This window comes from Homo sapiens, chromosome X (genome assembly GCF_000001405.40).
Source record: "Homo sapiens chromosome X, GRCh38.p14 Primary Assembly".
Taxonomy (NCBI): domain Eukaryota; kingdom Metazoa; phylum Chordata; class Mammalia; order Primates; family Hominidae; genus Homo; species Homo sapiens.
In genome coordinates, this window is record NC_000023.11 from 152,871,844 (window position 1) to 153,011,576 (window position 139,733).

General features: G+C 50.3%; 2 protein-coding genes and 2 long non-coding RNA genes across 64 annotated transcripts, besides 10 other annotated features; 1 reads left to right on the forward strand and 3 right to left on the reverse strand.

The window, feature by feature from the left end:
• Positions 25,476-25,976: an enhancer, noted in NCBI's record as "H3K4me1 hESC enhancer chrX:152065863-152066363 (GRCh37/hg19 assembly coordinates)". NCBI's record gives its function as "activates a minimal SCP1, AML or CMV promoter by ChIP-STARR-seq in primed H9 embryonic stem cells {active_cell/tissue: H9 hESC(primed)}" and the evidence as "EXISTENCE:reporter gene assay evidence [ECO:0000049][PMID:30033119]".
• On the forward strand, positions 26,224-101,638 carry ZNF185 (zinc finger protein 185 with LIM domain). 56 transcript variants are annotated; one of them, XM_017029822.3, is made up of 27 exons: positions 26,224-26,395; positions 41,960-42,018; positions 42,602-42,680; positions 42,867-42,990; positions 43,295-43,360; positions 45,288-45,326; positions 45,442-45,519; positions 46,222-46,311; positions 47,140-47,238; positions 48,485-48,568; positions 48,864-48,905; positions 50,330-50,413; positions 50,877-50,966; positions 56,732-56,818; positions 59,829-59,933; positions 61,030-61,128; positions 64,575-64,670; positions 66,231-66,320; positions 73,424-73,621; positions 75,080-75,211; positions 87,856-88,053; positions 91,996-92,106; positions 93,604-93,684; positions 95,324-95,395; positions 97,539-97,641; positions 98,600-98,698; positions 99,431-101,638. In XM_017029822.3, exons 3-26 carry the CDS (start codon positions 42,647-42,649, stop codon positions 98,696-98,698), a joined length of 2,301 nt encoding a protein of 766 aa, XP_016885311.1. In that variant the 5' UTR covers positions 26,224-26,395; positions 41,960-42,018; positions 42,602-42,646; the 3' UTR covers positions 99,431-101,638. The 56 variants fall into 56 exon arrangements, with proteins under 56 accessions (XP_016885311.1, XP_016885310.1, XP_016885312.1 ...); XM_017029821.2 differs by lacking the exon at positions 41,960-42,018; XM_017029823.2 differs by lacking the exon at positions 41,960-42,018 and having other exon boundaries at positions 48,867-48,905.
• Positions 29,845-30,367: an enhancer, noted in NCBI's record as "H3K4me1 hESC enhancer chrX:152070232-152070754 (GRCh37/hg19 assembly coordinates)". NCBI's record gives its function as "activates a minimal SCP1, AML or CMV promoter by ChIP-STARR-seq in naive H9 embryonic stem cells {active_cell/tissue: H9 hESC(naive)}" and the evidence as "EXISTENCE:reporter gene assay evidence [ECO:0000049][PMID:30033119]".
• Positions 32,242-32,773: an enhancer, noted in NCBI's record as "H3K4me1 hESC enhancer chrX:152072629-152073160 (GRCh37/hg19 assembly coordinates)". NCBI's record gives its function as "activates a minimal SCP1, AML or CMV promoter by ChIP-STARR-seq in naive H9 embryonic stem cells {active_cell/tissue: H9 hESC(naive)}" and the evidence as "EXISTENCE:reporter gene assay evidence [ECO:0000049][PMID:30033119]".
• Positions 37,859-37,908: an enhancer, noted in NCBI's record as "active region_30028". NCBI's record gives its function as "activates an Ori minimal core promoter by ATAC-STARR-seq in GM12878 lymphoblastoid cells {active_cell/tissue: GM12878}" and the evidence as "EXISTENCE:reporter gene assay evidence [ECO:0000049][PMID:35858748]".
• Positions 43,894-44,467: an enhancer, noted in NCBI's record as "H3K4me1 hESC enhancer chrX:152084281-152084854 (GRCh37/hg19 assembly coordinates)". NCBI's record gives its function as "activates a minimal SCP1, AML or CMV promoter by ChIP-STARR-seq in primed H9 embryonic stem cells {active_cell/tissue: H9 hESC(primed)}" and the evidence as "EXISTENCE:reporter gene assay evidence [ECO:0000049][PMID:30033119]".
• Positions 53,506-55,315, reverse strand: LOC124905237 (uncharacterized). The gene is made up of 2 exons (XR_007068368.1): positions 55,076-55,315; positions 53,506-54,856 (listed from the first exon to the last, which is right to left on the reverse strand). It is a non-coding gene; the product is annotated as an uncharacterized LOC124905237 (long non-coding RNA).
• On the reverse strand, positions 58,412-69,730 carry LOC105373372 (uncharacterized). The gene is made up of 3 exons (XR_007068369.1): positions 69,578-69,730; positions 59,132-60,107; positions 58,412-59,043 (listed from the first exon to the last, which is right to left on the reverse strand). It is a non-coding gene; the product is annotated as an uncharacterized LOC105373372 (long non-coding RNA).
• Positions 69,623-69,672: an enhancer, noted in NCBI's record as "active region_30029". NCBI's record gives its function as "activates an Ori minimal core promoter by ATAC-STARR-seq in GM12878 lymphoblastoid cells {active_cell/tissue: GM12878}" and the evidence as "EXISTENCE:reporter gene assay evidence [ECO:0000049][PMID:35858748]".
• Positions 69,723-69,812: an enhancer, noted in NCBI's record as "active region_30030". NCBI's record gives its function as "activates an Ori minimal core promoter by ATAC-STARR-seq in GM12878 lymphoblastoid cells {active_cell/tissue: GM12878}" and the evidence as "EXISTENCE:reporter gene assay evidence [ECO:0000049][PMID:35858748]".
• Positions 87,316-87,365: an enhancer, noted in NCBI's record as "active region_30031". NCBI's record gives its function as "activates an Ori minimal core promoter by ATAC-STARR-seq in GM12878 lymphoblastoid cells {active_cell/tissue: GM12878}" and the evidence as "EXISTENCE:reporter gene assay evidence [ECO:0000049][PMID:35858748]".
• Positions 87,376-87,505: an enhancer, noted in NCBI's record as "active region_30032". NCBI's record gives its function as "activates an Ori minimal core promoter by ATAC-STARR-seq in GM12878 lymphoblastoid cells {active_cell/tissue: GM12878}" and the evidence as "EXISTENCE:reporter gene assay evidence [ECO:0000049][PMID:35858748]".
• PNMA5 (PNMA family member 5) lies at positions 116,981-122,273 on the reverse strand. 6 transcript variants are annotated; one of them, XM_017029252.2, is made up of 4 exons: positions 122,190-122,273; positions 120,814-120,943; positions 120,073-120,134; positions 116,981-119,878 (listed from the first exon to the last, which is right to left on the reverse strand). In XM_017029252.2, the coding sequence occupies exon 4, from the start codon at positions 119,753-119,755 to the stop codon at positions 118,409-118,411; it is 1,347 nt and encodes a 448-aa protein (XP_016884741.1). In that variant the 5' UTR covers positions 119,756-119,878; positions 120,073-120,134; positions 120,814-120,943; positions 122,190-122,273; the 3' UTR covers positions 116,981-118,408. The 6 variants fall into 6 exon arrangements, with proteins under 6 accessions (XP_016884741.1, NP_001171853.1, XP_016884742.1 ...); NM_001184924.2 differs by having other exon boundaries at positions 120,059-120,134; XM_017029253.2 differs by lacking the exons at positions 120,814-120,943; positions 122,190-122,273 and adding an exon at positions 120,235-120,374.
• Positions 118,010-118,509: an enhancer, noted in NCBI's record as "H3K4me1 hESC enhancer chrX:152158397-152158896 (GRCh37/hg19 assembly coordinates)". NCBI's record gives its function as "activates a minimal SCP1, AML or CMV promoter by ChIP-STARR-seq in naive H9 embryonic stem cells {active_cell/tissue: H9 hESC(naive)}" and the evidence as "EXISTENCE:reporter gene assay evidence [ECO:0000049][PMID:30033119]".

Consider the following 139,733-nt stretch of genomic DNA (forward strand, 5'->3'; position numbering starts at 1 on the left):
GTCCTGGGACAGCCGACCTGATCTGTCTGCTTACTTTCGCCCCTCCTCCCATCCAGCTGCTATGTGTACACCTAGGGTATCCAGTCTCTCTGCTAAAAACACTAAAGCAGGGTCCGATTTTCTCCCAGCCCACATTTCCAGCTCCTTCCACTGGTCTTCACACCTGCTGTGTTGTAGCCAAATGGAACCACGGTTTCCTGTTCACGCCCTGTCATGCATCCCCTGCTCAGGCTGTCATGACTGCATGCGATGTCCTCTCCCCACTGTGTCCCAGCTCCAGAATGGCCCGTTCCCTTCCCCTAAAAAGCCATGCCTAATCCTCCCAGTTGGAAACCACCTCTTTTCTCTGGATTCCCAGCCTGGGGCCCCTGACCTGTACCTCATTTTGTGTTTCCTATTTGTGCTTTTTCCTGCCCCCACCAGGCCAGGAGTTCTTAAGGACAGAGGCAATCAGTGTCCCCACAGCATAGTGGGTGCTCAGGAAACCTCCCTGTCTTGGAATCCTGGAGTCACAGTAGCAACAAAAGAAAGTGGTCCCAGGAATGGGGAAAGGCACAGCCCATGAGACTGGGTTGAAGCAGAGAGAGGTTCCCAACCTGCCATTCAGATGGGGCTTGAGGAGTCTGTGAACTCCCTAAATTCGATGCAGCCTCTGGGGGTGTGGGTGTGTGTGTGTGTGGGGGTGTGTGTGTGTGTTTGTGGGTGTGTTTGTGTGTGTGGGTGTGTGTGTGGGGGTGTGTGGGTGTTTGTGGGTGTGTGTGTGTGGGTGGGTGTGTGTGGGTGTGTGGGTGTGTTTGTGGGTGTGTTTGTGGGTGTGCGGGTGTGTGTGTGGGTGGGTGTGGGTGTGTGTGTTTGTGGGTGTGTGTGTGGGTGTGTGGGTGTGTGTGTGGGTGTGTGTGTTTGTGGGTGTGTGGGTGTGTTTGTGGGTGTGTGTGGGTGTGTGTGTGTTGGCATGAAAGGGCACATGGCTTTCACCAGCTTCTCAAAGAGGACTGTGGCCTAATAAAAACTAGTGAGTGGAGGGGGCCAGCAGCTGTCGGGGGAGGGGCCAGGAGAGACATGCCAAGGGCAGAGTGGGGCTCCCAGGCCTCATCGTCACCCCTGTGTGTGTGTGTGGCTGGCTGTTCCATCATGGGGTCCATGGCTTCAAAACAGGGAAGCACTGGAATCCACGAGGAGGAGGGCTTGCCAGACAGGATGGCAATGGTTGAGGCCTCTGGCCCCAGCCCTCTGGGCTCTGGTGCCCATTGCCCCTGGAAGATTCTTAGCTTTCTGGATGAGACAGCCCTTGCTAGTAGAAAGCTCTACCTTCTGCTGAACTGAAACACCATTGGATGTGACTTCCCTTGTCCTCCCTCATTTCCTCCCTCACCAAACCCCAGCAAGTGCAGCTTACACAGGCGCTATTCCCTCCGGTATCCCGCAGCTCATCAGCAGCACTGTCCTCTGCTCAGCTCACCTGCCTCAGGGCACCTGGTCCTGCAGGGCCAGCCACTCTTCTTCAAACTCCATCTCCAACATCATTTCTTCTTTGCAGCTGTCCCCCACAGGTCTCTCTGGCTTCATACAATGGCTGGCCTACATCTCCATCAAAGCACTTCCTCCATCACAGGGCAACCATCCACTTAGCTGCCCAGATAGAGCTCTATGAACTGCTTTGCTCCTCAAGGGCTTTTGATTCGTTACCTGTTCCAGGGAAGTAAGCATGCCCAGTTCATGTGCCAAGACTCCAAGGGCATTTACAGGAGAAAGCCAGCAACTCATTGGCAATCTGGGGGAGCCCCAGAGAAAAGAGGCCATGGCCAAGGGCACTCAAGGGCAGTCAGCAGAGCCAGGGCTGGACCACTAGCTCCTGATCCCCCAGGCCAGCGCACCCCAGGTCACCCATTCAGATCCAGGCAGCCTAATGCCACATAGGTGCCCATGTGGGAAGGAGGCAGTCAGGATATGGGCTCCACCCTGAGGTTCTCTTAACATGAAGGGCTGAAAAAGCACAAATGGATCATTAGGAACTGTGAGAAAGAAGATATGTTGGCAGACACTAGAACCTTCCATTCCAGTCTGTATCTCTTGTCACCAGCACTGCCTAGTCATTGATCGTGGAAGGCTCCAAAAGATGGTGGACCCAAAGTCGAGACTCTTTGCCAGCTCTGCCTCTTACCGGCTCCAGGAGGTCTGTTCATATTAACTCATTCGGCCCAGAGAATTTCCCAAAGAACTTTCTAGAGTGACTGGGGTAGGGGAGAAAAGGAGGGAAGAGGATGGAGGCCTCTCAGCTTCTTTTGTCCTGTATCACAGCCTGGCTCCCAGCAACACTTTTGGGATGCCTCTTGTAGCAGGTACTGGGAGACATGCACACCACTGGCTTTGTTCTCCATGGTGGGCAGGGGGAACATCAATTCAAAACATTTTAACTGGGCACCTGCCATTTCCCTCAAAGAGCTCACAGTCCCATAGAAGAAATGAAATGCAGAAATTAATAACCCAAGCACTCCTTCCTTTAAGAGCAGAGGTCAGCAAACTATGAACTCAGGCTCCAATCTCGCTTGCCACCTGCTTTTGTAAATACAGTTTCGTTGTCACACAACCACATCCATTTATTTACATAATGTCTAAGACTGCCTTTTCACTACAATAGCAGAGTTGAGTAGTTATGACAGAGGCCATCTAGCCTACAAAGCCAGTCAAAATATTGACTATCTTGCCCTTCATAGAAAAGGTTTTGTGATGGAAGAATGAGGTCAGAGAAAAAAAGAAGAAAAGGAAAGGTTTGTCAACCTCTGCTTAAGAGGGACTGAGAGGCCACGAGCACACGATGCTTAGCATCACTAATCATTAAGGACACGCAACTCAGTACCACGATGCGACATCGCCTCATCCCATTAGGATGGCTACTATCAAAACAAAAAAATAGGCCAGGCACAATGGCTCACGCCTATAATCCCAGCACTTTGGGAGGCTGAGGCGGGCAGATCACTTGAGATCAGAAGTTCAAGACCAGCCTGGCCAACAGGATGAAACCCTGTCTCTACTAAAAATACAAAAAATTAGCCAGGTGTGGTGACAGGCGCTTGTAATCTCAGCTACTCGGGAGGCTGAGGCAGGAGAATTGCTTGAACCTGGGAGGCGGAGGTTGCAGTCAGCCAAGATCGCACCACTGCATTCCAGCCTGGGTGATAGAGCTTGGACTTGATAACTCCCTGGAGGGTGACATGGTGACATTTGTGTTTGGATGGTGGGGAGAGTGCAGGGAGAGGGACCAGAGGTGGGGCGCCAGTGGGGAACTACCTCTAGTCCAGGGGAGAGACGGTAAGAGTGTGTCTGTCCTGAGGAACAGGCAACGGGGCTATGGTGCAGACGTAATGAAGAGATGATTCTGTGCAAGAATGGACCATCCATGATGATTGATTGGATGTGGGGCTAAGGGAGGGGAAGGGATAAAGAGAACTAGGAGGCTGAAGCTTAGAAGAATTGGTGGCCAGCCATGCCTTCTGCTGAGCTAGGGACCCAGGAGAGGATGAGATATAGGTAGCAGCAAGGAAGAAGCTGAATTCCATTCTGGCCATAATGAGTTGAATGAACCTTGCAGTTTCCAGGTAGAAAAGTCTAGAAGGCAAGAGATAGTTATTTCGGACATCTTGGCTTATTGCTGCTACCGAAAGCCACAGGAAAAGCAGGAGGATGAAAAAAATGGGACCCTGAGAATTAAGAAGTGAACGAAATACCCAGGTGTCAAGGAAAGCTAGGGAGGAGGGATCAAGCTTGAGAGGATGGTCAGCAGCGTGGGTGGTGCTGGGAAGTTAAAGAGGCTGAAGACTGAGCAAGGAAATGTCCCTGAAATCTAACACTGAACACCCACTTTATAACTGGCCTTGTGCTGGGGGTAAGGGCCACCGTGGTAGACAGTCTATCCAAGAGCCTTTCCAGAGCTCCTGATCTAGCTAAGGGAAAGAACCACAGTTGATGCCAGCTGAGCTAAGCGGCCCCAGGGAAGCTGCAGCACAGCCTATTTGGCAGTACACTTGTGCCCAGCGTGGATTTTCATACCCTGCTCATGGACTTGTGTCCTTTCTTCATCCTCCCTTCCATATTCTTCCTTGATGGCGCTCTTCTCAACCATAGATTTTCTTAGACCTTTTGGGGGCCCTTCCAGCTTCTGACCCAGACAGTGCTAGCCAGGCCGTGGGCACTACAGGTTTGTTGAGTGGTTTTGATGGGAGCGGATTAGAGGAAAAACCAAAGATGAATGCTGAGCAAGATGATAGGAGCAGGGTTGTGGGAAGGAGAGTGCCTCCTCAGCCAGCCAGTGCCTTCCCAGGTGGTCAAGCACTTTCTCCTTGGATCCTCAACAAGCCTGTTGAGTCCAGCAAGGTCTCCCAATATCCCCATTCCCCATTTTGTATAGGGAAGCCCAAAGTTTCAGACAGGGAAAGGGGCATTCTGAAGATGCACAGCAAGTTAGGGACAGCATCCTTTTCCTCAATGGCCTTCTACTCTCTTGGAATAATGTTGAGTGGCCTGAACTCCTTGCCTCTGTACTGGCTGGGAACACTGGATGTACTCCTTTCCTATGACTGCTGTATCAGATTACCACCAGTTGAGTGGCTTAAAACAATGCAAATGTATTATCTTATAGTTGTGGGGGCCAGAACCCCAAAATCAGCTTCACTGGGCTAAAGTCCAGGAGTTGGAAGCTCTGAGGCTTCTGGAGGCTCCGAGGGAGGAGTTCCATTTTCTTTCCTCTTTTGAGCTTCTGGTGGCCGCTTGTTTTCCTTAGCTTGTGGCCCCTTCTTCCATCTTTGAAGCACATTACTCCAATCTCTGCTTCTATGGTCACATTTCCTGCTCTTCTTCTGTAGTAAAATCTCCCTCTGACTTTCTCTTATGAGGACACTTGTGATTACACTTAGGGCCCACCCAGATAACCCAGGATAATCTCCACATTTAAAGATCTTTAACTTAATTGCATTTGCAAAGTCCCTTTTGCCATATAAGGTAAGAAGAGTAACAGGTCTCAGGGGTTAGAATGTGGACATGAAGCTGGCTAAGAGAGGCAAGCCCTTGGGTAAAGCGTCACCTCACAAAAGACCCTGCTTGGCTTCAGTAGGCTGAGGACCTTGAGGAAACTCTGCTAGATCACTACAGCCCTGTCTGCCAGAACTATCCAGATCGTTCACTGGGCTGGTTTGGCACCAGCTAGTGATTGTGAAAACTGAACAGAAGTCACCAATAGGATGGTGCCAACTTAGTGCTAGAAAATGTGGGAGGATCGGCAGGGCAGGTTCACAAAGGCCCGAGAATCCAGCGGCCCAGGTGAGCAAGTGCCTGTCCCAGCACTGCCTCCAGGCTCGGGACTGGGGCTTCCAATCCTGGGTCTGGACTTCAGGTCCTGCAGGGGAGGGACTCAGACTTACACATCCTCTTTGTACCTTGTTTGCTGCTGGGATTAGAATTTAGGGGAGTGAAGTTCAGGGACGAATCTAAGGCCTCCCAGCCAAAGGCCATCTAGCCACAGCCCAAACAAAGGGGCTTCCAACATGGTCCTAGGTGGCACTGAGACCAAGCCTGCAGAGACTGGGCCCTGTGAGAGAGGCAAGGCAAGGCCCCAGGGCACTGCAGGCTGTTCAGGTGAGGGCACCTCATGCCACTGTGGAACCAGGAGCTCCCAAGGTCCCTGTTCTGTCAGCATGAGTGTCTGATTGCTCCCTTCTTCAAAGCCGGCTCTGGCTCGGAACGCTGGGTGCTGAGACACTGCCTTTGGTGAGCATGGGCTGCTTAGGAGCTTTAGAGGGACTCCTGCTGAACTGGGGGGCCTCTCTCTGCAATGCCTTCTGCCCTGTCTGCCTGCCTGACTCCCACATGTATCTCTATGGGCTAGTAGCCTGGTCGAGTGAGGCTCCCTCTGTGCCTGTCCAGTTTGGCACCAGCTAATGATTGTGTCCAGGGGCTCTGGACCTGCCTCTTTCTAGACCAAGGAGTCCTCAAAGGCAGGGTCTGCTGGGAGCCTCCCTGTGACCCCTGCAGTACCAGCACAGGCATTCGTGCCATGAGTTGAATAGAACTGAAGAGAAGGGAGAAGCTTCCCGGGGGTGGGCAAGAGGAGGCTTGAGAGCCCAGGAATAATGATAAAACAGTAACGGCCCAGGGCTAAAGGAATCCTCCAGAATCCGAGTTCTGTGGATCTAAGTTGGCCTGGGACTGCCTGAGGATGGGGCAGGCCCTGCCCAGAGCCCTCTTGGAGCCAGCCTCCAGCACCTCCTCAGCCTGACCTTCCACCTTCAGTGTTTAGAGCTGAGAGAGCAGGCTACGGGGCACATAGGTCAGCCCTGCATTGCTTACACAAGTGGGCCAAGACTCCAAGAGGGGCTGAGATTTGGCCAAGGTCTTTGAAGAAGGAATGCCCATTCATGAAAGAAGAGCTATTACAACTTCTGTCTCTTCCCAGAGTCTTCTTTCCAGCTCTTCCTAGAAAAGCATGGCCTGCTCAGTCATTCTCAGGTTCCTGTGCTGAGAACAGGAGTGAGGAAGGGAAGCTCACAGGAATGAAGCACCCACTGGCCACTGGAGATCAGATGGGCACCATTATATGTTGGATAGTATTCCTCCAAAAAATATGTTGAAGTCCCAACACCCAGTGCCTGTGAATGTGACCTTATTGGGAAGGAGAACATTTGTAGATATAATCAAGTTAATATGAGATCATTAGAGTGGGCACTAATCCAACATGATGGTGTCCTCATAAGGAGAGACAGAGACACAGACACACGTGGGAAGACAGTCACATGGAGATGGAGGCAGAGACGAGTGATGCAGCCACAAGTCAAGAACACCTGGGGCTACCAGAAGCTGGAGGAGACAAGGATCCTCCTCTACTCCTGAAGGAGCGTGGCCCTGCTGATACCTTGTTCTTAGACTTCTGGCCCCAGAACTGGGAGATAATTCATTTCTGTTGTTTCCAGCCACCCAATTTGTGGTACTTTGTTCCAGCTATCCTAGCAAAGTCATACAGACACTTTCACAAATGTCTCACAACAGCCTCTCAGCCAGGCAGAGATGGCAGCATTGGCTCCGTCTTCTCATTCTAATGTCAACTCCTTGCATTACCTCTCCAGGCTTGCCACCGCCCCAACTGTGAATAAACAGTGCTCCTCATCTTCAAAGCCCTTTGGAAATACTAATTAACTCTCAGCTAATTGGATGAAAGAACGTGAAGCTCTGATGACATCATCTCCATTCTGTGCCCAGATCTAGCCACAAGCGAAATCTGGGACTGCTGGGCTATGAGCCTTGTCTTGTGGGAACATGTTGTGCCCACGAAACATGGCTGGGGACGGCCGTCTACTCACTTTAGCTCCATGGGCTTCAGAAAACGGCCAGCTGTGGGCACACTTGGCCAATCAAGCACGCATAACACAAACAGTTTCTGTGATTAAGAGTTTGTGTGGGTGTGGGTGTGTGTGTGCGTGTGTGTTAATCACATACCTTTGCACTCTGCACATCACTGAGATTGTCTTATTGGCCGTTCTAAACAGAAGCTTACAAAAACATGTGTACTTTCAAATCTCCTCAGAATGCATCCCTGTGATCCTGAGGGCCTGTGTACCCCCTGCCTTGTAGAACCAAGAAGAATCCCTCTGCGTCCAGGGCCCCAGGGGGTGAGCATCAGTTGAGCTGGGCAAGTAGCTGCGTGCAAGGCCTGGAGGCAAGAGCCTGCAAGTCGGAGGCCATCTGAGCCAGGAGCCAGAGCTGAGAGAGATTCCGACCAAGGCCAGAAGGGCGTGAGGAGGAGGTGCAGGGCTGGGGCTGTCCCCACGACAGCAGGGTCTTTGGTGGACAGACAGCAGGCATGCTGCAGTGGACAGGGTCAGGAGACGAGGGTTAGAATCCTGCCTTTGACTTTGCCACTCATTAACCTGGACAACAGTGACAGGCCCATTCCAGGTCTCCCTGACTCCGTGCGATCTCTCCTTCATCCTCCACCCTGTGGCCAGGAGCACCATCCATGCACCAGGCAGATCTGCTCCTGGCACTGACCACTAAAAACCTCACCCGTGTGTCCCACGGGATGGACTTGAACATGATGGGTAGTACAATGACCGTCTTTGTTCAATAACAAAGAAAGAAAGAAAGGCCATTCCTGCTCAGTTATCTTTCAATCCTTCAGATCATGAAAAAAGATCAAAAAAACTAAAAAAAACCCCAAAACCTCAGAGTTCCATGCTCTCGTGTTTTTTGACTTTGTATTGAAGCATAATATACATTTTGAAAAGTGCATGTCATACATAAGTATAACGCTTGATGACTGCCCACAAGGAGAACATATCCATGTCAAAGCACCCAAACCGAGAAACAAGATGGCCACTACCCTGACATCTAGGAGCAGAAATTAGTTTCACCCATTTTTCTGTTTTATTTAAAAGAAATCGGCCGGGTGTGGTGGCTCACACCTGTATTCCCAGCACTTTGGGAGGCCGAGGACGGTGGATCACCTGAGGTCAGGAGTTCAAGACCAGCCTGGCCAACATGGCGAAACCCTGTCTCTACTAAAAATACAAAAATTAGCTGGGTGTGGTGGTATGTGCCTGTAATCCCAGCTACTTGGGAGGTCAAGGCACAAGAATCACTTGAACCTGGGAGGCAGAGGTTGCAGTGAGCAGAGGTCGTGCCACTGTAAATCCAGCCTGGGCGACAGAGTGAAACTCTGTCTCAAAAAATAAAAATAAAAAATAAAAACAAGAAATCACTCTATATGTGCTCTTAGGTGTTTAGCTTTCTTCCCTCGACATTATGTTTGTGAGCTGCATCCATTTGTTTCTACACTCATTGTCATTGCTGTAGAGCATTACATTGTGTGAAGACACCATAAATTACTTGTTCCTTCTACCTTAATGGGCATTAGGGTTGCTTTTGGCTATAACAAATAGTCCTGCTCTGAGTATTTCTTGGGTACATGTTTTTAAAAACATCCGTAGGCTGTTGAGTGGGAACCTGAAAGTGGGATTACTAAGTCAGAAAGTATGTGTGTATTTGGCTTCAGTGGGTAAGCTGAGTTTCCCAAGTGGTTGTACCAATGTACCCTCCCCACCAGTAAAATATGAGTATTCTAGTTGCCAACAATCAGTATTTTCTGTCTTCTTAATTTTATTTTATTATGTTATGTATGTATGTATTTATTTATTTCTTTTTAGAGACAGGGTCTCACTCTGTTGCTCATGCTGCAGTGCAGTGGTGCGATCTCGGGTCACTGCAGCCTCCAACTCTTGGGCTCAAGCGATTCTCCCACCTTAGCCTCCTGAATAGCTGGGACAACAGGCGTGCTTCACCATGCCTGGCTACTTTTTTATTTTCTAGTTTTTTGTAGAGAGGAGGGTCTCGCTGTGTTTCCCAGGCTGTTCTCAAACTCCTGCACTCAAGCAATCCTCCCACCTCGGCCTCCCAAAATGCTGGGATCACAGGTGAGTGCCACTGTGCCCGGCCTGGAGTTGTTTATTTGTTTGATGTATTCTGGATGAGGGTTTTGTTGAAGATGTGTATGGTGAAGATCTCCCACATGTTGAGTATCCTTTCACTTTCTTAACAGTGTGTTTTGATGAACAGAAGTTTCTCACTTTAATATGGTTCAATTTATCACATTTTTGGTCACACTCAGCACTTTTCGTGTCACACTTAAGAAATCTTTGGCTGTTGCCAGTTCACAAAGACACTCTCCTATGTTTTTCTTCTAAAAGCTTTATTGTTTTACCTTTCACATTTAGGTCTGCAGTTTGTGTGGAACTGATTTTTTTATATGATGTGTAGTAAGGATTCATAGACATTTTTTTTTCCCATATGGGAACCCAATTAACCCAGCACTTTTTGTTGAAAGGCCAATCCTATTCCTACTGCCCTGCCCTGTGGTGCTAGTGTATCTTTAGCTTCTCAAACACTTGATAACTCTCTGATTTGCTGTTGTAAGTGTTAATGAGTTAAAACAGTTCAGACCCCAGTTATCAATCAAGCACTTATCTAGGTGGTGTTGTGAAGGTGGTTTGCAGATGTGATTAAAGTCTTTCATAATTGACTTTAAGTATGGAGATTGTCCTAGATCACCTGTGCAAGCCTCAGCCAATCAGTTGAAAGGATTTAAGAGCAAAGCTGAGACTGCCCTGAGGAAGAAGAAATTCTGTCTGTGGATTGCAGCTTGGGCCCACGTCCAAGAGTTCCTGCATGCCCTTCCTGACGACCTGCCTTATGGATTTTGGACCTCCCCAGTCAGCCCCCACCACCACATAAGCCAATTCTTTCTCATAGATCTCTTAATATGTATCTCCTACTGGTTTTCTTTCTCTGATGGAACCCTGTCTGATACATGCCTCCATCTCCCAAACAAGACCGAAATGGTTTCAATAGTAAATTCACTAGCCATTCACCGCAGACTAGGCGAAGAGGGAACCCTCACTAATGGGAATGGAATGGAGGAGGAAAATGAGTCTAATCTCAATCATGAACATAGATTTAAAAAAGAAAAAACTCTACAAAATCTTAGCCAAGTATTCAAAGGATCTTATGCCATGACCGAGTTCATGTTGGTATACACTGCAATTGCAAACCAAGTCTTGCCAGGCCAACTCATCTTAATGGAAATGATGAAATTCAGTTGAGAACAGTGGCAGGCCAACAGTGAAACTTTTGAATGAAATGCACTTTAATTCAATGTCCTCATCCTTGAATGTCTTCATATCTTTATTATCCTTGGTACTTTCATGCCCCAGGACCCAAAGCTGAGAAACCAGCTTGAGGAAGCATCCTGGGCCCACAACTGATTTGGTTCCACCCCTACATCTCTCTCCTAAAACTCCCTTTCTCACTGTGTCCACCTCACTCAGAAGCAGTAGTCCTCAGTCCTTGGAGCACACCTGAGTCTGCAGGGATACCTGTTAAAAATGTGAGCTGTCTCCTGGGGCAGGTTAGTTGACCTAGTGGACTCACGTCTCTGAAAGGTTCCAGCTGACTTGCACTGGTATCTAGGCTCACCCACTTTCCAGCTGTATGGCCTTGGGCAAATGATCTCCCTGCTCTGAGGTTCAGCATCCTCCCGTGAACCACATAGCCTCCCTAGCCCAAAGGGGAGGGAAGAGTCACAGCTCCTTTGCCCACCATGCAGGGTGCCGCATGGTGGTAAGGGCAGCAGCCAGTGGGGAGCAAGGGAAGATATCCTTTGGGCAGCCTGAGTCCAGGAAACACAGCTCTGCCTCGCTCAGCCCCAGAAGGAGCCACACATCTGCCAGGATCTCAGCAGGGTCAACAGGAGCAGCCAGGCTGAGCTCACATCTCCCTGAAAGAAAGACAGCCGTGGGGCGTTTCCTGCTGGGGACAGGTGGAGTGAAGTCCTTGCTCTCCTTGCAAGCAGCCGAACATTCAAAGCGAGGCTGACAAGTTCAAGTCATCCTCTGATCCTTCTAGAAATATCCTGCTAAAAGCCAATCACATGTTTTCTTTCAAATGTGTCATTTTGCACAGATGTTTAAACTCTGGCATAAGCAGCAGGTTGCATCAGCCTCTCTTACATCTAAGGCCTGCAGGATCCCAATAATTTAATGTTGACCAAAGGAAGAAAGCCTCCTTACAAAGTGGCAGAAAGAAGAGGATCAAGACCTCAAGGAGGGTTTTCTCAGGACACCTACTGACAGAAGCACTGTGCATCATACCTAGCATGTAGTAAGCCCTCAACAAATATTAGCTTTATTATTAGCATTGTTAGCACAGCTCCCACGAACAGTCCCCGATGCCGCATGTAAGTGGCTAACTGAGCAATTTGAACCCAGTGGGGTAATAATCTTGGAAGTTAAGAGTCCGGGCTCTAGAGTAAGACAGCCTAGGTCCAAATCCCAGCTCCACCACTCACTAGCCCTTCCGTGCCATAGAGTCCTCATCTGTAAAATGGGGATAATAATAGTATTTACGTCATAGGGCTGTAGCAAGGATGGAATGAGATGTTTTCAGTAGAGCGCTTGGGACAGCACCTGACATAAAAAGCATTAAGTCAACATGGACCCTCAAATCACCCCCTTCAGCTGAGCTTTGTCAAATCGGCCTTGCCCATCTATTAACAGAATCTTGAGCAAGTTTCCGAAGTTACTGGTGTCTTGCAGTTGTTAAAACTCAGACCAGATTAAAATGTCAATCTCAGACTCAGTTTCACTCTTCCCTGAGCCCCTGGCTGCTCTGAGACCCTCCTGCCGCCCTACCCTGTTTGGGAAAATCAAAGGACACTGGCTGTCTCATGGGAAGGGGGAGGAGTGGGGGAAATACATGAGCCCTTTTGAAGGCTCTTTGAGACTTGAGTAGGTTTCTGCTCCTTGCCTCAGAGGCATCTTAACAAAGGTGACTCCTGACACCTTCCTGTAGGCTCTTTTTGCGTGGGGGATCTCTTTGAGGGGAGCTGGTTGGAGCTCCTTCCTGGCCTTCTCTGATCATCCAACACACACTCAACCATTCCCATACTGCCTAGGTGATGTCATGCCCTCCCGTGGCCTCAAGGGGCCATCGCTAGCTGCCTCTGCCCCTACAAGCTTGGCCTCTACCCTGGACGGTTCCTCTGAGCTCCTCCCCTGTGGTGTCCTGGTGTCAGCTCATCTTATCCACTCGGTTGCCATACAGGCCCCACAGCCTCACTGTCTCCCAAGTGAAAATCAGATCTCTATCCTATTCCCTTCCCCCAACTGTTACCCGTGGAGTCTCTAATTCCTGAATAAAAGATCTGTGCAAGTAACTGAGGCCAGCAGGCCCCTCTGTCTCTCCTTCCCAGCCCAGACTCTCTTTGGGCAAAGCTCATTCCTGGCTATTATGCACACCAAACACCAGTCCTTCAATTTGGGGCTGGGGCAAACAGTTTAACTCTCCAGTCTTAGGAGGAGAGGTCTCCCTTGTCGAAGATGGGAGTGGAGGCCAGAGAACGGGGAGATGAAAGTATATCCCAGCCACGTAGGAACATTTCTGCTGGTGCAAGAAACCTACATCAAAGTGGCCACAAGATGAGCTAATAGAAGGTGGATAAATATGAGTCCATGTTTACTGCACTTTATGTGGAATCTTGACCATGTAGGGAGGGAAGGGCCTGCCTGCGCCATTCTCCTGCTCCCACCCCTTTTTCCCAAGCTGAGCAGGAGCCCCCTTGGGTCTTGGGGTTGACTTTATAGCATTTGAGATTCTTATCTCTTCCTTCTAGTCTTTTGAAGTACATGATGACACTCTCTCCTTCCTCTGCCTTTTCCTCTGGGGAAATATAAGAAAGGAATAAAGACTTATTTGTCTGGAAAAAAACCAAGTCCAACTTTTACAAGTAGAGAATAAACTACAAACAACTTCAATCTGATGGTTGACTTTCACTGACAAGAAATTTCCTCCTTTCCTCTCCATCCCCATCTCTCCTTCCTTCCCTCTTTTTCTAAACATCTAGCAGCCTCCTTAACTGCCCTGTAGGCATAGCCCTGGCTAATACCTGTGACTGGAGGAGCTCTCATCCACCCAAGGTAGACATCATTTCACCATGCCAGGATGCAAGCTGTAGGCGAGGCCTGAGGCTCAACAGATCTTGGAATCCCCCTCTAAATGGGTATGGTCTCTGCAGAATTCAGGCTCCCCTTCTAGTCTATTCTTCTGAGGACCATCTCTTTCTATTTTTCCGTCAACACCCTCTGCCCCTCCTCTGACTCCCTCTCCCATCACCGCTACTCCTCCATCCTCTGGCTACCAGTTTTTGCCTCAGTACTAGGTGGCTTTTTACCAGACTGAACCCCTCAGGGTCCAGGCCTGGCTCAAAGCAGGTGCTCAGGACACAAGTATGGGCCACTGGAAGCCCTGTATCGTGGGGAGGGAGCAGGGAGTAGGGCTTCAGGAAGTGTCTGCAGGAGTGACTTCATACAATCCACTACGATTCTGATATTTTAAAACAAATAATATGTGTGACTTTTTAAAATGTCATGTAAAAACACGATTTAACTTGTCTTTAAAATATACCAGGTATTTACCAGGTTCGTACTTGTGAACAAATATTGTCTTCATCCAAACGTTAAGAATGGCTAAATGCCATCATGTTCCCTCCTCCAAAGCTACCCTCTTGGAAAAGACAAACTTGTCCAAAGAGGCTGCCTTAGTCTAGAACCCAAAGGACTTGTCACCTCCATAATTTGGAGACACAGCATGAGCAAGCTTCGCCTGCCACCCCACAGCCCCGCCCCGAGCCTGGCATACTGGGCCATTGCAGATTGGGTGGCAATACTGGCAGACATCTAGTTCTAAACCTTGAGTTTAGAAACATGGGCACTTGCAAATGGCATCTCTGGTTTCTTTCTGTCCTGGAAACGATCATCGTCTGTTCCCTCCAATGCTCACTGAGCATTTGGTGCGTGCCAGCCCCCATACCTGTTACCTAAGACTCAGGGAGGAATATAAGCTGGTTTCTGCCTTCTAGAGCTCACGGGCTGTCAGGTAGACAGAGGAAAACCCAGTCACCACCACATGATGTGCTCATGAAGGGACTGAGCCACGTGCGTTGGCTTGGCAGTCCCCAGTAGCTCAGAAGGGCTGCCATGGGGAGGAAGCATTTTCTTCCGGTGGTCTTTGAGAAACAACCTCTCTACACTGACACCAAGTACAGCAGCACCTGCCTGTGTCCCTTCACCTGAGTGAAGTCTTTGTTTGTCTTTGTTTGTTTTAGGTAAAATTAATTCTTTCTCAGTTCAGAGTGGCCCCTGATTCTGCCATACAAGTGTGTAGTAGATAAGTTCACGTTCAGTGTCGCTACGCCTTTCTGATTTTGCAGTCTTTATTTCCTTCTAGCTCTCACCTTTACAGACTTAAAAATGCTCCACTGGAAACATAGGTTGTTTGCTATTGGAGTTTTTTGGCCTCTGACACCCCTTTGGCTCCTTGCTTGTGCTCCTCAGGTTTCTCTGGGCCTTCTGGGGGGCTGGCTTCTCCTTCCCACCTGCTTTATAGGGAAGACACATTGCTCTTGGCTCAAGGCACCACCCAGAAGCAGAAGGAACTCTCTCCTGGGCAGCCCAGTGACTGGCACGGGCTCAACAGCTTGAAAGCTCCCCAGCCAGAGGAGGTCTGGCACAGATTGAACGGGCTTGTTGGGAAGTACTTGGGGGCCTCAGAATGGCTGAGTGGGCTGGGCCCACAGCAGCAGGGGCTGGCAGGGCTGGCTTAAGTGTTAAGAATAACTCTTTTCTGTTGTTGTTTTTATTAGTGCTTTTTTATTACGAAAGTAATACACTGCCATAAAAATTCAAAGAGTACAGAAAGGAATAAAGAGAAAACTCAAAGCATCTTCCCAGTCAGCCCACACAAACCCACTTCCTAGAGGCAGCAGTTATGATCAGTTTCATGTGAAACCTTTAATATAATTTTTATACATATGCAAATGTAACAAATATAAGAATGCATTTTTTGCAAATTGCTTTTCTTTAAAGGAAAAAAGTATATGCCCATTTTTTAAAAAGTCAAACACTACAGAAAACACAAAATAAAACATAAAAAATAAAAACAAGGAAAAGACAGCTCTCAAAATCCATATCTTAGAAGATAGCAAGTGTTGACACTCTGGAAGGTGTTTCTCAAAGCCTTTGGGCAATTTGACAGAAGTGAAATCACACTATTTACGCTGCCATGTAACTTGCTTTGATGCAAACTGCTATTTCTCTCTTTCATTCAACAATATATTATTGGCATTTTTCATGCCCCTAACTAGAGATCTAAAATCAACACCTCGATTGGCCACATAGTATCCTGTTATAACTTTGGAATGGATCTTCTGATAGAAACTTATCTTGTAACGAGTTTTTTAAAATATCATGAATAATGTTGCAATGAGCATACAGGTACTTAGTTATCTCCCCCTGATGCAGTTACTACCTGAGGATAAATGCCTAGATGCGAGGGTACTGGCAATACAACCCCAAACCACACTGAGCTGACACTTTCTATCCACTGCATTGAGAAAATAGAACACATCTGACAACACCAAGTGTTGGCAAGGATATGTAGCACTGGGAATTGTTTAGGCAGGAAAGTCAGTGTTCTGCTGTCAGATTGAACATGCACATACCCTGTGACCCAGCAATTCTGCCCCAGGATATATTATATAGATGGTTCATGACTTAACAATGGCCCGACTTACGATTTTTCCACTCTACCATGATGTGAAAGCGATACACATTCAGTGGAAACCAAACTTGAAGTCCCATACAACTATTCTGTTTTTCACTTTCAGTGCAGTATTCAATAAGTTACATGAGATATTGAACACTTTATTATAACGTAGGTTTCATGTTAAATGATTTTGCCCAACTATAGGCTAGTGTAAGCATTCTGAGCACATTTAAGGTAGGCCGGGCAAAGCTATGATGTTTGGTAGGTTAAGTGTATTAAATGCATTTTCTACTTAGGGTATTCTGAACTTATGATGCAGTTACATCCCGATAAACTCACTCCACATCTGGGAATGTTAAATGCTGCTGACATGTCCAGTAAAATGCAAACTGAAAACTGATCATTGGATTTAGCAACATAGAGGGGGTTGATGACCTTGACAAGAGCCATTTCTGTGTAGTGATGGGAGTGAAAGAGAAGGGAGGAAGAGGACTCTGAGAAAGTGTAGAGAATTCTCTGAAGGATTGTTGATGTAAAGGGAAGAAGGGGAATGAATGGACAGTAGCTAGAAAGGTGTATGGGGTCAAGAGAAAGGTTTTTTAAAATGGTGGGAAGAATTCCAGCATGTGTGCATGCTGAGCAGAATGATCCGGTCAAGAGGGAATAATTGATGGTGCAGGAGAAAGGGCGAAATGTTAGCAAGATGTTCCTGGGTAGGCAACAAATGGGATTTAGGGCACAAGCAGAAAACCTGACCTTTCATCTGCTTCAGGACACATCGTTCTCTTGTATCAGGATGGGGCAGAATGTGTAGATAATGGTGCTGTGGAGGTAGGGGATGAAGATGTTTATATGCATCTCATTTAATATAATATATATATGTACTATTTTTGTATGTCAGATAATAAAAAGAATTTTAAAATGTTAGCATTGTTGAGTCCAAGGGATACCTCATCATTCATTTTGTGGCATATTTTTAGATCACCACCCAGAAGGTTGCCCTGACTTATCCTCCCACTCTCAGAGCCCCTGGGGCAGAAGAGTGCCCATTTTCCCACACGCCAGGTACCCCAGGGTTTTGCAGATTTGTTTTAAGTTTTACATACCTGAGGCAGGGGTGGAAACAGTTGACTTTCTTTGCATTTCCTTCATATGCTAATTGGTGACCCGCAAATCTTCTTTTGTGATTATCTGTTCACTTCCTTGGTCCTTTGCTGATTTTCCTACTGGGTTGCTTTAAAAGGAGTCCTTTTTTATTTTCGGAAGATTAAGCCTTTCGCTGTCATATGCAGTTCAAATAACTCTTCCTCATTTGTCATTTGTCTAATGACAGTTATGGTGGGTTTTGCCATACAGAAGTTTTTAATTTCTCCATCTTTTATGGTTTCTGGTTTTCATGACATACTTAGAAAGGCTGTCCCCACCCCAGGATTCTTTCTCATACTTTTATGGTTTCATTTTTTTTACATTAAATTTCTGAGCCATCTGGAGTTTATTTTGGTGTGGAGAGTGAGGTAGGAAATCTAGCTTCTTTTTCCAAATGGCCAGTTATTCCAACATCATCTCTTGAATGATACACTTTTAATCCACAGATTCAAAATGCCACCTTGATCACACACTGCATTTGAAACTACACTCTATCCCTCCGTTCATCAATTTGGCAGCTGCTTCCTGTGTGCCTACTCAGGCATCATACTAGCATGAGGTGTGTTTCCTACATCCAGGAGGAAGGGAGAGGAGACACAGGAGACAGCGACCCTGCAGGGTAATAAGTGCTAGGGTGGAAGGCGGTGGAAGAGACACTTAGCTGGGTCTTGGTGGTTAGGGATGACTTCTTGTGAAGGCAATGACCTCTGAACAGACATGAGCATAGTAGCAGTTAACCAGTGCGAGGGACCGCAGTCAGCACTAAGTTCTAGAGACAGAATGGAGGCCTATGTTGGGAATCAGCAGGAAGTCCAGTATGGCTTCCATATGACAGGAGCTTAGAGCGTGAAGAGGCTGGAGCCATAGCAGGTACTAGACTTGGATGGCAGAGGGAATGAGGAGTCTCAGATGGTGCCCCTGTTTCTAGCCTGGACTGCTGGACATGGAGTCACCTTATCACCCAAGCAGGGCAGAGGGGAAGATGGCTCTGGCTGCTTTGCAGAAAGTAGATGCAGGAGTCAAGCGCAGAAGCCAGGAGACTGGGAAGGAGGTGATCGGGGACACTACTGTGTCCCAGGATAGTGGCAGTGGAAGTGGATGGTTTGGAGCTGCAATCAGGACTGGCTGCTGGATTGGACATGGGAGACGAGGGAAAGATCAGTTAAACACCTAGGCCTTGGGAGGTGCCTTTGATGATGAAGAAAACTGAGGGAGGAGAGGTTTGGAAGGTGAAGGATGGTGGCACAAGAGTTTGTTTTGAACATGTTTCATTTGGATTGACTCAGACATTCATGTGGTGATTTCAAGTAACAAAAGTAGCAATAGTAAACATTCACTGAGCACCACCATGTAACAAACTCCATTCCAAGCACTTTATGCACGCCATCCCATGTCATCTCACAACAACCTATGAAGGTAGATGCTGGCACTCTCATCTCTATTGTACAGGTAAGAAATGGAAACTCAGAGAGGGCAAGTAACGTGCCCAAGGTCACACAGCTATTAATTGGCACAGCTGGGATTTGCACGCAGTCCAGTTCCAGAGTCTGTGCTCATAGCCTTCATGCCTCCAGATAAGTGGGTGTCAGGGAAGCCAAGAGAAGCAAGTTTTTCCAGAAGGGGAAAGTGGAGTGATCAACTGTGGCCACGGGGTAAGTGAAGGCAGAAATGTGAACACTGGGTTTAGCAACATGGAGATGACTGGTGACAAGAATGATGTGAAGGGAGTGGTAGGGTTGAAGTCCTGATCCGGGTGAGTTTATGAGAGAATGGGAGGAGAAGGAGAGACAGTGAGTCTAGACAACTCTTTTGAGGAGTTTTGCTCAATAGCAAAGTGGAGAGATGGGGCAGTAACTAGAGGTGGGAGTGTGGTCAGGTGAGATTCTTTTTTTTTTTTTTTTATGTTGATGGGAAAGCTCCAAATGAAACAGACATTTTTATGATGTAGAAGAGAAAGGGATAATTATAAAGAGGGAAGAGTCTATGAAGGGGAGAAGGAGTGGAATCCAGAAGTTTATATTGGCACCATTCTGCACAGTTGCGTGACGTCTGCCAGCATGGTTCTTTGCCTTGGGGCAAGCATGAAGAATATAGACATTTAGCTTTGTCCAGATTTGATGCCATTATCATCAGGTGGAGGTGACAAAGAGACAGTAGGGTGAGAAGATTAGGATGTTCACAAGACAGCGGTTGAGTAAGCTGGATAGGGAGGGAAATGAAGAGAGGAAAGGACTAATGGATGGATAGAAAGTGGAGCAGCCAACAGTTGGGAGCTTGAAAGATAGTTGTCACAGAAGTGGTTGAACGAGCCTGCTGGAAAGAGAGGAGGTTGGGGCAAGAAGTTGGAAAGCCTGCATTCTCTATTCTGGAGGAAGCAACAGCAGGCAGGCTGCACCTGTGGGAAGAAGCGGCTGTGGTGGAGCTGACAGGGTCTTGGGAGATGCCTGGGGAGCCTGAGGGTTGGGGATAGCTAAGCCACAAGCATGGATGCTCAAGTCACACACTCACTACCACACCTCACTGCTCTCACCCTCACCCTCCCAGTCACTTTCTCACATCCAGGGCAAAGACCTGCCTGAATGTCAGGTGGGGGATGGTGTTGCCAGTTGGCCTGGGCCTCAAAGCGGGGAGGTTTTCATCCAATGGCAAACTGGACTATTCTGAGGTAGCTGGGGTGTGGGAGAAGGAAGAGCCTCCTCTGGATTGAGCTGCCGGGAGGGTGCCTGGCTTCAGTTTAGGAGGAAGTGGATAGCTCCCTCCAAGAAGGGCAGCATACGGGGTGGTGCAATCCTAGAACTTTCTGTGATGATGGACATGTCCACTATCTGTGCTGTCCAACACAGTAGCCACTGGCCACATGGGGCTATTGAGTACTTGAAATGTGGCCAGTGTGACTGAGGAGCAGAATTTCCTATTTTATTCCTTTGTAATTCACTGAAATTTAAATAGCCACATGTGGCCAGTGGCACCTGCAGTAATCAGTGGATTTCTAGAGACATGTGCTGGTTACAGGTTACAGAGCTGCAGTCCCCAAGGCCTGGGATGGGACAGGTCAGGGAAGAAGGAGAGGAGGAACAGACGGCACAATGCCAGGAAGGCTAGAGTTATTTGGTCGAGTTCAAGGTCTCCAAGTACAGGTTACTTGGGCCAAATGCAATCAACAGGAGCCAAATGCATCCCCCAGCCAGGCTGGTCCAATCCTTTTTGATGAGAGCCAGCCCCTTCCCCCATGCTGAGAAAATTAGAGTTTTCATCAAGTGAGGCTCTGACCAGCACCAGCGTGGGCAGAAGAAGGAGAAAAGCAGCAGGTCTGACTCCAAAGGTCGGGGACCACAGTCCTGCTCAGTTGAACAAAGGGGCACCCTCTGAGCTGTTCTCCCCTCTAATCTCCAAAGGCTGCTCTCCATGAGGAAATCAAGGCAGCTAAGCACCCAGGGAGGTTTCTGGGAAAAACTAATAAAGAAGCATACACCCTTTAAGAGGTGAAACCCAGTAACCTTTCCTCTCCTGTGTGAAGAGGACTTGGATTTGCAATGGTGTTTTAGGGATCCACTGCATTTCCTCTTCCCAGGTGGGCATTTCCCAAGCCAAGGGCAGTGCCCAGCCGAAAGGAACATGGCTGGGCATGGTGGCTTATGCCTGTAATCCCAGGCATAAGCACTTTGGGGGGCCAAGTCAGATGAGTTGATTGAGACCAGGAGTTCAAGATCAGCCTGAGCAAGACGGTGAAACCTCATCTCTACAAAAAATTAGCCAGGCATGACGGTGCGTGCCTGCAGTCCCAGCTACTAGGCAGGCTGAGATGGGAGGATTGCTTGAGCCCAGGATGTTGAGGCTGCAGCGTGCCTTAATTGTGCCACTGCACTCCAGCCTGGGTGGCAGACTGAAAAAAAAGAAAGAAAGACAGAAAGAAACAAATCCGCAACTCTCAGAGCCAGACATACCCTCTGGTTGATGTAGTTTCAGCTCCCTCAGCCAGTGGTTTAGCCAGGCCAGGCTTAGCAGGGCCCCAGAGTCGGAGCTCCCTCCCTCGCAGGACAGATCTAGCTGCTCGGAAGTTAGCGTTCACCTGCAGCCTGCATCTCTCTGCCAGACCTCCCAGCCTGGGGCCCCAGAGAGGTCTGGGCGGGGGGTGCTCACAGACCCCAACACTGACTCTGACCTTCCCATTTCTTGAGCATGTGGCAGCTTCCACACCTTTCCTCTTCCAGGCGCACACTCACAATGCCCACTGAGCACCAGCCCTGCCAGAGGGTCCTAGGAGCCTGGGCTGCTTCTGGGGCAGCAGCAGGGCCCCTGGGGGGCGGGGTTGGGCCCAGCTCTGGGGGAGGAGCTCCCAGCTGAGGCCAGGCAGCCTCCAGAGTCTCCAGGCTGAGGACCGCGGGGGCCCTCGGCACGGCCCCTAGCCGGCAGTGGCTGAGCTGAGCTTGGGGGGATGAGGGGGCGCTGGGCAGGGAGCCCACTGTCTCCTTCTCATGGCTTCCCTTCCTCCTTATCCCAGGAGCCTCCCTGCCGGCCAACTGTACTAAAACTCCGGAAAACCATGGCGGGGAGGTTTTCCAATTAGAACATTCTTTTTCCGACCTGTGGATGATTCTTAAAGCAGCAAAAAGCCATTCTTCAGGGCATGCAGGGAGTATCTGCCAGCGAGGCCTTGGCTCCACTCGCGCACTCGTGCTCAGGAGGCCTGGCCTGGGGCTGCTTCAGAGCCACAGACAAAAGGCAGAGCCTGTGTTGTGGGGCATCAGGTCACACAGACCAAGACTGATGGCTGAGAGTTTCCTGGGCTCATTCGAACCAGTAGATTCAAACGGCAGTGGGGATCCAGGCTACAGGAGTGGCAGATGTCAGACCACCTCTCTCCTTGCTTTGTGACAAGGCCACTGCTCCCAATGAGACCACTGTTCACACAGCAAACAATCCCCAGGCATGGCTGCTGTCCCTTGGAGTAGAACTGGGCTGCCTCCTCCCCCAAACTGGGAGCCGCAACAGGCCGGGACAGGGTCTGACTGGTCTCTGGCCAGGGTTGGGGTGGCAGTGCAGTGGGGCAAGTAAGAATGTGTGTGTGTTCCAGAGAGGGGGACCACAACCCCGTAGCTTGGAGTGCAGGCTGAGAACAGGGGGAGAGGAGCAGCCACTCCACATGCTGAGAGGCTGGACCAGCTCCTAGCAGGAGAGCTGGTTACAAACACAAGGGCCTGGCCTCACGGGTTCGGGGCTCAAAGGACCCATCCTACCTGCAATCACACCTGGGGACCCCTGCCTCCAGGGCATCCACCCTGCTTGGAGTCAGCAGAGTCACCCAGCAAGTGTAAACCGGTTGAAGAGCTTAAGAGGATGAGGTGGCAGGGCGGGCCCCGGGAAGGAGGGGATTAGGGATCAAGCAGGAGCCCAGCCCTCCCCGCACATGAACCTGAGCACCCCAGCTTCTCTCCAGCTGGGCAGGGGCTCCATCCAGAGCAGCTGGAACCCCAGGTTCTAAGCCCAGCTCTGCCTCAGACTAGCTGTGTAATCCTGGCAACATCTTGTCCCTCTGTGGGCCTCTGTTTTCCCATTTGTACAACTGAAGTGTTGAGGTTGCCTGCCTGTCTTCAGTCCCCTCTAGCTGAGGACACTGCCTGGGGGAGCTTTGCGGCCTGACAGCTTTCAGGGCCCAACCCCTCTTTCTCCCCCTCTAGCCTGGTAACTCTTTTTGTTTTCTGTATTTTTTGTAGAGACGGGGTCTCACCATATCGCTCAGGCTGGTCTTGAACTCCTGAGCTCAAGCGGTCTTCTCTCCTTGGCCTCCCAAAATGCTGGGATTACAGGCGTGAGCCACTGTGCCCACCTCCTAGCCTGGGAACTCTGGGGCTAGATCACCTTGCTTGAGTTCTCTTCCCAGCCCTGGAGATCAGAATGGGGCCTCCCCTGGAGCTGAGGAGTGCTGCTGGCCAGTTCTTTCCCAGCAGCCACCTGCCGTGCTACCCATCTCATTGCTTAGATGCAGCCTCCCAGAGACGCTGCCTCCACGGCCTGCTTGTGAGCTATGGCTTCTCCAGCACAGGGCTCACCACCTGCTACTCCCTGCCTCTACCTTTCAGCCTCTTGCCTGCCCAGACAGCCCAGCCTGGCCCCACCCTGAAGCCCCTACCTCTCACTTAGAGCCTTGCTGAGGGCCTGCTTGTTGGTGGGAAGAGACTGTCCAGTCCCCTGGAGGTGGCACTGCTGCCTAAGCTGGAGGGACTTCAGGAGAACTCTGCCAGAGCCAGGGGGTGGGAGCTGGCCTGTCTTGGAGCTGCGGATGGGTGGAAAAGTGCAAGAGATGTGAATAGGAAAGGATAGGGCCAAGCTCAGGCCAGGTAGGGACAGAGCCCAGCCTGGAGGCAGGCAGCAGCCACCACAGCCTTGGCCTAGAACTTGAGGGAGGTCTAAGGGAAGGTTCATGAAGGAGATAATGTTACTGCTGAGAGAAAGTGGAGGCCACCTGGTGTCCCTGGGGAGGAAATGTCATTCCAAACAAAGGGAGCATCTTGTGCAGCGTCCTGGTGGTATTTGAGCACTTGGTCTATCTGGGTACATGTCATTTGGGCATGTCTGGTGCTTGAAGAGGCTGAAGAAGCCAGCAGGTGCCTGAAGCCTGGCTGAGGTGACTAGAGGTGCCCTGGCAGGCGTGGAAGTGGAAGACTGTTGGGGCAATGGACAGGTGGGCAGGGCAGGGCAGGGCAGTTACCATTCAAGTCAAACCCGTTTGCAGGCAAGATCAGCTGCAGGGCCTGGCAGCCTGGCAGGGAGGGAGGGGTTCAGGGAAGGCTGATCTCTTTGGCTGGAGCAGTCGTGACAGATCGGGCCTGGGCAGAGACTGAGTCACCTGGGACATGGGAAGAGCTTGAGGCCCTGGGGCGGCCCAGCCTGGGGCAGTCCTCACTTGCTGGCCGTGCCGTTGGACACCACATTTGCTCATGCTCTCCAGCTGGGCCCCCCACCCCTGACTCAGGGCTCTTGAACAAGTTTGCCTTTTCCCTCTTCCTTGCCCTACATCTCACCCATCATGATGTCTTCTACCTTCTACCCTTTCAAACTAGGGGCTCTTGAAGAGGACTGGGACCCAGACAAAGAGTATGACACAGCCTAAGTCATACAGTAAACATGTTTAGGAGGTAAGATGCCAAGCCAAATCCATGGCCACCAGTAGCCACAGTGGAGGAGGGGAGGTGTTAGTTGCTGGCCACCAGACAGGGGCATACAATATTGGAAGCAGAAAAATGCTTGTTGGCAAGAGACGGACATGAACAGAAGTGACTTTATATACAACCCCCTAAGCACACACAGGGTCGCCTTCTCCCTATCTCATGAACCCCAAGAAGAAAAGGATGAGGACAGCTTCCACAGCCTCACTCACCCATCCATCACTTCCTTCTGCAAATTCTTCGGATGCCCTGTGCTGGTCTCCGTGACCCAGTGATGAATCAGAAGGGGCCCTGCCCTCCCAGAGCTCAGGATCTAGAACAATAGAGGGTGACAGCCACTATGCTGGATTGATGTCATCTGAGGGAACTAAGGGGTGCACAGAAGGAAGTGATCAGCTCGACTGGGTGGCAGGCAGGGGAGGCTTTCCGGACACTGGGTGGAGGCTTGAAGAATGACTAAGAGCTCACTAGCCCGACGGGGATGAAGAGCATTTTAGGGAGTCCGAGGAGCAGGAGCAAACACCCCAAGGTGAGCGCCATGTGATGTATTCAGAAGGCAATGGAAAAAGGCCAGTGTGGCTGTAATGTATTGAACAAAGGGAAGAGTGGCTGGACCTGCAGGGATAGGTCGTCTCAAGGAGTCTGGCTTTTACCCTGAGAGCAATGGGAAGCCATGGAGGAGTTGCAAGCAGGAGAGCACCTGATCATATTGACACACGTGAACTTTTAACCTGACCTCCGTGTAGAGACTGAGGGAAAGGAAGGCAAGACCAGAGGCAGGGGGACACCAGCAAGGAGGCTGGTCTTCGGGGCCAGGTCTGGACTAGGGTGGTGGCAGCAGGCACAGGGAGAAGTGGGTGGACTGGAGGGCCATGGAAACACCACATTGGCAGGCCTTGATGAAGGAGAAGCAGCTGGTCCATTCTTTTGAGCCTACCACCCTGGTAGGCCAACTCCTGGCCAAGTCCATGCCATTTCTTGGGCTGGCTTAATTGTCTCCCTGTTTGGGAGGCCGTGGGGTGAGGGGTCTTTCCTCCATGCTCTCTCCATCCTTAGCCCCAGCCCAGGGCCTTGCACACAATAAAGCACTCGGTGAGCACCAACGCGTGACACAGGTACATCAAACCGCATTGGCTCTGGGAGTCTGGCTGTATCTCGTCGCCCAGCCTGGGAGATAGCCCCGTTTGCTGTGCCTTGTGAGCCCCGGGTCCGTCCCAGGATGGCCTTCCACGATGAGCGGCTCCCTCACTCTTCTCCTCCTTTCCTGCCTGCAGGACTTCCTGGATGATCTCAGCCGCCAGCCCCCCGCCCCCCTCCCCGCCCCTGTCTGGGATCTCCATCTGTAAAATGGATCTAGGAACGGTAGTTCTCGACTGAATTAACCCGACAGCATCTGTGGAAGTCGTTGGCCCTGTGCCGGGGCCAGATCGCGCAACTAGGAGCGGGGGCCCTTCACGTGGCGGAGGCTTCCCGGCCTGGGGGCCACGGGCCCGGAGGAATTTGCCTGGAAGTTTTCCATCACGGCAGAGCCTTCTGGAGCTCGCCCCGTGCTCGACAAGGGGAGCCCCAGACTTGATTTCTCCAGCAGCCCCGCGGGGCGGGGCCGAGAAGGGGCGGGCGGGCGGAGGACGCTGGCGGGAGAATGTGCGGAATGTGCCAGGCGCCTCTACCTACCCCAGGAGGGGCAGAGGAAGGGGCCGGCCGAGGGGAGGGGCGAGGGGCGAGGCTCCGGGCGGCCGGAGAAAACCTGTTTGTTCTCCTGCGGGCGGAGCCCAGTCCGCGCCTCCTCGCCTCCCTGCGCGCTCCCCGCTGTGCACCGCGCCCCGCGCCCCGCGCCTGCCTCCCCGGCCCGGCCCGGCCCGGCCGGGCGCCGTCCACCCGAGGGAGCCCGCGCCCTGCGACTGCCCGACCCTCCACCCGCCCCACGAGCCGGGCACCGGTGCCAGGTAGGGCTGTCGAGTCGCCATTGGATGCGGCCCTGCTTGGAGGCAGTGGGGGGCACCCAGTCCGTGCCCAGCTGGGGACAAGTCAGGGCCTCAGTTTCCCCATCCATAACCCTTACCAGCTCCAAGCATCTCTCTTCGGGTTCCCCCCGGGAGTCAGTGGATTTCTGGTTTTCGCTGTGAGTGAAAAGACTGACAGGCAGAGGAGGCCAGCGTCCCCTACAGAGGCAAGTGTCCCCCTTGCCAGCCTGATCCCTCTGTCTTGCCCTTTAGGAAAGACACGGTTTAATTGTTAGTAAACGGCGAGGGGCCAGGATGCTCTGAGAGTTGACTGCAGGCCTTTAAGAATCAGGGAATCTCATATCCCTCCGTCCCCCTGTGCCCATTTTATAGATGAGGAAACTGAGACCCAGAGGCTGGCTCACCCAGAGGATCCCCTCAATCGCCCTGGGGCCTGTGAGGTGCATGTGCTGGGTACAGGGCAATCTTGGGGAGGGCCATGAGGATGGTGGCTGCTCACACTCAGACAGAAGGCGCCGAATCAGGTGTCACTGGGTGTTATCGACAGGATCGGCACTGCACCAGCTCTGTGGCTGGATTGTTTTGATGGGGGCAGAGGGAGCCAAGAGTCTGTCCTCTTTGGAAAGGCAGAGGGATACCTTGCCTTACAAAAAGGCCGAAAGCTCAGGTGCTCCTGCCTGATCTGCCACTTCTGAGCTGGGGACACCTGGGTACTCTGTCGGTTTAAGGGGGTGACACGTCAAGCTGCCTCCCACCCAGGGCTGCTGGGGACTCAGATAAAGTAGGTGGTGGGTGTGTCCCGGCTTTGGGACATCTGAGGCATGGTAGGAGTTGTGTTCTTGCTGAGCCGTCGGCACGAAGCCTTGGCATCATGGGAGGCCCCAAAGCTGTGAGCCCCGAGAGAGGGCCTCTCACACCCCATCCAGCAGTGCTTGAGGCTTCAGTACCTGGACTAAGTCCTGCCTTGGTCTCATGGCCCTTCAGACTTCTGGCTGTCGTACCTGGCTGGGGGCGGGAGGCAGGGGTGCACAGGTTGATAGGCCTGAACAGAGCTGCAGAGGTCCTGCCTTCCCAGGGCCTCCGCTCCTCATCTGAAAAACAAGGGGCAGCTCAGAGGCCAGCAAGTGGCCAAGACACAGATGCACAGATGAGGGGCCAGCCTTCTGGCAGGCCTTGGTGCCTCCGCTGTTCCCCTCATCGCTCCCAGGCCACTTCAGGATGGGAAGGAACAGATCCCTCTCACCTGCCCCTCCTTCCAGCAATTCCCAGCCCCTGGCTGGATGCTGTGCATTCAGCCGTGTGGAGCTGATGGAAGGCACTCAGTGCAGGGCCAGACACGCAGCAGGTGCTCAAGATCTGTTCATTTCCATCCTCTGGACACTCATGACTCAAGCAACAGAGGTGGCCCAGGACCACTTAGGATGTTGCAGCTCCGAGTAGCATGAAAACATTAGGGGTTCCTCAGTCCTGGAGCAGCGAGGCACCCCTGGCTGGGAAGATCAGGGAAGGCTTCCTGGAGGCGAAGGGCTTGGAAGCAGGAGGAGGAGCTCGGCAGCCACCAGGTCAAGGCCCGCACGTCCTTTGGAGCTGCTGGAGTCTAACCTCCCCGTTACTCCTGAAAGATCATAAACCACTTCTTGCTGAGCTCCTGCATATGGGGGCCCACAGAGAAATCAGCTCCATGCCTTGCCCTGAGGAGTGACAGAGAGGCCATCTGTCAGTAAGAAGTTGCCATCTGAATCCAAATGGCAGCAGTGCTTGTCCACCTCACTTCCTGCTCAGCTCAAGTCCAGACTCCAGAAAAAGCCTTTCCCACGTGAGGCCAGTGATGCCAGGGGCAGCCAGCGCCTCAGCTCAGCCTCCCTCAGCCTGACTTGTGCTCCTTGTCTTCCTGCCCAGTGTCCCCAAGGCCTCCTGAGATCTGGCAGGGCAGGGACTCTGGGTCCCTAGCACTGGGCCCAGGACCTGGCCACGATAGGCATCGGCACTTGTTCCCTGAACTGTCTTCAGTTGCATGCCAAGCAAACTCCCCCAATTCTGGCTCGGTGCATTCTGGAAGCCAGAAGCCTGCCTTCCTCCTTCCCTACTCAAGCTTCCACAGGTGACTGCCCCCTTTGGTGCGGGTTTTGCTTCAAGCCACAACTTATAAGGTGCCAGGTCACATGTAACACAAGCTTTCCTTCTGTTGCTGAGCCCTGAGGCTGCCCCCACTGCCAGTCCCTGGCGGCATGGGACAGGACCAGTGCCAGAGAGGAGAGCTGCTCTCCAGTGCGGCAACCCCTTGCAGTCCGGGCCTTTGGGCTCTCATGTTTAGGGTCAGTCCAGGGACTTTGCATTCGTTACCACTGTGCCCATAGTGAACCGGCTGATGCCAAGACAAGGGCAGTGCCATCAGGGGACCAGTCCCTGAGAGATGCTCAGGAGAGGTTGCCATCATTGCTTCCAAAGGCCGGGAAGAGGAGGAGGGGCTGAACTGTCCCACACCTGGTCAGGTGTGTGGCAGGTGAGGGTGGCACCTTCATAGCCTAGTGGTTAAGAGAATGGCTCAGAGGTCAGCCTGGGTTCAAACCCCAGCTCAGCCACCATCCAGTTGTGCAAAGTTCGGCCCTTCATGCAACCCCTTGAGGCCTCTGTTTTCTCACCAGTACTGAAGGGTGGCTAAAGCCAGGAGCACCTGCTGCACTGGGTGCCTGCAAGTGCTAGGTTCCTGGCACAGAGGTGCTCTGTCACGGAAGGTAGCTGAGCCAGGACTATGGTGCCCTCCTTCAGGGCTGTGGTGGCAAGGAGTGAAGTGGGACTAGGTGGAGAGAGAGATGCTGACTGGGATGTGGGCCCCTACCTGAGGAAAACAGTTTAGAAATTACTGCTGATGATGCAAACAGTATCTACCCACATTTAAAGTGACTCACTAAAGAACACTTAATTCTTAGGGTGATTTCTCATGCCTACTAAAGTCTGACTCGCTTTCTTTTTTGTTTTCACTTTTTTTTTTTTTTTTTGTTAGAGCTGGGGTCTCGCCTTGTCACCCAGGCTGGTGTACAGTGGCTAGTCACAGGCATGATCATAGCACACCGCAGCCTCCAACTCCTGGGCTCAAGCGATCCTCGTGCCTCAGCCTCCCGAGTAGCTGGCACTACAGGCGAGTGCCACCATGCCAGCACTGTTGTTACTTTTTATCTTTAATTTTTTTTTTTTTTACCTTGAATTGATTTAAAACTCATAGAAAAGTTGTACGAATCGTGCAGAGAACTCCTGAAGCCTTATCTGAATTCCCGCTATTAACATTTTGCCACATTTCTCATTAGCTTTCTTCACTTGTAGCCTTTGGATGGGTCAGAGGGTGGGCAGGGCTGTTGTCAGTTCATTTTTCCAAAGGGAAACTGAGGCACAGAGAGGGACTTGCTCAAGTGCCATTGATTAGAAACTGAGCCAGATTAACTTCTCTCAGGGACACATATTGATGCATTTGGCAGGTGTTTTCTTGATCACTTTCTGTGTTGGGCGCTGGGGCACAGAAATGACTGAGAACTGACAGCAAAGTGGGAGGGACAGGTCTGAGTGGAGAAGAGACTGGAAAAGGAAAAGACAAGAGGCCCTGTGGGTATCACTCTCAATGTCGGAGGTGGAATGCAGGAAGGAATCTGCAGCTTAAGCGTGTCTCCCAGGGAATTTGACTGCCGAAGGGTCCCAGAGGCCACTTTCAGAAACACGGTCTAGGCTTTTCCTGTTGGGAGTGTGCTCATTTCTCACCTCAAAAGGGAGCTAGGAACTGGGAGGGTGCCTGCCTGGAGCAGGGAGGTGGGTCCAGGCCAGCCAAGAGAGCAATTCCTCACCCACTCATTAACGCCCGCTGAGCCATCCCTCTTCCCGCAGAGCTGCCCTTGGGGCTGCTGCTGCTGAGATGGCGGCAGAGCTCTGAAGCCACGCCCTGGGTCAGAGAGGAGACATAGCCTCTGGGGCCAGTGGGCAAGCCCTAGGCTGCTGGTGGTTGCTGGCGGTGGTCCCTGGCCTTGGCCCCATCTGTAGGCCCAGCTCGGGCACCCAGTCCGGGCCCCTTGGTCTAGTCCCTGTGATCTTTGGCTCAGCACGCCACTTTGTGATGACTAGGTCAGTTTCCCAGAGAGCTTGATGTGGCGAAGAGTTGCTATGGAGAGAGCAAGCACAAGGATTTTAATCACAAGAACCGGCATCCCTGGTGAAAATGCTTACATCAGGCAGTGCCTGCTTTAAACTGAAATAAAAATAAAAATAAAAATAAAACCCAAAACCCCAAACCAGGACTTGCTTCACCACTTGTGCCAGCGATCCCTTACTCATGCTTTCATTCCTTTGGGCCTGAGCCTGGGCACCTCCTTGGGAAATGCAGTGCTCTGGCAACATTCCGCTAGGCCGATCCCCCCAGCACCCAGCCTGGCGGTTAGGGCTCTGAAAATGCTTGTTGCATACATGGCAGTGTGATCCTGGGCAAGTGCTTTCTTCTCTCTGGACTTCCTTATTCTTATCCAAAAATAGGGGCAGTGTTAGAGGTAAGGGTGGGGTTGAGGGGACTCTGGGTCTAGAGTGGGCAGAAAGATGAGAAAGAGGGTTGTGGGAGGGGAGAAGGAGGATAGGGAGTCAGAGCTTTGGGGGAAGTGGGGAGGCAGCGGGCTCTTTCTGTTCCTTTTGCTCCTAACTAGTGATCACCTGCATCTAGGACAGAAGGAATTAGCTTTGGCTGATGTTAGTCAAGGGCAAGAAGGAGTGACTTCCTGTCACTGGCCTGCTCTGGCAAAGACTGAATGGATGGCAGCAGTGGTGTGTGTGTAGGCGGGGGTGTTCCTAGGGGAGAGCGAAAGAGGGTAAAAGAAAGTGGCCGAGTGCGGTGGCTCACGCCTGTAATCCCAGCACTTTGGGAGGCTGAGGTGGGTGGATCACTTGAGGTCAGGAGTTCGAGACCAGCCTGGCCAACATGGTGAAACCCCGTCTCTATCAAAAATACAAAAATTAGCCAGGTGTGGTGGCAGGCGTCTGTAATCCCGGCCACTAGGGAGGCTGAGGCAGGAGAATTGCTTGAACCTGGGAGGTGGAGGTTGCAGTGAGCCAAGACTATGCCACTGCTACTCCAGCCTGGGTGACAGAGCGAGACTCGTCTCAAAAAAAAAAAAAAAAAAAAAAAAAAAGAAAAGGAAAAAAAAGAAAGAAAGAAAGTAGGGGGAGAGGGAGAGGTGCTGTGGAGATTGGAGTGTGGGCTCCATGACCTCTGAGCCTCCTCTGATCTCACTGGCTGCCTTGTCTGCAAATGGGACTAGCATCTCTGCATGACTGGGATTGGCTGAAGACCACATTGGTTCCCTGGCTGCAGAGACAACTGCAGGATGAGGGGTACAGAAGCAGCCAGGGCCCTACAAGAGGGTCCCTGCCCAGCCCTCTGTTCTCCACAGAGACATCTCCAAGGGCCCTTGAAGCCAAGCCAGCCCTGAAATGGCCCAGTTCCCTGAACGGTCGCTTGTATCTGGCTCTCTGAGAACGAGAAAATGGGCGCATGAAAGCCAGGAGGAATCCCGAGGCCCCAAGGAGCGGTGGGTGGCCCAGCTGCCTTCTCCCCTCCTCCTCACCCCCAGCGCCCCACCACCTTGGGAAGGAGCTGGCCTGCCTTAAAAGTCTGCCTCCCAGGGCCCCTCCAGTGCAGACGCCGAGAAGTCTAGATGCTGGGGTGTTAGGGGTGGGATGGGGAGAGGTGAAATTCCAGACTTTCATGCAGAAGTCATTTACCTGTAAAGCACATTTACAAATACCACCCCCGCCATGCGTTCTTTTTCCATATTATATTTTCCCCTCTGCAACTCAAGTCTTTTTCAGCTCTTTTTTTTTCCACTTGCTGAGCCTTTTTCCTGCCACCCTGTTGGCCTCCAGGCGAGAGCCCCTGGGACTGGAGCATCCCAGGCAGGTCGTGCACTCTGGCTCTGGCAAGAGGGGCCCAGCCTAGGCCTCCTGGGAGCTGCACGCTGAGCAGCAGACTAGGAGGCTCAGACGGGATCCAGCTGCTCAGCCCTGCCCACGGTCCCTAAATCACCGTTGAAGTGCCCCATCCCCCTGGATCTCAGCAACTCCTGGAACAGCAGCTACAGCCGCTGCAGCGGTGCCTGTGGCGGTGCCTGCTCCATCCCCTTCCCAGAGGAAAGCAACCTGTCTGCTGACTGTTGCCTTGCCAGCTGCTGAGACTCCAGTGCAGGAGACTGGGAATCAGAATGTCCTGATTCACCAGACCTGGCCACAGGAGGCTGCTTCATCAAATGGAACGTTTCATCATTCCAACCCTTTTGGTCCAGAAAATCAGCACCCGCACCGGCTTAAATCAGCCTGGGTCCAAACTGAGTCAGCCAAGTGCGTGCCTTGAGAAAGGACGGGGTGAGGGCATCTGAGTGGGGGTGGAGGTGGTGCTTCCTGACTTTATAATTCCTCAGGCTTGTCCTTGCACTTCCCATGGCAGCCTCCAGGGGGAGTCTGTGCCACAGCCAAGGCTCTCCCCACTGCGCTAGGCTTTTGACCTTAGCCCCCTCCCCGGGAAGTATCATTGCTTGGGGTCCTGTGGCCTTGGTGATGACCGGAGGGGCTGCACTGAAGCCTACACCTTCCTCACACGACCAGGTGCAGGGGCCAGGGAGCATTTTGAGAATGGGGCTTCCTTAAGCCCATTCCCCCTCCCATGGGCACAGAGCATTCTCTTTTACCTCAAAGTTTAGAAGTGAAGGTCAGGGAGGGTGAGTGACGCGTCCAGTGACTAAAACCCAGGTCCTTGGACTCCTCGTCAGTACTCCTTCCTTTGCTCCAGAGTTGGAAGAGCCAGCATGGATGTGTGGCTTTGTGGCCTTGACCAAGCCCTCCACATCTCTGACGGCACCGCTGTGCCCGTCTCATGACATGACAGATGATAAGGCATGGCTGGCTCTGCGCCGGGGCCTCCTGAACATGTCATGCCCCTACTACCCTCTCAGCATCTGTTTCTGCTGCCCCATCTGGCTCAGGGCTGCAGTCTGGCCGCAGAGAGGGAAGCTCTCTAAGGAAGGAGAATGGGCTGGGAGAAGCCACCTGCTGCCCCTTGTTTAGCAGGCTGCATTCCCTAGCAAGCCAGCTCTGACTATCTCAGTGTCGCCCTTCTCCTGGTCACCCAGACCGCCCTGTTCCTGGGGCAGCTCATGACACTGCGAGGGGTTTGTGAAGGGTCTTTCGTGGGAGGGCCCTTACTCAGAGCTCACAGGCATTTGCTCGAAAGACAGCAAAAGAGGACCTAAGACATGGGGACTTTTCTTTGAGTCTTTTTCCTGACACTAGGTCCAGTGGAGGCTCTTTGCCCAAATGGAACATTTACAGTGAGAAATGGACAGGAGCCTCGACACCCCCACCCTATGCAGAATTTGACCTCCACCCCTATTTTACCAAGGCAAGCCCTCCAGCAAATGAAGCTGTCAGACAGGCTTGGGGGGGGGGCGGGGTCACAGCCTGGGAGGGAACTGCCTCCCTCTCACCCCTTGGTGCTGGTGCTGGTGGTCCCCAGGTTGAGTTGGACCAGAATGGAGGGGTGGAGGGACTCCCCTCCAGGGGACTCCCCTCCCCTCCAGGGACTCCCCTCCAGAGTCCCTCCCCTCCAGGGACTCCCCTCCAGGGGAGCTACCTGGGCTGGCTGGGCTCTGGGGCTTGGGCAGCCTGGAGCCTTGGGTTTGTAAAGCCCAACTCTGGCTCTTGTAGGAGGACTGGGGGGAAAGGTGTAGCAGCTGGGGTCACCCTTGCACATGTGTTTTTCCATGGTTTGGTCATTGCCACCCTTATCGAGTGGTAGGGAACCCAGACACCATGAGGGGAGAAAGGATTTGCCCAGGGCAGCAAAGCTGGGATGAGTCTCCTTCCCAGAGACCAGCCATCTTCTCTGAGGGTTCCAGCAGGCATGAGCCCCAGCAGGTATCTAAGCTGAGGGATCAGCACTGCCTGGGTCCGCCCATCTCTAGGAGCAAGTTCTTGGGAGACAAGGGAGTTATCCCTTCACCACTTACCTCATGACCAGATGGGAGTACTTATGTTTCTGCTGGAGTGATGGGGGCAGGCCTATGTGCTGGTCCCCAGCTATATTCTGGGCCTCTGCCTCCATTAAAGCTCCTTGTCCCAGAGCCACGTGAAAGTGCTTGCAGACAGAGCTTTCCTGAAACACAGCCAGAGGTTTCCTAAAACATAGCAATCAGCCTCTGCAGTGGGCAGCCCAAGTCTTGATGGCTTCATCCACTTGTACTTGACAGATCCATATTTGGTCCCTGTACTTGACTGCAGGGGCAGCACTCTGGGCTGTGTCCCCCTTCTTGCCCTGTCCAGCTGTTTCTTTATGCTGACTCCTGACCCACCCCAAAGGGGTCCACACAGATCTGAGCTGTGAGTGATCCCTGTGAGCCTAGCTGAGGTTGGCACACGTGGGGTGGCAGAGCTGGGTGTCTGCTCAGCTCCTGGATGCAAAGCATCCCAATTCACCTTTGGGAAAGAAGCCCTTCTGCTTGCACCTCTGCCTGTGGCACACCTGCTCCTGCTTGTGCATGGCGCCCAGTGCCCAGCACACATGCACTGAGACAAGCCCTGACACCTGTGCCCTCTGGCTGCATCTCATCCATGAGCAGCGATATTCAGTGCTCCGGGAAGGCAAGGCTGAAGGCGTTTTGCTCCCTTGCCCTCCCAGTTTGCTTAGGAGGCCCTGCCTGGCGTCCTACTTCCCTTCTGCACAGTTTGGGAGCCATCCTAATCCCCTGCGAGCCAGCTTCTCTGGGAGGTGCCGCCCTCGGGGAGTCAGGCAGCGGGGAAGTTCTACAAAACTTTCTCTGAGTTAGTCCTCTCATCTTGGAGGCTGAGCACGTCCTGTGGTGTGAGAGGGAGTCTTTTCTCCTGCCGCTCCCGTCTGTGTCCATCTCCTCACGCTCCAGCACCTGCGTCATTGCCTGCTGCCGCCCCCGCTCCTCCAGCGCACGGGAATCTGCATGCATCAGCCCCCTGCGTCAGCTCCCCTCTCACTCCACTCGCTGATGACACCAGGCTTGCTGTGGTCGGGATAACAGGCTCTGTTCAGCCACCTCATTGGCTCCTCGCTCCTATCTATCCAATCAGGGCCAGGGGCCCCTTCCTTCGAGGTTGCTGGGCAACCTTCAGAGGCCACAGAGGCAGGGAGAAAGGTAGAGCAGGAACATGCCCATGGGCATTTGGAGGCCATCTGAATTCAGGGAAGGCCTGTCCTCATCTCCCCCGCCCAGCCCTGCCAGGGACACTTCCTCAGATTGCCATCTCTCAGCCCACTTGGCCAGAGACAGGAAGAGGGAGAAAGAAGGGGATGAAGGGCGGGCCGGGGCATCTGCCTGGTGTCTGAGGTGGCCTGGCCTGTGCAAGAGGAGTTGGACTTGGCCCTGAACTGCCCTGGGACAGGCTGGTGTTGCCTGAGTACGGGGCTTTGCTCAGAGTCAGCACAGAGAGGGGTACTGTGGAGTGTGGCCACATCTTGTGGGGCTTCGGGGGTGCACCACGAGGGACAGTTCATGCAGAGGGTGTCAGAAAAGCCAACCATTCCTTTGGTGGCCCAGGCCAGGTCCTAAGCAGGATGATATGGAGATTTCCAAAAAACCAGAAGTCTTCTCCAAATCAAGGTAGAAATGAGGGCCATGGTACTGAAAAGGCCTAGAGTGGCTGTCCTGACCAGAAATGTGCCCACACAGGCCATCAAGACACCCGTGTCATGGCATGAGAGATCCAGAGAGGCACATGTTCTAGCTTGGTGTATCCTGTCAGGAAGAGACCCAGTGAGCAGGCCCACAGATGCCACCTTACAGATGAGGAGACCTAGACTCGGAGAGTGGGATGTCACAGCCATGTGAGGCCACTTAGGGAAGAGGAGCAGAGATGTAAGCACAGGCCACAGCCCATGGGGACAGTGTTTGCTTTTGGGTTGTGTGGCCTCTCTGGGTGTCAGGGCTAATGGACTTTGAAAGAAGCCTGAGTTCGCAGAGGAAGAGGAAGACTGGAAGACTTGGGCAGGTAGCAAGCCCCTGGCACCACTTTCAAAGGTGGCTAAGGAAGGAACATTTGCTCTCCATCTTCTTGGCAGGGTAAATGGGAAGGTGCAGGGAACCCCAGTTACAGCAGTTTCTTTTTCTTCAGGAACTTTTTCTGAGTCTTTCTCAGGCACAAGCCCAGAGGCATGAGAGAGCTTGACATACTGGACTCAGATGGAGAGTGAGAGTGTAGGGCTGCGGGAGTGGGTGGCCTGCTCCGTGGGGTCCTGGAGTCACATGTGGCAGGCCTCTGTGGCTGCATCAGGCCGAGCAGCACAGGCAGGCACGGTGCAGCTGGGTGAGTCTGAAGTGTCTCCTCCCTCCAGCGGGTGAGCATTGCTGCTGGGGCCCAGCGGTTTGGAGGAAGCCATAGAGGCGACTGGCAGTGGGTGTGCCCCAGGAGCACTCGAGGCCGTCGTGCATGGGCTTACCTGGGCCACTGCGTGGCTGGGACTCAGAGCCCTGGGAGTGTGGCCAGGGCCAGACACGGGCCCACTCCTGGCTGACTCTGCTGAAGGGGAAGCAGGAGCATTGGCACAGCTCTTGTGCGTGGGCTGCACACGGTACTGCTGGCCTTCTGAGACCTGATCCCAGGAGTGTGCATGCAGGGTGCCCGCCTGACACAGGGGTGGTGCTCCAGCAAGGGAAGCCAGTGTTGTTATTGCTTCCCAGAGGACGGCATGGTTCTCATCGCAGAGCGGAGCCCAGGCCACTGTCCCAGTGGTTGGGTCTTCTGGCCGCTTTGCTGGGACCTGGGTGCAGCCCTGGGGAGGGCTGGAGTCCTGCACACAGGCTCTGGAGGCTTCACTGGCTTCCCAAATGGGGTTCACATCCGCTAATGACTGCCCCGGAGAGCGGAGAGCTGAGGGTGGCCCTGGGGCAGCAGCCATGGTGGCCAGAGGGTTTATCTGCCAGGCCTCTGTGGTGGGTGCTCTCTCCCTGGGTAGACTGGGCCTTTCCCCCCACCCCCTGCTGCCACCCATATGAAAGCAGACATAGGCATCGCATGTCCACACCTGAGCCATAACCGGTCCCTGTACCAGGCTCTTCAGATATTCTGGACGTGAGCCTCGTGAGCAGGGAGTTGTCCTTGCCCCCTGGAGTACTTTGCTTTCTGTGGAGGTCCCTCTGGCTGACTTGCCATGGGCTGGGGAGCCAGGGCGGGATTGCGTGGGGTGGGAGAGGAGCCATCAGTGGGCCTCATGTGCCCTCCTGTCCCGTCATCTCTTCCCTGGGCCCCGTACATGTGTGAACGGAGAAGCCGGCCTCCTGCTTCCAGGGGTGCCACCGCCACTGCCACTGCCGCTGCAGCAACCTCTGTCTGGCATCCGGCCCGAAACACCCCTGCCTGCTCTCCGCTTCCTTCTCCACCCCAGCTTGTGGGAAAAGACGAAGGAGGCCCCGGGAAGAGGCCCAGGCTGCAGCACTGCGTGGCCCAAAGCAGTGCACAGCACAGCTGGGCCCCAGAGGCTGAGGGCCTGCCCTTGCTGCTGTGGGGATTTCCTCCTCGGAGTGAGCAAGCAAGAGAAGTCCCTGCATCTGTTCATTCTCCTCACCTCCCATCCTTCCTAGGCACTGCTTGCCTGGCATCAACTCTTTTTTTTTTTTTTTTTTTTTGAGATGGAGTCTCACTCTGCTGCCCAGGCTGGAGTGTAGTGATGCGATCTCAGCTCACTGCAACCTCCGCCTCCCAGGTTCAAGCAATTTTCCTACCTCAGCCTCCCAAGTAGCTGGTATTACAGGCACATGCCACCATGCCTGGTTAATTTTTGTATTTTTAGTAGAGATGGAGTTTCCCCATGTCGGCTAGGCTGGTCTTGAACTCCTGACCTCAGGTGATCCACCCACCTTGGCCTCCCACAATGCTGGGATTACAGGCATGAGCCACCACGTCCGGCCCTGGTATCAACTCTTGAGACTAATCCCTTGGCTGCTCAAGCATACTCCACTCGCACTTCATTTGGGTAAACCACCGTCGGGCTCATCTTTAGCACACAGAAGATACACGTTCATGACAGGAAAATTAGAAATACACAAAGGAGCAAAATATTTTGGTGTATATCTTTACAGATTTTTTCCCCTGTGCATTTTTATGTAAATATATTTTGACTTAGATGACACCATCATACACATCCTGCTTTACGGGCTGCTTTTCACTGAGTGATGTATAGAAACTGTACACAATACAGGTTTATAAAGCATGTTAAATACTACATGTCTCAGTATGATTTGTAATAGCTGCATAGTATTTGCTTGAATGGATAGATTACAATATGTTTAAATATGATTGATGGGCATGTAGATTATTGCCACATTTTCACCCCCATACTCAACACTGTGATGACACCTGTTTCATATACATCTTTGCTGTACTCGTGCAATTTCTTCCTCAGGCTACTTGGCTGCGAGGGGAATTACTGGACCAGCAGGCCTGCCCTTAAGCCTTTTGATACATACAGAAACTCATTCTGTCGAGATTCCTGGTTTCCCTTCCCACAAGAGCCACCAGGAAGCCACCTCTGGAGGGGTCCACATTCCATCCTTCAAGGCTGCTTACATCCGTAGCAAGGGTCTTCCTGGCTGTCACTGAGTGGAGGGCCACTCTGCCCTGCTCTCTGTGAAGGGCTGGACAAGGGGAGGGGACGGTGGATCTGGGAGGAGACCTGGGTCCGAGCAGGGGTAGGTGGCTTCAGGCAATCACTCCCTGGTGGGGTGTGCTGGGCTGTCACAGGGTGCCTGGGCTTGGTCCTTGCTGAGGTTGGGGGAGGAGCAGGGCTTGCCTGGGAAGACTTGGATCTGCAGGTCTGTGCCTGGCTGTGGGAGTTAGGGGAGGGGAGCACCCAGTAGGAGCAGGGCTGGCCTCGACGTGCCGGGCCCTGAGGGAGAAGCAGGGCTTAGCTCGGCGGAAGTTGGAAGGGCATTTCAGGTGGGCGGACCAGTATAAGCTAAGGCACAGGCATTCACTTGGCAGGGCTACCTTCCAGGGACTCCAAGGCACATGGTCTGCTTGGAGCACAGTGTCGGCATTGGGGGGAAAGAGGCTGGCTCAGGGGACTGGTGATTTTGCTCCCAGTCTTAGAAACAGTGTGGAACCATCAGGTGCTGACTGAGAATTGAAGGCTGATGTGGGCCAAGTGGGATTAGAGACCAATGAGTGTTGCCTGGAGGAGGTGCAGATAAAGGCAGCAGGCCAGGGACCAGGGAGGAGGTCTCAAGGGATCGTGGCCTAGACCAGGGCAAATTGGAGGGAGAAGTCAGCTCTGTAGATGGGATGTAGATTCCAACCTCATTTGCCCACCCCACCCACCCCACCCCGCCCCATCCCATCCCATCCCATCCCATCCCATCCCATCCCATCCCTCCCATCCCACCCCACTACATCTCATCCCATCCCATCCATCCCATCCCATCCCATCCCATCCCATCCCATCACATCCATCCCATCCCATCCCATCCCATCCATCTCATCCCATCCCATCCCATCCCATCCATCCCATCCCATTCCATCCATCCATCCCATCCCATCCATCCCATCCCATCCCATTCCATCCATCCATCCCATCCATCCCATCCCATCCCATTCATCCCATCCCATCCCATCCATCCCATCTGATCCGTCCATCCCATCCCATCCATCCCATCCCATCCATCCCATCTATCCCATCTGATCCGTCTATCCCATCCCATCCATCCCATCCATCCCACCCATCCCATCCCACCCCATCCCACTGCCTGACACTCATCACTTTAAAGGCTCCTTGTCCCAAAGAACTGCCTTACACTTCATCGTGTGGAAAGACTCTACTTTGGCAGAGATTTTTCTGACTCTTTCATATTTATTGTCTCATCAAAAAAGAAATTTCACTTGTGAGACTCAGCCAGGCGTGAGGGAAAGGAGCCCATGCAGAAGCACCAGCCCTGGTCTTTGTCTGGCAATAAACCCGGAGTCTTCTGACTGGAGTCTCAGCTATAAAGACGGGACTGAAGGCAGCATGGTGCCCTCTGCAGGGGACGGATGGTGTTCCCACCCAGCCCTGCCCTCCTTTGCCATGGGTCCCTCTGCCTCTGTCATTCTGCATGTGCAAAAGTGTCTGTCTTGACTTTGGAAGTGGCTTATTTGGTCCTGATTTGGCAGGAAACTTCTAGGCAATGTGGCCATCAGGTTTGACAAGGGGTAACTGATGAGTCCTTGTGCCTGGTACTGGGCCTGGGATGGAGTCCACCCCCGAAACTGTGGATGACCGTCACCTGCTTGCCACGCTCATATGTGGAAGCTGGTGGCTACAGTCCCTGAGGCCTTAGAAAGGAGTACGTCTTTGAGGTGCCCAGCGCAAAATAAGTCATACTAGCTAGTACAGCCTAGCAAGGTTAGAAGGAACCTAAAGACGAAAGACTAGGAGGTCCTCCTGCAGGTGAAAAGCTGAGGCCCAGATGAAGTGAGGAACTGTCCCAAGGTCTGTAGTCAGTCAGTGGCACCCAGAGACTCTGCACATGTGCCCTGCCCATGGGGCCACTCCACAGGTTGCTGGGATGGGGACAGTTAGGCCTGTATGGCCCTAGGAACACCTGTGGAGTGAGCGCCACTCAACAGAACTCTAACGTGGCAGCTTTGGTGCAGGGCTGGGCACGCGGGGCTCCCATTTGCAGTGATGAGGTGCCATTCCTGGCACACAGCAGGCTCGGGCTGTCTGGGCTGCTCGTTCAGTGCAGTTTATGGAAGAGCCAGCTCTTGCTGATGTGGCAAATTTGGTTTGCTCTCGTCCCCCTGCCCTGCCCATTTGAGTGTGCCCCTGACCTCCACAGAAACACATCCAGGCCCTGCCAGCTGGCAGCAGTGCTGAGCTGGTCAGACCCTAGCCCTGGAGGGGCCCAGGGGATGAAAGGCCCTGGAGAGAAAGGCTCTTCTGCTTTGTGACTATGCCAGCACAACCAGGGCCCTGCTTCCTGTCATGCCCACAAGCCTGAGCCCCCAGCCCCTATTTTGAGGCCCAAGGGTTCGGCTGTGGCCACTCAGGGCTCCCTGCAGCTCTGGGTCGCTCCCAGCCTGGAGAGCCAGCTTCATCACCCTGGGCCCTTCTCCGGAGCAAATGGCCCTCGAGACCACCACAGCTCACCCCTCATGGGCACGAGAGGGCAGCACTGGGCTCAAGGGCAGAGAGGCTGAAGGCAGTGTGGCACCGTCTGGGCAGCATGAGCAGCACCGGGCTCAGGGGTAGAGCAGGGCGAGAAGACACAGAGGAAGAGGAAGCAGAGCTCAAGGCAGCTGTGGGCCAGGGCGTAAGGAAGCCTAACTTACCACATTGCCACACTCGCCTGTTCCCTGAGGGCCACTAGGATTTGGCAGTGGGGCCCTGGGCTTTCCCCACTGAAGGTGGAGCCAACCCCCGAAGGAAACAGGGCTGCACACCCCAGACCATTCTTGGCGCTGTTTGAGGACCACCGCGCCTCTCCTAGCAGATGACTTGAGAGCTACTGCTGCTTGGCTCCTTTTCAGGTGGTGCCGGGTACTTATAGGAGCATCGGCGCATTCCATCCTCACAGCAGTCCTGAAAGGTAGAATTTTTTTTTTAACTATCATTTTACAAATGATGAAACTGAGGCAGCTCGGAGAGGTTAGCTGACCTGCCCAAGGTCTGTCAGAAAACTCCTAAGGGGTGAGAAGCAAGGTCCAACCCCAAAGCAGCTGGTCCCCCAGCCCGTCCCTCTCCACAGGCCATCTGCCTGCCCTGAAGCTGTTCGGCTTTGGATGCACTCTCTCCCACCCTCTGAGTCCACCAGTGCCAGCTGTCTTCCCCACACCCCCCAGCCTGAGCCAGGCTGTTAGCACTCTGTAGGAGGGCTCATGTTCTCCCGTTATCAGTGATCGCTTTGAACAGACAGTCCCTGGCAGCCCCTGAGCTCCACATTCTCTAGGTGAGCAGCCCTGGGCAGGCAGGTGGGTGTGCCGCTGGGCAGCAGCAGGTACAGTGAGTGCTGGCCCCCTGGCTTCTGCCCATACTTAGCACTCCACCAACGCTTGCCACCCCCGATGTGCAGAGGGCAGTCTGGATGATCTTGGTGTACCAGGACCCATATGGTCACCTGCAAGACACTACAAATGCATGAAGTGACAGCATTTGCTTACCTTTATCCCCAGAAGCCCTGCTGAATCAAGTGAGAGGAGAGCTGCGGAGCAATCACCATGAGTATCTCAGCTCTTGGAGGCCGCACCAAAGGTGAGGCCTGGGCTCCCTGGTTTCCCAGGCTCTGTTTGGGGCTGTTTGCTTCCAAGCCTGCCCCTACAGGCCACAAGCACTGTCCCAGCAGCAAAGGGAGAGCAGCATACTGGGAGAACTGGAAAGGAGGTCGAGGGTCCTGGGGCTGCATTCCTCTTCTGAGGCGGTTGGCTTTTCCCACCACAGGGAAGCCTCTGCCACCAGGCGAGGAGGAGCGCAATAACGTTCTCAAGCAGATGAAAGTGCGAACCACGCTGAAGGGGGACAAGAGCTGGATTACCAAGCAGGATGAATCGGAGGGTCGCACCATGTAAGGCAAGGAGGCGGGGAGGGACCGCAGCAACGTGGGGGCGCGCAATCCGTGGGGGACCGACCATACCTGGGGATGCGAAGGGGCTTCCACCATTCAGAGCTCCGCCAGGCCATGTGGAGGGCAGAGCGTGGGAAAGGCTATCCAGCAATGTCACAGGGTGGGAGAGCCCCTGGGTGCCTGGGAAGGAGAATGTGTGGCAGAAATGGCAGGACTTGCTGGGCAGCCTCTAGGATGGAGGCCACAGGATGGCAGGTGACAGGGAGTCTCGGAGCCAATCCTTCAGGATGCCTCTTTCCCCCAGAGAGCTGCCCTCAGGCCGGAGTCGCGCCACATCCTTTTCATCAGCTGGGGAGGTTCCGAAGCCTAGGTAAGAGGTGGTGCTCAGGTGGCTGGTGGGTCAGCCCCAGGGACTCTCCTGCAGCTTGGGGCCAGCCCTCAACAGGGAGGGGTGGGCAGTCCACAGGGGACAGGGATGCAGCCCCAGCCAAGGGTCTGCAATGAGTAATTTGAAATCTGCAGGAAGGAGGGGCTTCTCCACTGCACCTTCCTTTTGGGAAGGGGAGTGTAGGAGTCACTTGGTCCAGGCCCTTGGCCTGGCTGTGTGGCTGTGGGGCAGCTGACTTCCCTGCTGGGCCTCCGTGGCTCCAGCTGTTAACTGGGATTGAAATTGTCTTTAAGAAGAAGACGACCTCCCACCCATTCCCTGCAGGGAGTGATACTGCCTCTGAGATGCTTTGGGCAGCTTCCAGAGTCACAGTGACTCACTCCTGCAGGTCACCCTGACTGCTTGAGTGTACTTGGGACTCAGCATGCCTGTAGAGAGGCACGAGTTTGCTCTGACTGTCTCCCAAGTTTACCGTGACATATTTTGTCAGCTGACCAAGGAGAACTGGCTTCTCTCTCTTTTGGGGGCTTTTCCATAACAGTGTCTAGGGGGGCTCTGAAGCGTGGGCACACCCTGCTGGCCTCTGGAGGAACTGCTCCTGACAGAGAAAGGGAACTGAAATTCAGGCTCGCTCCTTGCTCCAAACAGCCGGCAGGCGGCTTCTCAGGGGGTGGTAGAGGCAGTGGCGGCCTCTGGAAGGGAGGGCCTCAAGTTTACAGCCAGCACACAGGGCTACCTTTAGTAACTACGGTCTCTCTGTCACCCCTCGATGACTCAGCGCCCACTACCTGCCAGGTCCCATGCTGGGCACAGAGGATGCAGGAGTGGTCAAGACAAAGGCCCTGTCTTTGGGCAACTGACGTCCCAGCAGGGGACTCAGGCAGGACCCTAGTAAACAGTTCAATACAAAAGCGAGAACCCCCAAGTGTGCCTGCAACATGGCCACCTCTGGGAGGCTGTCCCCTGTTAGAGATGGAGATTGTGGGGTTGGAGACTACCGGAGGCTCTGTGTTGCCCTTGACCCAAACCCCGATGCTCCAGCCCACATCCCCTCCACTGCAGGACAGAAGGGTCTACCCTGACCCCTTGACTCCTCCCCTAACTCTGAGGAGGACTCTTTGCAGGGGCCCCTAACTCCTGCCCGGAGGCCAGAACTTCCAGGCTGACCACCCCTGGCTGTCAGCTCCCTGCCCGCTCGTCTTGGCTGCCCCCTGAGTTATCTGAGCCCCCTCAGTTGCTGCCAAGCAGGAGGTCCCAAGCACCCAGAGCCTAATGTTTCCCAGCCGCTGAACAAGGCCTGGCCGCGCCCTCTCGTCTCAAACTTCCACCAAGACTTGGGGTGTGGGCATGCAAGGAGCTGGAGCAAAGAGGGCCCCGAGGGACAGGAAGGGGGACAGCTGGCTTCGGCTGGCTGCTGCCTGGGCTCTCCCCTTCAAGCCCTCATGCACCTTCCTGGTGGAGGCTGTTGAGGGAGATCAGGTCAGACCCCGGGCTGAGGGGAAGCCTCTGGCTCTGACTGGGGAGCCTCCAGCTTGCACTGGTTCAGCCCCAAGCACAGAGGATGGGAGGGCTGTCAGCTGAGAGCAGTGCTCCGTCGGCGCAGCACTGGGAACTGGCTGGCCAAGGAGAAGCTGGACTTTGGAGAGGCCATCAAGCTGCCTTCCTAGGCACCTGCCATGAGGAGTCACCTGGGGCACTTTTCCTGGGGGAGCATGAGGGAAATAGGCAGAGCATAGCGGGCACCTGATCAGGGGCACAGGGGGCTGGCACCCCTCGTTTCTGCTGTACTGGGACACCTGGAGCACTTGCCAGCCAATCTTATTTGCTATCGTTAAGGGCAGGATAAAGTAGGATGACCTCAGCCCTCCAGCAAGCCTCGCTTCACTCCACCCCTTCTTCTCTTCGGCAGGCCTCCGAGCACAAGGGCTCCCACTGGCTACATCATCCGGTAAGTGACCGCAGGACTCTGCCGGCCTTCCTGTGCCCACTCACGCCAAGCCCTGACTTCTTACCCCTCCAGTCCCTCCAGGGAGCTCACCGGCATCTCCTGGGCTCTCTTTCAGGGGAGTGTTCACCAAGCCCATAGACAGCTCTTCCCAGCCCCAGCAGCAGTTCCCCAAGGCCAACGGGACTCCAAAAAGGTATGTCCATGGGGTGTTGGCCAGTCGGCCAGTGGGGAGGTGTGAGGGCCTGGTCTGGGCTCCTGGCAGAGACAGTGCTCTGCCTATCAGGACTGTGGGGCCTTGGAGGTGCCAGCTTTCATCCTGGGTAGGGCAGGACCCTGGAGAGCAGGGTGGGGTGACCAGAGGAGATGGGCTGGGGTGGGACTGGCAGTCCCAAGTGGATGTGTGGGTCTCTGGGAGGTCCTGGGCCACTAACAGTGTCCTTGTCCTGGGGTCAGTCCTGACTAGGCCTGGCTAATGGGACAGAGAGGTGCAGGAGTTTGGGAGGGGCTGGGTGTAGAGTCCCCCTAGCCTGGCAGTGGGCACCCTTGACTTGACTTGCTGATGGCATTGAGAAGGCTGAAGTTGCATGCAATTCAAGCACCTTGGCATCAGGCATTGCCTGGGACTCCGTCAGACTGGAAAGGCCAAGGGGACCCGGAAACAGGAAGCAAAGACACAGGCAAGAGCCCGCTGGGCTGTTCCCTGAAGCTCGGTGGGGTTTGCCTACACAGCTGCTCTGAGTGGCGCAGTTCCGGGTGTCTGTCAGGGCCAAAAGCAAAGAGGAAAGGCTCCCAGGCAGCTCCTGGTCCACCTCTCATGTGTCCACTGGGCTGTGTGGCCAAATCTGGAGGCAGGAGGGAGCCTGCAGGTAGACACATGGAACCTTCTCCTCTCTAGTGCTGCCAGTCTGGTGAGAACAGCTAACGCTGGTCCTCCCCGCCCCTCCTCCTCTGGCTACAAGATGACCACTGAGGATTACAAGAAGCTGTGAGTATGCAACGCCAGGCTCAGCGTGGTTCCCTCCTCCAAGGAACAAGTCCAAACTCTGGGTCCACTGAAGGCAGCTGACTACTTGCCACCGAGCACAGCCCGGGAAGTCCCGCCTGCCTGACACTCCCTGCCAGTTGCAGCTGTGGCCTGGAGCCCACCAGAGGGTAACAAGCCCCAGAAAACTGGATGGCTGTGCACATTGCACGTCTGATCCGAGGCAGAGCGGAGACCGCAGGAAGCTTGTAGGAGGGGCCCCACGGATCTGGGGAAAGGGTCATGGGTCGTGAGGCTGCTGCTGGCTGGCTGTGCTTCCTGGGCTTGGCCCTGCACCCGGCCGAGCCTCAGGTGCTCTGCCTGGCTGCACTGGGCTGGGGGCCTGGGGATCCTCAGGGTGCTGCTGTCAGTCTGAGCATTGTGTGCCTAAATCTGAGCTGCTTCTTGGATAGAAACCTTCGGGTTTTCCCTTAGTGCTCCCCTTGGGGTCCCTTTCAAAGCCCCCCACCCCCCACTGCATGCTCAGGGAGGAGGGTTCTCTGGACAGAGGTGTGAATTGTGTCTCTAGTTCCCAGGGGACCACATCTTTCCGTTGTTTGTCCCTTGCCTCCATCATCCAGGGTTGGGGAGCTGCTGGGTAACCTTTCTGGGGAAGGGGAGAGGCTCGAACAGGGAGGGAGGGGAGAGCTGGTCTCAGGGAGGAACAAGTGGCATGACCTAAGGCCCAAAGGCAGAGATATTGACTTGCCTCGTCATTGTTGTTGAAAGCCAGGAAGCCAAGCTGCTGAGGGTGGCAGCCTATGACAGGAAAGCGCCTCTCCCCTCTCTTAGGGCACCCTACAATATCAGGCGCAGCTCTACATCAGGGGACACCGAGGAGGAGGAGGAGGAGGAGGTGGTGCCATTCTCCTCAGATGAACAGAAACGGAGGTAATGGAATGGTGCCTTTTGGGCATCCCGGGGGGCAGGGCAGGAGCCTGAGTCTTCGAAGACTGCTGGAATGAATTGTACTGGTTGGGGTGACAAAATGCACAACACGTAGGCCATCAGCGGTAGCCCACGGAGCATGAGAATAGGTGTCATTCTCTGAGTGCCAGAACCACCCACTCAGTGTTGGACCAGCTGAGGGGCCCTTGAGAACCTTCTGTGGGGTAGAACCTAGGTAATGTGGGTCCGGGGAAAAGCCTCCTCATGTGGAGGCTCTTCAGGGCTCTAAATCGGTTTGTTAGAAAGGGCCCTGAGACAGTTGAACAAAAATATTCAGGGAGAAGCCACCTGCACAGTGCCCTCTATCTGCATGATCTGCATGCCTTGGGGGTTCTGAATGCCCCGGACCCCAAACTGAGCTCCAGGCATGCACAGCAGTGGGAGTGTGCCCCATGCTGCTGAAATTCTACCCTAGTCTCTGCGCCAAGCTGCCCTCGTCCACACAGGCCAGCAAAGTTCCATGGACCCTTGCCCCTCCTCAGTCCTCTGTCCATGGGGACTGACCACATACCACCCAGTGCTGGTGAACTATGACAGGAAGGGTTTGTTAAGCACCTTTTGTATGCCTTTGGCTTGGGGCCTGTACAGCAGTTGGGCCCTGAGGAAATAAAGCCCTCCCCTCCCTGGGCTCAGCCAGCCACCAGGTCCATATCTGCTGACCCATCTGTGGCGCAGGAATCACAGCAAAGCCCCATTGCCAAAGGCCCTGGCAGATTGGCTATCCTCAGGGAACAGTTCACAGTGGCAGGGGCCCCCAGGCCTGGGTGGAGCAAGGAAAAGAGCCAGAAGCTAGGAGCTGCCTAGCATTGAATGCCAGCTCTGCCACCTGCTAGGTGAGTGCTCTTGGGCAAATAATGAAAGCTTCTTGGACTCAGTTTCCTCATCTGTAAATCACAGAGGATACTAGCGTCTACTTTCCTGGATTGAGAAGAGCAATAAGCCAATGCGAGGATGTTGGCATCTGGCGCAGAGCCGGGCACATGCCACATGCTCCATAAACATGGGCTGCCCTTCCTTCAGGTTCTACATTTCCTTTGAATAGTCCTTGGAGCAGGTGCAAATCTGGTTTCTCTCACCCCTTGCCTCCCTGGGGTGGCCCTAAGTCACCCCGAGTCCATCCCAGGCTAGGCTGGCAGAGCATGTCCAGCTTGGCACCCATCAGATGCTCCCCCATCCCGTGTCACCCCAGGTCAGAGGCTGCAAGCGGTGTTCTGAGGAGGACAGCTCCCCGGGAGCACTCCTACGTCCTGTCAGCGGCCAAGAAGAGCACTGGGTGAGTTGCCACCAACTGGCTCCAGGCTCTAGGACAGCTCTCCTCTCCTCAGAGCTCCAGCCTTCTCTGGCTGATGAAAGGGTGGGTGGAGAGATCACCCCCAAGGGCCTTCCTAGCTGAGCCTTCTCAGATTCTCAGATGTACTTTCTAGAAAATGGAGAGGTCTGGCGGCTACCACCAGGGACAGTGAAGTGCCGGGAATGGAGAGGGCCCAGGACCCTCTGAGGTAGAGCGGTCTTGATGTCACCTGCCCACGGGCTCTGCCCAAAGCATTGCCTTTCTGCTTCCTTTCCAGCAGTCCTACCCAGGAGACACAGGCACCGTTTATCGCGAAGAGGTAAGTGTCATCAAGGGACACCTTGGAGGCCTGTTACTGGCCACAGGAAGGCCTTCCGTCAGCAGGGGTGTAGTGTGGGAGCTGTGGAGAGGGGATGTGGATGTGGGGGACTACTGTCCCTGAGCAGGGGGAGTTGTGAGGGGCTGGGGGCTTCTGTCTGGAGGCCTGGCAAGCACCTGGGTGGCTGTGGTAGCATATGTGGTCAAGCTCTTCCATTTGCCAATGGCTAATGGGGCTGGGCCCCTGACCCAACGTGGAGCATTTCCAAGGCCCTCTGGGAGTTGTTCCCCTGCCCCTGTTGCTTGCCTGATGCCTTGCCTTCTGCTCTCATCCAGGATCAAAACCTGGGCCATCAGGAGAACTTCCCCTGGGAGGTGACTGTGACATTGGAGATGGGCCCTAAAGGGTGAACAGGGCTTAACAGGGAATGATCAGAACGTCGGGATACTCCAGCTGAATGAGGGAGGGGTGTCACCATTAGTTGAGACAGGGCACCTTCTGGAGGAGGAAAATATTCGGGGGAAAGCAAGAAAGAAACTTCTGGAAACTTGAATTTGAGGGACTTCCAGTTGAGTGGACAGGGAAGGCCTCTCTCTGTGCTGAGGTGGCTAGCTGGGGACTGCAAACCCAAGAGAAGACAGCATGCCAACTGCCCCAGGCAGAGGGCCCCAGTGCACAGGCCCGGGGTGGGACTAGCTTGCTGTGTTGGAAGACCAGGAAGTTGGCAGGAATACAGAGAGCAGGGATGGTGGCAGCACAAAGGAAGTGACAGAGAACGGGGGGCGGTGGGGGGGTCTTCCTGGCTGCATTTGGTTCCTGTGGTTTCTGTAACGCAGTACCAAAAACTGAGTGGCTTAAAACATCAGAAAGGGATTCTCTCCCGGTTCTGGAGACCAGAAGTCTAGATCAAGGTGTTAGCAGGGTGGGTTCCTTCTGGAGGCTTTGAGGGAGAAACCATCCCAGGCCACTCTCCTGGCTTCTGCTGGTGGTTGGTGATCCTTGGTGTTCCTCGGCTTGTACCTGCATCACTCCAGTCTGTGCGTCTGTCTTCACATGGCCTTCTCTTCTCTGTGTGTCTGTGTCCAGATTTCCCTCTTCTTACAAGGACAGCGGTCATTGGATTTAGGACCCATCCTACTCCAGTATGACCTCATCTTACCTGATTACATCTGCAAAGACCCTATTTCCAAATAAGGTTACAGTCACAGGTTCCAGGGGACATGAATTTTGGGGGGACACTATTCAACCCAGTATGCTGTCCTTATCCTGAGCTGGAGTCACTGAACCCCCAGCCTGGGCCACCTCTTGGCCGTGATCCTGAAGGGTTGGGTCAGTTAGACGCCACTGGAAGCATGTTCTTTGAGGCCTCCAAGCTCTAGGGCAGCCAAGAAGACCACGAGCGCTGTTTCTCTTCTTGCTCAAAGGGTGGAGGTGGTGGAAGAGGACGGGCCTTCTGAGAAGAGCCAGGACCCACCTGCTCTGGCAAGATCCACTCCTGGCTCAAACAGGTAATCCATTGCGCTCATCTCTGCCTGGGGCTGGTGGCTGCCATACCTGCCACTCAGTCACTGAGGAACCTCAGTCAGGGCACCTCCATGCTGGGCTTCGAGATCAGTGTCCCCATGTGCCCAGTGACAAGACGGGACAAAGAAATCAGTAAGAGCCCATCTGGCTGGATGTCCCAGGGCTGAAAGGAGCAAAACAGTCCAGCCCCCCGGGAGAGAGCACCTGGCTCTGGTCTGATGAGTACGTATCTGTGTCACCTTAACCCTTGCACCACTGAGCCTGGTGGCAACTTGAACACCCCAAGAAAAAGTACCATCCTTGGGGTTTGAGAGGGCCAGCCACCATGGCAGTAGCATGCCATTGTCAGACTTGCTCCTTGCACTCCAATAAGTTAGCCACATTCAGCATGCCCAGGGAGGAGGCTCTGACATCTCCAGAGCCTCTCACAGCCACCTTCTTTGCCAGTGCGGATGGAGGCAGGACCAAAGCGTCTCGGGCAATTTGGATCGAGTGCCTGCCAAGTATGCCTAGCCCCGCTGGGAGCCAGGAGCTCAGGTGGGTGCCGAGAGCTGACTCTGGCTTGTGAGTGGGTGTGATGGCTTCCCGCCAGCCTGGCTGGCTGGTTCTGCCAGCTGGGGAGGGTCTGGCAGTGGGGTGATGGGGCAAGGACAGGCTGAGCACTGGTGATCTCACTCCAGGAAGGGCCGTGATTTGTCTTGATTTCTGATCCCTGAGAATCTGGGCAGATAATGGTGCTCTCTTGTCTGTGGACAACTAATACCTTCTTGTACTTTGTGCAGAATGGTGCTAAGTCCTGCAGGGAGAGCCACCACCTGCTGTTGCTGCTGTTTAAAGTGCCTGCCTGGATTGAGACCTTTGCTCAAATCTAGGTCTCCTAAGAGCTGCATCTCTGTAGCACCCTTGGAAGACCCCTGCATCCAGAAGGGGAGAGGGCCTGTCCCTACCGGTCACTTCCCAGGCCCCCAAGGGCTGTTCAGGCTCTCCTAATACCATAGCAATCCCCCAATTTGAGCTCCACAGCCATTTATAGACAGGTGACCACTGTCCTCAGGGTTACTTCCTCAGTCTGGGAGGGAGACAGAAATGCTGGCAGAGGGAGCCAGGAGCATGAGGCCAGCTCCCTCCATGGCCCCAGGCAGCAGACTGCCAGGGTGCTTCTCCTTTTCACTCTCTCCCTCTCTTGATCTTCTCTGGTTGTCTGACTCTCCCCATAAGAACTTTGGTCCATAGAAGATGTGGAAAGGAAGATTTGAGAATTCTTTACAAGGCAATATCTAGGGCAGAGCTCCCCAGTCTTTTTGGCACCAGGGATTGGTTTCGTGAAAGACACTTTTTCCACGGGACGGAGCAGGGGATGGTTTCAGGATGAAACTGTTCCACCTTAGATCATCAAGCACCGGATTCTCATAAGGAGCGCACAATCTAGATCTCTCACATGTGCAGTTCACAATACGGTTCGCGCTCTCATGAGAATCTGCTGATCTGACAGGAGGCGGAGCTAAGGCAGTAATGATCTCTAGCTTACCTCCTACTGTGCAGCCTGATTCCCAGCAGACCACAGACTGGTACTGATCCTCAGGCTGGGGTTGGGGACCCCTGATCTAGGGGACTTGGCAATTGAGGGATATGGGGGCAAAGGCTGCCACAACAAAGTATTGTACCACACCCTGGGGCGCTTAAACCACAGAAACGTATCATCTCCCACTTCTGGAGGCTAGAAGTGTGAGATCAAGGTGACGGCAAGGTTGGTTCCTCTTGAGTCTCTCTCCTTGGCTGGTAGACTCCATCTTCTCCCTGGGCCCTTATATGCTCATCCCTGTCTGTGTGTGCCTGCGTCCTAATCACTTCTGTTTTTTTGAGACAGAGTCTCACTCCGTCGCCCAGGCTGGAGTGCAGTGGCACAGTCACCACTCACTGCAGCCTCGACCTTCCAGGCTCAAGAGAGCCTCCAGCCTTAGCCTCCTGAGTAGCTGGGGCTACAGTCACAGGCCACCATACCCAGCTAGTTTTTTTTTTTTAAATTTTTGTAGAGACAGGGTTTCACCATGTTGCCCAGGCTGGTCTGGAACTCTAGGACTCAAATGATCCTCCTGCCTTAGCCTCCCAAAGTGCTGGGATTGCAGGCATGAGCCACCGCGCCCAGACCCTAATCACTTCTTATAAGGACATTGGTCCAACTGGATTAGGGCCCACCCTAACAACTGTATTTTAACTTAGTCACTTCTTTAAAGGCCCCATCTCCAAATGCAGTAACATTCTGAGGTCATGGGGGAGTTAAGACCTCAACATATGAATTTTGGGTGGCACAAGTCAGCCCATAACAGTATACAGTTCTCATTTCTCCTTATTTCTCTTTTAAAGAAAGGCAATAAATGGTTTCAGGTGCCTTTCTGTTTGTTCGTTTGTTTGTTTTGTTTGTTTTTGAGATGGAGTCTCGCTCTGTCGCCCAGGCTCTGTCGAGTACAGTGGTGTGATCTCGGCTCACCGCAGCCTCCGCCTCCCGGGTTCAAGCGATTCTTCTGCCTCAGCCTCCCGAGTAGCTGGGATTACAGGTGCACGCGACCACGCCCGGCTAATTTTTGTATTTTTAGTAGAGACGGGTTTCACCATATTGGCCAGGCTGGTCTCAAACTGCTGACCTTGTGATCTGCCCACCTCAGGCTCCCAAAGTGCTGGGATTACAGGCGTGAGCCACCGCGCTTGGCCTCAGGTGCCTTTTAGAAGATAATATAGGAGGCTGGGCATGGTGGCTCATGCCCGTAATCCCAGCACTTTGGGAGGCCAAGGCAGGAGGATGGCTTGAAGCCAGGAGTTTGAGACCAACCTAGGTAACATAGCAAGACCCCATCTCTACAAAAAAATAAAAAATAAAAATTAAAAATTAGTTGGGAGCATTGATGTACACCTGTAGTCCCAGCTACTTGGGAGGCTGAGGTGGGAGGACTGCCTGAGCCCAGGAGTTTGAGGCTGCAATGAGCTGTGACCGCACCCTTACACTCTAGCCTGGGTGACAGAGCAAGACCCTGTCTCTAAAACAAGAAAAAAAAGAGAGAAAGAATGGAGGAGAATTAGATTGTGCTGTATTATAGATTTAAAAGGCACTTTGACATTTATTCCACAAAATTCCTTTCGATGTTTAATCCCCATCATATGGTTGTCATTGCAAGGTGGCTTTTTAAGTTTGCTCAGGTTGCCATAACAAATAAAGGCTAGAGATTCAGGGTCCGGGGCAAGCTCCCAACAGGAGGCTCAGCTTGATGCTTCTGATAGTTCTTTCCTCCAATTCTGGTCACTCAATATTTGGAGCTCACCCAGGCAGCTTCCAGGAAAGCTGCTGGCTGATCCTGACCCTGGAGGGCCGTCTTCTCTGACCCTACCACGTTAGGTGCTGCACTGGACCAAGCAGCCACCATCAGTACTCCCAGGCCCAGCTCCTATCTGCCTGGTGTCTGAGAAGCCCAGCCCGTGAGGAACAATGACTCAATCAAACTCAGGGTCCTGCAGCACTTCAGAAAAGGCTGGTTTGTGGCAGAGTGGAAGAGGAGAATGTCACAGCCTTGTCCCCAGGCACAGACCTATCGAGGCTACCCTCTCCCCACCCCCTGCCCTGCCCTGTTTCCCTTAGCTACAGTGCAAAGGTCAGCTCCTCATAACTCTTGCCCCCCTTGCAACCTGAACCCAGTTTAGGGACCCTCTCTTGGAGAAACTGGTTCTACACATGCACCCCTTCTCGGCCCCCAGGCCTGGCTGCTTTACCCGAAGCACTGGTCAAGCTTGCCTCACCTGACCAGGGCATGGCCTCCTGGGTCCCGGTCCTAGGCTCTGCCCAGCATGCTGCCTGGCAGAGCGTCTGGGGAGCAGGGAGTAGGAGCACAGCTTCTGGCACAGGACAAAACCCTGGCTTTGCATCAGACTGACTGTGTGACCTTGAGCAAGTCTCTTCATCTCTCCATGCATCAGTTTCCCCGTGGATAAAATAGGGAGAGCAGTAATAGCTACTTCCCAAGGCTGTCCCAAATGCTAAATGAGATCGTGCACCTGAAGTACTTACCACAGTGCCTGGGTGCTGGTATCCTCGGGGGCTCCCAGTCATAGGCGTGCTGAGCTGCAGGGCCCTTATTCAAATACAGGAAGAGATCAATATCTCCACCTGCTGGCATTTGAGGGAAATGTGGCCAAAGGCAGTGAAAAGGAGGTATCCCCTCGCCCCACATCCCCGCCTCCTCGCTCTTTGGCAGAATGAGTCACACACTGTTTGGCACAGGCCACAGTTGGTCGCATTCCCACAGGTGGCTGTGATCAGTTTTGGGCTTCAGGCTTCAGCAGATGCCTGCCTCTCTTCCTTGGGTGCCTTCCAAGGGTGTGCAGCCTTCCAGCGTGGTCCTGGACTTCAGCTTGGACTGGAGCTGTCTGTGGTTGAGAGTCTGGGGAGATGGTGGGGTAGCGGGTTGTGGGGGAGGAGAGACCCTTGTATTAGTTTACTGGAGCTGCTGTAACAAGGTACCAGAAACTGAGTGGCTTAAAACCACACGCATTTATCCTCTCACAATTCTGGAGGCTGGAAGTCTGAGATCAAGGTGTCGGAAGGGCCATGCTCCCTCCAAAGGCTCTGGGGGAAAATCTGTTCCATACCTTTCTCTTACCTTTTGTTGCCTGCAATCCTTGGTGTTTCCTGGCTTGCGCCCGCCTCACTCCCATCTCGGCCTCTGTCTTCGCGCAGCCGTCTTCCCTCTGTGTCTGCCCACATTGCCCTAGTCTGACATCAGTCACTGGAGCAGGCTGGGGTGACACTTTGTTCCCATTTCCTCTGTGACAGAGCCAGAAACGCCAGTGAGAAAATATGTTGTGCTTGCCTGTGACATCCCTGTTCCCTGGCACCACCTGATTTAAATGAGGCAGCCAGGGGTTTTATACTGTCATCATAAATGACATCATCCTCAACAACGATGTCATCGTCGTTATCACGAGAGGAGATGGGGAGAAGTCAGAGCTGTCTGTGTGTCTAGGGCCCCTCCTGGCTTTCATGATGGGAGAGGCCTTGTCCTTGGTAGCCCTTCCATTTCCCTCTGGTCACTTTGAGCACTCCAGGCCCTGGCCAGGGTGGAAGTGGAGGGACAGAGATGAGCAGCCCGCTGACCCAGCCCTCCATGGCTCATTCCTTGCTTTCACCTTGGCCACTCCATCCCCTACCCCTCCTGGGACCCCTGAGTGGCCTCTTTAAAGTGCCAGTCTGAACCTATAAACCCCCCACCTCCACTTCAAGCCCATCCTGCATCTTCCCTTTGCCATACCAGATCTAGTCTGTACATTCAGGACCCCTGCCAGCCTCTACCTCCTCCTCCTCCCCCGATCTCCCTTCAGCTGGCCTGGGTCGGGCTATGCCTCCATGAAGCTTGTCCACTGCTCCCATGGCTAAACCTGTTCTGGGCCCTGCAGCACAGCAAGGTCAGTTTCCATGCCTCTCTGCCCCTGCCTGACCCTGCTGGGCCCAGAGCTTCACCAGGGCAGGCCTGGGGCTCAGGCTTGTCTGCACTTCCAGGGCCCAGGGACAAAGGCAGGAGTGACTGCAATGTGGCTTGGAATTAGGCTTTGCTCCATGGACCTAAGGAGGTCTGGTTTGGGGTGAAGGGTCCACCCCCAGAAAGCCTGGGAGCTCTATATTCTCTCTGGCCCTGGCCACACCATGGCCAAGCCTGCTGGGCGTCATGCCTTGCAGTACGGCCAGAGAATGCATCAGACTTGGAGGGATGTGTGTCCGGGGTGGCCTGTGGTCATCTGGGGGAGGGCTCTGAGCGTGGCTGGCAAGAGGAAAGCTCAAAGGGGCCCTTTGTCCTCATCCCCGAGTCTGCGACATCCCCTCCCACTGGTTTTCATTCCATATTTGGTCTGTGGGTTTTCTCAGTCTCTCGTACCCCTCAGTCCCCACCAGTCCATGAATGCAGAACTACCCCTGGCCTCACAAATGGCCACTTTGGATACCCTGGTGGGGTCACAGGCTGCGGTTGCCCCTGCAAATGGTTGGTAGAAGCACGGGTTGGGAGGTTTCATTTCTACCCAGAAGGGCCCTTGCTGTGCCTGAGGGAGGGCTGGGCTCAGGTCAGGGGTGGGAGACCGGGGAAGGGGCCTACAGGTCAGTGGCCCGAGCTCAGCTGCAGCACCAACAAGGCTCAAGGCCAAGGAGGAGATGAGAGCACATCAAAAGGGGGCAGTGGGTCTGGGCGGCCCACCGCACTCACCAGCCCAAGAAGGGGGAGACTTTTCTCACCTGCAACCCACTGGGTCTCTCCTTTGGCCCGCAGCTCAAGAGGTGAGGAAATTGTCCGCCTGCAGATCCTGACACCCAGGGCAGGACTCCGCCTGGTGGCCCCAGACGTGGAAGGCATGAGGTATGGGGGTCCTGCTGCTGTCCTGGCTCCCTGGACACCATTCTAGAGATGGAAGCAGCAGCCTCAGGTGGCAAATGATGAGGCCTAGGGCCGGCTCTGCCACTGTAGGGCCAACAGGTTGATGGGAGGCATGGTCGACCTGGGTTTTCTGCCCCATCTCATTCTTTCACTCAGAAAACCATTATGGAGCAAGCGCTTAGTCTGTGTAAGGGCACAGGCCCGACCCTGGGACACAGTAGTGAACAGGACCCCCTGGCTGGAATTGCCATCTGCCTGGTGGGGGAGGCAGACGCCGACATGAGCATGAATGAGGTCAGCCAGAGATGCTGTGTGCCAGGAGCCCCTGGGAAGTGACAGCTCAACCCTGCCAATTGCTGAAGATGGGACCAGTCAGCCGTGCTGGGGATGTTGGTGGGGGTGGGAGGAGGATTGGGTCTAAGGAGCCCGTGAAGGCCACTGAGGCCATTGCCCTGCCTGTGTGAGAGGGCCACTGGGAATAGAGTGGGGTCACTGGGTCAGAGTCCACAGCTCTCCATGCCACTAGGCTCTGTGCTGGGGAGGGGTGGGTCAAGGAGGCCACAACCAGCAGGGAGCACGAGGGGCTCAGCCTCTGCCCTGGGGTGGGGGTCAGACAGCCAGGTGACATGCAGGCAGGATTCGGGGGCTGGGGTGGAGGCTAGGAGAGATCCGAGCAGGGAGACTGGGCCCCTACCTTGTGAAGGCCAGGGACTGGGGAGAGAAGCGGGAGTGTACACTGAAGGTCATCCCTTAATCCCTGGGGTGGCAGGAACTTCGAGCAGAGGCCTCTCAACAGTGTGGTGGGTGGGAGTGCTTGGGGAGGGCTTCCTGGAGGAATTGACATCCAAGATGAGTCCTGAGCGATCTCTAGGTCCCTTTACCCTCCTCCTTGGCTCCTCCCACTTTAATTCTGCCCCCAAGGCACCAAGTCCTGTCCACTTTATTTTAGAGATGTTTCCATCCCTATTGCTCTGCCCCTGGCCCAGGCCTCCACTGCTACTCACCCAGTTGTCTGCGACCGTTTCCTACTGTCCCATCCCTGGACTCCCTTCCACATCTACCTGGGTGATGTTTCCAAAGGGCAGAAGTAGTTATGCCAGCCCCCTGCAGAAAGCCCTGCAAAGCCCCTCCCACTATGCTCTGCAGCCTGAACTCAGTACCTGGCCCCACCTGCAGGCTCCTCCCTCCCTGGGCCTTTCTCTGTGCAGGCTGGAGGCTCTGCCTGAGATGCCCTTTCCCCTCTTCATCTTTCTGTTCCACCTCAAATGTCCTGTCTTCTGGGTCATGTCCTTCTCCTGAGTTTCTTCCCCAGGCAGCATCTGAGGGCTTGTCGATTCTGCATGGCAGCATCCATTCTGCATGGATGTAGATACAATCACTATGCCCATTTTACAGATTAAGAAACTGAGACCCTGAATGGTTAAGTAACTTGCTCAAGGTCACATGGTCCAGAGCAGGCAGATCCGCTCAGCCTGCCCTACTCCCACCTTCCACCTTCTGCACCATAGCTCATTGTACTAGTTGGGGCAGGGAGCAGGGGGACAGAGAGGGGTGATGGAAAGACTTGGCATTTGCTGAGTGAACTCATTTGACGAGTTTATTCGTAGGCATTGAAGTCAAAATTTCCAGGAGGGAGGTATTTTAAGGTTTGTGATTGAGGTTTGAGAGAGTGATTAGGGCTCAAGAGATTTCCACGTTATATGCAGACAGAATAGAGCTGAAATCATGAGCGTAAACTAGCTTTACATGGGGCTCATGGTGAGCCAATGGAAGCTGGGCACCGACCTCAGTATGCAGGTGGCAGCCACCTGGCCAGCCCTCCTGGGGACAGCTGGGCGAGGGCAGTCTCTTCTCGCCATGTTGAGAGTGGGCCTCCTGAGGGCCAGTTGGGAGTTAGTGGGTGTGCAGGCCAGTATAAAGGAGAGGCAGGAACAAGTGGAGATCCCTGCTTCAAGGGTGGCAGTTGACACCTTGGGAGGGGAGGAGACAGCCCAGCAAGTGGTGGAGCACGCCAAAGGGAGGAGAAAAAGGCGGAGACCAGGAAGGTGTGTGGCCAGGGAGGTAGGCAGGTGGTGTTGACAGGATCAAGGGAGGAGGGGTGGTGAGAAGGCTGGAGTGGCCCACTGGGTCAGCAGTACTGAATGGTGGTTTGAAATAATGATGGGACTGTCTCTCCTGGATTTGACAACATGGGGCTCCCTGAGGACCTGAAGGAGAACAGAAGGGGGCTTAAATTAGGAGATTAGGATCAGGGATATAGTCCAGAACTCAAATCCCAGCTACTCCTCTTATTACCTGTGAAATTTGGGGCAAATCACAGGGGCTTTGTGTGCCTCCGTTTGCTCATCTGAAAGATGGGCATGGGTGATAACAGTGCCCATATCCTGGGGTTGATTTGCAGAGTTAATGCATATAAAGTCACGAGAACAGGCTCAAATGCTCAATCAACAGTAGCTATTGCCAGGCACAGTGGCTCACACCTGTAATCCCAGCACAGTAGCTATAAAACAACAACAACAAAAAACAAAAAACAGTAGCTATTAGTAATGAAGTTTTGATAATTGGCCAATCTGTCAATCAGCAGGGTTTGTTTGTTTTTGGTTCTGTTTTTTAAGACAGCATCTTGCTGTGTGTGCCCAGGCTCAAGTGCAGTGGTGCCATCACAGCTCGCTGCAGCCTCAACCTTCCAGGTTCAACCTCCCAAGTAGCTGGGACCACAGGCACACACCACCACTCCTGACTAACTTTCAAAAATATTTTTGTGGAGATGGAGTCTAGCTGTGTTTCTCAGGCTGGTCTTGAACTCCTGGCTCAAGTGATCCTCTTGCCTCGGCCTCTCAAAATGCTGGGTTATAGGCGTGAGCCACTGCACCCGGCCCAGTAGCAGGTTTTAAGCTCCGTGGAGACAGCTGGCGTTTGAGGATGAGGTAACAGCCCACACCTGAGTGTGAATGGCTGCTGCATGGTTAACTTCCATTTCTTTCCTCCATAGGTCTTCCCCAGGCAACAAAGACAAGGAGGCCCCCTGCTCCAGAGAGCTCCAGAGGGACTTGGCTGGTGAGGAGGCTTTCAGGGCCCCCAACACAGATGCTGCAAGGTAACTCAGTGCAGGAAGCAGACACTTCATTCCCAGAACACGGAGCCCACATACACCCAGCTGAAGGACTTCCATGGCCTCCGGTGCAATGTCAATGGATGCAGCTGGGGCCAGGAAGGTCCTGTTCCCACTGTTCCCCCAGTACCTGGGGTACTGCAGGTCTTTAATGAACATCTGTTGAAAGAAAGAAAGAATGAATGAATGAGGCCTGGAGGGAGGTAGGCCCCTGCCATGATTCCTCAGGGAGCCAGTTAGAGAGCAGGACCAAACTCCAGGGCAGGCTATCCCCAGCTCCTGGCCTGTGCTGAGTTCCTTCCATTCCCCTGAAGCTTCCACACTCACTGTGCTTTTACTGCAGGACAAAGCAGCCCTGCCAATGGCCAGGGCAAAGCAAGGCCACCAAGCTGGCAGTCTGGGAGAGTCAGTGACCAAAGTATGTGGGCCCCCATAGAGCATGTAGCGGAGACTTTCAGGATGACCCGTGGACTAAGGGAGACATTGTGGCAAGGGGTGAGGGGTCCAGGACGGGAAGTTGGAGCCATAGCGGTGGATGATGAGTCCAGATGGGATGATTGTCCCCAGTCGCTGCACAGCCAGCCCACTGACCTGTCCTCCAAGCCAGACCAGTGCCAAATGTGTCTGGTGAGCAGTGGCTGCAGGCTGGGCATTTCTTCAGTGAGAACCTGGTAGCCAGTTACAGCTAAGAACCCACACACCCGTCTTCTCAGTGTGGATCCCTGGAGCCCCTAGCTGGAACCCTGAGCCCTGGAAATGAGGAAAGGAATCCCTCTATGGCTTATTACCAGACCCACATGTCTTGCCCCTTGCTCTGTTGGCAATCAGCTCCCCCCACCACCAACGAACTAACCTCCTCCTGACTTTCCACCTTGCTCCCAACCAACCCATCAGGTTTGGAAAAAATACAGAAATACTTCCTGTTAGAGTCAACTTGGGCTTGGCTCAGCTCTGGTCAGAGCAGCACAGAGTAGCAGCCAAAGGCCTGTGCTTCTGGTCTTGAGGCCCACTCTCATGGCATCTGGGTTAGATGAGATCAAAACGCAACTAGAGTCAGCAAATACTCCACTTCTCATAACAGGTCAAGTGCACAGTTGAGTGATGGCAATGTGGGATCCGGAGCCACGGGCTCCCGGCCTGAAGGCTTGGCTGCAGTAGACATCGGCTCCGAGAGAGGAAGGTGAGCTGCCCGGGGGAGGCAGGTTCTCTCATGCCCCTGGTGACAGACCAGGGTCAAGCTGCCAGGCTGCTTGGGCTGCTATGGGTGGGGCACTGGTCACTTCCTATGGCTCCTGTCTACTGCTTCTCCCACACTCCCACATTCCACCACATCCTGTGTCCTTGGGCTTTCCACTTTTTGGAATCTTGTTCATTTTTCTGATCCCTGCCACTGGCCCTCAAGCTCCTCCAGAGTAGGCACTAGGCCCACTCACAGCTGGAGGCCCAGCCCTCACATGGTGCTGGTCTTGGGCTGGTCAAATGAACGTGTAGGGAATACATGAAGGGACAAATTAATGAGTGAATGACTGAATGATGGAAGAGTCGGCACCTTCTTACTTCTTGGTTAAGCTCTGAGGACCAGCTAGGAGGCCCTTTGCTCCTGCTTTCTCCCTTCTCTCCTTTTCCTGCCCCATCCCTACCCCAGGCAGCTCTGCTCTGAGGTTCAGGGAGAGGAAAAGCGGTAGCCCTGGAGAGACCAGCGTGTCCAGCTGGGCTCTGGCTTCTTGGACCTGGAGGGAGTCAGGGGCCACTTTCTCAGGTGATTTGCAGAGTGGCAAGGTCCCTCTTGTCCCTAAGTGGTTCCAAACCAAGCCTGAATCATTCTTGGGGCAAAGGCTAGGTATGCAGATGTTGGCATAAATAGTTTAGCTCCAAACTATGCTAGAGTCCTTCTGGTTCAGAGCAGATGGCTAGGGAGGAGTGGCAAAGCCAGTGTCTGCAAAGAGCTACAACCGCAAGATATCATCTGCCTCCTGCATCCTACTGCAGTCTGGCCAAGGAGGGAATCCTGTGGGGAAGGCCCTGCTGATGCTTTCCTACTTCCCTCAGCACACCCAGGGCCCCTTTCCCTCACTAACTTCAATAGTTTGCAATTCATGCCATGGAACCAGAGCCCGAATTCTAAATCCAGGCCCACAAGTCAACACAGGAAGGGGACAGCAGGTCCTGGCCTCTGAAACCACTGTCTCCGAGCAGGTCCAAGGAGAGGCCACCAGAGACTCTGTTCTTTAAGCTGCCACTAATGGGGAGGACTCCGCTAGAGCCCTGTCCATGCAGCCTGCATCTTTTTGCCATCTGCAGAGGCATTGGAGGGATCTTTTTAAAAATAAGCTAGATCACATTTCTCCCCTGCTAAAACCTTCTAGTGGCTCTCCATTTTCCTTAGAATGAAGTCCAAACCCTTTCCCATGGCCCACTGGGTCCTGCATGGCAGAATCTTTGGCCTTCTATCCAGTCGGGGCTCCTGCTACTCTCCCCACAGTGGTGCAGCTTGACTGGCTCTGCTGATGGCTGTCGCGGAAGAGACTTCTGGTCTACTGTGATTGGGTGGCTCTGGTCTCCTCCATGTCACCCCGCCTGCTTATACACCCTCATAACATGAAGCCTGTGCTGTCCACTGTTTCCTTAAAATGAAACCAAGCCTCAAAGTTACTTGTAAAGTCATCTGAAGAATCTTCTAGATTTTCATGAATTTTAACCCAGTCTTTTACAGTTGTCTTACCTATATAGTAGTCCCTAGGTATCTGTGGGGGATTGGTTCCAGAACCTCACTCATATACCAAAATCCATGCATGTTGAAGTCCCTGATATAAAATGGTGTAGCATTTGCATGTAACCTATGCACATCCTCCTGTACCCTTTAAAGCATCTCTAGATTATTATAATACCTCATACAATGTAAGTGGTATGTAAATAGTTGTTATACTGTATTGTTTAGGGAATGATGACAGAAAAAAGCCTGTACATGGTCAGTACAGATGCAGCCATCCTATTTTAATTATTTTTCCCACATCTCATCTCATCCTCTCCTCTCCTCTCCTCTCCTTTTTCAGACAGGACCTTGCTCTGTCACCAGGGCTGGAGTGCAGTGCTGTGATCACAGCTCACAGCAGCCTCAACCTCTGGGGCTCAAGGGATCCTCCCACATCAGCCTCCCAAGTAGCTGGGACTACAGGCGTGGACCACCACGCCTGGCTAACTTTTGTATTTTTGGTAGAGACGAGGTTTTACCAGGTTGCCCAGGCTGGTTTGGAACTCCTGGGCTCAAGCAGTCCACCGACCTCAGCCTCCCAAAGTGCTGGGATTACAGGCATGAGCCACTGTACCTGGTCCCAAATATTTTCAATCTGAAGTTGGTTGAATCCACAGATGTGGAACCCACAACATAGAGGGCTGACCACACTTAGTTTGACTATAATTTTCAACAAACTCCTTTATTGTTTTTCCTTTTTTTTTTTTTTTGAGACGGACTCTTGCTCTGTCCCCCAGGCTGGAGTGCACTGGTGCGATCTCGGCTCACTGCAAGCTCCGCCTCCTGAGTTCATGCCATTGTCCTGCCTCAGCCTCCCAAGTAGCTGGGACTACAGGCGCCCGCCACCACGCCCGGCTAATTTTTTGTATTTTTTAGTAGAGACGGGGTTTCACCGTGTTAGCCAGGATGGTCTCGATCTCCTGAACTCGTGATCCACCCGCCTCAGCCTCCCAAAGTGCTGGGATTACAGGCGTGAGCCATCGCGTCCTGCCTTGTTTTTCCAAAGGAAAGGTTGTTTCTCATGGCAACAACCACTCTCCTTTTCCATTCATTTTCATGGATTTACTTAATCATCGAACTTAGTGATTCTTCTCCATTAGTGGCAGCTCAAAGAACTGAGTTGCTGCCCCAGGGGCCTTTCCTTGGATCTGCTCAGAGACATTGGTTTCAGAGGCCAGGGTCTGCTGTCCCCTTCTTGTGCAAATACAACTGGCATAAAGAGGTCTGGGACCAAACAAGAGCACCTCTTAGTGAGTGTGCTGGTTAGTGGAGGGCACAGGCTTGTATAGGCAGTGATTGTTCAGCATGCCGTGAGCATCAGTCTGCCTGGTTTACAGAGACACAGAGAATGTGACTCCACCCTGAGAAGGTTGGGTAAGACATTCCCCACTAAATCCATATTGAGTGGGTGAATACAGGTGGACTGGGAAGGTGCACTGCTTCTATAAACAGCCACTGGGCCCTGTGGTAACAGGAACACATTAGCACATGTTATGGCCCAGGCATTATTCAAAGTACTTGGCATCTATGAACTCATTTACTTTTCTCAGAATACTTACGAGACAGACATGATTAGCATCCCTATTTCATTGATGGTAAAACTGAGGCCCAGAAAAAAAGGTCAGGTAACATGCCCAATGTCACACAGCTGGGAGATAGCAAAGCCATGATTTGCAACGCCAGAGGGCAACCACTATGCCACAGAGCCCCAGGTGTCAGGCTGCCTTGAGATATAAATATTGTTCCTCAAGCATCCATTTGAGCAGCTTCTTGGTCCTCATCATCTGTGGGGGGCAGGATCCACTTTCTCGGGAGAGGGTAGACATACAGACACAAAGTCCTGAACCTGGACCAGGTCTGGCCTTCTTTCACAGGCTGTGTGCAGCTGCTAGCTTTGCCTCTTTCCTGGAAGACCAGGATGGGCACAGTGCCAACTCTCAGTCCTGCAAGCCTAGACCAGCAGCCATCAGGTAAGGTTAGGGCCACTGCCCTAGTGCCCTATCCCATTGCCAGACACAGCCTTTGGGGCCCAGCCTCAGCTGCAGCACCCCAGGATCCCCCTCGAACTTCTCAGCTCCATGCCACTTTCACATCAGGTGATCACAGCAAGACAGGGAACTCCAGGGGGAGCTCTGACCAGGGGCAGTGGAAGAAGAGGGATGGGTGATATGTCTGCTCACCCAGAGAGCCCAGCACCAACCTACATGGACCCAAGCTGAGGTGGCAGAGAGGAGGGCATCTGAAGGCAGAGCCTGGGAAGAGATCCTGCTAGGAGGTCTCAGAGAACCTCTGCTGTAGGGACTACAGCCAGGTTTAGCAAGCAGGAGTCAGGGAGAAGATTCCCAGGGGCAGCCAGCATTAGAGGGCTCAGTTCCCAGGAGCACAGGACCGGTGGCTGGGATGGGCAAAAATGGCTCCTGGGGCACAAAGGTACAATGGGAAGAAGCTGTGCATTCCCATGCTGTAAGCGTCTGCCCTGTTTCACCCACCAATCCACCAGTGGGCATGGCCACTTTGCTGTGGGTGTGTGGAGCATTTGGCAAGTCCTAGTAAGGAACGATCTTTCTTAACTCCCATAAACCCTACAGAGGTGTAGGTCAGGTAAGGATACGTCATGCTCAGGGTCAGGTTCCAGCCGCAGCTGAGGGCTAAGGGGAATGGGTGGACGTGGGGCAGGGAGCTGGAAGAACACTCGAGAGATAGCAGGTAAATGAGACATGGCTTTACTCAGCAGCAGCTCTCTTACACAGCTTTCTCAAACTAGCTTTCTCATTAGCAGCTTACTCTCACACCGTCTGCCCTGTCTTGGCTGCTTAGTCCGGTGGCCCCTACGCACAGCTGCGTGGCCAGCTCTCCCTTGCCTTCAGGGTCAGCAGCTTAATTCTTTCTCTCCCTGGGCACGGGCAAGCCAAGCTGTGTCCTGGCTCCCCTCTGTCCTGGCTCCCCTCTGTCCACCTGCAAAGACAGACAGCTCTTGCTCTCTCTCTTTCTCTAGGTTCCCGTGCACCCGCCATGTCAAGCTATGTTGAGCTGAGCCAAGCCCCAAGAGACATGTCCCCCATACACAGCGTCAACAGGGCAGTTATACCTTTTACAGACAATAGTGGTTTAGAGCCAAGTATGAACTTACATAAACAGGTTATATAAGAAGTGGAGGTGTGCACCTGTGCACCAGACTCATTGAGTCATGCAGGCCTGGATATCCCCCTCTGCCTATTCCTTGAACAAAGCACATCCAGGTACCTTACAGGATACTAGAACCCAAAACCAGGAGACTTCCCCAGGGAACCCAAGTTGGTCAGGGGCAGTGTTTGCTCTTGAACTCAGGTGCTAAGGCCATGTCCAAAGCTGACATGAGGTTGTCACACACAGTGGCATCGGTGCCACACTAATGCCAGGACTGAGACACCAGCCTTTACTGGAAGACACAGTTCCTCCCTTTCTGGTGAGAAGGCAGCCTGGAGGGGGAAGACCTGGGCCCCAGCCTTCTTTGGTCTGAGATCTCAGCAGGCCTGTGTTTCCTTCCTCAGCTCCAGTGCCACTTCAGTCTCTGCTGTCCCTGCTGATAGGAAGAGCAACAGCACAGCAGCCCAGGAGGATGCAAAGGCAGACCCAAAGGGGTAAGGCATGAGCAGACAGTGCTGAACTTCTGGGGTGGAGAGAGGCAGCTTGGGCTGTGTGTCCATTGGCCTTTGGCTGGGAAGGTGAGGCCAGCAAGGTTTGTGAGCTGGCCTGAGGCACATAGCAAGGGCAGAAGCCCCAACCAGAACCCTCTGGCTTCTGGGGCCAGGGAGCTTTCCACTAAACTGTTGCCTTGGCCAGGAAATACATCATAGTCAGAAAGGGTCTTTCAGTCAGCAACCACTCTGACAGCAACTGCCTTTTGCTGGAGGCTGGAGCATGCAGACAAATCAGAAACACCTCTGCCCTCCAGGAACTCTCAGGCAGGGGGTGGGCAAAGGCTGGTCCAGATTAGAGCAATACATGAGCGCTAGAGCAGGGGAAGGGGGCTTCATGGGGACTGTATGTAGCTGGATGTGGTCAGCGATGAGTGTCCTTGTTGGGGAGTGCTGGAAGAGGAGGCTCAGTGAACTAGGTAGGGCTTGATTGGCCTCTTGTACTGTGATATTGGAGTCCACTGTGTGCACAGCCCTCTACTCACAGTGTCTCATACGGTTCTCCTCACAGTCTCTCAAAGGTTTATGCCTAATTACAACAAAACCCAAAAGCCTGGAGCCTAGGTCTCTGTGCCTCCTGGGAAGGATAGTGCTCCGAAGAAAACAGCCGCAGCTGAGATAGAGTGATGGCAGTGAGGAGGGTACTACTTAGGTGGGTGGAAAAGGCAACTCAGGCGATCTCCTCTAAAGAGGAGAAGGAGCCAACTCTAGAAAGAACACGGTGGAGAGAGCTATAGATAAGGAACCACAAACCAACTAACCCTGAGGTGGGAACATGCTTAGCATGTTCCAAAGGACAGAGTGGCTGGAGCTTGGCCAGTGAGGAGGGCCACAGATGGAGCAGGGCCTTGGTAAGCCATGGTTAAGAGATTGGATCTTATTTCAAGTTTTAAGCCAAAGGGGAGTCTCATGTGATTTAGGTGTTTAAAAGGTGAATGCATGTTTGCATTTTCATACCACATTGCTGTTGCTTTTTTACTTAAACCAAGATGCTGGGGGCTGGGGTGGGCAATGGATATCTAAGGTATGAGGCCTTATTGTGTTTCTTTTCTCATTCGAATTGCACTGACAATTAACAATCAGAGTGAAAACAACAGCTGACACCAATACTGTGCTGTGCTAGGTGCCTTACAGCCTTCCCAGCAACTTGTGAGATGGGTAAGGTGGGAAACTGAAGCATAGAAAGATTAAGTGACTTAGCCAAGGCCTTACAAGTGGCAGAACTGAGTTCCAAGGGAAGAGGCTCTAAGAAAATCCTCAGGAGAAACTACGAAAAACTAGTTTATGAAATCTTGTCTTTGGAGCCTAGTCTCAAGACCCAGAATCAGTAACTTACAGCTGGTTAACATGGTTAACATGCTGTGTGATCTCACCTTAATTTTCCCCAAACGTGGAAAAGGATAAGGCTTCTTATTATGCAACTTGACAGAGGAGAAAATTGAGGGACTCACTCCTGTAATGAACACACTTAGGAACAGAGCCCAGATCCAGCCAACTCTAGAGCCAGGCTCACGCTACTTTCCTCTGATGTTTAAACGTCTGCAAAATCAGAGGTGTTTTTTTTTTTTTTTTTTTTTTTTGAGACAGAGTTTTGCTTTGTCGCCCCAGCTGGGGTGCAGTGGCGCAATCTCGACTCACTGCAACCTCTGCCTCCTGGGTTCAAACGATTCTCCTGCCTCAGCCTCCTAAGTAGCTGGGATTACAGGCACATGCCACCACGCCCAGCTAATTTTTATATTTTTACTAGGGATAGGGTTTCACTGTGTTGGCCAGGCTGGTCTCAAACTCCTGACATCAAGCCATCCACCCATCTTGGCCTCCCAAATTGCTGGGATTACAGGCGTGAGCCACTGTGCCTGGCCAATACAAACTTTCTTGATTACAGTGTTTCACAACTCTGGCTGTACTTGAGAATCACCTAGGAAGTACTGAAATACACTGTTGATGAAAAAGGCCATACTCTGTAAAATATTTGAAGAAATTCTGAGCCAAATGTTAGGACTATGACCCGTGACACAGCCTCAGGAGGTCCTGAGAGCATGTGCCCAGGGTGGTTCACTTACAGCTTGGTTTTTTATGTTCTAGGGAGACATAAGACATCAATCAATACATGTGAGGTATACATTAGTTAGGTCCAGAAAGGCCTAGGTATACATTAGTTAGGTCCAGAAAGGCCGGACACCTCAAAGCTGGGAGTGTGGTGGGGGTGGGGGTGGGGGTGGGGTTCCAGGTCATAGGTGGATTCAGAGATTTTCTGATTGGCAATTGGTTGAAAGAGTTGTTATTCTCTAAAGACCTGGAATCAATAGAAAGGAGTGCCTGGGTTAAGATAAGGGGTTGTGGAGACCAGAGTTCTTATATAGGTGAAGTCTCATAAGTGGCCGCCCTTAGAAGCAATAGATGGCCAATGTTTCTTATTCAGACCTTTAAAAGGTGCTAGACTCTCAGATCAGAAAAAGTCCTGGAAAGGGAAGGAGATTCTCTACAGAATGTAAATTTCCCCCAGGAGAGACAGCTTTGCCAGGTCATTTCAAAATATGTCAAAAAATATATTTTGGTGTAAAATACTTCAATTTCTTTCATTACCTGCTGTCTGTCATGTGATGCTATACTAGAGTCAGGTTGGAATTTGGCATATTATTGCTTCAAGGAGTCTGTTTTGTCAGTCTGAATATCTCTCTCAATGTTAATACTGGTCAGTTGGGCATGAATTCCAAAGGGAGGAGAATATATTGAGGCATGTCTGACCTTCCCCTTTCTCATCATGACCTGAACTAGTTTTTCACGTTGTGTCCCCTTGGCTGAGAGAAGTGTCCATTCATTCAGCTGGGGAGCTTAGAATTTTATTTTTGGTTTACAACACAACAAAAACTTCCCGAAGTCCCAGGTAGAGATTTGGATTTTATTTTTCTGGGGTGGGTCTCCATCATGTGTCTTTTTCAAAGCTCCCCAGTTTGTTCTCCTTCCAGGCTAGGTCGAGAACCATCGTTCTCAGGTAGTGGTTCTGACCCAGGGGCATCTCCCAAAGCTTCCAGCCTGCTACGATACAATGTCTGGAGCCATTTTTGGTTGTCAAAACTGGGAGTGGGAGACACTACTGGCTTCTTATATGCAGAGATCTGGGATGCTGCCCCACATCCCCCAACACACACCATAGAATTATGGGGTTCAAAATGGTAATAGTGCTAAGGTTGACAAACCTTGCTGTAGAGCCTTGACGATCTATTTGGGAAGACAGCAGGGACGGAAAAGAAAAAGGGATGGCACAGAACCACACCCCTCACCTTCCCCGAAATCTGGGTAGCGGGCACAGGACGTGTGCGCCTGCGCGAATGCGCGCTCGCCACCAGCGTACGCGACGCGTGCGCGCCTGTGCACCTCGGCGAGCACGCGCCCGTAGTGAGTACGCCTGCGTAGGCCGCCATTTCTTGAAGCCCCGAACTCGGTCGCAGTGCCCGCCGGGAAAATGCGACCGTCCACAAAGTGAAATGGCCGCCCGGGACGAGCTCGGCCTCGGCGGGGATTCTCTTGAGGCCATGCCCGTGCCGGCCGCCAGAGGTCGCCCGAGGATCACGAATGGGCCCGAGGAGCTGGCTGCCCCTTCCCCCGCGTAAGGTCTGAAGCCGCGGCCAGAGTGGCTTTGGGGTGACCGCGCGTGGACCGTCGCCGGCGGGAGGAAGCGCGGTCCCGCGAGGGGCCGAACGGGGCCCCTGCGGCTTGAGCTTGTTTCGCAGGGAGCCCTGGGGCCATGGCCTCTGGGACACTGGACACGGGTCGTCAGGGCTGCCCAGGGGGAGGGGGTGTGGACGTGCAGACAGGGAAGGCAGCTGGACCCTCCAACCACGCTGGGCCCTCGGGCTGACCGGGGCTGGTCTGTGGGGCAGTGAGGAGGGGCTTCGTTCCCTAGGAGTTTGATGAGGGAGCGCCATGGGGGTGGCGTCATCCTGACATCCCGCAGGGCAGTGGAGCCTTACTTTCCCTAGGTTACAACACAGTTTTAACTGTCCCAAACTGTGGGGACTCCGCCCTATTCCATCTTGGGCCGCTCCATCACACTACAGGGAGAGGCGGTATAGTATAGTGGTTGAGAGCCTGGACTCTGGTGCTTTGGGTTCCAGTCCAAGCTCTGTCACTTACAAGCACCGTGACCTTGGGCATGTTACTCATCTTCTCTGTGCCTCAGGTTCCTCACGTGCGGAATAGTGGTAATCATACCTCCTACCATATAGGGTTGTTGAAATGGCCAAATCGGTTTGTATATGTAAAGCCTGTAGGACATTTAAACCTGCGAGCTAAGTGAAGCAGCACCAGAGGAATATCTCCTCCTCTCAGAGGTGTTCAGGGACACCTGGAAAGCTAACTTAACCAGCTTTATTGGTTTGATTTCATTTGACATGACACGATATCTCATCTTCTTCCTACTAAACTTTTGTCATCAAATTTTCCATCTAGAACATGCTGTTTTCCTCATTATGTTGCAAGCATGGGCTTCTCGTTTATATTTTTTCTGCATGAGGATCAGGTGAAGTTTAGGCACCACATTTCCTCACCACTGGCAACCGTTGTTGGCCAGTGGAGGCAGTACAAGGGTGGAAGTGTCAGCTGGGTGCAGTGGCTCATACCCACCTGTAATCCTATACTTTGAGAGGCCGAGGCGGGAAGACCACTTGAGTTCCGGGGATTGAGATCAGCGTGGGCAACGTAGTGAGACCTCATCTCTACAAATATTATCTATATCTATATATGTATATGTATATGTATATCATATATATGATGTATATCTCATATATATATGTTTTTGAAACAATGTTTCACTTCTGTCGCCCCAGACTGGAGTGCAATGGGGTGATCTCGGCTTACTGCAACCTCTACCTCCTGGGCTCAAGTGATTCTCCTGCCTTAACCTCCCAAGTAGCTGGGACTACAGGCACACACCACTGCACCTGGCTTATTTTTGTAGAGAGGAGTTTTTGCCATGTTGCGCAGGCTGGTCTCAAACTCCTGACCTCAACTGATCCACCCACTTCTGCCTGCCAAAGTACTGAAATTACAGGCGTGAACCACTACGCCGGGACTACAATTTCCGTTTTTTAAAAGAATGGAAGTGTGTAGATTATGGTTGTGTTAGGAGTTGACAGTGGCTGTATTAGGCTACTGGATCTTTGGTCCAATTACACTCAGAAGGAAAGGCTTCAGAGAAATTAATCCAAAATCCAAAATCCCGTTGGTCACCATCCCCTATGTTACCTTGCCTATCTCTAACCACTTGACTTCCAGGAAGTTCATGAGGAGCTCGGACAGGATAGCTGGGAAGTAATTCCCCTGGATGTTACATTGTCCAGCAGAGCTTCCTGTGAGTGTTTGCCTAAGATTTCCTTTTTATGACCCACATAGGTCATATGTCCTAAAATCACAGTGGCCCTGCCACAGGCCTAGGAAAGAAGAAGCCTTGTTCATCCATTTGTCCCTGTGTCACAATAGAGCCCAAATTTCTCTTTGTGGATAATCCTGGCTCTATCCACAGACTTGGTGAGGGCAACCTCTACTAGTGTATTTCTACAGAGGACGTGGGACAGGACGGGACTCTGATTAAATCCATAGTAAAGCTAACTCAGGGCTACCACAGTAGGGAGACAAGCTCTTCAGGCCTTGTATGTTTGTCTTTGGCTCAAGCAAGCATGTCACTGACAGAGATTGAATGGGTGTGTCAGGGCACCCTGCTGGCAACCCTGGGACTGGTGTTACCTGTGCAGACCACTTTTGGATCTGCATGGGCTGCAGCAGACCCTAAGGGTGGAAGCAGCACAGAGAAGCACAGGCCCAGTGGGATGGTTCCCCACAGTTACTGTGTGGCGTCACACTCACTTGCCTGCAGTTCTGCCTGGTGCAGCTGGAGGTGGCAATTAGCTTGTTGTGCCTGCTGGAGAATTTTAGTTCCCTTGACCTCCACCTGAGGCTGAAGAATCATGTTGCTTTCAGGGCATACTTTCCAAAAAGTGTGGCCTCTGTTGGCCTTGTTATTCCAGCTTGAAGGCAGGAAGCCTGCCTAGACAAAGTTAACTCCTATATACAAAGAGTCCCAGGGTAGTTTGTAGCGTGTTCTTGTCTCGGGGTAGCCCCCACCAGCTATTGAAGGTAGGCTGGTGATGTTGGGAAGGTTATATTCAGAGTGAGCTAGGATCGAGGTGATGGCGAAGTAGATTTTCATTCTGAAATGCTGGGCTCACTCTCTTAGTAGCCCAACTTGGTGTTTGCCCCTGGCCTAGTAGACTCTGGAAGCAGTACCTTGCACCTCGGTGTGGGGCTGGTGATGGGAGGGGTGTGGAAGTGGAGGATCAGCTAGCAGCCTCTTTCCCACGGTACCCAGATTGGAGGGTGCAGTGCAATCATGGGGTGAGGCCAGGGAGGACCCCTGAAGAGCTCGATGCCTGAGACATCTGGGGGAAGCCCTGTCCTTCTTGCTGGATTCAGGGGTGGCAAAAGCCAAAAATTGGAGGGCCAGGTGCAATGGCACATGCCTGTAATCCCTGCACTTTGGGAGGCCAAGGCAGGAGGATCGCTTGAGACCAGCCTGGGCAACATGGTGAAACCTTGTCTCTACAGAAAAAAAAAAAAATACAAAAATTAGCTGGGCGTGGTAGTGTAGACCTGTAGTCTCTGCTACTCAGAAGGCTGAGACAGGAGGATGGCTTGAGCCCAGGAGGCAGAGGTTGCAGTGAGCCGAGATGATGCCACTGCACTCCAGCCTGGGCGACAGAGTGAGACCCTGCCTCCAAACAACAACAATAAAAACATCGGAGGCTTCGGCTTCATCTATTACACATGGAGGCCTGTTCAGTGAGAAGGGAGCAGCGATGCTGGGCTCCTGCCAAGGAGGAGACTGTCTGCTCCCTGGAATTGGGGCTGTGCCTGGCTCCTTTCTGCCCCGCTTTCAGGGATATGAGTCCCTCCAAGTCCACAGGAGGTGACAGCCAGCTTGCGTCCTGGGGCTGAGGCAGGGTTAGTTTCAGAGCACTTTTTTCATAAGGGTGCTTATTCTTCTTCAGGGCCTTGGCTGATTATGAGGGGAAGGATGTGGCCACCAGGGTCGGAGAGGCCTGGCAGGAGAGGCCTGGAGCTCCAAGAGGTGGCCAAGGAGACCCAGCTGTACCCGCTCAGCAACCTGCAGATCCCAGCACCCCAGAGCGGCAGAGCAGCCCCAGCGGATCTGAGCAACTTGTCAGACGAGAGAGTTGTGGCAGCAGGTAAGGGCTGAGCTGCAGTGGGCTCTGCCTCTGGAGCCCATGTTTTTGTTGAGGTCTGCGACCCACATGGGAACCACTTCCCCACACCCTGTGCCAATACCCGACACATTGCACACCCAGGCTCCTGTTCTGTGAGTGGGTCATGGTGATTCCCTGGTCCTAGAGCAGTGTCATCAGGCTTCTTGTGGCTCAAGGAGCTGGGAGGGGACTGTGATAGGAGGATGTGTCTGTCCCCAGGTGTGAGAAGCCCTGGCTAATTCCCAATGCATGGGGCAGGAAGGAAGGCTGTCTCTCAGAGTACAGGTGCTCTACAGGTGGGGGTCCTGGGCAGAGTGAGGGCTATTTGTGTGGGTAAAATGCCATTGTCAGAGAAGGACAGAGTGTGAAAGAGCAAAAAAACAGGAGGGTAAAAGTGCAAAAGTGACAGAGTGAAGCAGAGAGAGAGAGGCCAGAGGGAGAGAAAGGGAGCATGTGTGAGCAGGCATGAGAGAGTGACACAGGATGTGACTGGCCATGTGTTGGTGTGTGCCACTGTGCATGAGCAAGAGGACAAACGTGCCTGTTACTGGAGCTGACCATGTGGCATTGGTGTGAGAGTTTCAAGTCAGGCTCTCTTGAAGGCATCTTGCCTGCCAGCGCAAACACTGCATGTCCTTGCAGCTCTGGACACGTCAACAGGCCAGTGATTCCAGGGGTGCAAAGCGAACAGTTTCTTACACAAGACAGAAATGTAGAAGGAGAGAGCTAAGACTCATATTGCCCCGAGAGAGGAGCTAGTGGAATCCAGCAGGGCATCTGCTGTGGGGAGCAGGTGGAGCCTGGGGTTCCTTTTGCAGGGATGAAAGAAACACAGTCATCTGCCTTCTTTGTTCTGGGGCTTCTTGTACCACAGAGGTTCCATAATTATTAATAGTTAGGTTATTTTTAGGGCCTAGCTCAACTGTTAGATAACAAGTTTTACCTTCTAAGAATATCTAGCCCATCTTTGATTCCTTGGCTCCAGGCCCTGGAGGGTCCCAGTCCAAAAACAGAGTGAACAACTTTGGACTTGCTGTCACATTGTGTGGCTTCTAGAACTAGTCAGTGTTCCATGCAGAAGGGGTATAAAAAGTGAGGCTTGTGGATGAAGGAGGAGGCGAGTGGTTCTGGGTTTTGTTTTCGTTTTGCGGGGGAGTGTCAGGAAAGGCTTTCTTTACAGGGAGAGTGATGTTGGAGCTGGGTTTGGAAGGCTGAGGGAGATTTTGCCAGATGTGCCAGACGTGCTTGGGAAGGCATTCCGAGTGGAGGCTCACAAAGTGTATAGGGAACATCCAGTCAGGTAGCCATCACAAAGGAGGGTTAATCCAGCCTGGCTTGGCAGGAAGCACCAAGTAGGGGCTGGGCAGGCACCTGCTCCTAGGCTGAGGAGTGTGACCCACATCCTGAGGGCCTTGGGAGCCACCGATGGTTTTCCTGCAGGAGAGTGCCACAGCCAGACTCGAGTCCAAAGAAGATCCCTCCATTGCCCTGTGGAGGACCAGGCCAGGGGAGTATACGACGAGACAAGGCAGGAGGCCATATTGGAGACTGTTTGCTTACACCAGGGGCAAGGTGATGAGGCTGCAAGTATTTTTGAATTATTAAAGGTAAAAGCGGGCTTGGCGTGGTGGCTCACACCTGTCATCCCAGCACTTTGGGAGGCCGAGGTGGCAGTATCGCTTGAGCCCAGGAGTTTGAGACTAGCCTGGGGAACACAGCAAGACCCCATTTCTACAAAAAATTTAAAAACATTAGCCAGGTGTGGTGGCACATGCCTGTAGTACCAGCTACTTGGGAGGCTGAGGTGGGAGGATTGTTTGAGCCTTGCACGTCGAGGATACAGGGAGCCATGTTCCTGCCACTGTACTCCAGCCTGGGTAACAAAACAAGATCCTGTCTCCAAAATAAAAATAAAAAAAATAAAGATAACGGTGAGGGAAAAGTGGTAGCCAAGGTTGCTCCCCAGATTTCAGGGCTAGGCAATTGGATGGGTGGTGACAGGAACTAGCTGAGGGTAAGGAGTTTGGGGGCAGGCCCGCTGAGAGATGCACAGAGATGAGAAGGTCACTGGGCCATGCCGAATGAGAAGTGCCTGTAGGGGCTCCAGCCAGTGATGTCCAGTAGGCTACTGAGTAAACAAATGTGGAGTTGAGCAAAGATCTGACCTGGGGCTAGAGAGCTGGGAGTTGTCAGCTCATAGGAAGTCACTAAAGAGAATGCATGAGGTTGCCTGGAGAATGCCTTTGGAAGGCAGTGTGTACAAAGCATGTATTCTCGGCTTTTCTCTGCAGACTTCCAGGGACAGTTGTCCAGCCAGGCCCTTGGCTGGGTGGGTGAGTCCACGTGGTTCAGGGATGCTGAGGGAAGCTGCTTCATCAGCTGACATTTCTCTCCATTTTCTGCTCTTCTTTTGTCTCAAAAAGAAAAAAAGAGGGGATATTAATTATTGATCCCCTAAAACCCTAGCTGAATATATAAAATGAAAAGAAGTAAAAATATGAGAGAAGCAAAGGCAGATGGACCATAATTTTGGAAAATAATTCCAAAAGGTCTTAAGGAGGAAGAGGAGCTACAGAGAGGTATTGAGAAGGAAAATTTTGGATAAATGGAAGAATCAGGAAAGACTACCGTCATGGAAACCAAGCCACGCTGAGCTAACTTTCCAGTGCTCTGTAGATGCTGAAATAGGCCCATCAGATTTGGCTATGTAGAACTCATGACTGCCTTGAGGGGAGTAGGTTGGGGCAGTGGGAAAGGCTGTAGTTGGATTATAATGGATTGAGGAGGGAGCGGAGGATAAGCAGGTGCAGTTGATGGGGTACACACTCTGAAACTGGCTGTGACGTGATGGATGTGGGAGGGGTGAGCAGATAATTACAGCTACAAGATAATGGGGAAGGTTTCCTATAGGTGAAAGCAACGTGTGCATGTTAGGTAAAGGCTGGGCAGAGGGTGCCTACGTGACCAGTCCCCGATAAAATCCTTGGACTCTGAGTCTCTCATGAATTGCCCTGGTCGACAGCATTTCACACTTGTTGTCACAACTCACTGCTGAGGGGAACTGAGTGAATCCTGTGTGACCCACTGGGAGAGGACTCTGGAAGCTTGTGCCCGGGTTCCCTCAGAAATTTGCCTTGTGTGCTTTTCCCTTTGCTGATTTTGCTTCGTATCTTTTCACTATAATAAACCATAGCCTTGAGTGTGATGATGTGATGTGTCCTGTGAGTTCTTCTTGTGAATCACCAAGCCTAGGGATGGTCTTGGGGACCCCTGACACAGATGGGCAGGATCAGAACTTTATGCCATAACAAGGACTTTAGATTTTCTTTCGAGGGCAAAGAGGAGCCAGGAAGGTTTGAAGCAGGGGAGTGATATGGCGAGAGTATTGCTTTGCAATGGGATCTCCAGTGGCAGTGAGAAGAGTGACTGAAGTGGGCAGAGTGGAGCAGGGAGAAGAGGAAGTGCTTACAGCATCCTCCATGTAAGAAATGATGGGGCCTGGACTAGGGGACTAGCTGTGGAGATGGAGACAGAACTGTAAAATAAGTAGAAGAGATCCCAAATTGGATGACAGGTAAGACTTGGGAGAGCAGTGACGGAGAGGGAAGTGACAATTTAGAAAGCCACATTTCTGGTCGAGTGAGTGGAGTATGTGACCCCTCCTGGCTTAGGTGGTGGCCAAAGTATCTCTAACCTGCCTCTATACTGCCTGCAACTGACTGAGCAAATGCCTGGTCCGTGGAGATCCCAAGCTGACAAGGGCACCTGAGGCAAGCCTCTGGCTTTCAGGTGGAGGCCCTACCTAGGCTGGCCTGGCTGGATTGCCCTGGCACACTGCTGTTTTGCTGAGGCAGACAGCAGCACTCTGCAAGTGCTCTTCTCCTGTTCCTCTTAGTGGTCTAAATCCTGTAGCATGCTGGGGTGCGACTGTAGACAAATCCCCTTTCCGGGCCCCCTGGGGTTCTCTATTTGCAGTCTTTGGGTCTGGTCACTGGCATGGCATCTCAGTAGGCTAGGTTCATCAGGAAGGGTCAACTATGTCATGGCACCTGATGGGCAGCATTTAGAGTCTGTGGGCCAGGGGCTTAAGGGCTGCTTACTGCTAATAGTTCTAAGTAGCAAGCATTCCCTCAGCCCTAGTCTGGGCACACGCCAGGAAGAAAGCCACTAGATGTGCTCTCCTAGTGGATAACTAGCCTGGAGTTCCAAGAAGGGCAGAGACAGGCAGAGTGAGAGCCTTCAGAGATGTAGGCAACGATAGTAGCAGAACTTCGAGGGAGAGTAGATGGAAAAATTAAAAAAAATCCTTGTCATTATTTTTAAATGTCTGAATTGACCAGATTAGAATCTTTGAGAGTCTAGACACTAGGGAGATCTCATGGGTGGGCCAGTTATTATATCATATGGAGGGAGAGTACGTATGACCCAGCACGAGAGGACCAGAGGACAGTCAGTGCTAAGGGTAAAACCTTAGGCCATGGGAGATTGAGTTTTTCATCAGTTGGCAAGTTTTCACTTTAATACTCCACTGTTTCCATCATTTCAGACGACTGGGGATGATAAGGACAATGTAATTTGGGGGATAAAGGAAGAACTCATTATATTTCTTGGATGACTTTACTGGGGAAATGGATTCCTTAGTCATTTGAAAGAAGCGGTAGAATTCCACATGTGGGGAATACTTGTTCTAACAAAAGCTTAATAACATTAGTGGCAATGATCCTTTTATATAAGGGAAAGCTTCAAGCCAGTGAGAAAAACATAAATAAACTAGTAAGAACATATTTATAACCATGAGATTTGGGTGCAGAATAAAATCAAATTGGCAGTTCAGGAAAGGTCCTAAACATCTGTATATTAACAATATTCCATCAGTGAGCAATGTGAATTTCCCATAATTGAAATGATGATTGATAACCTTGTATTGTTCTTATCTAATATAAGGCAAAGCAGCACTGGGGCTTTGATAAAGAGCAATATCTCATGTACACTGAGGACACTGAAACCCCGCTAGGAATTCTATGGAATTTCTAAAATATTTATATTAAGGACATTTTACCCATTATAGACTAATTTAGGGAAGGTTCTGCATTTTTTTTTTGATTTGACAATGTTTCCAATGCAATTTATACAATATTAAATAAGACTAATTAGTTTTTGCACCTTTCTTGTTACAAGGTGAAAGAACTAATCCTTTGAGATTTTCCAGAAGGTCCCTGGCAAATCCCAAAGCCAGTTTTAGGTATAAAATATATTTAAGTTTTGATTGTGGGAAGGCAAATGTTAAGAGTTGTCAGGAGTTCTCGAACATTTGATTGAATAGCATTATGGGTTAGCGAGAAATACTACTTGGTTAGCTAGTGAATCAGAGTTGTAAAAATTTTCAAGTAAACATATGAGGTAACATGGTTGTAAAGAATCTTCAGTTCCTTTAAAATTGAAAAGACTTTAAAAAAATAACTAAGGACATAATAAACTGAACATACAGATAGGGCATTACAGTATTTTGATAAGACATAAAATCTTTGCCTCTTAGGCAGATGACTCAGAAGAAAAACAGACCATTTATAACTTTTTATTAGGGACAGACCAATGATCAAGAATTTTTTTTTTTTTTTTTTGAGATGGAGTCTTGCTCTGTTGCCCAGGCTGGAGTGCAGTCGCGCGATCACCATGTTGGCCAGGCTGGTCTCGAACTCCTGACCTCAGGTGAACTGCCCACCTCAGCCTCCCAAAGTGCTGGGATTACAGGCGTGAGCCACTGCACCTAGCCTAAGAAAATTTTGTTATTTTAACAGAGAAACCAACATTTTAATTTTATACAAGTATAATATTTGATATTAGTTCTTTTTTGAAAATCTTATAAATACACTGAATAAAAGTTTTAACCATGACAAATAAAATTCCTTTTCTGTGAACATTTTCTAATTTTAAAGATATTTGTTTACATTTTGTCTCACACATTTTTAAATTATTTGTCATTTTAATTTGGGACAAAGCTATTCTCTTTTTCCTTAGGAAAAGCATATTTGCATACAAAGTTGTTTCCCTTTGCCATTTTTGCCATTATTACTTTTAGCAGTTTATATATATATATACACACACACTTATTTACTTATTATAATTTTAACCATTAATAACTTCTCTTTCACAGAGAAAACAGGAGGTAGGTAATTTTGAAATATCATATACCAGCATTTTGTAGCAGACTAGTAAAGCTTATGAATATACATCTCATAACTTTTTATAGTTGTTATATACTTTTTATAGTACCATTTTGCAATGTGGACAAATGAACACATTTAACAGATCCATATGTAGTCACACTGTACCATAAAAAAAGCAAAAAGTATATAAACTTAAATTTAGGTCTAGTGACTAAGTATTTTATCTTCTTTATAAATGATATTTAATGAATTTAGTTAACTTAATTCAGCATAAGTCTAAGGTTTTAAGTTACCAAAAAGATTTTAGAAACTGCCTTTAAGCTTACATATTATAAAACATAATTACTGTTGAAATAAAGTTTGCCAGAATAATGACTCAGTTTGGTTAAAAGCAAATTTAAATTTTTATAATCTTAAACATGTAGTAGATATAATACTAGCTTATTCAACATGTAAACCTGTTTAAGTTTAGGAGGAACATACCCAAGTAGAGTAAAAATATATGCTTGTATTCTGTTGTATTATATGTAATGCTGATAACTCAAAGACACATAGGTGTCTATTAAACTAACAATATTAAACTAGTTTTGTTTGCCAAAAGTTTACATAAATTCTGTGAACTTGAGTTTTAAAAGCATTTGGGTTAGTTTTTATAAGAATACTTTTTTGTTGTTTACACTGAAAGTATTAGAAGTTGTTTCCTTAATTTATGAGAGCTTTATAATAATTTATATAAGTACTTATTTATCTCTAAGTCAATTAGAATAGAGGATAAGGGATTTTGTAAATTAATTTGGTAATGCCATCTGGAGGTACTGAACTATTACACATATACAACATACATGTATACTAAACATACAGACAGACACAAATAGAGATCTAATGGCGAGCCCTCAATGGGTGCAGGGGGCCTGAAGCTCTACTGGCTATAGGCAGTTGAGAGGGCTGAGTGGGAAGGGGAAAGCCTGGTGAAGAGTAGATAGGGGTATGTAGGAGGTAGAGGCATTGAAGGGGACAGATGAAAAGATTCAGGGAGCTGAAGGGAAGGTCCAAGGTGGTGAAAAGAAGGGAAGAGGGATGCGGTAGGAAGATGAGAAGGGGGAATCTTAGATGAGCAGGTTTGGGGAGACCCCAGGTTCCCTAATAAGGTCACTGAAGTTCCAAATTACCCTTCGTGATTACTTTTTTTTTTTTTTTTTGCCAGTTTTGGAAATACTGGACAGAATGAGTGCCATAGGGGCAGGGCATGTAGTCAGCAAGGGAGGAGGAGGAGGATGAGGAGGAGGAAGGGCACCCAGTAGATTGAGAGTTACCTGTGGGAAGAGGCAGATCAAATAGAGAAAGGAGCCAGGCTGGACAGTCTCATTAGGAAGTTCTGCACACAGTCGTCATCTGGGAGCCAAAGTTTCTCTTCAGTCCTCATTGAGGAGCTGAAGGGCTTTCCTTGTGCAATCTCTAGACAAGGTGTCAAGGGAAACAATGAGGCCTCACAAAAGAGCCAGGAATTTGGAGTAAATCTCCACTCAAAAGGAACCAAGAAAACTTCTATCCAGGACGATTCTGGCTAAAATTGAAAAGGACCAGGAAGAGTCCTGCTCAACAGAGTCAGGGGTTAAATCCCCACTCAAAAAGAGCTAGGAAGAGTTCTGTCTGCGAAGATTCTTGCTCAAACAGAAAAGAACTGGGAAGAGCTCATTTAACAGAATCAAAGTAACTGAATCACAGAACCATAAAAAGTGTCCAATAAAAGCAAATACCGTCTCTGGGCAGGGTGCAATGGCTCACACCTGTAATCCCAGCACTTGAGAAGCTGAGGGAGGAAGATCACTTGAGCCCAAGGGTTCGAGACCAGCCTGGGTAACATAGCGAGACTCCTATATCTATAAAAATTTTAAAAATTAGCCAGGCATGGTGGTGTGTGCCTATAGTCCCAGCTACCTGGGAGGCTGAAGTAGTGGAGGATTGCTTGAGCCCAGGAGTTGAGGCTGCAGTGAACTATTATTGCACCACTGCACTCCAGCTTGGGTGACAGAGCGAGACCCTGTCTCAAAAACAAAAAACAAATATGGATTTAGATAGAGACTTTTATTTTATTTTATTTTATTATTTTTGAGACAGAGCCTTTCTCTGTCACCCAGGCTGGAGTGTAGGTGCCATCTCAGCTCACTGCAACCACCACCTCCCGGGTTTAAGCAATTCTCCCGCCTCAGCCTTCTGAGTAGCTGGAATTACAGGCGTGCGCCACCATGCCCAGCTAATTTTTCAATTTTTAATAGAGATGGGGTTTCGCCATGCTGGCCAGGCTGGTCTTGAACTCCTGACCCCAAGTGATTCACCCGCCTTGGCCTCTCAAAGTGCTGGGATTACAGGTGTGAGCCACCGTGCCCGACCAATACTTTATTTAAAAAGACTATTGCAATAGGGACAATGCTGCAACCTCAGGACTTGCAAACATCACAAAATAATACAAAAAACATCACAAAATAATAAAAAAAAAAAAGCCTTTTTTTTTCAGTAGGGAGTAGTAAGCACAGCTAGCAGCTCAGCTACTTTCAAGGGCCAGTGGGCAAGCAAAGGGGAACCTGTTTGGCATGATTTGACCAGAAATGTGTTTCCCTGTGGTCAGCCGGTTCTCAGGAGAAGCTGCTAAGTGGGGCATGTTCTGCATTGCAGCACTTACTTAACCAGGAGCAAGCAAAATTCAGGCCCTGTGGGGAGGACAGAAGCCTGCCTAACATTCTGTCAAGGCAAAGGAGAGGGTAAAAAGCAGACAGCTGTGAACACTTGATCATCCTTCAGGCAATAATCCATTCTGGGTTTCTGGCTTAAGACTCTTGAGAAACAAGGGGAAACAACTGGTAGGAGCAGCAGGCTCACCTATATGTAGTTCCGTGAGGTAGCCTTATGGACTTCTGCCACCTTCCAAAACTCAGCATGTCCCAAACCATCTTTATCAACACAGCTTCTCACCAAAAACAACCAAATAAAACAAATTAACTAATGTACTAATTCTGTATCTCCCCCTGTGTTGTTCATCTCAAAAAACTGTTATCACCTCATTGACTCAGACTCTCAACCAGCGAGGTAGAAGAAATGTTTGGGGGCATGTTAAATGTAACACCTATGAGACATGTAAGAGGTGAGGTGCAGGACGCAGGTACATGGTGATAAAAGAAAAACCTCAGCCGGATTAAATTTAAAGGAGTTTCATTGAGCAATGAACTATTTGTGAATCGGGCAGCCCCCAGAATCACAGCAGATTCACAGAGACTCCAGTGCAGCTACATGGTGGAAGATTTATAGATTAAAAAAAAGGTGGAGGGGGGGAAATGACGTACAGAAATTGGAAGTGAGGTACAGAACGGCTGGATTGGTTACAGGTTGGGGGTATGCCTTATTTGAACACAGTTTGAACACTCACCAGTGTATGAATGGTTGAAGTATGGCCGCTGGGATTGGCCAAGAGTTAGCTATTGTTACAGGTACACACTCCTAAGTTAGGTTTTCAATTTTGTCTGCCTCTAGGTTACAGTTTATTGACAAAGACTCAAATATAGAACTATGGAGTCCTTCTCAGGCCGTATTTAATTTGCTTTAACAATTCCCCCTTTTTGGTCATTTTCTCAACTTTGAGAGATTGACAAAAACCTTAGTTATTGATATCACTATTACCCTTGTAAATGTACTTATATGGTCTTGAAACCCACTGGGAAACAGGAGGACAGTGGGTTTTGTAAGGAGAGAATAAGGACTGAGTAGAAGGTACCTCTTTATGCTAGAATGTTCTGTTTACAGGACAAAAACAAAACCTGGTCTGTTTTAATAACTATTTGTTTCCTTAAAGTCTTAGTTTGATTATGTTACATTTAGCATGAGCAACTCCATTTTGTTTGGTTTGGTCTGTTGGGTCCTAGTGCATGAGCTCAGTACACAACAATGGCTTGCCAGAATTTTGTTTAAAAAATTCCCCTTGGCTGGGCGTGGTGGCTCATGCCTGTAATCCCAGCACTTAGGGAGGCTGAGGCGGGCAGATCACGAGCTCAGGAGATCGAGACCATCATGGCCAACATGGTGAAACCCTGTCTCTACTAAAAATACAAAAATTAGCCGGGCGCGGTGGCATGCGCCTGTAATCCCAGCTACTCGGGAGGCTGAGGCAAGAGAATCACTTGAACCTGGCAGTCAGAGGTTGCAGTGAGCCAAGATCACGCCACTGCACTCCAGCCTGGTGACAGAGCGAGACTCCACCTAAAAAAAAAAAAAAAAAATATTTCCCCTTATTGGCCAGGTTCTCACTTAGGTGAGAGTGTGACCAAAACTTAGGGCCTTAGCACCACTTTTAGTTACCTAGTTACCATCATTTTAGGTTTCCAGTCTCAGCATGTCATTCATAGGTTATGATGTCCTCATAATCATACATTTCAATCAGTTTTGTTATTCCAGTTGAAGAGAGACCATTTGACATTTCAGAGATGGCTGCATGCAAACATTTGAAACCTTTGAGAGAATACAGTGCACTGGGGAGACTACTATGACTACCAGTAGGATAATACCCAGAGTTTGAAGTATGCTGTTTACCTGAGGTCCCCATAAAACAAACTGCCTAAATTAAATAAAATAAAGAATGAGCTAGACGAAGAGTCTACTCACTTCACTAAGTGATCTTTTCATTAATCCTGTATGACTGAATTTTTATAATCTGCACTTGATATACATATTAGAATTTTAGAAACCCCATATAATTTTGGAATATATATTAATATAATTCACTAAAAATATACCCTGAAGATTAAACATTATTTTTATTGGCCAAGCGCGGTGGCTTACACCTGTAATCCCAGCACTCTCGGAGGCCGAGGCAGGCGGATAACCTGAGGTCAGGAGTTCAAGAGCAGCCTGGCCAACATGGTGAAACCCTGTCTCCACTAAAAATAGAAAAATTAGCCAGGCATGGTGGCATGCACCTGTAATCCCAGCTACTCGGGAGGCTAAGACTGGAGAATCGCCTGAACCCAGGAGGTGGAGGTTGCAGTGAGCAGAGATCATGCCATTGCACTCCAGCCTGGGCAACGAGGGCAAAACTCAGTCTCAAAACAAAACAAAACAGTATTTTTATTTTGACAATGCCTCCCATGATTTTTATACCAAATAAGCCAAATGTCACTGTTGCATTAGTGCATTATCGATGTCAAACCCAATTCTTAAATAAAACCTTATAGACAAATGTATTCAATCTTAATCAGTTTGAACATAAGGTAAGAATTTTATAAACCTTTTATAACCCTTTACAATTTTTGTTGAAGAGCAGATTAGTGCTCTAAGAAAACCTGTTGTGCTTTTATGTCCATGTTCAATTTATGGAAAAACCTAATAATACCCTTTTAAATTTAGTATTATCATACATAAAATTTTTTACAAGGTTAATTTTTTTTTTTTTTTTGAGACGGAGTCTTGTTCTGTCGCCTAGGCTGACAGTGGCATGATCTCGGCTCACTGCAACCTCTGTCTCCCCAGTTCAAGCAGTTCTCCTGCCTCAGCCTCTGGAGCAGCTGGGACTACAGGCGTGTGCCACCATGTCTGGCTATTTTTTTTTTTTTGTATGTTAGTAGAGAGGGGGTTTCATCATGTTGGCCAGGCTGGTCTCGAACTCCCAGGTGCTCAAAGGAAAATTTAAGACAGTCCATGGAGGAGAAAGGTATAGACAAGGTCATGCAGATATTAAACCAGAAAGGACTTATTTCCTAAGCCAGGAATCGAACCCAGACTGCCACTGTGAAAGGGCAAAACCTTAACTACTGAGCCCAGAAGGAGTCTAGAGTAGTTAATTTTGAGCTTGCAAAGGCTTTTAACTAGTCAAGATAATTTTTAGAACTAACTATGATATGAACCCTAAAATTCCTGTTCCCTGGAAGGTAGAGACAAGGAGAAAGTACTGCCACATGGTTACAAGGTCAAGCTCCCAAGGACATAAAACAGGATGGCGACCTTGTCCAGTTTTTTGTTGGTTTCAGGGACCTGCAGCAAAGTTTGTCACTGACCAGCTTGCTGGGCCATCTTGAGCAGCAAGCTTATGGGGGCCCAAGCCCATGTTTTATCCTAAGGTACCCCTCGACACAGAAAAACGACTTTATAGCACAAAATATACCAGATTGACTACAGCTTAAGACTAGACAGCCTCAGAATTCCTTTTTGCATTAATTAAAATTTTACAGAGGAGATAAACAGTGATTTTACAATCAGTTTGCACAGAGAGAGAGAAGCCTGAAATCTGACTGGGAAGAGATATTTACCCTTTTGCTGGCATGCCAGGCTTCTGGGCTCCCTTTCCCTGAGTGGCCCTGGTGATCTGGCTCTCTGCACCATTGCCCCGGGAGCCAAGCCACAACACAAAAGAATTTTTTTTTAAAATGCACTTCAGTGTGTTGTTGTTCATTTGGAATGTTCCACTGTAAGTTATCTTTCGTAAGATGTCACCATTTCTGTAAGAATTTGCTGCCTCCCGGGCGTAATGTGTAACCCAGAAGGAACTCAGTTTTCCAGAAGCAATTAATAGGTTCCATGGAATGTTGATGGTAAGAAAGGAAGGAAAAGGTGACAAGAGTGAGCGTAGACAGCTCTTTCTAAGGAGTTTGGCTGCTGGAAGGGGAAGAGAAGCAGCTGGGGTTAGGTGGGAGGAACTAAGTTTAGAGACGCTAAAAGTGTATGTAGCAGGAGTCACCTGATCAGGTTGAACTGCAGCAGGAACAAGGAAGTTCCATTTTGACTACTATTAGTTGCAAATTGGACCCTTATGTCAACTTTTTCATCTGTAAAAAAAAAGGGATGGCCAGGCACGGTGGCTCACGCCTGTAATCCCAGCAGTTTGAGAGGCCGAGGCGGGCGGATTGCCTGAGTTCAGGAGTTCACAACCAGCCTGGCCAACAAGGTGAAGCCCCGTCTCTACTAAAATACAAAGAATTAGCCACGCGTGGCAGCGGGCGCCTGTAGTCCCAGAATCTCTGGAACCCGGGAGGCGGAGGTTGCAGTGAGTCGAGATCACACCACTGCACTCCAGCCTGGGCGACAGACCGAAACTCCGTCTCAAAAAAAAAAAAAGGGGGGCAGGGGATGAAAATGCTATTGCTTTCCAGGAATAGCTATGACTACTTCCAATAAAGAAGACAAGAAGGTTCCACATGTGAAAACTACGCGGTCACAACGATAAGTGGGCGGGTGCACGCACGCGCGCTGAGATCGTGCGTGCACAGGCCGGGGTGCGGCCGGCGTGAGTACGCCTGCGCGTGCCGCCATTTCCTGCAGCCGCAGACTCTGCCTGCGGTGCTCGCCGGGAAATGAGACGATCAACAAAGAAAATGGTTGTTTTGGGCGAGATCGACCGTGGAGAGGCTTTTTCTGCAGCAGTCCCGGTTCCTGCCGCCAGATGGCGCTCGAGGATCACAAATGGGTCTAGGGTTCTCATAATGGCCCCGCCTAAGAAATTTTGGATTCTCCTGGCCCTTCCCCCCTTTGTGGGGTCAACAGCGGATTTGGGAATCTGGTGACCAACACGTGCGCACTCCCCTACCCTTGCCCCTACCGAGCCCTCCAGGGTAGCTTGGGGGAGAAGCTCCTCCCTAGACTGCCGGGTATTTGATGAGCCTGGCCAGCGCACAGGTCTTGAGCACCATGGTCAGGGAAGAAGGCTGAATGGCTTAGGTCTTCCTAGAGAGGCCGGAGGCGGGAAAGAACTGGAGAAAGGAGAGATGGCAGTGGGAGGATGGGGACAAGAATACCAGTGTGTTTCCAGCCAGAAGACGATGTCTTTTAACACCTCATTGAAGTCGTCAGGTGACTTTGCCCTTGTCAGAAAGGAGCAGCACTGCGGGGGTCCTACTGAGGAGGAGACTGACTGCTCCTTGGGGTGGGGATTGTGCCTCCTTCCTGTCTGCCCCACTCTTGGGGAGATGAGTCCCTCCAAGTCCACGAGACATGACAGCCAGCCTACCTGCCATGGGAGAACAAAGTCTAGTCTCAGGGCACTCACTTCATAAGGGTCTTATTCTTCCTCAGCGTGTTGACTGATTTTGAGGGGAAGGATGTGGCCACCAAGGTCGGAGAGGCCTGGCAGGACAGGCCTGGAGCCCCAAGAGGTGGCCAAGGAGACCCAGCTGTACCCACTCAGCAACCTGCAGATCCCAGTACCCCAGAACAGCAGAACAGCCCCAGCGGATCTGAGCAATTCGTCAGACGAGAGAGCTGCACCAGCAGGTACGAGCCAAACTGCACTGGGACCTTACCTGCTAGAGCCAGTGTTTTTGTCCAGGGCAGCAACCCAGGACAAACCCCCACACACTAGGCATGCCTGTTTATCCTCTGCAGGTGAGTGTGGTTAGGAGCCAGAGGGAAGGAGAGAAACCAGCATCTCAGGGGTAGATATTCATGGGTTTCAGCTTGGAGCCATAGCATCAAATCTGTTAGACTAAGTCTGGCACAGAAAGGATGCACAGAGAACCAGGTTGTCTGGCAGCCAGTTCGAACCTGGAAACCTGGGTCAGGGGAGGGATATAGGTTGCTTTTTCTGTTAATGGAGATGGAAACTCTCTGAGCAAGGTGTGCCATGGTGTGGATGTGATTCACTGCCAGAAATAACAACTGTACCAGTTGGATGAGCTCTTCCACTGCCATCAGCACTGGGATGGCCATGGATTTGGACAGTAATGTAGCTCCACAGTGCTGACTCAGGGTTGCTCATTGATTGCAAGAAGTTGGCAGCAGTAGCCTGAGGAAACAGGGGCTCTGAATTTTCTGAGAGAGACCAAGAACCAAGGAACAGCCAGGTACTAGGGAACAGACAACACCAGATGCTTGTGCTTTTCTGTGAGCAGCTCAGGTCTCCCAAAGTGGTAGTTTCCTGGCTTCTGGCCTTTGTAGATCAGTGTGGATCCACACCCAATTGTGATGTTTGTGGTAGCTGTAAGAACTTTCCCAATTTTGAAATCCTAGGTGACTTGTAGCATATTTTTTCACATTTGAAAATAATTGAGTTTTGAAAATGTTTTTACAGGCAATCTAGTATCAGATTTTATATCATCCTGAAACATTCTGTCAATTGTCATTTCCAAAAATCCATGGAAAACTGGAGTTGTTGAACTGGAAACAGTGTGGTCTCAGGAAGTGCTTCACAGCCATTGCAACATGGGCAGGGCCTAGAGGGCAGGAGAGAATGCCATGATTTGATGACATTTTACCCATTCCTGCCAGGTGAACTTCATCTCCCTCTCTGTGACAGAATTTTCTGGCTCTCACATCCAGCTTTGGTCACTGGGAACCCACCTATTGGCTCTTGCACTGGCAGGACATGTGGTAGAGGCTTCCAGTTCGAGGCAGGACTGGCTGCATTTTCAAGATGTCCTTATTTCTGGTATTTTGTGGCGATCGTCCTGTCCACTTAACTGATTTTGACCCATTGCCTTGCTGTGATCTCTGTGCTCTCTCTGTCTCCCAGTTCCAGGTCATTCCCTTGACCAGCTTCCAGTCTTTCCTCATCTTGTCCCTGCCAATGAAGTATTCTGGCTCTGCCTTCACTCTCCTGCCATGATCCATTGCTTTGATAGGGTGGCTTCAGGAACAGGGTGAGGAGAGGGCTGTGCTAGCTTTATCTTGCCAAGGAACTCAGCAAAGAAAATTTTTGCTGACCTCTTGCATTCCTCAGCCTGGCTCTGGTCTCTCAAACCTAACACATGGGATGCATGCCAGCAGCCAGCCTCAGTTTCCCTCTGGTCCTTTTCTGTGTGAGGCCAGAGGTCCTTGCTTTATCACTGCCTGGAGCTGCAGTTGATGATGGTGAAAGAAGGTGCACGTGTCTTTTGAGAGCTCCCTTTGTTCCCCAGAGATTTTTTTTTCCCAAAGTGGCCATGAGTTTGGGAATAACCAGGAGCCATGGGCCGCCGGCTAGAGATGCTGCATACTAAGAGCCTCCTGTGAGCAGCCATGTACACAGTGAACACGATGGCTAAGGCCCCATCCAGCCGCCCTCAAAGAGCACATAGTCCACTAAGGAATAAGCATGATCGTAATAACCATTAGCACCTGCTGTGTGCTGAGAATGTGCAGGCACTGTTCTGCATGCCTTATGTGGACTCACTCATTTAATTCTCACACCAACTCAAGGAGGTGCTTTTATTATGGAGAAACTGAGGCAGATGGAGGTTAAGTAATTTGCTGGCAGTTTTGCAGCCAGGAAGTGGCCTAACCGAGATTAGAATCCAGACAGAGATCAGAGCCTGTACTGTTCATCGCTGTGGCATCCATACTGCCCCTCCATTTGTGATAAGCCCAGGAAGGAAAGAAACCAGGTGCTCTGATGGAGAGGGGTTAGAGCAAGGATGGTTAGGGAAAGCTTTTCTATCGAGGAGGAGACAGTTCGGCTGAGACCTGAAACATCTGGAGGAGCCTGCCTTCCAAAGAACCTGGGGAGAGGCATTGTGGACAAAGAAGATAGGGAGGAGGGCCTGAACAATGAGCCCTGTGCTTGGAGGGTACGGGGTGAGGTGAGCAGGGGGCAGGAGCTGGGCCCTGTAGGGTCTTGTAGGTGAGGGAGAGGAGGCTATTGGGAGGGCTCCTATTGCTCACATTGCAGTCCTGGGGGGATGCCCAGGGCATTTTTTCTTTTTTTTAAGAGGCGGTGTTTCACTGTGTTACCCAGGTTGTTTTTGAATTCCTGGCCTCAAGTGATCTTCCTGCCTCAGCTTCCCAAGTAGCTCCAGGGAATTTCTGTTTTACCTTGCCTCTTCAGTTGCGCCGTCCCCTTCAGTATTCTGCTGACATGGATCACAGGATACCAGACACCTGGTAGTTGTTCAGTCAGTAGGAGGTCTTCCTTCCTTCCTCTTAGAATCAATCCTTTTCTCACTTGTTGGCTCTGCATTTTATCCCCCGTGTATCTTTTCAGATTTTTGTGGGGCCTCCTCTCCCATCCAGTCCACCTTCTCCAGTCTCTATGGTATATTTCTTTGTCATAGGGTGAAGCAGGAACAGGTACAGGATGATTGGGTACACTGAGGTGAGGTAGGAGGGCAGGCCCTCAGGAAGGGCTTCCCAGAGGAGGTGATATTGTCTGCAAAGGCATATGAGAGCCTGGAAGTCCAGGGGAACTGCAGGCTGGTCTGTACGGCTTGAGTGGCACGTGATACAGTTTGAGACTATGAGGCGAGAGAGCTAGGCAGATGCTAGACCATGATTGTTCTTCCCTTTCCCCACTCTTCAACTAGTTGTAATCTTAGGCATTGGATTCTCTGGCAAGGGGACAATACCCAGTAGCCTGGGCCAGATGGAGGCAGCCATATCTGGAGTATGATCTGAGCCACAGCATGTTGGAGAAAAGCCAGAATCAGCCCAGGGCAGTGTGCACCCATAGTGCTGGCCTCAGGCCTTTGGAGGGTGAGCAGACTTAAGTTGGAAGGTGCAAACAAGTGGTCAGTGGTGCTGCCCAACATCGTGCCCTGAACTGCAGTTGACAGCTACGGCAGCTTTGGTAATGAGGCTCATAGCCTGGGGGCAGGCAGAGTGAGAGCCGATATTGGCTTGGCCAGAGAAAAGCCCTTTTGGGCTGCCGAGGAGGTTGGATTCCAGGCCAAGGGCCATATCTGGCAGCTGAAGTGTGGAGGTTCAGAAAAACTTCGACACCGGTCAGTTTCCCGCCTCTGCTGGGAATGAGGTGCATCTGACTTTCCTCCTCAATGATGCCTAATTTCATTTGGTCCTCTGCCCCTTGGCCTTGTGTTCTCTAGAGAGTTCCCTGCAGGGTGGCAGAAGGAGCTGATCCTAGTAAGGGACCGTCCCATCCAGTGAGGAGGTGAGCTGGGCTGTGTCTTCCCCTTCTGCACCCTCCTGACTGTCACATCCCCGGGAGCCCCATGATTCCACTCTAACTGAGTGAATCACAGAGGCCAAGGCCCTTGGCTGCAGTCAGGAGTACTGAGTGGACACTGGAAGATTGGGGTCTTGCTACTGACTCACGATGTGACCTGGGACATGTCTCAACTCACCTAGCCTGGGTTTGCTTATCTGTAAAGTGAGAAGTTCCATTTGTTGGTCTTGGAGGAAGCTTCAAGAGCAGTGCTCAAGGGTTAGGCTCAGAAAAGCCTGTTTGACCCTGGAAGGTGTCAGCTCCCAGGTTGACGTGCCCACCCCTCCCTTTATTTCTTTCAGGGTGAGGAGCCCCTCGAGCTGCATGGTCACTGTTACTGTCACTGCCACATCTGAGCAGCCTCACATTTATATTCCAGCCCCCGCAAGTGAATTGGACTCCAGCTCTACCACGTAAGAAGGGCTATCTAGCAACCTGGGAGATGTTCCTCCGCCACTTCCTCCTTGGCGGTAAAGGACTTGGCTTTTGTTCCATGTTGCTTCCCATTTAGTGCCTTCCCCAGTTTCTAGCAGGCCATTAGCCAAGGGGCCACACAGGACAGTGTTAGTCCCCTAATATAAACTCCCATCTACCGGGCCTAGACATTCCCACACCTCCTTTTTCCTATCTCTGTAAGAGGCTGCAGTGGTACTTCCTAGTGCACTAGTGGATGTGGCTCTGCCATTCATGGGTCCATGCCTGGGAAGCCAGCTCCAGTCCGTGAAGGCCGGGCCTGTGAGGGCATTCCTGTGTTACTGTAAAGGAATACCTGAGGCTGGGACATTTATAAAGGAAAGAGGTTTAATTGGCTCACAGTTTGGCAGGCTGCACAAGCATGGCACCAGCAGCTGCTTGGCTTCTGGCAAAGGCCTCGGGAAGCTTATAATCATGGTGGAAGCCGAAGTGGGAGCAGGACCATCACATGGCACGAGCAGGAACAAGAGTGAGGAAGGGGAGGGCCCGGACTTTGAAACAACCAGATCTTGTGTGAACTAACTGAATGAGAACTCACTTTTCACTAAGGGGATGGTGCTAGCTGTTCATGAGGGATCCCCCCATGATCCCGTCACCTCCCTCCAAGCCCCACCTCCAACACTGGGAATCACATTTCAACATGAGGTTTGTCTGTCTCTGTCACATGCCCACTGCTTCACCTGCATTCCTGGCCACCTGTCAGGGTGCAGGAAGGGATGTCACTGCAGGAAGGCTGCTCAGTGAGGTGTGTGTGTTGGGGGCGGGAGGGGGGCATATCCAAGGGGGCCTCTGCAGACATCAGGTCAGCAGGCTGGAGTGTGCAGCATGGAAATGGGGGAAAATTTGGGGCCATCCTGAGCCCAGCATGATGCAGACCTTGTTTCCAGTCCTGCAGAGGCCAGTCCAGGATGAGGCAACCTCTAGGCCTCTGGACTCTAGGAGTGAGAATGGAGAGGTTAGATGTGAGGTGGAGATTGCACAGTAGCTGAGTACCTTCTGGGAAGTGCTGAGTGGTAAAGACTGACAGTGTAGGATTAAGGCTTGGAGGATATCTTGGTTGTGGGTAGAGGGGAAAGACGACGCAGCCCTAAAGTAGGGGTGGAAAGCCCACAGGACTGAAGTGTAGAAGTATAGAAGCCTGGGGAGAAGATGGGGTCACCGAGGTCTGCATGGAGGAGGACAGCACATTGTCATTGGTTGCAGGAAGCCCCTTTCTGGGGCCCTCAGTCCAAACACAACAAGAGACGCTCATGGCCTGGGATTGTAGTCTGAGTCCACAGCAGTGCCAGTGCCTTTATCCTGGGCCTTCCCATGAGCTCTTTCACTTCCTTCAAACCAGGCTGGGTCTCCCCAGCCCTGAACCACTCCTGTGGGCCAGGCCTGGTTCCCTGGAATCTTCTGGTGTACCTCTGATTTCTTCTGTGCTCCTTCTACAGCAAAGGGATTCTCTTCGTGAAGGAGTACGTGAATGCTAGTGAAGTGTCTTCTGGGAAGCCAGTATCTGCACGCTATAGCAAGTAAGAGCGGGTCCCAAACCCTTCCATGTCGGCCTTCTCCTGCCGGCTCCCATATTCTCATCCCTGCATTTCCAGTTCCTTGTCCAGGACTTGGCTCAGAGTAGCTTCGGGGTAATTGTCGAGTGGATGAGTGATGTAGTTGCCCTCTGATGGGATTGATGCATTTTCTACTGAACTGGGCACCTTTGGGTTCTCCCTTCCGGTGAATTCATCCTGCACACCATTTTCACTGCCATTCTGTTCTGCTTGTCTTTGTTATTTTATTTTGTAAAATGCTGAGAACACCCCTCTTGACAGAGCTGGCAGAGCCCTAGGGACCAACTAGCTCATCCTATTTCTTTTCAGATCACAGAGCTCTTCTCTTCTGCCCTCATGTTCTTTTCTGTCATGCCAGGCTGCCTCATTTGAACACACATGTGACTGCAGTTCCTGATACATGTGTGGCTTTGCTTTTTAATTTTAATTAATTAGTTAATTAATTTTAATTAATTTTTTTTTGAGATGGAGTCTTGCTCTGTTGCCCAGGCTGGAGTGCAGTGGCGCCATCTCAGCTCACCACAACCTCTGCCTCCTGGGTTCAGGCAATTCTCCTGCCTTAGCCTCCCTAGTAGCTGGGATTACAGGCGCCCACCACCATGCCCAGCTAGTTTTTGTATTTTAGTAGAGATGAAGTTTCACCATGTTGGCCAGGCTGGTCTCGAATTCCTGACCTCAAGCAATCCACCTGCCTCGGCCTCCCCTTTTCATTGATCATCTCTTCATTTTCTTGCTTTGTGATGCCATGTGGAGGGGTACTTCCATGTCACCTCGGTGTATTGCTACCTACCACACTGAGGTGAGGTCCCTTAGAATGTTTCTTATGACATGTCATCTCACTGGAGGATTTTAGCAACAGAGAGGAGCATCCTGGCCTTATTTCAGGATTGGGCCTCTGGGGCTTCTGGACTGGCTTTTATTGGTGCTGTGGAATGATGAGCATGGCTGTGGGGGTCAAGTTCAAGCCCCAGCTCAGGCCCCCCTGTTAGGATCACTTCGGACAAGATGTTCAACCTCTCTGAGCTTTGCTTTCACATCTGTAGGCCCTTAGGGTGGTTTTTCTCAACAGCTTATTGAGTTATAATTCACCCTTTAAAGTGTACAGTCCCGAGGTTTTGGTACATTCACAGAGTTATGCAAACATCATTATCCAATTCTGGAACACCTTTGTCTCCCCAAAAAGAAACTCCAAACCCGTCTGCACCCCCTAATTCTACCCCATAACTCAAGCACAGGTATTATACCAGAATGATCCCTTCTTTCTTCTCATTCCCAGTATCTGATTTCTGCTGAGTGGGCTCCTGGTGACTGTCACATTATATCATAGGTGGGGAGGAAAGCTCTGCTGTTTTCCCACTGGTCAGTGGGGTCCCCTTGGCATATACAACCTCAGGAATCCTAGCCACCCAGCCCCGATCATCTCCCTCATTGTGAAAGGTCTCCTTTGCCCCCCCATAGAAGGGCCCTGTGGCACCAAGTCATGAATGACGACTGGCATCGTAGTTATGTCTCAGCTTGTGGCCAAAGGTTAATTAGAAAATTAACTATGATAGTGATTTGGCTCTCATCTCTGCCCTCCTCTCCCCTATCAAACTCCCTGCAGCGTCAGCAGCATTGAGGACTCATTCGCCATGGAGAAGAAGCCTCCATGTGGCAGCACTCCATACTCTGAGAGGTATGTTGACTTTCTTAGCACGGAGCTTGCACTTCTACAGAGGAGAATCAGGGAAGGGAGAGTTCCTGCTGAGTCTGTTTGCTTTTGTCTTCTGCTTTGCAGCCTCCAATCCATTTGCAGAAAGGTGAAGGACACTACCGTAGGGTGGTGCTTCCCTTGTTGGGATATCACACTTGTGACAACTAAAGCCTTTGAATTGAGCTAAGACTAGAGGGTAGATACCAGCGGTGACTGAGAAGGGAAGTGGTGGCATCTGACAACCCAGAGGACTCGTGTCAGCAGGAGGGGCCCTTCAGATTAGAACCTAATCAATCACTTCATTAACTTGCAAATCTAACCAGAAGTAAAAATAAAATGACTACAAAAGAGAGGAGTGGGCAGAGAAGGAAGAAAAATGGGCTGCTGGCATCAAGAAGCCAGAAAGACACACAAAGCCAAGAATGCCCAGTGCTGTGGAGCCACCAAATTGAAAGCAGGGGCAGAGAACACCTCGTTCAGCAGTTTTGAAAGCTGTCACTAGATGATGGCACAGTCACTAGAGAGTCTTAATGACAAAGAAATCTTATGTTCAGATTCTTGGAATGGGGAGAAGAGAGTCTCAGAGATTGAGTTCACTCAGGCTTCTGTGAAGAAAATGGAATAAATAGCCTTCAGTCCACAGTAAGCAAATACGGCAGACCCAGGACTAAACCCCAGGGCCCTGACTACTCCCAGGTTAGGGATGTTTCTACTCTGCCATCTTGCTTCTCATTGATGGGCAGATCTTAATTCATGTGGATGACATTCAGAGACCAAAGCTACATTGGGGAGGAAAAGGAAGGAAGTAAGAGGGTTAAGATAAAGAGAATCCTACCGGGCCCCAGAGGCAAACATATAGGAGCAGACAAGCATATGGGGCCAGGGAATCTCCTCCACTATAGCTGAAGAAGCAGGTGGTTCTGAGTAACTACAGATTACTTGGTGAGGCACATCAGCAGATGAAGTCTTAGCAGAGAAGGGCAGGTTGGTCAGAAACCTGAGAGTTAACCACTTACATAGGAGCAAATGGAATGAGGCTTCCAATTCTAGTGGAGTGACAAACCAGATACTCTAGGGACCCCCCTTTCCATTGCACAACTACTAAATCCAGAATCAGTCATTACTGATCCATTGCTAGGCTTGGAGGAAGGAAGGGGACTCTCTAGGGACAATCTCAGTCACTTGCACACATGCATATGCACAGACACACATGCACGCACACAAAGAACAGCTGTGAGCTGGTGCTGCTGGTGGTGAAAGAAGCAGGAGGAGCAGGGCTGCGCTGAGGGCAAGGATTTCAAGCAGCACTGCTGTCCAGAGTGAACCCTGGGCCAGCAGCAGGATGGTGGGCCACACCCAAGCTGCCCGTGACACTTCTGGGTCCTCCGACAGAGCTAACGTGGATCTAGATTGTTAATGTCCCCCCGCCCCTTGGGCTTCTGTCAGAAGCAGACCCAAATCTCTGGAAGAAAGTACCCTGAATTTTGGCTTGTAGGATCAGATCAAGCAGTTACTTTGAGGAAGTGCAGTCTGAGGAAGAAAAGCAGAGGTGACTCTCAGAAACAGGCATCCTGGAACTGGAAAGATGCTCAACCCAGGAGTCAGTATCTAGAACTTCAGTGTCGGATCTGAGTAGGCTCTACAGACAGAGCATGAAGGGTGGGTCCAGGAGTATAGGCAGGGGCAGAGCTCAGTTGGCCCAGGCGTGAGGAGAAGGGCCATCAAGACGGGGCCAGGCAGGGCACACAATGACATGTCTCCTGTAGGAGAAGGCATTGGTCTTCCTGCTCTAGAGGGTAGCAGGCCCCAGCGGATAATCTAAGCAGAAGGTCAGGGGGAGGCAAACTGTCTGGAATAAGTATCATATCAGGACATCTACAGGAGACATGTCATTGTGAGCTGGAAAAAGATGCATGACTAGTTTTTGGAAATAATGCAGAGGTCTACAGCAGGCTGAGAACTGATCTGGCCCAGGGCTGTGCTGCACACCACAGAAAACAGTGGCATCCTGGGGATCCTGACAGCAAACCTGGGCCTGGCTGCACCAAATTGGAAGGTCTGGCTGTGTCACATCAGAGGTCTGTACACCAGCCTGACCACCGGGTTATTGTTCTTCATCTCACAGGACAACTGGAGGGATCTGTACTTACTGCAACCGTGAGATCCGAGACTGTCCAAAGATTACCCTAGAACATCTTGGTATCTGCTGCCATGAATATTGCTTTAAGGTAAAAAAGAGGTGGAAGACACCTTGAGCTAGGCGGTAACTCCTGATCACGTGCTGCTAAGAACGTTTTGTAGAGTGCGGGAGTCTTACGGGTTCAGAGACTGTGGAGGAGGCTTGATCTCCATATACAATTGCACATAGTCGCAGAGGCTTTGCACAACTGGGAGCTGAATGAGCTTCCAAGTCTAAGACAGTAGATGAGTGTTGGTGGTTCTGCATGCTTAGTACTGTAGGGAAGACAAAAGAGGTCTTTTCAGGAAAGACTATTTCTGGCAGAGGGCCAGCAAGTGCAAAAGCCCTGGGGCAGAAGCACTAGAGTGTTCTAGCTTGCGTGGGAGAATGCCAGGAGTGACAGAGTGGGCTAGATCATGTAGGCCTTGGCGGGCACAGAGTTTGGATTTTATTCTAAGTGACATTGGGGTCCCCATTCTCCACAGTGTGTGGCACTTTGTAACCCCAGGTTGTTGGTTCCAATCCATTTAGGGTGTCACCTCTGGGTGCACTGAGAAAAACAACCCTCCCCTTTGCCTTGACAGAATGTTAGGCAGGCTTCTGTCCTCCCCACAGGGCCTGAACTTTGCTTGCTCCTGGTTAAGTAAGTGCTGCAATGCAGAACATGCCCCACTTAGCAGCTTCTCCTGAGAACCGGCTGACCACAGGGAAACACATTTCTGGTCAAATCATGCCAAACAGGTTCCCCTTTGCTTGCCCACTGGCCCTTGAAAGTAGCTGAGCTGCTAGCTGTGCTTACTACTCCCTACTGAAAAAAAAGGCTTTTTTTTGTATTATTTTGTGATGTTTTTTGTATTATTTTGTGATGTTTGCAAGTCCTGAGGTCCAGGATGTGCCACGGGCTCACAGCATCTGCTCGCCCACCTTGTTCAGGCATCCCCTTCCCACTCCACTCATTCCTCTTGCTTTGCTTTGTGTGTTGACCTCCAGCTTGCTTTTCTTTTCAGTGTGGGATTTGCAGTAAACCGATGGGCGATCTCCTGGATCAGATCTTCATTCACCGTGACACCATTCACTGTGGGAAATGCTATGAGAAGCTCTTCTAGGTGGGTGCTGGCACTGCAAAGGACAAGTGGCCAAGAGACTCATTAAGGAGTAGAGATGCACCCTGGTCTCTCCTGGAGTCTCAGCCCCAGACACAGCTATCTTTCTTGGCTCTTCCTTATGTTCAGGGGGCCTTGTGTCCTCATGTCCCTATGCCTTGTGATACTTTGAGATCTTAGGTGGCATGGACAAAGGCCCTCAATGAGGACACTTCCAAATCACACCTTCCGTCCAGCACCTGAGCCGAGCCCTCTAGCTACCCTGGGATACTCGCTCGGCCGCTGTTGTTAGCCCCATTTTGCAACAAGGAAATAAAGATATAGAAAGGGAGGGGACCTGGAGAAACCCAGGTAGAATCAGGACCTCACCCCAGGTCTTTGGATTCTTGTCCAGGGCTCTCTGTTCACTGTCACTCGCATAGCTTCAGATCAGGACTGCATAGCCATGGTGCTCAGTGAAACAAGCCTCTGGGCCACATTATGAGAACTGCCTGAAGATGTGTGTTTGCATGCTCATAGCCAGTGGAATTTATCACGGTGTCTGAGCACAGAGCAGAATATATCCCTTGAAGGCAGTAGCAACCAGGCTTTCCACTAGCTCCATGCTGATGGTCTTCTCTCCAGAAGACACACCTTGAGCTAGGTGGTAACTCCTGATGACTGGAGCAGTCACCCACCCTGAGGGCCTCTAGCTGATGTGTTTCCAGTCTCATGGCTACTTCTGTTTTCTTTTAGCGACCCCCCACCGCCAGGCTGATCAGAAGCTGATGACTCGTGGACAAATTTGGCTGTCCCCAGTTTTGCCCCAAGTTGCTGTCTCCCCTTCCCTCACCTCCTCCCTCCCTGTTTGATTTCTTCATGCTTTTGCCCTTCTCAAGTTGAAGTTGCATACATCCAATATCGTATCTTAATGATGCTATGATAATTGCTTGTGTGTGTAGCTTCTTGTAGCTTAGAAAGCGCTTTATGCCCATGATGTCATTTCAGGCTCAACCAAAGAGGATCAAACAGGAATTCCATCTTGGCTTCCCTAAGACAGATTGGCTTTCTAATGAGTTTAAGTGGGCAGAAGTGTAGGGTTCAGTGTGTCCTGACTCCCTTGAGGCTTATAATGGGCCAAGTTGAAGACTGTTGATGATCCCTGGTGGGTAAATTGCAGACATCAAATGCTAGGGATTGGCATAGGCTAGTGTTTAGCTTGTCTATTTGCCATATCTATTTTTTTTAAATTTCCATACACTTGTAAAAGTAGTTAGTTGCTTTTGATTGAGTTATATAGCAGTTTTTCATTTGGTCTTCCACTCACCTTTCACTATATTTGAGTGTTCCCTTACAGGTATGTTGGCATGTGTTGGAAAATTTACACAATTAGGTTTAAATTCAGTAGGATGTGATTTTAGGATGCTACTGATCAAAGTGATATCTGTGTCTGTTGGAATCTTGATAGCTGATTAATTTGCCCTCAATTCTGCTCCCTGAACTTCACACATAAATCTTCCCAAGTGGGTTTTAGGGTGTATAGATCCCAGCAGGATTAAGGAGGTGGAAAAGCAGCTAACATTTCTTGAGGCTCTACCACATAGCAGGCACTGTCACAGAGTAATGGCATTAATCCCCATAATAATCCTGTGAAGGTGATATTCTCATCCCATCTTAGACATGAGGATATTGGAACTCAGAGAGGTGGCTATTGCATTGCGCAGAACGCTACAGAGCCCATGCTCTTCCCAGAGCAGCACCCACAAAAGCAAGCATTGATTTTGTGCTCAGTGTGTGCCAAGCACTGTGCAGAGGGTACACAGTTCCTGCCAGGTTAACACCCTCCCTTCAGGCCTCCCAAAGGCATAGGCTTGCAAAGAGCAGAAGGTGTGAAATCACACTCTTCCTCTGGGCATCCTGGATCCCTGAATTATCCCCCCCCCCATGAAGTACTTCAAGGGCCAAGCTGCCCCTTTCCCTCCTCTCCGCCCATGAAAATGCCTCCAAACTGAGATGCTTTCAGCTGAGAACAGATTTGACTCACAGACATTACCAAAGAGGAGCTTGTGAATCCAGGAAAAGCTCCAGGGGGCTAGCTGATCTGAGCAGAGAGCTTTCAGTGACCCATTTTCCTGTCTAGACTCTGCCTTAAGCTAGTGGCAACTGCTGGGGCCCCAGGTACTTGGGACATGGAAACTCGTTGGATGGCTGGGCAGATGTAAGCCTGTCCATGCAGTCAGCCGATCCTCTGCTCAGGTTCAGCTGGACTCTGCCATCTGTGGGCCCAGCATCACTCTGTAAGTTCCTTGAAAGGAAGAACAACCTTAGAGTATTTCTGATACAAAATGAGGGCCTCTGCTCTTGATTTAATTATAAAATGTCTACGTCTTTCTCCAGTTTCTGAGCCCTATGCACATTGGCTTGTGGGCTTGTTCTTCCTGCCAAATGATCAGAGAGGAACATTCCATTTATTTGTAGTGGATTTCCTCTGGAGGGCATGTACCCACACTAAATACCAACTGCTCTTCCTCAGCTGTAGTCCCCAACATCAGACTTGGCACGTGGTGGACACTAACACACAGGCACTCAATGAATGAGTGAAGGAAATAAAAGTCACCCCGTTGGTGAGAGGTGCTATCCCTGAGTCTCAGTGCAGGACCAGTGGATGAAAGGCAAGGTAAAGAGGCCCAAGATAGGCTGGCTTCCCCCGTTCAAGGTATAGTCTGCCTTTAAGGGAGTTTTAGAACCAACATGCAAGACATTGAAAGAAATCTTGCAAGAGCCATTATTGACTTAGATCCAAAACAGCCTCTCTCATGTCTAAAAAGGCACAGAATTTTGCAGATCTGAGGAAGAGGGATGCATTACCTTTTTGCTTCTTTTCAATTGCTTAGTGTTTCTAATCATACTTAATCCACACTAATGTGCGCAATTATAATAAATGGTAAGATATCACATGTGTCAGTGTTAAAGTTTTCTTTTGAAGTGTAATAACTTGGTGTATTCAGCTGTGTGATTTCTTTATTCCTATTGCCTGAAGCCATTCTCTGTACAAAAGTAAACAAGTACTTAATAGCAAGCTCTAGACACTGGGCATGCACAGGAACTGTGGAATTCTAGACACATCAAATCTTAATGAAGAATATTGTATTGTGGCGGCAGAGAGCGGGGGCGGTCCATCCTTCTCATGATTACCACTGCAGACAGACAGCCACCTAGTCATTAGTGCCCACTTCCAGTGACCAGGAGCTCAGTTCCTTACAAGCCCCTGCTGTCTGTGGTTTTAGAAGATGCATTCTTCAGTTGAGTTAAAGTCCATTTCTGTATGTCACCCACTGGTGGTCTTTAATCCCTCCGCTAGATGCCAGCTCTTAAAATAGATGAAAATACTTCTCAGATTCTGTCTTGGTCAACTCTTCTCACATTTAAACACCCCTGGTCCCTCTAACTCTTCCTTGACAGTAATTCTGAATACACATCTCTCAAAGGCCCTCCTCAAAGGTGACCCCAACACATACTCCAACTCATTCCTCTAGATGTGTACCAGTGTAATCTGCATGCGATCCAAGTCTTGATTCAACCCAGGGACAGGAAAGGGTGATCAGGAAGTCCAAAGATAGACATAATACTCCGAGAACTCCTTCTGCCACTGAGTAGGGGCCTCAGGGCCATTGGACTAGTGTCCCTCTAGCTATTTTCTCACCCCAACTTTGGCCTTCATCTTGTTACAATGGGAAGGAAGGAAGAGCTTTTACTAATTCAAATGACAAGGACTGCAACAGTAGCTCCTAACTAGGTATTTGTAGGACTTTTAATTGGTGACAGTGTGACACAAAGACCTAAAGGAAAAATAGGGGAGGGTCATTCTGAAACAGCAAGTCGATCCTATTGTTGGGCCTCCTCCATTACCATGACTCCTCCTTTCTATCCCAGGTTTGTATCTGTGACGGTCTCCTACCCATGCATCTCTATGTCCTCTGGGGACTGCTCCTTGCTTAGGATTGTGTTTGGCCTGTGGATTTTCCTCCCCAGAATGTATTCCTCTTGTGAAACTTCTCTGTACAGTATCCTCTGCCTGTGAAGGTCCCAAACCTGCTTCTGAATGCCTTCTTCCCACTGTCCTCTGCCTCCTAATGCCTTCTGCTCCTGGCTCCTTGCACAGTGCCTTCTACCTGCAGATGCCTTCTGCTCTCTGATCTCTGCTGCTGAGTTTGTTCATCACCTAGGGCCCAGCCAATGAGGCCTATCTGCACAAGGGCTTCTGCCTGTAATTGCCCTTGCCATAGTGTGCTTTGCTTAGTTAGTCTTACTTAAGGTCTGTTGATTTTCTTGTTTGTAAAGAACCACATCATTGACTTTTTTAAAAAAAAATCATTTTATTGATTTTTTTCTATTATTTTCTGCTCTCTGTTTCATTAATGTCACCTTTAATCTTTGTCATTTCTTCCCTTCTACTTGCTTTGGATTTACTTTGCTCTTCTTTTTCTAGTTCCTTTAAGTTGTAAAGTTAGGTTATTGATTGGAGATCCTTCTTTCTTTTTTTTTTTTTTTTTTTTTTTTGAGACAGGGTGTTACCCTGTTCCCAGGCTGGTGTGCAGTGGCACAGTCATGGCTCACTGTAGCCTTGACCTCCTGGGCACAGGCAATCCTGCCACTTAAACCTCCTGAGTAGCTGGGACTACAGGCACGTGCCACCATGCCTGGCTAATTTTTTCCTTTGAATTTTTTTGTAGAGGTGGGGTTTGGCCATGTTGCCCAGGCTGGTCTAGAACTCCTGGGCTCAATGAGTCTTCCCACCTTGACCTCCCAAAGTGCTAGGATTACAAGTGTGAGCCACCATGCCCGGCCAATATCTTTCTTCTTGAATGTATGCATGTACAGCTGGAAATTGTTCTGTGAGCACTTCTCTAGCTGCATGTTGTGTTTTCCTTTTCATTCATCTCAAAGGTTTTCTAATTCCCCTTATCACTTCTTATTTGATCCACTGGTTATTTTGGAGTTTGTTGTTTAATGTGGGTTCCCCAAATTTCCTTCAGTTATCAGTTTCTAATTTCATTCCATTATGGTAGGTTAACACACTTTGCATAACTTCAACATTTTAAAATTTGTGCAGGCTTGTTTTATAGCCCTGTGCTTTGCTGTGAATGTGTTCTTCATGGGGTTCTCCCTGCACAGCTGCGGTCACTGCCTGTGACCACTGTCCACTCTGCCCTCTGCCTTCACAGCCTCTCTGAATAATGCACCCTGCTTGAGAACTGCCTCTCCCTCTCTCTGAAAGTCTGCTGCACATTGCTCTTCATTTCTGAGGCCCACTGTACACTGTGCTCCGCATTGTGCTAGCTGTCCAGTTGTGAGCTTGCTGCAACGTGGCATGCATAATGCTTGGCTGCCAGATCACCTCCTTATCATGTCCTCTGCCTGTAGTGCCCTTGGCAGATCCCCCTGCTTCAGTATCTCCTCCCACAAATGTCTTCTGCCCATCGATGCCTTCTTTTGATCAGCACCTTGATGTTCCAGTTGGTCACTTAATCACTCAACAAGCATTGATTGGATGTCTACCCATGTGCCAGACGTGGGGGCCCCAGTAAAGTAGACACAGTTTGTATTTCTGTGGAGCTCACAGTGTAAGAGGAGAGGAGTAAATCAAACATCCCACAACAAAATACTGTTGTGATAAGTGCTCTGAACAAAACATACAGGGTATGTTTTGGAGACAGGGTCAAGGCCCTCACTGCAGCCTTGACCTATATGCTATAATATAGTGACCTACTCTGGGCTGCTTGGTTATCGGGGGAACCCGCCCCCAATATTTCAACGTAAGTTCTTTCTGTTTTCCATAAATGTCAGCCAGCTGAGAAATAGAAAGAGTACAAAGAGAGGAATTTTATAGCTGGGCCTCCGGGGGTGACATCACATATTGGTAGGACTGTGATGCCCACCTGAGCCACAAAACTAGTAAGTTTTTACTAAGGATTTCAAAAGGGGAGGGGGTGTACAAATGGGGAGTAGGTCACATGCTTTAAGGGGCAAAAAGCAGAACAAAGATCACATGCTTCTGAGGAAACAGAGCAAGGACAAAATCAGAACTCCTGATAGGGGTCTATGTTCAGCTGTGCATGTATTGTCTTGATAAACATCTTAACAGAAAACAGGGTTCAAGAGCAGAGAACCAGTCTGACCTCAAATTTACCAGGGCTGGGGGTTTCCCAATCCTAGTAAGCCTGAGGGTACTGCAGGAGACCAGGGCGTATTTCTATCCTTATCTCAACCTCATAAGACAGACACTCCCAGAGCGGCCGTTTATAGACCTCCCCCCCCAGGAATGCATTCCTTTCCCAGGGTCTTAATTATTAATATTCCTTGCTAGGAAGAGAATTTAGTGATATCTTCCCTACTTGCACACGTCTGTTTATAGGCTCTCTGCAAGAAGAAAAATATGGCTCTATTCTGCCCGACCCCACAGGCAGTCAGACCTTATGGTTGTCTTCCCTTGTTCCCTAAAAATCGCTGTTACTCTGTTCTTTTTCAAGGTGCACTGATTTCATATTGTTCAAACACACATGTTTTACAATCAGTTTGTACAGTTAACACAATAGTGGTTCTGAGTGGACCTGATGTATATTCTCAGCTTACGAAGATAACAGGATTAAGAGATTAAAGTAAAGACCGGCATAAGAAATTATAAAAGCATTAATTTTGGGAGCTGATAAATGTCCATACTAAAATGAAATCTTCACAATTTATGTTCCTCTGCTGTGGCTCCAGCCAGTCCCTCCGTTCAGGGTCTCTGACTTCCCGCAACATCTCTCCCTTTCTTTTTGAACATAACAGGATTAAGAGATTAAAGACAGGCATAAGAAATTATGAAAGTACTAATTTTGGGAACTGATAAATGTCCATGTTAAAATGAAATCTTCACAATTTGTGTTCCTCTGCCACGGCTCCAGCTGGTCTCTCCGTTCGGGGTCCCTGACTTCCCACAACACTTAGTCAGGGAAGCTTTTTTACATTTTTGTTTTTAGAGACAGATTTTTACTCTGTCACCCAGGCTGGAGAGCAGTGGCATGGTCGTAGCTCACTGCAACCTCAAACTCCTGGGCTCAAGCAGTTATCCAGGCTCAGCCACCTGAGTTGCTGAGACTACAGATGCACATACCACCACATCTAACAGAGAAGCTTTTCACAAGGACATGATATTTGGCTTTAGTATGAGTTTGCTATACAAAAGGAGGCTATCTTCCAGGCCCTCTTTAATGTTCCCCTGCACTCAGCTCCACCCCTCAAGGCTACTCACTTTCCTTGTACAGTGCATCAAGCCTTCTGTGGGGCACTGGGGATACATCAATGAGCAAGACAGACAATCTGTGAATTTGTGGAGTGACCATCTCATGGGGAGAAAGACAAAGCAACAATCCTATTTCAGTCGCAATAGCTAAAGGAGCACAGAGGTGTGTCACCTGGATTTCTGGGGCTAAGGATGGTATTCTGGGGGAGGTGACCTCTGAACTGAAACCTGAAGGATGAGAAAGAATCATTCATTCATTCATCCATTTAATAATTTAAATATTTCCTGAGCACCCACTGTGGGCCACACACTATAGTAGGCACTGAGGACACACCAGTGACAAATCAAAGACCCTGTCCTTCTGGTCAATGATAGGAAGCAGGTGCTAAATAAACATGAAAGTCTTTACTCTTTTTTCATTTTCTTTTGAACCCACTTCTTTGAGGCTCTCACCTCCACCATGGTACTAAAAATGCTAGTGCTAAGGTCCCCAATGACCACCACATTGCTAGACCCCATGCACACTTCTCAGGCCTCATTGACTGAGCAGCAGCGTTTGGTCCAGTGGACATGTATTAGTTTGTTTTCACACTGCTATAAAGAAATACCTGAGACTGGGTAATTTATAAAGGAAAGAGGTTTAATCGACTCACAGTTCCACATGGCTGGGAGGCCTCAGGAAACTTACAATCATGGCAGAAGGTGATGGGGATGCAGGCACCTTCTTCACAAGGCTGCAGGAGAGAGAAGTACAAGCAGGGGAAATGCCAACGCTTATAAAGCCATCACATCTCTGAGAAGTCACTATCACGAGAACAGCATGGGGGGAACTGCCCCCATTATCCAGTCACCTCCCTCTCTCAACATGTGGGAATTATGGCTCCCTCCCTTGACGTGTGGGGATTACAATTCGTGATTAGATTTGGATGGGGACACAGAGCCAAACCATATCAGGTCCATTCCCTTTGCTAGGCCTCTAGGCCCATTCTGCCTTTCCTTCCACCTCACTGGTCACTCCTTTTCTATCTCCATTGCTGGTTCTTTCTCATCATCCCATTCTCTCAACTTTGGAGTACTCTAGGACTTTGTTCTTAGACCCCTTCGCTTTTCTATCTGCACTCACTGCGTTGTATCACTGGGGTCCAGGCTTCAACAGATACAGTATACACTGCCTCCTTCTGGAATTGCAGCTGCTCCAGCCCACATCATCTTCCTGAACTTCAGACTTGTGTTTCAACTTCCCACAGCTCATTTCCACCTGGGGAGTCTAATTGTCATTTCATACTCAACCATGGAAGCCATGCTCTATGCATTGCCATCCACAGCTCCGTAAATGGCAGTCCCATTCTTCAGCTTGCATAGACCAAAACCTACACATCACCTGCTGATCTCCCACTGCACTTCCAGCCCATCAGCCTAGCCTGTTAACTCTCCCTGCCAAACAGATCCAGAGGCAAACCATTTCTCCCCACCTTCACCATAAACATATTGTCCCCTAATCCCCCATGTGGATGATTACAATAACCTAAGCAATCATCTTTCCTTCCTTCCCACCCTGAAGTGTACCCCAGCATGGCTGCAAGAGTGAAGAGTTTCAATCCGATCACATCCCTCTTCTGCTCCATACCTTCCCCAGGCCTCATTTTACTTGGACTAAAAGCCAGAGTCCTCAAGGTGGCTGGCCAAGCAGGTGCTGCTTTATCCAGCCCCCACCACCTTTCCTTCTTACTCATACCATTCCAGGCATTCTCTGGCCTTGAGCTGTGTGCTGGTTGTCTCTTCTGCCTGGAATGCTCATCTCCCAGATGCCCACGTGGCCATCTCCCTTGCGTCCTTCACATCTCTGCTCAGATGCTACCTTCTTCCTGATCACCTTCATGGACCATCCAATTTAAAATTCTGTGCACACCCATAACACTCCTTATACCTGCTTCCTTGCTTTTTCTCTGTAGCACTTATCACAATCTAACATACTACATGTTTTCTTCTTATTTTATTGTTTGTATTTCCTTACTTAAATGAAATCTCCATGAGAGATTTTTGTCCTTTTGCTCCACTGCTGAATTCCCAGTGCCTATAATAGTGCCCTGCACATAGTAGGTGCTCAGTAAATGTTGACTAAATGAATGCATAAAATAGATGATTTCAGACAAGTTCTGTAAAATTATAAAGCAGAACGAGCTAGAGCTCTGGTCTCCACATGCTAAATATGGTCTCCACATCCCACGTTAGGCTACTTGTGTTTAAATAGAAATCAACTAAAATACATTTTTAAAATCCAGTTTCTCAGTCACACTAGCTCCATTTCAAGTGCCTAGTAACCACACATGGCTAGAGACTACCCTGTTGGGCAGCACAGGCCTAGAATATTTCCATTCCCACAAGTTTTCCAGGTAGAGGGGCCAGTAAGGGCAGAGGCCCTGAGATAAGATTAAGAGCCAGGTGTGTTTGAGGGACTAGCCAGCGGGGCTAGAGGGTGGTAAACACACAGCAGAGTGGGGGCCAGATCATGTAGGGTTTGCAGGCCATGGTTAGAAGTTTGAGTTTTAGTCTAAGTGATATGGGAAGCCATCCATGGCTTCTGAGCAAAGAAATGATGTCATTTGATTTCTGATTTTTAAAAATCACTATGAGTTATATTTGGAGAATGGACTATAGAGGAGCAAGAGGAGAGAGAGAGGAGGCTATTGCACTGCAAGTATCAGTGACGGTGGCCTGGACAATGATGGCAGTGGTAGAGATAGAAGTGGATGGAGTTTACATGTATTTGGAAGTAGAACTGCAGTACTTGCTGATAATGGAATATGAATCTATGAGGGAAAGAGAAGAAGACAAACTGAGTCTAGTTTTGGAATCAGAGCAATTGGGTAGATGGTGATGCCAGTATCTTGGGTGAGCTTATGAGCAGTTTGGCACTGATTGAATGGTGTGGCTTGGGAGCCAGAGTTTTGTGTTAGGAAAATTGGTATTGAGATGTTCTGTTGCCCAAGTGGAGATGTGGGTTAGGCACTTTGACATATAAGCCTAGAGCTTAAGAGGGAACTGGGCTTAGAAGCAGCCTGCCAATGATAATGAAAGCATGGACAGGCTGAGATCACCAAGGAAGTGAATGTAGATAGTAAAGAGAAGAGGACCCAGGGCACTGAGTCCTGCGGAGAATCAAGCAGAGAAGGAGGAATCAGAAAACTCTATCAGGAGAGGCCAGTGAAGTAGGAGGAAACCCGAAGCATGTGGTATCCCAGGAGCCAAGGGGAAAAAGTGCTTCATGAGGGAAGAATAGTCACCTGGGTCAAAATCTACTGAGATGTTGGTGTAAATAAGATGAGGACAGAGAATTGACCTTTGGATTCATCAAGATTGAGGTTGTTTGGTCACTTTGTTGAGTCCTTTCAGTAGCAGAATGGGTGAAACCAGTGTTTCAGAGAATCAAGGAGAGCATGGGAGCTGAGAAAGTGTGGGTGGTAGGCATAGACAAGTCTGAGCTTTGCCATGAAGTGGAACAGAAGAACAGAGTGAGAGGTAGAGGGATGTGCTAGTTAATTGTATGTGTCAACTTGACTGGGATAAGGGATGCTCAGATAGCTGGTAAAAACATTATTTCTGGGTGTGTCTGTGAGGGTGTTTCCAGGAGAGATAGCATTTCTATCAGTACAATGAATAAAGATCACCCTCACCAGTGTAGGAAGGCATCATCCAGTTGTTTGAGGGGCCAAATAGAACAAAAAGATGGAGGGAGAGCAAATTCTTTCTCTCGCTCTCTCTCTCTCTCTCGCTCGCTCATTCTCTCTTTCTCTCTCTTCTTGAGCTGAAACATCTATCTTCTCCTGTCCTCAGACATCAGAGCTCCTGGATCTAAGGCTTTCAGACTCCAAGGTGTACACCAATGGGCCGCGCTCCCCACTCCTTTAGCTTTGGATTAGAAGTAACACCATAAACTCCCCTGGATCTCAGGCCTTTGAACTTGGACTGAATTATTCCACCATCTTTCTCTATTCTACAGCTTGCAGATGGCATATCATAGAATTTGTTGGCCTCCATAATCATGTGTGCCAATTCCCAAAATAATATATCTATCAGCTCCTACTGGTTTTGCTTTTCTGGAGTGCTCTGATTAATGCAAATGGGAATTTGGAGGGTTTGTGTCTGTCCGTGTCATAGGTAAACAAGGAGAGCATTCCTGAGTCCTAACTAAGTCTTATGGGGAAGGGGTATTGTGTTAGTTTCCCAGGCCTGTCATAACAAAGTACTACAAAACGAAAGTCTTAAACAACAGAAATTTATTCTCTCACAGTTTTGGATGCCAGGAGTCCAAGACCAAGGTGTCAACAGGCTTGGTTCCTTCTGAGGGCTGTGAGGGAAGAATCTGTTCCAAGCCTCTCTTTTTTGCTTGTAGGTGGCCATCTTCTTCCTGTTTTACTTCACATTATCTTCCTTGTCTGTGTGTCCAAATTTCTTCTTCCTATAGGGACACCTGTCATATTGTAATGGGGCCCACCATAATGCCTTCATTTAACTTTAATTACCTTTTTAAAGACTATCTCTAAACAAGGCCACATTCTGAGGTACTGGAGTTAGGACTTCAGCATATGGATTTTGGGGGGAAATAAAATTCAGCCCACCCATAACAGTGTTTTTGTTGTTTTGTTTGTTTTTTTGTTTGCAATAAGTCATTTTCTGGAACACTGAGGGATGGGGGGATTTTGTAACCATTGCTGTTTTCAAGGATCACAGGGCTTGAGTAACGTTCAACATTGTCAGCAGGCACCTGGGGCCAGGAGCAGGGCAGCCAGAGGTGCTAGAGGCCAAAGTGCTCAGAGGACTGACTACTGTGTGCAGGACTGCAGGCGTGGGAGGCAGGCCCTGCTCTGGGCTCCATGAGGAGGGGATAGGGTCTGGAGGAAGATAGTAGCCTTGAGAGAGGCTGCCCCCAAATGCTGGGTGTCTTTGGATGGGGAAAAGCTCAGAGGGCAGAGTGTAAGCCCAGGCCCAGAGCCAGCCGAGCCTCTGGGGCCCATGGCTCAGGGGACCACAGCAGCAGGGGACCAGAGTCTGCCCTGCAGGCCCAGGGAAGCAGCCAGCAGGTGCCTCTGCTTTGGCCTTTGCACAACCCACTGTGGGTGAAGGAGTCGGGGCCTGGGTGGTGGTGCCATTTGAACAGGCAAAGAGAAAGGGGAGAGAGAAAAGGTCACATTCGGCTCTTTCCAAATTATCTTGCCCAGTGGGAGAGGACTTGTTCCCTGACCAAACTGAGGGTCGGGCTGCTATTTCTTGTGGCCCAATAATGAGATGCAGATGAACTGGGGAGGAAGAGAGTTTTTATTTCTATAACTGGTTACAGAGAGAAAACCTGGAAAATATCGCCAGACCAACTCAAAATTACAAAGTTTTCCAGAGCTTATATCCCTTCTAAGCTATATGTCTACATGTAAGTGTGCATTCATCTAAAAAGACATAAGTGATTAACTTGTTTTAATCTAGAACTAAGATCTGAGTCCGGAAGGCCTCCCTCTGGAGCCTCAGTAAATTGACTTAATCTAAATGGGTCCAGGTGCTGGGGTGATGACCCTTATTTTGTCTCCTGCTAAATCATGGAGGTGTGGAGAGTTCCTTTAATCTCCAATAAAGCTTGTTTGTGGAGGCCTGGTGAGTTTCTTCAGACCTTCAATAAAATGTGTTGAATCCTAAATGGGTCCTGTGAAAAATTCCTTCATTACTTTGTCATGTTTCAAGGCCCAGGAAAGGTCTAGGCAAAACTCTTGGTGGGCTTTTCTTACATTCAAGCCTTTGTATAAGGGTGCTGGCTCTTTCAGCTTTTAATATTTAACTTTACCACTCGGTCAGTGCTGAAGCAGTTGTTGTGGAGGCCTGTGTTAGTGATACCTGACCTGCCACAGACTGAGGGCTGGGAAAAGGGTGGCCCCCAGGGGTCTCACTCTTCTGTGCCAGGCCCTGTTCCTGTGTCTGGCAGCCAGAGGGCCCATTCCCAGAGCCCATCTAGAGCCAGACTGCCCAGGGCGTGACCTTCCTCCTGGCACCCTGCCATGGGAGTGGCTGGGAAAGTGACTGCTCTGTGGCGTCTTCATCTTCAGAAAAATGAAGCTGCCACACAGCTCACCAAGAGGAGGTGATCCCAGGCCAGGAACAGGTGGACGTCGGGAGTCCAGAAAGGCCACAGAGGGTGCTGGATCCTGTGGGAGAAGCAGCAGGGGGTCCCGGCCATGCCCCTAGGTTGGACTTGTCATTCCCAACCAACTGCAATGGGACATAGACTTACCTTACAAGGTAGTGAATCGACAGGTTCTCAGATGAGCCTAAAATTAAGTACAAAATATGCTGGCCCGCCACAGACCCCGGGGTGCTATCCATAGAAGGACAGGGCACAGGCCTGAGGACGGCACCCCTGTCAGTCCTCTCTGCTCAGGGGCAGACCCGAGGATGGGACCCCTGTTAGTTCATTCTGCTCAGGTGAAAGGCCCGAGGATGGCACTTCTCTCAATCCACTGTGCTGAGGAAACAGACCTGAAGACAGGACCTAACTCAGTCCCCACTGCTAAGGGAAAGAGCTAAGGCCACGACTCTCCCAGTCTTCTCTGATCAAAGCCAATGAGGGAGCAGGAGTTTTCTCAGTCCTCTCTGCTCAGGGGACAGATCTTAGGACATGACCTCACTCAGTACTCTCTACTCAGGAGCAATTCATAAAGGGACACCTCTCCACATACATGTCACTCAGCAAACAGGAGAACAGGAACTCTGTTGGTCCTCTCAGCTCAGGGGACAGGCCTGAGGATGGGACCCCTGTTGGGCCATCTTCTAAGGGGATAGATAAGAGAACAGGACCTCTCTCAGTCCCATCAACTCAGGGGACAGGCCTGAGGGTGGGACCCACCTCGGCCCATCTTCTAAGAGGATAGATATGAGGACAGGACCTCGCTCGGTCCCCTCAGCCCAGGGGACAGGCCTGAGGGTGGGACCCCTGTCGGTCCATCTTCTGATGGGATAAATATGAGGACAGGACCTCTCTCCATCCCCTCAGCTCAGGGGACAGGCCTGAGGGTGGGACTGCTGTCAGTCCATCTTCTAAGGGGATACATGTGAGGACAGGACCTCTCTCAGTCCTCTCTGCTCAAGGGACAGGACTGAGAATGTGACCCGAATCGTTTTATCTTCTAAGAGGATTGATGTGAGGTCCAGACCTCTCTCAGTCCTCTCTGCTCAAGGGACGGACCTGAGGATGGGACCCCTCTCTGTCCATCTTCTAAGTGGATACGTATGAGGACAGGACATCTCTCAGTCCTCTCTGCTCTAGACACAGACCTGAGTTTGGGACCTCTGTCGGTCCATCATCTGAGGGGATAGGTGTGAGGAGAGGAACCCTCTCAGCCCCCTCAGCTCAGGGGACAGGCCTGAAGATGCGACCCCCGTCGGTCCATCTTCTTAGGGGATAGATATGAGGACAGGACCTCTCTCAGTCCTCTCTGCTCAAAGGACAGGCCTGAGGACAGGACCCCTCTAAGTCCTCTTTTCTCTACGATAGATATGGGAATGGGACCTCTCTCAGTCGACTGTGCTCAGAAGACAGGCCACAGCACAGGACCTCTCTCTGCCCACTAAGCCTCAGGTACCTGAAGACAGCATCTCTCTCAGTCTTCTCTGCCCGGGGACACCTCTCCCACTGCTTTCTACTCAGGGTCAGGCCTGAGGACAGGACCGCTGTCAGTCTTCTCTGCTAAGGGGACAGACCTTAGGATGGGATCCCTCTCTGACCTCTTACACAGAGGATGGGCCTGTGGACAGGACCTCTCTTATGACTCTCTGCCCAGGGATGGGTCTGAGGACAGGACTCCTCTCAGTCTTCCTGCTCAGGGGACGCCTGAGGATGAGACCTCTCAGTTTTGTTTGCTCAGGGGACAGACTAGAAGATGGGACCTCTCTCAGTCCTCTCTGATCAGAAAGAGACCTGCGGGTTGTACTCTGTCAGACATTTCTGTTGTTCTGCACAGGGGACACCTGAGTATGGGACCTCTTTCAGTCCTCTTTGCTCATGGAACAGGCCTGAAAATGAGACCTCTGCCATTTCTCTATGATCAGGGACAGAGCTGAGGACAGCACCTTTCCCAGTTCCCACCGCTCAGGGTTTGGAGAGAGGCCTGTCTGCTCAAGAGACCCAACTCAGTCCTCTCTCGTTAAGGAACAGGTCTTATGATGGCACCCGTCTCAGTTCATTTTCTCAGAGGTATACCTGTGGACAGGACCTCTCTCACTCCTCTCTGCTCGAGGGAAAGACCTGAGAACAAGACCTCTCTCAGACCACTTTGATCAGGCACAGGCCTGGTGACGGGACCTCTCTCAGTCCTCCCTGCTGAGGGGACAGGCCTTAGGATGGGACCCCTCTCAGTCTTGTCTACTCCGGGACAGTCCTGAGGACGGGACTTCTCTGAGTCCTCTCTGCTCAGCCTCACCCCCATGATTGGGCTCTGATCCAGCTCCCTCATCCACCGCTCAAGCCCTCTGTGAGCCCAGGAGGCTGCTGCTTATTGGATGGGCTTGGTCAGCCCTTGGGCACCCAGGAAGGCACCTTGATGGACCTTTCTGTCCCCAGGCCACACATGCCGCCCTCCTCAGGGGCACTTGTTGAGGACTGTGCAGCAAAACACAATGCATGGTAGGAGCTCTGCCAGCTGGCACGCACCAAGGGCCTGGCTGGGATGAAGGGGACAGGTGGCCCCCCGGGGGGGCCCGTCCTTCAGGCCCGACAAAGTCTCCTTGCTCTGGGCTGGTGGGGAAGCAACTGGTTTCTCCCGGTACCTCCTTCCAGACTCCCTGGCTAGATCCCTTCCGGGTTTCACAACCCAACTGTCCAGCCTGTGTGCTCACATGCCCACTGACACAGTCACACACACATTCACTCACACACTCATGTTCCAGACACACTCACATGCGCACACACATTGAGTGACAAACACACATTGAATGACGCATTCATGCCTGCTCATTGACACACCCACATTTGCAGTCAGCGCACGCACGCACAATGACTCACAAACTCACACACACACTGACACACACTGACACACTCACAGTGTCACACACATTCAGCGACATGCATGCTCACCTTCAATGGCACAGCCTCATTCCCCCACACCCTCCCACTCACACACGCTCAGTGATGCAGTCACATTCTGTCACTTGGATTCACACACATTCTCAGAAACTCATGCACATGCTCACACTGACACACACACGCACACGCTCAAACACACCCGCTCACTCACACTCACACCTGCTTGGGAATCACGGCACACACAGGTCCACTCTGAACAGGGAAAACCAAGGAGCCCTGACAGGCCCTGGCAAGGTCAGCCAAGCTCTATGCCCTCTCCTCTTGCCCTGTCCCCAAAATCTGGAGGGGCCCTTGGAAAGTGAGCAGTTGACTTGGCCCTGCTGAGACACAAGGGACGGACATGCTGGGGTTGTGCCCAGCCTGAAGAAGGCAGGGAGAACAGAGCACAGTGGGGGCCCCAGGCATGCCTGCAGGGCACCCCGATGGGACACACTACAAGGGTCCCTGAGACACCGGTTAAGCACCTTCAGGCCGGGGAGGCTGCAGGCCCAGCCCCAGAGACCTGCCGCCCCCTGCCCCTCCCCGACAGCCCCGCAAAACTACCCCTCCCATGCCTGCACTGGCCTGTGTATGCCGAGTGTCTCCCAGGGCCCCTGCCGCCCTGCAGACCTGCTGACTGCAGCTCCGCTCAAGCAGACAGGTCGCCTAGATCCAGGATTCCTCAGCCCAGGTGGGCAGCCACCCATTCCCAGCATTGGCTCTGAGGCTGCTTTGGGGGAGCCTGGCTATCATCTGAGCCATGGGGATGGCCGGAGGCTCTGTGCTCCAGAACAGCCGGAGGAAGTGTGTGGACACAGACTGAGTGAGCCCCGGGAGACCCTCGCCACGTCCAAGTCAATGATCCCGTCCCCTCCCCACACATGTGCAGGGAGGGGCCTATCACTTGTCCCAGTTCTGTCGCCCACAGACTCTGGGCTAGTTAAATGGCTGATCGAGGACTACCCTCCATTTGTGGCGAGCTCCCTGGCCTGTTGGGAGAGAGAGCCAGTCCCAGGAGGGCTCAGGAGGGCGGGTTCCAGGATCCTCAGGCCCCCACCAAGAACTGCCCCTCTGGCCACAGTGCTGAAGGAGGGGTGTCTGGATTAGCAGCGCCGTCCATCCTGAGGGAGCCCTCCTCAGGCAGCATCCAGGGCTCAGAGGGCCTCGGGGATGCAGGACAGAAAGGGGTCACTCCCCAGGGCCATCTAGGCTTCCTGCTCATGGCCCACTGCCTGCTCCCAGGACACAGGAGTAGAGCGCCTCCCAGTACACTGGGAAGGGAGCAGGACAGGACCCAGGATGAAGTGCAGCTCCCCCGCCCTTCCTCTCCCCCTCCCCAAGACATGAGCACTTGGGATCCCTTTCTCGCCCACACTCTGTCCCCTTGGCCATCACACACACACTGTCCCCAAACATCCCTCAGTGGCTAGGCCAAGGCTGGCCACCTGCGGGCTGATCTGGGAGGATGGGCACACACCAGCCCCTACCCCACCCCGAGTCCTGCACACAGCTCTTCACAGGGCCTCTGACTGCCTGTCCAGGCCCTCCTGGGGCTCTTCTCTGACCTCGGTTGCTGGCCTTGGTTGCACACGTGGCCTCTCTGACCCTTCCGGAAGCCTTGAGCCACACCCCTACAGTGCTGCCAGGGATCAGGGGCCTGGGACCCACCTGCTGCCCCTTGCCCAGCCTTCAATGTCCAAGTCACTTATTCCTGAGGACACCTGGAGTGCCTTTGGTACCCAGCCAGTCACTGCTCATGACCACCAGCATCCTGTTGCCAGGCTCCATGCAGCCCAAGGCACCCCACAGGCCCTCATAGACCCTGCCCCACACACACCTCGATGTCAGCCTGGCCACTGTGGCCCCATCCCCAGCAGACCACCTCCCACCCCAGTTTCACACAGCAGAGGCAAGACACCACTGGAACACTGAACAAAATTTACTGAAGAGAAACATGAACTGAAACTGCTGAAGAAAAGGGAATCTAACACAGAGAGAAACTGCAAACAGCCACTACAGGTCACAAGTCCCCGGCCCCTCCCTCAGTGTGGCCCCCCCCACCACATCCCTCCTTCCATAGGGCCCCAGGATCCACCTCTTGCCAGGATGGTGGGCTCTGGCAATGTGTACTCGCTTCAGGGAACCCCCTCCTGAGCCCACCCGCTGGGGCAGGGCCCTGCCCTATAGACTGCACAGGACAGTCACAGGATGCTGGAAAACATAGCAGGGAACACCCCACCAAGTTGAGGAAACTGAGTCACGAGTAACAGCAGGGGTGGAACGCCAAAGCACAAAGCTTCCTGGGGAGCCTCAGGCAGCCCTGCTCCTTCCCGTGTCTGGTTGGTCCTCCTGCAGTCGAGGTCACAGTCACAAGGTGAGCGTCTGCCATGCCTCCTTCCCACCGTCTCCTGGAACTGCGCTGGGGTACTCTGGAAAGGAGCTGCTCAGATAAAAACACACACATCCCCAAGAGAACAAGCAGCCACTGGCCGAGATCTACACCGGCAAAGCAGAGGTGGAGTTCTTGACACGGAACAGCAGTGAGCAGAGCCCGGGCCTGATGATGACGCAAACCAAAAACAACTACCCACCCCCAACACATCCTCTCTTCTCTTCTTACACTTCTTCCTCCTCCTTCCCCTCTTCCTCCTCCCCCTCTTCCTCCTTCTCCTCCCCCTCTTCCTCCTGCTCCTCCTTATTCTCCTCTTCCTCCTCCCGATCATCCTCTTCTTAATTCTCCTCCTCTTTCTCTTCCTCACTGGTGCAGGGGCTTATGAATGCTGCCTTCCTGGGGCTCCCCTCATGCAGTGTAGATGATCCTAAAGACAGGCTGGACCCTGTGGCCTCCCCTGCGGGGCTTCACTTCTGCCCCACAGCTCTTCCTCAGCAGCCCTGGCTCCTTCTGGCAGAGGCAGGCCCCAGGCAGGCTCCTCCAGGTCCCACGTGGCCTGGGTGCCAGTGGGCATGCTCAGCTCAAAGTCCACAGGGTAGATATTTGGGGGTGTCCAGAGGACCAGGCCAGAGCCCCCAGCCACACCTTCTTCAGCCCCTGCTTCGCTGGGGTCCCCATCTGAAGCCCAGGCACCCCATGTGCTAAGTGTAGTGGTTCCCCGCTTGTGTCTCCTGTACCTGTTAGGGGCTATGGGCCCGGCCCCCACTGAACCAGATGCTATTTGGTCTTGGTTGGTGAAGTCCCTTCCAGCTGGTGGAAAGTAAGGGGGCTTGATCTCGACCTGGCTTCCCTGTCCCTCTGCCCCAGTCAAGTTCCCTGTTAGTGTAAGCTGCCCCTTCCCCTTGTTCAAATGTCCCTGCTGCCTGCCAGGGGAAGGAGTGCTTCGGTCTTCTGAGCCTATGTTTCCCAGGGCTTGGGATGGCTCATGGCCCCAGCCCCTGCCTCGTTTCCCAACTCCTCTCCTGCAGCCTGTGGCCCCTCCCTGCCTGGAGTCTGGTTTTCAGCCTTGGGATACGTGGCCTGGCCATGGTCTTCTCCCCTAGTGCTTTCACTGCCTAACAGCCGCCTGCGTTTCACTAATGGGGGTAAGCCTCCCTGTATGGTCTGGGGGCTGCTGTCGCTAAAAGACCTTGCCTGCACGGTGGCCTGAGGTGCAGAGACACTGGCTTCTGCTCTTGCCTGTCTACCGGAGGCCCCCCGGCCTCTCCCTGATGGCTTCTCCTTATTCTTCATCACTGCCTCAGTGTTCTCCCACTCTTCTTCATCTCGAATGAGCTTCATTAACTCCAGAAAATTGGGAGGACACCCTCGCTGATCCAAGAGCTCCAGCTTGCCCCTGAGGGCGGGGGTCATGGCGACCCGAGCTAAGAGATGTTTCAGACGAATCATGTCTGTGCTGCGCACTGACAAGGGGCTCTTGTGCACGGCTTTCTGCAGCAGGGGCTCTAAGCGCAGCAGGAAAGTGGAGACTTTCTCTCCAATCTTCGGAGAGGTCTGCAGAAACCTAAACTGAGAGGCTCTAAAGTCCTCTTTATCCCCAAAGATCTGCTTTAGGGCGTCAAGGCACTGCTCCACAGTTATGGAGTCATTGTTGGCCTGGAGCACCCGCATGATTGACAGAGCAGGCCCACGTAAGCTCTCCAGCAAACGCCGCCTCTTCTCCACCTCAGACACTTGCCATATGGGCATTATCTCAGTGACCTGCTCTAGCCAGTCTTCAAAGGTCTCTTCGCCTGGGCTAGGGGAAGCAGTTCCCGAAAACACTTTCAGTTTCCTGTACCACATACTTTCTTTCGGAGGCTCTAAAGGTGGGGATCTAACTTGGGGCATGACCTCTGCATCCAGGCTCTCGGCAGGGAGGCTGCAACATCCCAGGGCTCTGGCCACATCTGTCATACTTCGGCCCTCATCTTTCAGGAAGTAGTTCAGTCTACTGAGAAACTCATCATCTGGGTTACGGGGTTTTACCACCACTTCCCAGGAGCCACCCTTTCCTGGTATGTGACTGGGCAGAGTAGTGTAATTGACAGTGTCAGCCAGTTCAATGAAGACTGCCTTGGCATTGTCTTCCCTCCTGAACATTCTCCCTAGGACCCTGTATGCGCACAGGGGCTGTAAGCCTGCCTTCACAGTGTCCTGAATTTCCACCTCACTACACTCCATGGGGATGCCTACAATCAGCAGGGCCTTTCTGGGGTCCATGTCCATCCCCTTGCACCAATCCTCTAGCAGTGTCAGTGCCATTGCTCCCACTTTCTATGGACTGATCTAATACTAGGGCAGCAATCAGCTCAGTTTGACAGCACTCAAATAACTCTGAGCCACTGCCACGTAGGAAGGCAGAAGTGGTCCCAGGTTTCACACAGCCTGCAAAGCAAATGGGATGAGAGCATTGTTAATGCCCACCCCAACCTACGCCCCCAAGCACCCCTCCTCTGCCCCCACCCCCAAGCAGGGATGGAGTCCTTTCTTCCCAGGGTTCCCCAAGTCATTTTGGGGAGGGTAGAGTGTGGAGGTTCTCCCCAGGCAAAGATCTCCCCATCTCACCACTCCCTGCTGACTTCCTCCTGCTGTGGGTTCTTCCTCAAAGTCCAGAGGACTCTGCTGTGTGTGCTTCGGGTGCCTGTAGTGAAAAGGCCAACGTCAGGAGGCAGGGCCTGACACCTGGGGACACTGACGAGCCCTCCAGGCAGAAGAGGGCAGGAGACAGCCTCACTGCTCACTCGGGGCTATGTGGGCTCAGGTCACCCAGCACCCTCCTTGCTGGAGTGAAGGCTGGCAGCAAGAGAGGTAGAGTGGCCCTCTTTCTCAGGAATGCCTGACGGATGAGAAAGATGGCTGAGCTCTGCGCAATGCAATGAGAGTGGTGGGTGTGGAGATTGTGTGACAAGCTGCAGTGTTGCCATGGATACAGAGAATACCATGGACCATGGGTTGCTATTGCAGGGGAGTGTCATGTGGTAAGGCCAAGGTCCTTGAAAAGCAACAGGTGATGTCATTGGCCTCCAACCAATAAAGCGTACTAGCAAAAAGGAGGGTGGGAGAGGGAAGGCGAGATGGGCATGAGGAGTGAGTGCTGAAAGGACAGGAGCTCATGGTTTCAATTGTGTGGAAGCTGAAATCAGGCAGAAAAGGGACCCAGATAAGGTCCCCACTGCCAGACTGCAGGAAACCAACAACTCTTGCCCTAGAGATGGCCCTACCCTGCAGAGTCTGTGAACCCTGGCAGGCAGTCCCCTCTCCCCACTCTTTGCCAGGGTTCCAGAGCCCCTCCCAACAGGGCCCAACTCACAGCTGCTCACCTTGCTGGGTTGGCCCTGCTGGCAGCGCGGATGCTGCAATAACACAGCCACTTCAGACTCGCTCTGCTTTTCAACTCTATCCAGTTAGGCAGTTCCTGACTCAGGCGTGATGGGTCCTGCTTCACTGGATCTGTCCAAGGCAAAGCAGAGGTATTTTGCTGTGATTCTGTCCCACACACATGTCCCTGCCCAGGCCATGCCAATTCAGACTCTGCATAGGTGTTCACTAGGACCCTGGTGCAGGGATAGAAGAAACTGCTCAACTGACAGAGGGAGCGGAGCGGGGGGAGGAGTCGGGGGACGAATGGTGAGAGGGGTGGGAGGTGAGGAGGGAGGTAGGGGGTGGGGGCAGGGGGGCTGCTGGTAGGGCAGAAGGGATCCTAAGGTAAGGTTGCTGCCCTACCCCCACTGCAAACTCCATTCCCTCCCAAGCTCCGCCCCTACAGCCATGTTGCAACCCTTCCTAAGCCCCACCTCAAAACCTGCACCCCTGCTGCCAAACTCTGCCTATAACTAAGTTGCACCTCTACCCCAAGCTTAGCCCCCCACCAAGTCTAACCCCTTCCACCACCCAAGTCTAACTCGTGCCTCAAGCCCTGCCCCCACCCACAGTCCAACTCCTACCCCAAGCCCTGCCCCCTCACCAAGTCCAACTCCTACCCCGAGGCAAGTCTAACTGATATCCCCAAATCCCCTACCTCCATTCCCCTGCTCCCCCCAATCCCCACCCGGTTATCTACATACACCCACACCACCGACATCAGTGGAAGCAGGCAGAATCTAGGAGGGGAAGGTTCGAAGCCACTTTCCCTCAAGGGCAAGGGCCAAGAGCTACTATCCTGACTGCAGTGTCTCCGGGCAGGTCAAGGGTGGAATAGGTCTCCCTGAAGTTTGTTTGTTTTTCTCTGAAACGGAGTCTGGCTTTGTCACCCAGGCTGGAGTGCAGTAGCGTATCTCGGCTCACTGCAACCTCCGCCCCCTGGGTTCAAGTGATTCTCCGGCCTCAGCCTCCTGAGTAGCTGGGATTACAGGCGTACACCACCACGCCCGGCTACTTTTTGTATTTTTAGTAGAAACGGGGTTTCCCCATGTTGGCCAGGCTGGTCTCCAACTCCTGACCTCAGGTGATCCACCCGCCTCGGCCTCCCAAAGTGCTGGGATTACAGGTGTGAGCCACCGCGCCCGGCCAGGTCTCCCTGAAGTTCTGCCTGGAAATGGCAGGGATTCCTTGGCGTGCTGGGTGTGATCTAGTGGGATCCCGCCTCCAGGGAAACCTATGGCCACCAGCCCCTAGACCCCGTGGAAAATAGCAAGAGTTACTGGGGGGTTCCCCCGTAATCTGGGTTGCTGTCCGAGCCCGGGGTCCAGCTCCGTACCTGCCGGAGGTGCCTCCAAGCCGGAGTTCCCGCGCAGCGCGACCACCACACGTCTATGGCGGCTGCCGCCTCCGTGCTGACTGCGCCACGAGGCTGTGGCGGGAAGAGGTTGTCTGGTGACGACCGCCCCCCTACCCCATGAGCGGAACTGCACACGGCCCGCTCACGGTTGCGCACTGGTGACATAAACCCTCCTACTTCCTGCAAGGTGGTTCCTCACCCCACCCACCCCCGTGCCGACGACGGTGGCAGCCAGGCTCGCCACGTGCCATTTGGCCCAGCAGCCACTGTGGCTCTTCCTCATTGGAGGGGAGCTGTGGCGTCCCAAGCCCATGGGTGAAGGGCCGGGTGCAAATCACCCAGTGCAACGTATAGGCCACGTGAGCGCCCTTATAAACGAGTCATAGCCCTCGTTTATTTTTTATTGGACTGTTCTAGGGGAGGAGGGCAAAAAATACAGCTACTGCCTGCATTTCACAAGGGCATTAGTTTTTTTTCGCTGCTCACTGAGAGCCAGATGACTGAAAATATTCCATTCTCCCATTATTCTCCTGATTTCACGACCAAACATTACGCACCTAGTACCCAAACTGCTTCCTGTCGTTTCCCAAAGCAGGTTTCTTCCACAGAGGGAAGGTCCTGCGGCTTGCAGCGGCCCGAAAGTACTGTTCCAGAAAAGGGTGTGGGTGCGGCACAGGTAGCACACTTCAAGGTGCACACAAATCCCCTGGTAATCTTAAAAAAATGCGTGAAGAGATCTGAGGCAGGGATGGTTCCACTGAAAGCTAGGTTACTTGCTGCATATCCCTGCCCAGGCTGTGTGGAGCAAGGGTCTGAAGCCTATGATTACATTTCAGGGCCAGAAGTTGTGGACCTTTAGTGACAGAATATATTTGTTTTTCTTTCTCTGTGATTAAAAAAGAAAAGGCTTTTTCTGGTACTGTTTTAATAAATATGTTAAAAGCGGACAACATTTTAAATTTATGGTCACTGAGAAAGATATTTGCAGATATCACCTTCTTCAGCCAGGTGTGGTGGCTCACACCTGTAATCCCAGCACTTTGGGAGGCCAAGGTGGGCAGATCACTTGAGATCAGCCTGGCCAACATGGCGAAACCCCGTCTCTACTAAAAATCCCAAAATCAGCTGGGTGTGTAATCTGAGTAGCTGAGTAGCTGTAATCCCAGCTACTCAGGAGGCTGAGGCACGAGAATCGCTTGTACCTGGGAAGCAGAGGTGGCAGTGAACCCAGATCACACCACTGCACTCCAGCTTGGGCAACAAAGTGAGAGCCTGTCTTTTTTTTTTTTTTTTTTTGAGAAGGAGTCTCACTCTGTCACCCAGGCTGGAGTGCAGTGGCGCGATCTCGGCTCACTGCAAGCTCCACCTCCTGGGTTCACACCATTCTCCTGCCTCAGCCTCCCGAGTAGCTGGGACTACAGGCGCCCGCCACCACGCCCGGCTAATTTTTTGTATTTTTTAGTAGAGACAGGGTTTCACTGTGTTAGCCAGGATGGTCTCGATCTCCTGACCTCGTGATCCACCCACCTCGACCTCCCAAAGTGCTGGGATTAGAGGTGTGAGCCACCGTGCCTGGCCGAGATCCTGTCTGGAAAAAAAAAAAGACAATTCAGAGCCCATTAAATCAATCTCCTTCATGTGACAAGGAGAAAATAGTGCTGAAAGCCATTGCTTAGCTGCCTGGTATCACAACATCACAGAAGGTGATGTTTTGGAAAGAGGTTCTGCCTCAGTCACCTCTGGGCTACTGGGTGCTCCCCTGGCCAGACGTATACTTCAATTCATTCTATTTCTCACTAGAAGACTAGCTTCCTCTCTCTCTCTCTTTTTTCTGTCTCAGTCTGTTTTGTGCTTCTATAATCAAATACCTGAGACTGGGTAACATATAATGAACAGGAATTTATTTAGCTCATGTTTCTGAAGGCTGAGAACTCTAAGATCAAGGGGCTGCACCTGCTGAGGGCCTGGCATGCAGGCATCAAGACGTGAAAGCATGTGTAAGAGTGAGCAAAAGAAAGAGAAGAAAGGGGCCTAAACTCATTTTTTAAAAAAAAAATCAGGAACTCACTCCCACAATAACAAATCCACTCCCGAGATAACAGCATTTGTCCATTCACACTGGCAGAGTCCTCCTCACCTAATCACCTCTTAAAGGTCCCACTTCTCAACAGTTGTATTGGGGATTAAGTTTCCAACACATGAACTCTGGGGGACACATTCAAACCATAGCACTTTTCTTTAAAAAAAGTTATTGGGGATAGTGACAATGTTGAATTTTTCCTGAGCCCTGTGATCCTGGAAAACAGTGAAGGTTAAGAAACCCTCAGCCCTTTGTGTTCCAGAAAACAGCTTCCTGCAAAGAACCCTCCTTTCCATATGACTTAGATAAGACTTAGGGGATGTCACCCGTGTTTATGTATGACAATGCCAGACACGAGACCCTCCAAATTGCCATTCTTTACTTAATAAATGATAAACTGAACTGCTCGTTCTCTTGTGGCTGGGCGCGGTGGTTCACACCTGTAATCCCAGCACTTTGGGAGGCCGAGGCGGGTGGATCACGAGGTCAAGAGATCGAGACCATCCTGGCCAACATGGTGAAACCCTGTCTCTACTAAAAATACAAAAATTACCTGGGCGTGGTGGCACGTGCCTATAGTCCCAGCTACTTGGGAGGCTGAGGCAGGAGAATCGCTTGAACCTGGGAGTGGAGGTTGCACTGAGCTGAGATGGCGCCACTGCACTCCAGCCTGGAGACAGAGCGAGATTAAAAAAAAAAATGCTTGTTAGCCAAAGTTTAGGTAGCTTCTCTTCTTTCTCCAGACTCCTGAAATTTGGCCCACCTTTAGTCTGAGCCAGCAGATAACCTTAACAGGCCCTTCTCATAGGCTGGTCCCAGGTAGAACATTCTCTGATCTAATATCTGGTCATTCCACATCCTCACACCAAGTTCTTTCTAGGCTTGTTTGCTCCTCCCCCCGACCTCTTTTTTTTTTTTTTTTTAAAGCTCCTTTTTGCCTGACCCTTGAGTTGCTTGTGGAACTGACAGTTGGACACCCGATTGAAACATCCCCTCCCCCAGTTGCAAGAAGCCTTTCAAATAAATTATCTCTCATTAAGTCCTGTGATTCTTTTCCTCCCAAACTTTATTAAGGTATGATTGACAAATAAAAATGTATATACTTAGGGCATACAATGTGATGTTTGAATATATGTATGCATTGTGAAATGATTACCACAATGAGCTAACATATCCACCATTTCACATAGTTACTTTTTTTGTATGTGTGACGAGACACATACCTTCTTACCGAACTTACACCTGCTTTCTTACCAAACTTCAAGTACAATACAGTATTATTAACTAGAGTCACCATGCTATACATTAGGTTTCCAATACTTATTCATCTTATAGCTGAAGGTATGTACCCTTTGACTAATATCTCCCCTTTTCTTCATACCCTAGCCCTTGATAACTGCCATTATACTCTCTGCTCTGTTACTGTGAGTTTCACTTTCTTTTTCATTTTCTTTTTTTTTGATGGAATCTCCCACTGTTGCCCGGGCTGGAGTGCAATGGTGCGATCTCGGCTTAATGCAACCTCTGACTCCTGGGTTCACGCGATTCTCCTGCCTCAGCCTCCTGAGTAGCCGGAATTACAGGCGCACATACACTACCACACCCGGCTAATATTTTGTATTTTTAGTAGAGACGGGGTTTCACTATGTTGGCCAGACTGGTCTCAAGCTCCTGACCTCGTGATCCGCACGCCTGGGCCTCCCAAAGTGCTGGGATTACAGGTGTGAGCCACCACGCCTGGCCTGACGTTCACTTTTTAAAGATTTCACATATGGCTGGCTGCAGTGGTTCACATCTGTAACCCCAGCACTTTTGGAGGCTGATACAAGAGGATGCCTTGAGCCTGGGAGTTCGAGACCAGCCTGGGCAACATAAGGAGACCCCTGTCTCTACAAAAAAAATTTAAAAAGTGTCTGGGTGTGATGGCACATGCCTGTGGTCCCAGCTACTCCTGAGGCTGAGGTAGGAGGATTGCTTCAGCTCGGGAGGTTGAGGCTATACTGAGCTGTGACTGCACTCCAGCCTGGCCAACAGAATGAGACCCTGTCTCAAAAAACAAACAAAAAAAGATTTCACATACAAGAGCATGCAATGTTTGGCTTCCTGTGTCTGGTTTATTTCACTTAGCATAATATCCTCAAGGTTCATTCATGTTATTGCCAAGGGCAGCATTTCCTTCTTTTTTTAAGGCTGCTTGTGAATATATATATATATATATATAAATAAAACATATATAAAACATATATATGTTATATATATAACATATATATGTTATATATATAATATGAATATATAATATATGATATGAATATATAGTATATTCATATTATATATAATATATATAATAAAGAAAATTATATATAATATATATAATATATAATACATATACTATATAATATATATAAAATATATATATAATATATATAAATAATATATATATAAATATATGTTATATATATTATATATAAAATATATATAAATATATATTATATATATTATATATAATATATATATAATATATAATATATATAATATATAAAATATATATTATATAATATATATTATATTATATATTAAATATTATATAAAAATATATATAAGACATTTATATATAATATATTATATATATTATATATAATATATATAATATAGATATATAAAAAACATTTTCTTTATCCATTCATCTGTCAGTGGTCACTTAGGTTGTTTTCTTATCTTAGCTATTGTGAATAATGCTGAAATGGACAAGAGAGTCCAGATACCACTTAGAGATAGTGATTTTATTTGCTTAGGATATCTATCCATAGTGGAATTGCTGGATCATACAGTAGCATACATGGACAATTAATTTTCAACAAAGCTGCCAAGAATACACAATGAGGAAAGTGAGATGGAGCAGGGACCCCGTCTCAGGGGTCTGCAGGCCCCCTTAAGCATATAAATAAAGGAAAATGTTGAGTTCTTTCAGGGGCAATGCCAGGCACCTAGCTAGCCCTGAGAAGTAAATAAGCAAGTTGATAAGCAAGAAGGTAATAGCTTAAAACAACAGCCAAGGAAGCTACAATCACAGGATGTTTTCTTTCCCTATAGAAACTAAAGATAACATGTTAACATATATCTCTGAGTTGTTTTTCAGAAACTTGGATCCCCACCAAACTGATCAGCTGGCATGCAGACCCCAGAAAAGGGGGAGCTGAGGACTGAACTCTGACCACCACTCTTTGTTCCAAACTTCTTCATGAGGGGCCTGGAGGAAATCACATCCATCTGTCAGAGCTAATATTCTTTTCTGCTGACCCAAAAATTTTAAACAAAGCTTCTCTTGCTTAACCAACTGCAAACCAAAAGACCTTTGAACCTACTTATGGCCTGTAAGCCCTCACTTCAAGATATCCCACCCTTTTAGGCCAAAACCAATGGGTAACCTCTGTGTAATGATTTATGAATTAGCCTGTAACTTCTGCTTTCCTGAAATTTACTCCTACCTTTAAAAGCCCTTACCTGCAAGCCATCACGGAGCTCTGGATTTGAGCGTTAGCTGCCTGATCCTCCTTGCTTAGTGCCCTGCAAATAAATGTCTTCCTTTCCACCACTGCAAACCTCAGTGTGGATATCTGATCTTACTGTGATGGGCAAGACAACTCCAGTTCAGTTCAATAACACTTGGCCACAACTCAAAAGCCCTGAGTGGGTGTCTTGCCAATAGCATATCAGCCCCTGGCTATGAGCACCCTTGGACCCTGTCCAGTAGCTGCCTGAATTATTTTATTCAGGGATGGATCTGTGTATTTGGCTGCCACCAAGGCATCACTGGCTTGTGTTGCTTTTACTTTTGCAGCATTAGAAATGAGACACTTGGCTGGGAAGACATTTTTTGGCAGGTGACAAATTTGTGGGCAATAGCCCCAAGGTATATTTTCTTCAAACACTACGTTCTGCATTGGCAGGACATCTGGCCTTGCTTTGGCAATTTACGGGACTCTGCTTCATCATAGTGTGTTTAGTAGGGAATACTCCATAAGCAACTGAAGGGATGGAGACTTTGAGAAATCACATTTTGATTTTGATTTGCTTGCTTGACAATCTGCCTAAAGCCCAGCTGAGGCATTAAGGGTTTTTCACCTAAGGTCTTGTCATCTAAAATGGAAACTACAAATTATGTTCCTCCTTGTAGCCCATTATGGTGCATTCTGCAGAATCGGGCCATTTTTAGCTTTGAGCCCATGAAAAAGAAAAATGTTTTTAATGTTGAAATTCTGCCTGACCACGGTATCCCCTAGGATCCAGGGAATGGTAGCCAGAATTTAGATATCTAAATTACATTATAATTTTTCAATTAGAATTGTTTTGTGAACAAGAAGGTAAATGGGATGAAATTCTGAATGTACAAGCTTTTATGCTTTTGTACCAAAGTGAGCTAATTCAAAGAAGGTATAATTTGCATAGAATCATGGTTGAAAGAAATGCCTCTAAGGTGAAAGAGGTAAAGGTTTTACCCGGTTCTCAAAAATCAGAAGATGACTTACTACTTCAACAAATGAATGCACCAATCCTATCTCTCCACCTTATGGGGGGCGAGATATGGAAGCCAGAGCAATGGCCCCGCCCCCCTGCTCAGGCAGGAATGGGAGCCCCTATTACCCTGGCTGGACTGGGGAATAATAGTGACGTAAACAGGCCAGGAGTGCTCTCTCCTTCACACACCTGACAGGGCACTCAATATCGTCAGGGAGCCACTCTGGTTGAGGTAGGGCAATTCCATTAGGCAAGTACCCATTGGCAGAATCAATGCCCAGGGTCAGCCAGCGGGACCTGTGTGGGTACACGTGCCATTCTCAGTCTCTGACCTATACCATTGGAAGGATAACATGCTTACCTACTGGGGTGACCCAAGGAGGATGGAAAATGTGTTCTCCATTTACACTACTCATAATCCTAACTGGGAGAATGTGCAATATTTACAAAATGCACTACTTACCTCCAAAGAGTGGAGAATAGTTTTAGAAAAAGCTAGAGAAGAAGCTGACCAGTAACATACTGAGACTGCCAGCAATCTGGTCTGGGCAGCTACTGCTGAGGCTATAGCCTAACACAAGCAGTCTTAGCTCCTCCCAGCCTCCCATTGGCCCAAGTGTCTGGGCTTTAAGATGTTCTCAATAATATTGGTGGTGTGTTTTCCTGCTCCGTGGTCAAAAAGGGCATCTTGGAGCTCACATGCTTGTTCTGGTGGCACCTCAATGTCCAATTTTCCCAGAGCAAAGGTTACTGTGGCAATTAACTTAGTTAACACGTCCTGTCCCAACGAAGGGACTGGGCATTCTGGCATGTGCAAGATCCTGATAGGATCCAAATCATGAGAGTCAAGCTCATTGCAAGCATTAAAGAGATTGAATTTTAGCAGTCCTGAGGAAAGGGGTCTCAAAGTAGTGTAGCTTTAATAAATTTCAGGAAATGTGACAGAGGCCAAATGAAAACTCATCTGAAAGTTTTTGGAGATAATTTTTGAAGCCTCCTGGCAATGTCAACTGAGATAGATCCTGAGGCCCCTGAGAACCTCAGATTAATTAACATAACTTTTATTAGTCAAAGCACTCCTGGCATTCAGAAAAAGCTATAAAAATTAGAAAGTGTTTTTGGAATGTCTATCTCTTAACTGTATAGATTGCTTTTAAGGTGTTCAAAAACTGAGATCAAGCATTGGATCATAAAGAGCAACAGAGGATGGAAAAACAGGCATCTTTGTTGGTTGCTGCTCTGTTCACAGCACTTGAAGTAAAGAAGCCCAATGAGAAGGTAGACACCCCTGGAAACAAGAAAGGCCTCCAGAAAGGCGATCCATAGATGGGGCCCAAGCATTGTGCATATTGTAAACAAGAGGACCATTGGAAAAGGACTTCCTGAGTTTAAAAAGGCAATCCCAGGGGAAAGAAGAAAAGGCTTTACTTTTGTCAGAGGTATCCAAGAGAGTGATGGGGTCTCAGGGGGTACAATAGGTGGATGAGGCTGCATCCCCATCTCCTGCCTGGAACCCTGGGTAACTCTTTGGTGGGAAAAAGACAAGTTGATTTCTTGATTGATATTGGAGCCACGTACTCCTTCCTTGACATGGTTTGGCTCTGTGTCCCCACCTAAATCTCATCTTGTAGCTCCCATATTTCCCATGTGTTGTGGGAAGGACCTGGTGGGAAATAATTGAATCATGGGGTTTTCCCTGCACAAGCTCTCTCTCTCTTTGCCTGCTGCCATCTCTTTGCCTGCTGCCATCCATGTAAGACGTGACTTGCTCCTCTTTGCCTTCTGCCATGATTGTGAGGCTTCCCCAGCCATGTGCAATAGTAAATCCATTAAACCTCTTTCTTTTGTAAATTGCCCAGTCTTGGGTATGTCTTCATCAGCAGCATGAAAACAGACTAATACAGTCCTAAATATCAAAATAACAAAATTGTCACCCAATACTATGACTATCATGGGGTGTCTGGAACACTTATGAAAAAGTCCTTTTTACAACCTATGGACTACCAAGTGGGCACAGTCAAACTAAAGCATAGTTTCTTGTACATGCCAGAATGCCCAATCCCTTCACTGGGACAGGACTTGTTAACTAAGTTAATTGCCACAGTAACCTTTGCTTTGGGAAAATTGAGGTGCCACCAGAACAAGCTTGTGCACTCCCAAATGCCCTTTATGACCACAGAGCAGAAAAACACACCATCAATATTATGGAGAACATCTTAAAGCAGATAAGCCCAGATGCTTGGGCTGATGGGAGGCTGGGAAGGGCTAAGACTGCTTGTGTTAAGGCCATTCTTGCATTGCTATAAAGAAATACCTGAGACTAGGTATTTATAAAGAAATGAGCTTTAATGGGCTCAGTGTTCTGCAGGTTGTACAGGAAGCATAGTGCTGGCATTTGCTCAGCTTCTGGGGAGGCCTCAGGGAGCTTTTACTCATGATGGAAGGCAAAGCAGGAGCAGGCACATCATATGGCAAAAGCAGGAGCAAGAGAGAGATGGAGGAGAGAGGGTGCCACACAATTTTAAACAACCAGATCTTGTGAGAACTCACTATCATGAGGACAGCACCAAGCCATGAGAGATCCACCCCCATGATCCAAACCTTTCCCATCAGGCCCAACCTTCAACATTGGGGATTGTATCTCAACATGAGATTTGGAGGGCATGTCCAAACTATGTCATTCTCCCCTGCCCCCACAAATCTCATGTCCTTCTCATACTGTGAAATACAATAATCTCATCCCAATAGTCCTCCAAAGTCTTAACACATTCCAGCATTAATGAAACTGCCTTTGCAAAATTATAACTGAAGAAATTATGACAGTGAAAGAAATCAGACCTAACCAACCCCATATTGCTTCTAACCTTTGTCCTTGTTCATTACTGGGCATAGGCCAAACTAACTTTGGGAAGGAATTCAATTTATGGTTTGACTCTGAAACAAAATTGATAACAGACATTTTCCAAAAAGACCCCATTCTTGCCTGGGGACAAGTATGCCTTTGCAGGACTAACAAATTAGATAGAAGATTAGAAATTACATTTTAGGGGACAGGTAGCCTCTGGCTACTAGAGTCTGAACCTCCCCAAATTGCTCCTGAGGATAACATCAATGCTGTAAAACCTAAGATCAGTGCTTGAGGTATTTTGCAGCCCCTGCGCTTGATGGATCAGCTGACACCACCTAGACCAGTAATCTGGCTCAATCAGTTCTTCCATCCCATCCAGGAATAGAAAACAGCAAGAAAAACTCACTTCAACTCTCCATGATTCCATGTCCATCCTGACCAATCAGCACTTCCCACTTCTCAAGCCCCTACCCACCAAATTATCTTTAAAAACTCTGATCCCCGAATAGTCGGGGAGACTTATTTGAGTAATAATAAAACTTTAGTCTCCTGCATAGCTGGCTCTGTGTGAATTACTTTCTCCATTGCAATTCCCCTGTCTTGATAAATAAGCTGTGTCTAGGCAGCAGGCAAGGTGAACCCCTTGGGCGGTTGCACAACTCAAAAGTCCCAAGTCCCCAGTCCAAAGTCTTATCTGGAAATAAGTTCTTTCCACCTAGAAGCCTGTAAAATCAAAATGGGTTATTTACTTCCAAGATACAATGGAGATACAAGCACTGGGTAAACATTCTCATTCCAAAAGAAAGGTGCTACAGGCGCCACCCAAGTCTGAAACTCAGCAGGGCAGTCATTGAATCTTAAAACTTCAAAACAGTCTCCTTTGACTCCATGTCTCACATCCAGGGCATGCTTCTGCAGGGGATGGGCTCCCAGGGCCTTGGGCAGCTCTGACCCTGTGGCTTTGCAGGGCTCAGCTTCTGAGCCTGCTCTCACAAGCTGGCATTGAGTACCTGTAACTTTTCCTGGTGCAGAGTGCAAGCTGCTAGTGGATCTACCATTCTGGCATTTGGAGGACAGTGAACTCTTCCCACAGCTCCACTACCCAGTGCCCCATTGGAGACTCTGTGGGCGGTGCTTAAACCCTACATTTTCCCCCTGCACTGCCCTAGTGGAGGTTCTCTGTGAGGGCTCCACCCCTGCAGGAAGTGTCTGGCTGGAGACCCAGGCTTTTCCATGCATCTTCTGAAATCTAAGCGGAGGCTGTCAAGCCTTCTTCACCCTTATACTCTGTACACCTGCAGGCTTAACACCATGTTGAAACTGCCAAGGCTTATGGCTTGTGCCCTCTGGAGTGGAGGCCCAAACTGTACTTGGGCCCATTTGAGCTGGAGCTAGAGCCAGAGCAGCTGGGATGCAAGGAGCAGTGTCACAAGGCTGAGCAGGGCAGTGGCATCCCAGGCCTGACCCTTGAAACCATTCTTCCCTCCTAAGCCTTTTGGCCTGTGATGGGAGGGGCTGCCTCAGAGATCTCCGAAATGCCTTCAAGGTCTTTCCCCCATTGTCTTGGCTATCAGGACATTGTTTGCTTTTAATCAGGCTAATATCTCTAGAAAGTGGTTACACCACAGCCTTCTTGGATTCTTCCCCTGAAAAAGCTTTTTCTTTCTTTGCCAGATGGCTAGGCTGCAAATTTTCCAAACTTTATGCTCTGCTTCTTCTATAAATATAATTCCCAACTTTAAGTTATTTCTTTGTTCCTGCATCTGCGCATAGGCTGTTACAAGCAGTTAGACCACCTCTTGAACACTTTGATGCGTAAGAATTTTCTCTGTCAGATACCCTAGGTTGTCACTCTTAAGTTCAAACTTCCACAGATCCCTAGGGCATGACAGAATACAGCCAAGTTCTTTGCTAAGGCATTACAAGGATGACCTTTGCTTCAGTTACCAAAAAGTTCCTCATTTCCATTTGAGACTTTGTCAGCCTGGACTTCACTATCCATATCACTATCAGTATTTTTGTTACCACCATCTAGCCAGTCCCTAAGAATTTCCAAGATTTCTTGGAACTTTTTTCCTGTCTTCTTCTGAGACCTCCAAACCCTTCCAACCTCTGCCTGTTACCCAGCTCCAAAGCTGCTTCCACATTTTCAGATATCTATAGCAATGCCCAACTCCTCAGTACCAATTTTCTGTGTTAGACCATTGTTGTGTTGCTACAAAGAAATACTGGACACTGGGTAATTTATAAAGAAAATAGGTTTAATTGGCTCACAGTTCTGCATGCTGTACAGGAAGCATGGTGTCAGCATCCACTTGGCTTCTGGGGAGGCCTCAGGCAGCTTTAATTCATGTTTGAAGCTAAAGTGGAAGCAGGTGAGAGCAGGAGCAAGAGAGAGAGAGAGCAGGGAAGGTGCCACACACTTCTAAACATCCAGGTCTTGTGAGAACTTACTCACTATCACAAAACAGCACCAAGCCATGAGGATTCCACCCCATGACCCAAACACCTCCCACCAGGCCCCACCTCCAACACTGGGGATTACATCTCAACATGAGATTTGTAGGGGACATCCAAACTATATCCCTGCTATACCAGTATAGATGAAGCTAAAACCAGAAGCAAAAACTCCAAACTCAAAACTATATCCCCTAAAGGAACAGATTAAAAGGGGGATTTGGCCTTTAATCATTGCCTTTCCAGAGTTCCAGCTCATCAGGCCATGTAGCTCTCCATACAATACTCCCATCTTACCTATTAAAAAGCTAAATAGTAGAGGAGGTTACCTAGTTGTTACAAACCCTTACACCTTGCTGACTATCTTGTCAGGAGACTTCTGTTAGTTCACAGTATTAGACTTAAAAGATGCATTTTTCCTCCATTCCCCAAGTCTTGAATCTCAAGAACTCTTTGCTTTGGAATGGGAAGATCCAGAAACAAAGAGCAAGCACCAATGTTGCTGGACTGTTGCCACAAGGATTCAAAAACTCCCTCATCTTTTTTGGGGAACTCCAGTTACAAGAGGGGGCTATCTTCCAATATGTAGATGGCACATTGATAGCAAATAAAGTAAAGTTCAGATGAAAATAACATAACCATCTTAAATTTCCTGGCTGAGTGAAGGTACAAGGTATCCCAAAAGAAAGTACAAACTTCTCAACCCTTGGAAAGGTATCTAGGATTTGACTTAACTAAAGGACAGAGGAATTTACTCCCCAACTGCTGGGGAGCAGTAGCCATAGCTATGCCATCCACCAAAAGACAATTATGAGGGTTTTTAGGAATGGCTGAATTTTGCCTTATATAGATTCCTAATTTCAGGTTGATGGAAAAAATCTCTGTATAGCATGCTGAAGGGAATGAAGGATGGGCCTCTAGTATGGTCTGCCAAATCTCAAAAAGGCTTTCAGTTGGTAAAAGAGAAATTGTTAGCAACTCTGGCTTTAGGGATGCCAGACTTCAAAAAGCCGTTGGATCTATTTGTGCACAAAAGACAAGGAATATGGTTGCAAGTGTTTACCCAAAATCTAGGAGACACCAAGCATCCTGTATAGTACTTTTCAGACACTTTGGACATCATAACCCAGGGGTAGCCAGTGTGCCATAGGGCAGTGACCACCACCTGTAACTTACTGCAAGAAGCTGAAAAATTCACCTTGGGGGCAGTCCACAATCTTGCATACCCCACATTGTGTGTTACCATTATTAGAGTAGAAAGGTGGTTATTGGTTTACTTCAGGCCAGATGTGGAAAAAAAACCAAGGAATTTTCTAGGATAATCCTAATGTGATGCTAAAAACGGTCCACCTTAAACCCCACGACTCTGTTTCCAAACCCATCAGTGGAACCTAGGCATAACTGTTTACAAATTATTGAACAAGTCTATTCCAGCCACTCTGACAAACAGGTGTGCCCTTGGGAAAAACAGATCTATAAATGTCCACGGATATAAGCAGCTTCATGGACCAGGGAAACTGGAAAGTGGGATATGCAGTGATAATTTTGCAAGATATTATAAGAAGCTGAAGCACTGCCACCAGGTAACGTCAGCCCAGAATGCCTCAACCGTGCTCTTCACTGAGGAAAAATTAAGAAGATAAACATTTACACTGATTCAAAGAACTCTTCTATGGTGCATGCACATGGGGCTATTTGGGAAGAAAGAGGGCTATTATTAACATTGGGAAAAAAAGGACTCAAACATGTGCAGGAAATTTTAAAATTACTAAAAATGGTGTTAGAACCTAAAGAAGTGGCAATTGTAAGAATTAAAGAAAGAGGAAACAAACATGAAACGTGGCTGACAGTTAAAGACAGGTTTTCTTTAGATAAAACCTGAGAGGTGCTCCTGGCCAATTTTGGTCAAGAGCACTTTCTCTTACAGACTAAGAGTATATATTGGTTTTACGGTGAGGTGGCTTATCAGAAGCTTGGAATGTTTAGGTGTGTGGAGAAGTTTATGGAAGGGTTGGAATCCCTCTGGGAGGAGGGGAAGTTATCTTGGGGCAGACATCTTTCTGGGGCCCAGAGGGGGGTTATCTCAGGGCTAGCATGTCTCTGGTCAAGGAGGAGTTTGGATGTTTCTTGTTGGAGATGTTATTTGTGTTTTATGGTCATGCTGACATTAGCCATTAGGCTGATGCCCTTTAGATTTAGGCAGCTTTTTTATTAAGGTGAACATTAGAATGAGGAGCTTGTTCAAGATGGCGATGCTCCTGCTCTGTCAGCAATCATACATTGCCTGAGCCACGAAAAATCAAACTGTTTAATATCTCATGGAAATCAAATAAAGCAGACCAGTTAGCAGCCTGGACCAAAACTTCCACTATTATGGCCCTAGTCTCACAGATTGACTTGACCCTGTTTTGTCCAACATATTCTCTGGAAGGTTTAAGAGGAACCCAAGGGTAGGGTTTCAGTGTAGTGGTCCTAAAACCCAACTCCTGGTTTATAAGCCAGCAAGGAACAGTACTGATCCCTGATATTTTTTTTCTTTTTTTTTGAGACAGAGTCTCACTCTGTCACCCAGGCTGGAGTTCAGTGGCACAATCACAGCTCACTGCAGCCTCAACCTCCCCAGGCTCAGGTGTTCCTTCCACCTCAGCTTCTCAAGTAGCTGGAACTACAGGCATGTACCACCACGCCTAGCTAACTTTTGTGTTTTAAAAAAAAATTTTTTTTACAGACAGGGTTTTGCCATTTTGCCCAGGCTGGTCTCAAACTTCTTGGGCTCAAGCTATTTGCCCACCTCGGCCTCCCAAAGTGCTGGGATTACAGGCGTGAGCCACCATGTCCAGCTCTGATCCTTGAGATTTTAATGGAAAAAATAATTAGTTTGCTTCATCTGAGTACCCACTATGGAAGGGATGCCACACTTAGGTGGATTCAGAATTGCATCATAGGTCCTAATATGCAAAAGATTATATAGAAGGTCATATAGAAATGTTTAATCTGTTCCAAGAATAATCCAAAATCGGGTTCATCCACACCAAAGGGAATACATGCAAGAGGCAATGGGCTAGGAGAAAATTGGCAAACAGATTTTACTGTAATGCCAAGAGCCAAAGGGAATTTTAGATAGTTGTTAGTAATACATTTATTTATTTATTGGATAGGTGGAAGGCTTTTCCTGCCACACTGAGAGGGCTTCAGAAATAGTAAGAATCTTAATGGAGGAAATTATCCTCAGATTTGGGTTGCAATTCACCATCCAGAGCGATAATAGGAGTGCCTTTATTGCCAAGATAACCTAGGAGGTGTCCAAACAGCTGGAAATTAAATTACATGCCTCTTGGCAACCCTAGTCCATTGGAAAGACTGAAAAGATGAACCACACCCTAAAAAAAACACTGTTGCAAAAATTCGTCAGGAAACAAATCGGACATGGGACAAGGTATTGCCAGTTGCACTGCTTAGGATTAGAGTGGCCCCTAGAAGCGGGCTTCAATTAAGCCCTTATGAAATCTTGTATGGGAGACCCTGTCTATATTCTGAGCCACAAGGTAAACAGATAAGTGATTTAAAAATCAAAGAGTTGGACACTGTCAGGTATGTACAATCTTTGGATCTATCTTTAAATGCTGATATGATTTGGATCTGTGTCCTCACCCAAATCTCATGTTGAATTGTAATTCTCAGTGTCAGAGGTGGGGCCTGGTGGGAGGTGATTGGATCATGAGGGTGGTTTTCTCATGAATGGTTTAGCCTCATGGCCCTTGGAACTGTCCTTGTGATAGTGAATTTTTGCACTATCTGGTTGTTTAAAAGTGTGTGGCATATAGCATATGTTACTTGCTATATCATTCTAATTGCCCCTCTAGGAACCAGTAAACATGATTTCTGTTTCACATAGAGACATAACTCTATGGTTAGATTTTCCTAATCTCTGGCCTCTTCAGTAAATTTAACTGATTGTCGTGTATGTCATCCCAAACTGTTTTGGTTTCATGACCATACTGATCCTTTAATCATGCCTGTAACTAACTTTACAGCTGTTCCCAATTTTACCATAGAATATAATGAAAGGCCCTCTTGAGTGACCTATCAAGCAAACGGAGCAATCCTGGACCCTACATCTTCAGTTCCCTGCTTCTTTCTAACTCCTTTGTGGAGGGGTGTGGGATTTGCTCTATACTCTAAGGTTATGAACTGTTCTGAGCCTATTGATTTCACCATAATTAACCAATGGTTTAATTTCTTCTTTTCTTTTTAAATGAAGGCAAGTTTATTAGAAAAGTAAAAGAATAAAAGAATTGCTACTCCACAGACAGAGCAGCCCCAAGGGCTGCTGGTTGCTCATTTTTATGGTTATTTCTTGATGATATGCTAAACAAGGAGTGAATTATTCATGCCTCCCCTTTTTAGACCATATAGGGTAACTTCCTGACATCACCATGGCATTTGTAAACTGTCATGGCGCTGGCAGGAGTGTAGCAGTGAGAATGACCAGAAGTCACTCTCATCACCATCTTGTTTTTGGTGGGTTTGGGCCAGCTTCTTTACTGCAACCTGTTTTATCAGCAAGGTCTTTATGACCTGTATCTTGTGCTGACCTCCTGTCTCATCCTGTGACTTAGAATGTTTAACCATCTGGGAATGCAGCCCAGTAGGTCTCAGCCTCATTTTACCCAGCCCCTATTCAAGATGGAGTTGTTTTGGTTCAAATGCCTCTGACATTTCCCTGCTCCCTTTTACAAGAGAACCCTTAATCCTAAGGGTTGCAAAGGGATGAAAATCCATCTTCTGTAACTTCTTTATGCTGAACAGGGGAGATGATATTCCTACCTAACTACTGGGTCTCTTGCATTCAGGGTAGAGAGGAGTTCGGTTAGAAAGTGTCGGTATGTTGAAGGCCATTCATAACTCTTGAGTTTCAACAAAAGGTGATATCTGGAAGATTAATAAGTGTTCAGTTTAGGGAAACATTCAGTAAGCTTGTCCTGCATTCCTACACAAAGACTATAACAGCAATATATTCAACAACAGGAAAGCAAAATAAGTAAAATTATCTCTAGTAAATTAAATTAGAAAAGGCTTTCCATGAACTGGACAATTGTTGGAACCAAGTTGATATGGGGTTGCTAGCCCATCCCAATATGTGCCCAGAATTAGAATACAGATCCAGATTTTTACATCACCCATCCCTCTTCTTTCTTCTGAATAGCAGTCAGAGGTCACTGGTTTGTTCACAGGAATAAGCAGGGTTAGTCTAAATTGAAGAAAAAAGTCCCAGAACAACTGATGAGACTAGAATCTATTAACATGTGTACCACAGTGTTCGAAAGAGTTTTTCTATCTCCAGTCTCCCATTTTTATTAAAAACAAATCATGGTAAGACCAATTTACTTTCTTATACTTGGCCTGATCATTCATATAAAGTGCAGCAAGAATAATTATTTTTAAATTAGCTTTGATGGAACTCTGTTCCATCGAAAGAATCTCAGATAAGACTTTTTTTCCATTTTTTTTTGACAGAGTCTCGCTCTGTCACCCAGGCTGGAGTGCAGTGGCATGATCTTGGCTCACTGCAACCTCCCCTCCCGGGTTCAAGCAATTCTCCGCCTCAGCCTCCCAAGTAGCT

Bases quoted from the DNA above. Each gene is read 5' to 3' on its own strand.
- ZNF185 (XM_017029822.3), top strand. From the start codon at position 42,647: ATGAGTATCTCAGCTCTTGGAGGCCGCACCAAAG. The intron at 66,321-73,423 runs GTAAGGCATGAG...ATTCTTCTTCAG, and splicing joins GCAAAGGCAGACCCAAAGGG to GGCCTTGGCTGATTATGAGG. The intron at 92,107-93,603 runs GTAAGAAGGGCT...CTCCTTCTACAG, and splicing joins TTGGACTCCAGCTCTACCAC to CAAAGGGATTCTCTTCGTGA.
- PNMA5 (XM_017029252.2), bottom strand. From the start codon at position 119,755: ATGGCACTGACACTGCTAGAGGATTGGTGCAAGGGGATGGACATGGAC.